Source organism: Cricetulus griseus (genome assembly GCF_003668045.3).
Source record: "Cricetulus griseus strain 17A/GY chromosome 1 unlocalized genomic scaffold, alternate assembly CriGri-PICRH-1.0 chr1_1, whole genome shotgun sequence".
NCBI lineage: Eukaryota > Metazoa > Chordata > Mammalia > Rodentia > Cricetidae > Cricetulus > Cricetulus griseus.
In genome coordinates this window covers 153,387,333-153,510,435 of record NW_023276807.1, presented here as the reverse complement: position 1 = coordinate 153,510,435, position 123,103 = coordinate 153,387,333, and the positions used below count along the sequence as shown (strand labels likewise).

Genomic DNA, 123,103 nt, shown 5'->3' with positions numbered 1-123,103 from the left:
TCCAAAGTAGGCAATAGCTGTCTTAGCCAATGGTGTTTTGTTTTCAACAAGGCTGGCCTTGAGCCCAAATATCCTTTTAACAACTTCTCATTTTGACACTTCTATCCCAAGTGCAGGACATCCAAATGTCCAGTGCATGAGGTGTGCAGGACTGAACTCAAGGCCTCCCTGCAATCTAAGCCAAGCATTCCTCAGGCCCCACTACTCAGGTTTTACATAAAATAACAAAAACAAAACAAGGACATCTAGTACTTTTTCTAAAGTCATAGCTACTAAGTAAGAATTTGGTTTGGAATTCAAGTAGCCTAATCTGTCTGCTCCTAAACATGATTATCCTAAGAAATGAAGCCGGGCACTCAGGACTCAGGACTCAGGAGGTAGAGGCAGGTGGATCTCTGAGTTTGAGACCAGCTTGGTCTACAAGAGCTAGTTCCAGGACAGCCTCCAAAGCCACAGAGAAACCCTGTCTCGAAAACCGGCCCTCCTCCAAAAAAAGAAGGAAATGAAATCACGCAGGAAATTTCAGAAAATTTTTGCTTTTCTACTTTATCTGAAACTGGGTTAAAATCCTGCCTGTGATAAGAGCTTTGTGATTTTGAAAAAGTTAATTCTCTTCACCTCAAATTTCCTCATCTTTCAAAATGTGGACAGTAGAGCCAGTGAAATTGGTCACTGGGTAATGGCACTTGTCTCTAGCTGCCATGGAAATAAGTACTAGTAAAGTGCTCAGAAAATTATCTTAGTGAGTACCTGTTATTTCCAAGCCACCTTTTATTTATAAGAAAAAATAATTTGACGAATTTGGCATGTGTGCTCCACTGAGAAATAGCTGTCAGAGGTTAAGATAATAGTGTCTTCCTCTATCCCTTTCTGCCTCAGTGCCTTAGTTCTTACTGAACTGTAAACTTGTTTTTGGCTAGGCTGGCTGGCTAGTGAGTTATAGGGATCTACCCGTTCCCACTTCCCAAAAGGGGTTACAGGGCCAATAGTCATGCTTGTTTTTTGTTGTTGCTGAGGATTCAAACTCAGGTCTGAATACTTTCAGATTAAGGGCTCTAGCCTACTGAATAACCTCTTCAAGAACTGCAGTTTCTTCGTCTGTGATAATAAAACAAACCATACCTTCCTTTGTTACTGTAAAGGATGATAGTTTTATACCGCAAGTATAATCTTAAAATTTCAGCAAACTGAGAATAAACCCAAATAGTAACCACAGTAAATCACCAGCAGAGGGGAGATGGAATCTTACCTTATTCACCACAAAAAGGACTATTAAAAAAAGTTGGTGTAATTAGGGCATCTTTTCCTTTTTATCACATTTAACAATAGCTGCATTTTACCATAGATATAATGGAATCCGTTTTAACATCAAACCCACATATATAAATATCTTGCCCCAAGAATTGCAATTGTATCGAAACCTGTCCCGTCCTTTTTACTGGCTATCTTACAAAAACTGTGACTGTTAAAGGTGCATTCTTTCCCTATTAAAACTTACATAAAAGTGATTTAAATTTCATTAACACTTCACAACTAGCTGGGGAGTTTTTCTAGGCTAACATTTGCTAAAATATTGAAATACTTGAACAGTATTTCTTTTTCCTTCCAATCCTAATTCCCACAATTCTTAGTAGGGCTTTCATGGGCAAATACAGCAGTATCCTAGGGCTGGAGACAGCTCACTGGTAAGAGCGCCTATGCTAGCTATGCACAGGCTCCAGTTTCAAATCTTGGAACCCAGCACAAAAGACCAGTCAACAAACCCAAAGCAGCACCCATTTCCCTGCAGACAACAAATTTTAAACTTACAGTAAAAACTAGGCATTACATATTAACACAATCACTTTAGTTCAAAATACTTTTATTCATCTAAAATAATTGCCAAAAAGTAGGCCAAAGAGCAACTTCACTTAAGCTTAATGCTCTTTTTAACTCCAGCCCGAATGCCAGACAGTTCACCACTATACCGCTGTTCTTCTCTACGAACTTCCCGGACCTGGCCTCGCCTTCGAATTTTGGCTCTTCTGAACTTTTCCCTATGTTTTACTCTGGGGTTCCTATCAATCTTCTTTCTCCTTGGTGTAAGTCCCCTATTTTTAGCAATCTGGTAGGTGATGGCTCTCTTGGCATTTTGTTCTTCGAGAGCCTCTTCCTCGGCACTATTTTCTTCTTTCTTTCTTTTCAGCTTCTGCCTGTCTTCCATTTCCTTATAGTATTTTAGTGCAGCTTCATCAAAATCAGGTTCATCAGGCAGATCAGCAGCAGCGGGAGAAATCTGTGAAACAGACTTTGGCTTAGCTTTGGTTAATTTTGCTTTTGGATTCAGTTCTTTCTTTACAGCACCATCCTTGGCTGTGAGTAGGTGACGAATTTCCGAGGACAGTTTCTGATCCACAACTGACAGCTTGTTGATCAGATTTCTGTAGGTGACAAGCCTTTCTATGACAGGATGTCCATGTGCAGGGACTCTCCTAGCTTTTAAGATCAAATAAAAACTGATGTTGGCGCAGTAGTTCAAGTAGAGGTTATACTTAGTCCTCAGGTACTGACTTCCTTTTCCAGGGGGAATGACTCCTTTCTCCACCAACTGTAACAAGGGCTCCAACTCATCTTTCACTTCCGCCAACTTGGCTTTGAGGTCTTCTATCAGCTCTAAGAACTCGGGTGATTCTTTTCTCAACATCTTCAGCTTCTCTTTTACGGAGACTTTAGCCAAATCCTTCACGACCCGAGTCTCAGCTTCATTTACCTGGGGCACCGGTTTTGCAAAGGCCTCCACCCAAGCGACTCCAAAGTCATCCTCTTGCAGGGCTTGGGCCAGGCGCCGCTGAATTACCTGTGCCTCCTCCTCTTCCTCTCTTTCCTCCTCTTCTACTTCTTGCTGACTCTGACGGCCTCGGGATTTGGAACCATAGTCCGTATCATAATAAAGCTTTTTCCTCTGGCCCCAGGACAAGCTAGGATCCACAGAGGCCTCACTCTCGCTCTGCACAGAGCTCCCACCATCATCGTCACCATCATTGTCCTCGACATCCTCCTCGGCCTCCGAACTCTCTTCATCTTCCTCGTTCTCATCATCAACATCTAGGGCTAGCACCTCTTCCTCCTCATCACCATCCTCCTCCCCACTGTCGACTTCGTTCCAGCCCTTAGCCAAGGCTGCCCGGGATCGCGCTTCATGGAACTCATCTACCTGATCGTGGTAGTAGCTGGAGTCCCCCGGAGAGGGCGGCGACCCTAAATCGTCCTCATTTTCGTCCGTGGCGGTGCGACCTGCCCTGGCCCGCACAGCTGCCCACTGGGCCGCTCCACGCCGCCGGGATCTCTTCACCATCGCTCTCACGCCGTATCGTGCTCCCTAGCGATGCCGCGATTCCCGCAACTTCTGGCCTCCGCTCAGAACCGGCGATCCCAGCAACCAGGGGCTCTCAACACCAGCACGCTCCGCGCCGCACGCACGCCGCACGCCCCACGAGCCGCTCAACGCCGGACCCGCGGCTGGCAGGTCCGCTTCCTTCCGCTCCCAGGAAGCTCTCCGCTCAGCGCGCGAGCCTGAACTTCCGCTCGCCCCCGGAAGTTCGCCTCACCGTACCTTCTTAAAGCCAGTCGGTTCCGGCGAACTAAAATGTTTCCGGGTAGAAACGCTATTAGGGTGACAACATTCCGTTCTGCCGAGCCTCGGGCGGCGACTTCCGTGCTGCCTCTCGCGAGCCCGGGTGTGGAGCGGGAGTTTTGTCAGCGCCGCGAGGCCGCCCTCGGCCGGCAGAGGGCGCTGGGCCTCTACGTCACCACTTGTCGGCCGGGCGCCCAGTGGGCCATGCTCCAGAGTTTTCCAGCTCACGGTTTGTTCTCCACCGCTCGAAAGTATGGAAGTTAGGCAGGTTGCTTTTGTTTTTCTCCCTCCTTCGTGTTGACTTTTGAGGCAGGGCCTCGCCGTTTTACCCGGGCTATCCTCAGGGGACCAACCCGACGGGAGACTGCATCCCGGAACCCGAGGGCTGCAGCGGGAGGCAGAGCCCAAGGGGAAAAGACACCGCGGTTTTCCTTCTGTTGGAAAAGCTTGGCTTTTCTAGACGTCCTGAAAAAGACACTTTGAAGCTCTCAGGGGCACCTGCGTTAAAAGAGAGGCCCCTTACGTCTAGAATCGAATTACAGGATTTAATGACTGTTCTGCGTGTGTTCTTCAAGGTTGTTGACCTAGCACCAAACATGCTGGGCAGCGTGTTAGGCTCTCAGAGAAGGGTAGTGGCCAAAGTGGATGATTTTTCCCGAGGTTGGGCATCTTGTGGTCTAGGGGGACGAGCGCGTGCACCAAACAGAACACGTCTAAAGGGAGAAGTGCTGTCAGCCAGCGTTCAGTGCTGGAAACCAACGTGGGTTGTACATCTGTAATCTGTCATGAAAACAAGAGTACGGAGGGGTAATAGTATCCTTCCGCTCCGTGGGTCTGGGCGATTGAACTTAGTTAGCAAGTAACGCCTTTACCGACTAAGCCACCTTCAAATGCCTTTTTTCACGCCAGCTTCTTCACTAAGCTACTAAACAGCAGTTGTCAACCTGTAGGTCCCAACCCCTATGGGGGATGGAATGACCTTTTCATAGGGGTCGCCTAAGACCATTGGAAAACACAGATATTTACATTACCAGTCACAACAGTAGTAACATTACAGGTATGAAATAGCAATGGAAATAATTTTATTGTTGGGGATCACCACAGCATAAGGAGCTGTATTAAGGGGATCTGGGTATTGGGAAAGTTGAGAACCACCCCTTTAAAAGGATGTGCCAATATTCTGTGATTATGCACACCACATGGGCCTGGTGTCAGAAAACAAAAGTATAAGAAACGCAACCTTAACCAAACCAAACCCAAACACACACTTGATCGTATTAAGATTTAAGGATGCCAGGCTGTGCTGATCCTCCTGTCGCTGTCACTCCACTCACTCATCACTAGTCTCTTTCCCCACTGCTTCACTGGCTTCTCTTCCTGAGTTAGGGTGTCACACTGGGTTACAGGCAGCCTTCCCAGATGGAGACGGATGGTCTTCGTTCTTTGGTCAAGGGTATACAAATTCGCTAAGTTTCCCTGCTAGAACCTGTTTAAAAAACAAACAAAAAAAAGCTCTCAAAAAGAATTTAGTACTTATGCCCAAATTTAAGGGATTTGGGCTGTTTTGAAAACCAAAGCTTAAGTCATTTTTTAAAAAATCCTTTTTTTCCCCCTACATTTGGTATAGAGGAATGTTCAATATTTGTTTAATGAATATGTATAGAAAGTATATTTTACTACATATCCTAGGTGCTATATAAAGCTTAGTGAATGATGTGTACATATGCAACATCTCTAAACTGAACTAGAATAGATTCAGCAACCATCAGTTTCAACATCAGTTTTACACATGTGGAAACTTGCAGGCAATTCTGCTAAGGAGTTCTGCTAGGCCATGAACTCTCACACCATGACTTCACACTTAGTTGTCATTAGCCCCCTTTACCTTAAAAAACATGCACGCATTGCAGTTGGTTTCTTGTGAGCTAGCTGATGTCCATTGAATGTCATCCATTTGCGAATCATACAAGTCTTATGGTATCATAAAATGATGGTTTTAAATTCTGTAATAAAATGTTTTCTTATAAAAAGAGAACATTAATACACTTTTCATACAAGAAGTATCTTAAAGTGTCCAAGGGTGTCTGAAACCTTTAAAAGCCTTTACACAATTTTAGAAAATATAATTTAATCAATAGGATGTGGCTGGAAACCCATGTTCTGACAATAAGCATAAACTTCATATTTGAATCTTAAGTTTTTCTTTCTTCTTCCTCCTCTTCTTTTTTCCTTCCCCACTCTGCCTCAGTGTAGTCCTGGCTGTCCTAGAACTTGATTTGCAGACCAGGCTGGCCTCAAAGTTAGAGAGATCCTCCTGTTTCTGCCTCCTGAGTGCTGGGATCATTTCTTTTCTTTTTTTTTTTTTTTAAGTCAAAGTGAACATAAATTATTAAGGAAAAGTGAGAGACAGGGGGAAAAAAAGAGTGGGACCCTTGAAGCCCTCTGATCTTCAGGCAAGCTTTGTTAGATCATAAACAAAATATCACCACAGAGTGACACCCTTGAATGTAAATTTTAGTAGATAGCAATATTAACTGCTTGTGGTTTATGCTAGTAGCAAATGTTAATGGCTAATGGTCTGTGGCACACAGTTTATACTGCTGTAGATCAAAAGGCAAACTGACCAGTCAAGGATTATCATCAGATAGAAAACACATGACCTGCAAGACACTCAGGCAGGTCACTAAAATATGCTCAACATCATCACAGATTGAAGTTCTGAGAGATTATTTCAAGGTTTTTTTTTAAAGTATTTTTGAAGACTGTTGCATTTAAACTATGACTATACTGAATTAAATTATACTGGATTAGCCGGGTGTTGGTGGCACAAGCCTTTAATCCCAGCACTCGGGAGGCAGAGGCAGGCAGATCTCTGTGAGTTCGAGGCCAGCCTGGTCTCCAGAGCCAGTGCCAGGATAGGTTCCAAAGCTACACAGAGAAACCCTGTCTCGAAAAACCAAAAAAAAAAAAAATTATACTGCATTAAAATTTCCAGGGCTGGAGAGATGGCTCAGTGGTTAAGAGCGCTGGCTGCTCTACTAGAGGTCCTGAGTTCAATTCCCAGCAACCACAGGATGGCTCAACAACCATCTGTAATGAGATCTGGTGCCCTTTTCTGGCATGCAGGTGTATATACAGGCAGAACACTGTATACATAATAAGTAAATAAATCTTTAAAAAATAAAAAAAATAAAATTTTCATTTATCACTGGGCGGTGGTGGCACATGCCTTTAATCCCAGCACTTGGGACAAAGAGGCAGGCAGATCTCTGTGAGTTCGAGACCAGCCTTGTCTACAAGAGCTAGTTCCAGGACAGCCTCCAAAGCCACAGAGAAACCCTGTCTTGAAAGAAAGAAAGAAAAAAAAAAAGAAAGAAAATTTCCATTTATCATGAAACTGTTTTGTGTTCTGTTCATTTTATTTCAAAGTATGTCAGAACTTAAACTTACTCATACTTTGATCTAAACATATATATATATATATATATATATATATATGTTAAAAACTAAATCAAATAATTTAAATGGGATTGACTATATTACTCTATATCATTTAACTTATTCTAAACGTTGCATTTCCTATCTATTTGGAATAGTTTCAATATTTTTCTTTTTCTGTCTGTTTTGTTTTGTTTTTTCAAGACAGGGTTTCTCTGTGTAGCCCTGGCTGTTCTGGAACTCATTCTGTAGACCAGGCTGGTCTTGAATTCAGAGATCTAATATTAGGATTACTTACCACTTAATTGAGGAAATATTTTTTACAAGAAAACTGTGTTTCTGACAGATGTGCTGTGACCCTAGTACACAGGAAGCTGAGGCAGGAGGATTTTGAATTTTAAGGAATCCTGTTCCACAGTATTAAGTTCTAGGCCACCCTGGCCTATAGGATCAGACTCTATCTTAAAAACATTTGTATTCCTGAAAATATAGATTAACTTAGGTGATGCTAGGGAACATAAGCCCATGTCCACTAAAAAGAAAAACAGGATCCAAAATGACCTAATATTGAAAAACACTTGACTTTTTCTCTGAATGGAAAAAATAATGGTGTGTGTGTGTGTGTGTATGTGTTTCATGGCATGTGGGTTGGTTCCAGGGATCTGGTTGCCTTTCCTATTCTGACATGTGACTTTTCACTTTTGTGTGTGGCAACTACAAATTGTAATTGCCTTGAAGTTTATTGTGTCATGTGACATTTGATTCAAGAATTAACAAATAACTCTCTTGTTTTATAAGAAATTTAGAGTATTTCTTGCAGAGCATAGGGGGCATTCTAGAGTCTATATAATGCTAGGGTACTTCAAGGAATGTGTTCTGGGTTTGAAAGAATTGTTCACTCCTAGACTCTATTTCTTACTGGACTACTGAAGTAATAATAATTAATGATATATAACATCACAAGTAAGTGCATGTACCAGGTTCTGTCATATCTTTGTTTTTCTTTTTCTTCTTCTTTTAGATGTATTAATTTATATGTTATCCTGGTGCCCTGTGAAGGCCAGACTAGGTGTTGGATAGTATAGAACTGGAATTATAGATGTTTAGAGCTACCTGTGTGTGCTAGGCTTTGAACCTTGTTCCTTTGGAAGAGCAACAATCACTCTAAAACAAGGAGTCATTTCTCTATCACCTCTTTTTTTTTTCTTTGCTTATTTGCTGTTGTATTTGGAGACACAGTAGGGAGCAGCCCTGACTGGTCTTGAACTTGCTGTGGGTCCTGGACTAGCTCTGTACTACTGGCTCTTGTGACCCTACCTTCTTAGTGCTAAAACTACCGGTGTCTGGGAACACATTCTTTTATTTATTTATTTATTTATTTTTGAGGTTATCTCATTATGTAGCCTAGACTGACCTTGAATTTGTGATCCTTCTGGGTGTAGGAATAAAAAATATTACTGCTATGCCCAGCAATATAGGTTTTTAAATGTCTGTGGTAATTAATATTTGAATGATGAAATATTAATTATGATTTTTATGAACTTAAGATAATAGTTAAATGAATATTTATTTATATCCTAGAATTATAGACTAGTTTCAAATGATTGACGTTCTCAAAAGTATTCTTTTTATTTTCAATGTGGTAGTAATAGTGATAATAATAATTTGATATGAGAATAATGGGAAATATATGTGGGTTAATAGCTGACAACTTATTGAGAAAAACCAGTGTTACACAGTTCACTATTTTTGGTACAACAAAGAAAGAAAGGTTATTTTTAGGTGTAAGAAAGAAAATGGAAGAGATCAAGTATAGTTTCCACTGCTTTCTGTTAGAAACCACTTATTCTGAGACTAATAATGATAGAAACCTTTTGCAAATAAGGTGTGTATCTATTTTAAGTTACAAAAACCTAGAAGTGAGTTGGAAGTGAGATATATGAAACTTTATGGCAATGTGTGATAAGTATTGAAAGTTTGTAAGCTTATATCTTAAAAAGTTTTTGGTTTTGTTGCCTGAATGACAAAATGAAGAGATGTTTTGATTCTTTTTTTCAGATAGGGTCATATGTAGCTTAAGATGGCCTCACACTCTTTAGACAGATGGAGATAACCAGGAATAGCTACAGGCTTTGGCCACCATTCTCAGTCTTATGGGGTTCTGGGGACTGAACCCAGGATTGCATCCATGCCAGGCAAGCACTACACTCTATCTCAGATCTCTTTTCTCATTATTTACAAACAGACAAACAAACAAACAGCCCACTTCCTTACAGATGCCTTAGTTCTTAGCTTAACACACAGGGCCATTCTTATTTGCCTCTGTTTTCCCCCTTGGCTTTCTGATCTATTGTATTGTTTCCTAGTATACATTTTATCATTTGTGAAAACCCCCTAGGGCACTTTGTACTGGGAAAACCAGCAATGCCCAGTATAATGACAAACACGTGAACAGATGTGAGCATCACTGTGCTGTACAGGGAAAACTGGAACCCTCAGGGTTAGAGACTAGGAGTAGTACACAGAGACATATCAGCTATGCCCAGTACATTAACAAACATGAACAAATAAGAGCATTGCTGGGTTGCCATTCCCTAGTTTTGTTTCAGAGCCTTGGAAACCGTTTTTAGCAATGTAGTCACTATGCTTGCACTACTGGCGAAACCCAGAAAGTGTAATTTGAGGATATTATTCAGGGATTGGCCTGTTGGTCCCTCATTGGTTAATTTTGGGAAGTTTTATCTTTTTTGTCCTGTGATAAGATAAAATTGTGTGCTTATTTATTTCATTGTTAGTTTTTTATGTTGCTGGGGATTGAATCCAGGGTCTTGTATGTGTTCTGCAAATGCTCTACACTAAGCTGTGTCCCCACCCTGACAGGATTGTTTATTTGAAGCGTTGAGGTGGCTTGGCAGGCGGATACTGGCTGTCAACCTGGGTTCAAGCCTCAGAATTCACATGGTGAAAGGAGAGAACAGACTCCTGGAGGTTTTCCTCTCACACACTCACACCAAATAAAGAAACAAACACTTTATTTCTAAAAATAAAAAGGTTTTCTATTTACTGATTTTCTTTCAATATTTTTGTCTATCTTGATTGCTATATTAGAACATTCTTACTTTGATTGATAACTAGTGTACTAGTTCCAGGACACATTTAAAATGACAATGAATGCATTACCTAAGTGTTTACTTTCAGATATGAGTAAATATGTAACAGTATTCTCAAATTGTATCTGAAAATGTACTTCATATTGATAATGAACTGAACTAGCTAACCAAGTATATGTTACAGTCATCTATATAAAACCCAAAATTAAGCCTTTAATCCCAGCACTTGGGAGGCAGAGGCAGGCGGATCTCTGTGAGTTTGAGACCAGCCTGGTCTACAAGAGCTAGTTCCAGGCCAGCCTCCAAAGCTACAGAGAAACCGTGTCTCAAAACAAAACAAAACAAAAAAACCCAAATTTATACCCATGTAGAATCTTGTAGTCTTCTATAAATTGTCTTACATAATCAAGGACATATGTATTGAAAGAAGTAAAGTGTAGAGTCACTTCTATTGATGTACTGAAATTTATCTTCTTAAATGGTCATGGTTTGAACTCCAAATTTGTCAGTGACATTAAAGTGTTTACCTCAACTGTATTCATCCCTCGCATGCCTGGTCCTGCTTCTTTTCCAGTCTTGGAAAATCATTTCTTCTGGGAGGCCTTCTATAATCTGAGCTATCCCCCACCTTACAAGGCTGTGCTGCTTCCCCAGCATGACAATACCATAATTACCCACTGCGCTGTATTTGCCGAGCCAGCAGTTTGGAGCAAATGCCAGTGTATATTTAATGGATGAAAGACTGACCATTTGCTTTAAAGACCAAGAAAGCAGCTTTGGCCTTCCTGCTAGCAACTCTGCTTTAGTTTGCCTATAAGAGAAATTATTTTAAATGAAAATATATGGTTGTTCCAATTATACAAGGAAATTATGAGCCCCAAAGGTGGAAGAATTGATCTCTTATTGGTGCTATAATAAATTATCACAAACTTCTTGGCTCAATGCTGTAGCCAGAAGGGGTGTGGACAACACAAGGATCTGGAAAGAAAGACAATTGTAGACAGAGACACAGGACTCTGTGTTCACTTCAGGAACAAATAACTTTTATCTTCCCCACTGCTGTTTGTATATTGTTTATCTAGCTCCTAGAGATAGCATTGAAAGAGACCTGAACAGTATCTTTGATCCCTTTATCTGAGTTCCTACTTCAGCACTTCCCTGCCTTTGTGGTCTTGTGTTGCCTCAGAAGACATTCCACCTAGGCCTTAGAGCCTTCAGTTTTCCAAAGTCATGTGGCCACATGTGGGGTCAAGGTTTGTGCTTGAGAAAGAACTGCAGACCATCTGGACCCCAAAGCTCAAGACCAGTTATTAGTTATTGTTACTTGCAGTAGGTTAGAGGCCTGAGACAGTCTCTTTGGATCGAAGTCAAGGTGTCGGGAGGGCTATGTTGTTTCTGGAGCCTCTAGGAGAGAATGTGTTTCTATGCCTTTCTTAGCTCTAGACATTGCTGCCACAGTATCTTGCCATGGCTCCTTTCTTTAATTTCAGTCAGTGATTCAGGGTCCTAGTGCCTCTTATTCTCTCTCTGTGGCTTCTCAGCAATAACAATCCTGTGGTTGGACCTTGGACCCACTGGGACAACTCAGGATGAGTCATCTGAAGGTCAGTTGATTAGCAACCTTAATTCTAGCTGCCACCTAAATATATATATGTATGTATATATATGTACATATATATAAATTCTCTTTGTTCTTAAGAAAAATGTATTTAGTATGGTAATGACACAGATACCTGATAGAAGAATTAGAACATAGAAAAATGTATTTTCTTACCCATTTTCTTTCTCCCTATATCTAGGACAGTGGTTCTCAACCTTCCTAATGCTGAGACCTATTAATACAGTTCCTAATGTTGTGGTGACCCCAACCATAAAATATTATGTTACTGTTATAAATTGTAGTGTAAATACCTGATAGGCAACTTCTTGTGAGAATTTGACCCATAGGTTGAGAACCACTGCTCTAGGGTCTCACACTGTAACTGAAGCTGGCCTGGGATTACTGTGTAGCCTGACATTCTTCAGACTCTGGACAGTCATCCTGCTTCAGTCTCCTGAGTACCAGAATTGTAGAAGTGAGTCTGGTTCTTTTCTCAGATAAGCTTGCTGCGTGTGTATGTGTGGGGTCATGTGTGTATGTGTGTTCTTGGGTGGGCGCGTGTGTATGTGTGTATATGGTGTGTGTGCCCCTTGTGGGCTCATGTGGTATGTATGTGCTTGTGTGGGCTCATGTGTATGTGTGTGTGTGTATGTGTGTATGGTATAAGTGTGTACATGTTTGTGTTGGGGTGTGTGTGGGGGTATGTGTGTATGTGTGTGAATATCTATGCATGCGTGTGATGTATGTGTGCATGTGTGTATGTGTGTTGTGCACATGTGCATGAGTATGTGTTTCTGTGTATATGTTGGTGGTGGTAGACTTCACTGAGCCATACACCAGGCCCCATGGTTCCTGTTTGGTTTCTCTTCATATTCTTTCAATAGGTGCCATTTGAGACTGCTCCTTATGAGCCCCACTCTGCTTCAAGGAAGCATTCATTTAGTATATGAGAGAAATTGCACACATATGAAGAAAATGACTTAAAAGGTAAAGCAATGTGCTAATTTATATAAAAGGTGATGTGAGGGACACAAGTGGAGTGTATTGCAGTTTAAGAGTAAAGCGGTGGCATGAATTAAGTAGTGACTTGCTAGGATTAAATTAAAATAATTTAGAATTTTTGATAAGGATTGTGTGGAAACAGTTAAATTTCTGGTAAGGAAATGACAGAAGAAAAAAAGGATTCTAAAACAAGAAGTAGCAAATTGTATATTACAGGAAAGGAAAGAATTTGCCTATAGCAGTAGCCTCCTCCCCAAATAGATGATATATTCATTTCCTTAAAGCACAGTTAGACCAGACTGCTGTGTTGAAGAAATAAAGCCATGAATTGTTGTTTGAGGGATTCTCTTGGGACCCTCATTATTATTGTGTCTCCAGAAAAATGACCATGAACTCTAAACTTTATTTTTTCAGATGAAGTTTGGAAGTAGGCCGCTTGTAGATTAAAACTTATGGGTGAGGGTAAGTGTAGGGTGATGCCAACCAGCTGATAGGCAGATTCCCAATAGCAGTTCTGTGAAAAGCCACTGCAGGTGCAAGTTTATTTAAAAACAGACCACGGCCCAGGTGCGACTCTCCTTATAAACATTTAACCACAAACCTGCCCTAGTCTCTGTGGAAAGCTTTTGGAGAAAATAGGTTCAGTTTTTTTTTTTGGTTGTCTTAGTTTTTAATTTTTAGAAACATCTTATAATAAAATTTATTCCTCATGTTTTGGGTTCTTTTTAGATTTAAGATTTTGTTTTTTGATATCTAAATACTAATTTGACAAATTCTATGACTGACTAAACACCAATATTGCATTTTATGCATACAAAAGCTGAAATATTTAGGGATAAATAATACCAATTAGAAGAGATTTCTCCATACAGATGTGGACAAAATGAGTGTCTGGGAGTTTGGTACTTTGAAAGGTAAAATGAACTGGAAGTTAGGTCCTGGTTCCATTTTTATTTTATTTTTAAGGTGACCATGGCTGATTCTAAAATATAAATTAGAGCTGAGTGTGTGACATATATCTGTGATCTTAGGAGATCAGATCTGGAGGCAGGAAAACCAGGAGTTCAGAGCAAGCCTCGTCTCCATAGAATGCATGAGGCCATCCTAGGAAACATGAGACCCTGTCTCAATAGAAGCAAACAAACAAAAATTTAAAATGGATCATCTTTTCTTTCTTTTTGTTTTGTTTCTTTCTTTTTTGAGGTAGGATCTCGTGTGACCTAAGTTATTCTGTAGCTGAAATACTACCTCAAACTCTCTGGGTCACCCTGCTTCCATCTGCCAGAGTGCTGGTAATACAGACATGTGCCCCTGTGCCTAGAAAAAGTGCTGGGACTCCAGGCATGTGCCCCTGTGCTTAGAAAAACTTGTACAATTTAAATAGGAAAAAAAATGTTTCTTGGCCAGTGAGCTAGCTTAGTGTGTAGAAGAACTTATGGCCTAAGCCTGACCTGTGAGTTGATCCCCAGAAACCACAGTGGAAGGACTGAACTGACTCCCAAACTTTGTCTTCTGACCTCCATATATGCACTGTGGCACACAAGGCCTCACCCATAACACACATCATATGTACACAATAAAAATAAATAAATGATTGATAACATTACTTGTCTTTATCTGAGTTTTATTTACCAATAAAGACTCAGGAGTCAGATTTTGGGGTAGAAACCTGCTAGACCAGAGAAGTCGAGAAGGAACCAGCTGGCCTTCCTTTTTGGCTGGAGACCTGACAAGAGAGGTCTCCACACTCCCAAAACAAAAAAAGCCCATGAATCTCTAAGTTCCTTCAGACTCCTTCCTGTGTGTCTCCCGTCATTCATCTTCCCAAGTTCTCCATACTATATATGGCTAATTCTTGTCAAGTAGTCACTGCCTCCATTCCCTGATCCAAAGTTAATTTTATTAACACACTCTCTGAGTTTCACAGTGTGATCAAATATCCCACATCTCCCCCTTTTAAGTCTAAAACAGTAAAACTATACAATAAGAAAAATTATCAGATATTTTCTAAATAAGAAAAGCTTTTAACTAATAGTTAACAGGTAAGAATTACTTTTCATAATGTCTAGTTCATTAGTAATTGGCAAAAATGGAGAAAGTACTCTATTATTTATTCCATCTTCATGAGTCTAAAGTTTTATACCTGAACCACTTTCTATCATAACTTGTATTATCAACCTAAAAATTTTGTTTTAGACCTTAAAACATTTTCTTAGATAAACAATTTAAGCTTTTATGTCTCTCAATCTTATAAACTTTACATCTCATTTGTAAGTTTCTTTTCTGAATTTGGTATCAAAGAAAACAGTATAACTATCTAGTCTTCAACTACCATCTGAGACCCAAGAAGGATAAAATATCAAGTAAACAGGAAGTGCAGAGCAAGTAACTTCCAAAACACTAGAAACGACAGAGACAGCTAGCTACCTGGACAGTCACCCATGGTTCCTCTGCAATGTTGGGACATCCGTCTTCAGCCTACAGGCCTAGAATATCTGAAAGACTTTTCTGTGAATCAGGAACTTTGAAGGACTGACCTATCTAACTTGGCAAAGTTCAGTAGTCACCTTCCTTTGTGTCCTGCTTGTCCAGTTTGGACAGAATACTGTTAGTTGAGGTAAGGATGGTTTCTTACCCAATGACTATCTTTGCCACATTGAAAGCAAACTCCACATAGAGGTTCTTCAATGTATATCATCCTTTTTTTTGATGTAGATTGGTGTTGCCAGGAGCAGATGTATCTCACTACCATGGAAAGCCTTACATAATTAAAACATCTTAAATGCCATATTCTGTAGATCTCTGAAGTGTTTGAAGACCACCTATCTAAAATACACAAGTCTAAATATTGCTTATTTCTACATCTAACTCTTACTACAAGTTTGATTGTTATCTTAATTATCCTAAACAGTTAATAGTAGTTTTCAAAGACTAGAACTTTACATTTTAAATGAGTTGAATAGGTATAGTACTTTGTAGTATGTTGTAACAGAAACAATCTTAAATTTGTATCGATATACAAAAATCCATACCAATGTAAAATATTTGAGACTAGTAGTTGCTTTTAGTCTAAAAGTAGATTCAACAATCTATTCTTTTATCCTGTCATTCCTGTATATCCCCTTTTTTCTTTTCAGAAAGAGATCCCTGAATCTAACTTCCAATACTTAATTTCATTCCTGACCAAGACCAATAACAACTTGCAATTAACCCCCCTAAACAATGACAAACATCTAGAATCCACTGAATGACAAAAAACACCCCACCTCTTGGGAATGTGGGTTTCACTTTCTTAAAATTAGTTCTTGCTCTCTGGGGGTGACAGCATCATTAGGGGACCCTGAAAAAATTGGAATAGTGGTCAAATTCTGGGAGAGCTAGCTGTATCATTTGTTGTTTGGTCTCTGTGTGATGGGAAAGTGCAGGGCTTATCTGAACTCCTGGCTGGAGCAGTCTACAGGGCTGTGCTATCATAAATAACAGCTTTGAAGTTGTCCTGAGCAGTTTTTAGTCCAAAGCTGATTTTTGATTGGTGTTTGTCAGAGGAGTTACCATAGTTCAGGTGGAATCATCATTGCAGGGGCCCCATCATCTTCTTGGAGACCGCAAAGGTCACTGCTAGTAATGGTCATGGCTCATTGCAGAAAACATTCTAAATGTCATATACAGCAGGTCTCCTAAAGATTAGAGGATCACAATCTATTACATACATTTGGAGTACACAAACTTAGTTCCTAGTTAACCAGTTTCAGACTCAAATCTGAAAATACGTACAGGAAGCTAGATGAAGCTTATTTCTAAAATTAGTACTCTGCATGACTACTAATATCCTAACAGAAAGTATATATATATATATATATATATATGTGTGTGTGTGTGTGTGTGTGTGTGTGTGTGTGTGTGTGTGTGTGTGTGTGTATAATTTCATAGATTTTGAGACAATATTTATACCTTAAGTTTTTTGTTTTTTGTTTTTGTTTTTTTTTGAGTGCTGGGATTAAAGATTAAAGGCGAACGCCACCAACGCCCGGCCCAAAGGGGTCTTTTTTTTTTTTTTTGGTTTTTCGAGACAAGGTTTCTCTGTGTAGCTTTGGAGCCTATCCTGGCACTCGCTCTGGAGACCAAGGCTGGCCTCAAACTCACAGAGATCTACCTGCCTCTGCCTCCTGAGTGCTGGGATTAAAGGCTTGTGCCACCAATGCCTGGCCCTTAAGAAAAGTTTTAAAGAGTCAAAATAAAACTAAAGGATTATGAGATTAGTGGCAATAGAATAGTTCCTTAATTTTGCCTTTCTTCTGTCCTATGCCAGGTGGCTCTTCTGGCATGAGACAGAGATTTTGGATTTTTCTTTAACAAGCATGCTTGGGTTTAGAGAAGGAGAGAGCCAGCTTTGATTTTTAATTGAATTGGGACCACAAAAGACTATTTGCCTTTTATGTTTGTGGAGAACAGCAAAAACAAGCATTTGGGAAGATTTATGAAATTCTACCCTGTTGGAAGCATGCTATAGCATTGGACCAATTTACTCTTTTTCTTTGGACATGTTCTCTTGATGATTTGCTCTTTTTCTTCAAATGTCTCATTTGTCCAGTGGTCTTTAAGATTCCATAGTTGAGGGCTTTTATTCTCCTGGAAAGAAAAAAACAAAACCTTGCCCCAACCCTAACTCTGGGGAGTTCCTTTTATTGGCAGATTATATTTTTGTTAAGGCAAAATGTTTTTTGGCAACAGAAAAAGTATTATCTTTTTTTAAAAAAAGATTTTATTTGTTTATTATGTATACAATATTCTGCTTCCATGTATATCTGCACACCAGAAGAGGGTACCAGATCTTATAATGGATGGCTGTGAGCCACCATGTGGTTGCTGGGAATTGAACTCAGGACCTCCGGAAGAGCAGTCAGTGCTCTTAACCTCTGAGCTATCTCTCCAGCCCAAAGTATTATCTTTTAATAATATTTTTTCCTATTTCAAAGTTAATTTTGTTAATACAGCCTTGGATTTTCACAGTGTTATCAAATATTGCACAACAGTTAGTCTTATAGTGAAGCATATAGTGTCATTTACATTTTCCTCCTCACTCTGCTGCATTTAGGGATCTTCTTTTCTCCTGGATCTGTGTAGGCCATGCCTTCCCCCATCAAATGCCATTTACTTGCTGTTTTTTTTCTTTCTTGTAGCAATGTTTTTTTTGTTGTTGTTGTTTGTTTTTTGTTATTGTTTCGGCAGTAGGCAAAATAATGGCCACTTCAAAATGTCTGTGCCTTGTGCAGGAGGGATGACTTAATGGTTAAGGGCATTTGTCCTTTCATGGGACCCAGGCTCTATTCCCAGCATCCACATAGTGATTCACAGCCATCCATGTAAGTCCAGTTGCAGGGACTCTGATGCCCTCTGCTGACCTCACTTGCTGAGTTTGATGATAAAGGGACTACAATTCAGGGCATGTACTCATTGGTAGAATCTCAGAGTAGTGAGCAAGAAATGGGGAGTAGGTCTTAACAATGGCAAGGCATGAATTCTGCCAACAATTTGAATAAAATTGAGAGCGGATTATCTCTCAGTGTGTTGAGATCACAGTCTAGGGGCAAGGAGTGTAGCTTGGTGATAAACTGCTGCCCAGCACATAGCCCTCTGGTTCAATCCCCGTCATGGCAAAAATAACAAAAACTCCCAAATCCCCAGCTTAGGTTGATGGACACTGAAGTCTTCATTGCAAATCGTGAGTGGACTCATTAGCCTAGCCCATCTAGGGATGCAACACAATTCTGGAAATAATAATGATGGTGTTTTAAATCACTGTATGGTTATTTGTGATGATAGCATAAGCTTTGTCTTATTCATGTTTCTGTCTCCTCAGAGCCTTTCTCAAGTATGCTACCTGATGTTGATAACCCCAGCTCTATTCCACATCCTCTCATTTTATTCCCGTGGGGATTTCTTTTGGAGCATTTATCATAATGTGTCAGTATTTATTTAGCTTTATTCCCCCTGTCTGTCTTCCCCATCAGAGTACAGTGCTGAGAAGACAGGGCCTTTTAGAATATTGAAAACAACATAGCAAGGATCTTGGTGGGGAGGATAGATTGTTAGTAAGAATAAAGCTTTTAGTTCAGTTTTGAAATAGGACAAACCCTCCTCCCCCCTTTCAGACAGCATCTCCTTTTGTAGTCTAGTCTGGCTTTGAACTCATGGCAGTCCTCTTCTATTAGCCACATGAATGCTGAGATTGCAGGAGTGAGCTGCCATGCCCAGCTGAGAAAAAGCCAGGTGATGACTGATGGTGGCAACCAGGGACATTTGGGAAGTTTTAGTTTGTTTAATGTTGCACTGATAATGAATACTTGTCATGTGTTTTATAGGGACATCAAAGTTTTCACTTATGAATGGTTTGTCTTACTGCACCTCTCTCTGCTTTGAAGATTTTCCCTCTAGTGCTATTAGAGTCTTCCCTTAGTTTACTTCTCTGAGTTGATCCAACAATTGTTTATGCTCTGCCTTTTGTGTCAAAGTTATAAAAGTTAGAGAAAGAGTTTATATGGAGACATGGTAAATGCTGTGCTTCTGGGATGGCTCAATATCATATCTACACGTAAGTTGTGTCAATCTCCCTTGTCAGTTTTCTCCTCATGTATTGTCCTCATGAAAGTGTCAGTTAATTGTGGATTTCTGGTGCTAGTGGTTCTTGGTTATAAACATAGCTATGGAGTTCCTTTGTAACTGACTGCATGTGTTATACAGTATCTCAAGTATACATGTTAGTCTTCTTTTACAATTATTTTTCTATTTTAGAATCAGTGGGTTTTAGAGTCTGTTTATAAGAATGCGAATAAGAAAGTGAAAGAAGAAAAGAGAATTTGAAGATAAGAGATTATTCTCTTTTATTTCATGTATCCTTTATGAAAATAACAAAGGTATTGTCAAATATATTAAATGGTTCATATTATATTGTACCTTTTGTAGTATTTTGGGAATACTGAGAAGTTAGTTTTTAAAATGTATTTATTATTATTTTTTATGTATCTAGGTGTTTGTCTACATGTATGTATATGTACCATGTGTTCTAGGTATCCAAGGAAGCCAGGAAAGGGATCACATTCCCTGGTACTAAGGTTGTTAGGTGTCATGTGGATGCTTTGTACTGAATTTAATTCCTCTGCAAGAACAGCCAGTATTCTTAACTAATGAGCCATTTCCCTAGCCCTAAAAGTTACGTCTAAAATCTAAAAGATTGTTAGGGCCAGGCGTTGGTGGTGCACACCTTTAATCCCAGCACTTGGGAGGCAGAGGCAGGTGGATCTCTGTGAGTTCGAGACCATCCTGGTCTCCAGAGCAAGTGCCAGGAAAGGCTCCAAAGCTACACAGAGAAACCCTGTCTCAATAAAACAAAAAATAAAACAACAAAAAAAGATTGTTAGGTTACTTGAAATTTGTAGACTGAAATTTAGTTCAAGATTTAATGTGTACTTTATTTTTACTATTTGTTGTAGATGGTTAGGAAATTTTATTTATTATTAAAACTTTTTTTTCACTTGTAGTTCTAGGACAAGTGGGAAAAACGCATTACATTAAATGTAGAACATAATCCATTTAAAAGAAAATCAAGAGATTTCTGTTGTCTTAGATGTACAGCCAAGAAGGCTATTAAAATATCACCTCTTAAAGCGTTTAAGTGGCAGAATTCCAGGCTGCTATCAAAGTTCCCTTTATATGAGAAGAGGCCTTCACAAGAAAAAATGGTACTGAAGATAGAGATAAAAGGAGGGACTGAGTATGTTGCTGAGTACTCGTCGTTTCTATGTGGATGAAAGGGACATAGGGACATTTCAGTCTGAAGCTGGCTGTGGCTCAGGCCTGTAATCCCAGCCCTTTTGAGGCTGATGCTGGAGTTGAGGCTTAGACAGAGCCATACAGTGTGTTAGTCCAGTCTGGGATATAGTGTGTCACCCTGTCTCAGATAACAACAACAAGAAAACACAAAGTTTCAGTCTTTGTGGTTGTATAGCACAATGGTATCATCAGAGATGAATTGGTGCACACAAATGTACTTATTAATATGTTGTTGCTGGTTGTAGGTAAGACTTTAGGGGTATATCATAGAAAACTCTTCCTGCACTACACCATTGAACTTGTTTCTTTTTTTTGTAATTTTTTTATTAGGTCAATTTAGGAACAAGCTTGCTTCACATGTCAATCCCTTCTCCCTCTCCCTCCGCTTACCCCCTTACACCCAACCTACCCCCCACTCCATCCACCCTCCACTCCCCAGGCAAGGTAGGGCCCTCAACGGTGGTTCCCCAAAGTCCACCACATCATCCTGGGCCAGGCCTAGGCCCTCCCCCATGTGTCCAGGCTGAGAGTGCATCCGTTCATGTTGGATGGGGTCTCAAAGTCACTTCTTACACCCGGGAAAAATACTAATCCACTACCAGGGGTCCTCTAGAGTGCCGAGGCCTCCCAATTGACATCCATGTTCAGGGGTCTGGATCAGTCCTGTAATGGCCTCTCAGACAGCAGTCTGGGGTCCATGTGCTCCCCCTTGTACAGGCCAGCTGTTTCACCAGCCTGGTACCAACCCCTTTGATCTTCATTCCTCCCACTCTGCAACTAAGTTCCAGAGTTCAGTTCACTGTGTAGGGAGCCGTTTCCTGCATTCTCCATTACAATGATGGTGCCTGAAGACACCAAAATGTAAATTACTTCATAGGCGCTGGGTAATCTCCATTCCTTTGATCTCTGTCTATCCCGTGGCTCATTTGGCCTGAGGAGCTGAAGCCATTTATAGGGTAACACGTCCCAGGCGCCTTGCCAGCCTTTATTAAGGAATGGGATTCTTGGTTTAGGGTCTCCGCTCTGGTAAGCTTATGCTCTCCCAACTCTCAAGATGCATTAAAGCTTGTCTGTAGAAGGATCCGAGTGTCCTGCGTGTATTTCTTGCCGGCGAGAACATACAGCGCGCGGGACATATGGTGCCGAAACCCGGGAACTTGTTAACATCTCCGGCACTGCGGAGACCCCTCTAACGGGGCGGATTCAGAACTGCAGGGTGGTAAATTCGGAGAGGTATGTTTTTTCTGGACTTTGGCTTGGGAATGTTGCTATTTTGGGAGGTTAATATAGAGGCTTCTATGCTTTTACTAGGAGCTATTTTGACCTTTCTCACTGTTGTAGCAATCTTAAAGAAGTCCAGAATTACATATCAGAAACCGAATGTGGTGAGAGATGGGGCGCGCCCAACAATAAAATATAAGGAAAAAGGACCTCCCGGGATGTCTAGTGACAAGGGAGTGAATAATTTGTTAAGAGAAACAACAACAAATAAGAAAAAAGGACCTCCTGGGATGTCTACTGACAAGGGAGTGAATAATTTGTTAGATGATTCTGTAAATAAGTTTAAAGCTTTAAATCTTGATAGCTCTGATGACTCTAAAAGCTCAAGAGATAAAGTTTTAGAGAAAACAGCTCAGCTAGATGAAAAAGAAACAAAAAAGGAGGGAGAGAAAATAGGAGATAACCGGTCACACCCCGGTAAATTTAAGAGAAATAAAGACTCAAAACCTAGCCTCTGCCCTACAACAAAACTAGAGGCCTTGGAGCTGAGCAGCTCAGACTCTGAGATTTTAGACTCTAGCAAGGAAGCAGAGCTAGAGGAGGAGGCAGCACGATACCACCCCGATAGATATCGGCTGCCAAAAGTAAAAACAAATATGAGGCCATCGCCTGTTGGTCCAGCGGGTGTGCTTCCATCAGCACCCCCATTGTTTGGTGCCGACTCCTTCTTACCATTAGAGGAGCGGAGGAAATTACAGATGGCTTTCCCAGTCTTTGATAGGGGAAAAGGCCATGCATGTGATTCAATACTTCTTAAAGGCCTGGAATGCCTATGGCTTTAAAGCCTCATAAACATTAAAGCTCAGGGCCATACTGAGGCCAAGCGCCAAACCTCAAAACCTAAAAGGCCAAAGAAAATGGTAAAATGGAAAGATATCTTAACTGATCTTTAGAGAGGCCCGGATCCTATTCTCATAAGATCCAGGGGAGCTATTGTGTTTTCCCACAGGATAAAGAAAATCCTCTGTGGATCCCAGAAAGACTCAACCCGAAGAGCCCCTTCGGACCTTCAAAAGTTGGAACTCCACCCTCTCCCCGGGAGTTGAGAGCCGCTATTGTTATCCAGATTAACTCCTGTCCTTGACGGAGAGAAAGGGATGGGGGTGGGATTGTTTGATACAGCCATTTGCGGATTGGTGTTACTTCTGGCTGGTCTGTAAGCTCTAGGCTCAAAACTAAAGAGAGATCGCCCAAGCACTCATATTTGGCTATGCTTAAGCAATAGGCCGCTGGCCAGACAGCTTTTGCACACCCGGAGCCTAGGCTCATTACACAGGGTAGAGTGTCTGGTTTGGGCAGCCTATGAGGGTGTTGAGCAAAGGCATCGCACAGAGTTGCCTAGTATGCAGGCTTCTCTGAGAGGTACGTTGTCCTGCATAAGGGTTGCCTGCCTGAGCCTCCCTTTCCCAGAAAAACGGCAGAGGACAGGTCGAGAGTGCTTCGGGTCAAGCTAACAGCCTGATGGCGACTCTTGTACACAGTCTTAATGTTTGATTTGGGAAGGTACAACCTCTGCCTCTATCCCTCAACATATGGGTGACCTATTTGCTTGTAAAAATGTAAAGCCTTATCATTAATTAATAAAAAAAGGGGGATATGTAGGGAGCCGTTTCCTGCATTCTCCATTACAATGATGGTGCCTGAAGACACCAAAATGTAAATTACTTCACAGGCGCTGGGTAATCTCCATTCCTTTGATCTCTGCCTATCCCGTGGCTCATTTGGCCTGAGGAGCTGAAGCCATTCATAGGGTAACACGTCCCAGGCGGCTTGCCAGCCTTTATTAAGGAATGGGATTCTTGGTTCAGGGTCTCCGCTCTGGTAAGCTTATGCTCTCCCAACTCTCAAGATGCATTAAAGCTTGTCTGCAGAAGGATCCGAGTGTCCTGCGTGTATTTCTTGCCGGCGAGAACATACAGCACGCGGGACATCAGTGTATCTGTGGGTGTCTGCCTCTGCTTCCATCAGCCACTGGGTGAGGGCTCTAGGATGGCATAAAAAGTAGTCATCAGTCTCATTATAGGGGAAAGGCATTTAGGTTATTCTCTCCACCATTGCCTAGATTGGCAGTTTGTGTCATCCTTGTAGGTCTCTGGAAATCTCCTTAGTGCCAAATCTCGCCTCAGACCTATAATGGCTCCCTCTAATATGGTATCTCTCACCCTGCTCTCCTCTATTCTTCCCCCAACTTAATATTTCTGCTCCTCCATTTCCTCCTCTCCTCTCCTCTTCTCCTGCTTTCATTCTGGCAGCTCCCTGTCCCCTACCCTCATGCTCCCAATTAGCTCAGGAGTTCCTGCCCCTTCCCATTCCTGGGGTCCATGCATTTTTCTCTTAGAGTCCTTCTTGTTTCCTAGTTTCTTTGGTGAAGAACTGTGTGGTGTAGGCTGGTAGTCCTTTTATCTGTGTCTAAAATTCATTTATGTGTTATAACATACCATGTTTGTCTTTTTGTGACTGGGTTACCTCACTCAGGATGGTTTCTTCTAGTTCCATCCATTTGCCTGTGAATTTCAAGATTCCATTGCTTTTTTCTGCTGAGTAGTACTCCATTGTATAAATGTACCACATTTTCTCTATCCATTCTTCAGTTGAGGGGCATCTAGGTTGCTTCCAGGTTCTGGCTATTACAAACAATGCTGCTATGAACATGGTTGAACATATGTCCTTGTTGTGTGGACATGCATTATTTGGGTATATGCCCAAGAGAAAAATTGCTGGATCATGAGGTAGACTGATTCTCATTTTTCTGAGCAACCGCCATACTGATTTCCAAAGTGGTCTTACAAGTTCTCACTCCCACCAGCAATGGAGGAGTGTTCCTTTTTCTCCACATCCTCTCCAGCATAGATTGTCATTGATGTTTTTGATTTTAGCCATTCTGACAGGTGTGAGGTGGTATCTCAGAGTTGTTTTGAGTTGCATTTCTCTGATGGCCAAGGATTTTGAGCACTTTCTTAAGTGTCTTTCAGCCATTTCAGATTCCTCTGTTGAGAATTCTCTATTTAGTTCTGCACCCCACTTTTTAATTTCATTGTTTGGTATTTTGGTGGCTAGCTTCTTGAGTTCATTGCATATTTTGGAAATCAGCCCTCTGTCTGATGTGGGGTCGGTGAAGATCTTTTCCCATTCTGTGGGCTGTTGTTTTGTCTTACTGACCGTGTCCTTTGCCTTATAGAAGCTTCTCAGTTTCAGGAGGTCCCATTTATTAATTGCAGATCTCAATGTCTATGTTACTGGTGTAATGTTCAGGAAGCGGTCTCCTGTGTCAATTCGTTCAAGGGTGTCTTCCACTTTCTCTTCTAGAAGATTCAGTGTGGTTGGATTTATGTTGAGATCTTTGATCCATTTGCACATAAGTTTTGTGCGTGGTGACAGATATGGATCTATCTGCAGTCTTCTGCATGTCCAAATCCAGTTGTGCCAGCACCATTTGTTGAAGATACTATCTTTCTTCCATTGTATAGATTTAGCATCTTTGTCAAAAATAAGGTATTCATAGGTGTGTGGGTTAATATCAGGGTTTTCAATTCGATTCCATTGGTCTATCTGTCTATTTTTGTGCCAATACCAAGCTGTTTTCAGAACTATGACTCTATAGTAGAGCTTGAAGTCAGGGGTGGTGATGACTCCAGAAGATCCTTTATTGTACAGAGTTGTTTTGGCTATCCTGGGTTTTTTGTTTTTCCCTATAAAGTTGGGTATTGTTCTTTCAAGGTCTGTGAAGAACTCTGTTGGGATTTTGATGGGGATTGCATTGACTCTGTCCATTGGCAATATTGCCATTTTTACTATGTTGATTCTACCTATCCAAGAGCATGGGAGATCTTTCATTTTCTGGAATCTTCTTTAATTTCTTTCTTTAAAGACTCAAAGTTCTTACTGTACAGGTCCTTCACTTTTTTGGTTAGTGTTACCCCAAGACATTTTATGTTGCTTGTGGATATTATGAAGGGTGATGTTTCTCTGATTTGTTTCTCATTGGATTTATCTTCTGTATATAGTAGGCCTACTGATTTTTTTTAGTTAATTTTGTATTCCACTACTTTGCTGAAGGTGTTTATCAGCTGTACCAGTTCCGTGGTAGAATTTTTTGGGTCACTAATATAGACTATCATATCATCTGCAAATAGTGAAAGTTTGACTTCTTTCTTTCCAATTTGTATCCCTTTGATCTCCTTTTCTTGTCTTATTGCTCTAGCTAGAACTTCAAGTACAATATTGAAGAGATATGGAGAGAGTGGACAGCCTTGTCTTGTTCCTGATTTTAGAGGAATCGCTTTGAATTTCTCTGCATTTAGTTTGATGTTGGCTTTGGTTTGGTGTATATTGCTTTTATCATGTTTAGATATGTATGTACCTGTCATTCCTGTTCTCTCCAAGATCTTTATCATGAAGGGATTTTGGATTTTGTCAAAGGCTTTTTCAGCATCTAGTGAGATGATCATGTGGTTTTTCTTTTTCCATTTTTTAAAAGATTTTATTTATTTATTATGTATGCAACATTCTGCTTCCATGTTTATCTGCACACCAGAAGAGGGCACCAGATCTCATAACAGATGGTTGTGAGCCACCATGTGGTTGCTGGGAATTGAACTCAGGACCCCTGGAAGAGCAGTCAGTGCTCTTAACCTCTGAGCCATCTCTCCAGCCCCTTTCTGTTTGTTTATATGGTGGATTACATTGATGTTGAACCATCCTTGCATCCCTGGGATGAAGCCTACTTGATCATAGTGGATGATTTTTCTGATGTGTTCTTGGATTCGGTTCACCAATATTTTGTTGAGTATTTTTGCATCGATGTTTATGAGGGATATTGGTCTGTAGTTCTCTTTTTTAGTTGTATGTTTGTGTGGCTTGGGCATCAAAGTGATTGTAGCCTCGTAAAAAGAATTTGGCAGTGTCCCTTCTGCTTCTATTGTGTGGAACAATTTGAGGAGTACTAGTATTAGCTCTTGTTTGAATTTCTGGTAGAATTCTGCAGTGAAGCCATCTGGCCCTGGGCTTATTTTGGTTGGGAGGCTTTTAATGGCTGCTTTTATTTCATTAGGGGTTATAGGTCGATTTAAACTGCTTATCTGTTCTTGGTTTAATTTTGGTAAGTGATATCTATCCAGAAAATTGTACATTTCCTTTAAATTTTCAAATTTTGTCGAGTGCAGGTTTTCAAAGTATGACCTGATGATTCTCTGGATTTCCTCAGTGTCTCTTTATATCCCCCTTTTCATTTCTGATTTTGTTAATTAGCATGCTCTCTCTCTGCCTTTTGGTTAGTTTGGATAGAGGTTTGTCTATCTTGTTGATCTTCTCAAAGAAGCAATTCTTTGTTTTATTGATTCTTTGTAATGTTTTCCTAGTTTCTACTTTATTGATTTCAGCCCTCAGTTTGATTATTTCCTGGTGTCTACTCCTCGGTGGTGAGTTTGCTTCTTTTTGCTCTAAAGCTTTCAAGTTGTTCTGTCAATTCTCTCATGTGACTATTCTCCAGTTTCTTCATGTGAGCACTTAGTGCTATGAACTTTCATGTTAGCACTGCTTTCACAGTGTCCCATAAGTTTGGGTATGTTGTGTCTACATTCTCATTAAATTCTAGGAAGTCTTTAATTTCTCTTTTTTTTTTATTTCTTCCTCAACCCAGGAATGGTGCAATTGGGTGTTATTCAATTTCCACGAGTTTGTAGGTTTTCTGCAATTTGTATTGCTGTTGAATTCTAGCTTTAAAGCATGGTGATCTGATAACAGGGGGTTATTTCAATTCTTTTGTATCTGTGGAGGTTTGCTTTGTTGCCAACTATATTGTCAGTTTTAGAGAAGGTTCTATGTGGCACTGAGAAGAAGGTATATTCTTTTGTGTTTGTTTGGAATGTTCTATAGATATTTGTTAAAGCCAGTTGGGTCATAACTTCTGTTAGATCCTTTGTTTCTTTGTTAAGTTTCTGTCTGGTGGTCCTGTCTAGTGGTGAAAGCGGGGTGTTGAAGTCTCCCACTATAAGTGTGTGTGGTTTTATGTGTGGTTTGAGCTTTAGTAATCTTTCTTTTCCAAATGTGGGTGCCTTTGTATTTGGGGCATAGATGTTCAGGATTGAGACTTCATCTTGGTGGACTTTTCCTGTGATGAGTATGAGATGCCCTTCTTCATGTCTTTTGATTAATTTTAGATTGAAGTCTAATTTGTTTGATATTAGGATTGCTACACCAGTTTGCTTTTTGGAGCCATTTGATTGGAAAATCTTTTCCAAACCCTTTACTCTGATGTAACGCCTGTCTTTGAATTTTAGGTGTGTTTCTTGTATACAGCAGAAGGATGGATTCTGTCTTCGTTTCCATTCTGTTAGCCTGTATTTTTTTATGGACAGGTTAAGACCATTGACATTGAGGGATATTAATGTCCATTGATTGTTGGTTCTTGTTTGTTTTGGATTTATTGTTGGTGGTGTCATTGTGTGTGTATTTTGCCCTCCTGTTTCTTTTCCTGTTTGGTAAAATTGGATTATCTATTGCCTATGTTTTTGTGAGTGTAGTTCTTTGTTGGGTTGGTGTTTTCCTTCCAGAACTTTCTGTAGTGCTGGATTTGTGGATATGAATTGTTTAAGTCTGTTTTTGTCATGGAATATCTTGTTTTCTCCATCTATAGTGACTGAAAGCTTTGCTGGATACAGTAGTCTGGGTTGGCATCCATGCTCCCTTAGTGTTTGTAGGATATCTATCCAGGACCTTTTGTCTTTCAAAGTTTCCATTGAGAAGTCGGGTGTGATTCTGACAGGTCTGCCTTTATATGTTACTTGGCCTTTTTCCTTTGCTGCTCTTAATATTTTCTCTTTATTCTGTAGTTTGGTGTTTTGATTATTATGTGTCGAGGGGACTTCTTTTTGTGGTCTAGTCTGTTTGGTGTTCTGTAAGCTTCTTGTACTTTCACAGGCACATCCTTCTGTAGGTTGGGGAAATTTTCTTCTATGATTTTGTTGAATGTGTTTTCTGTACATTTGAGCTGTATTTCTTCACCTTCTTCTATACCTATTATTCTTAGGTTTGGCCTTTTCACAGTGTCCCATATTTCCTTGATATTTTGTGTTCGGGGATTTGTTGGACTTGAGATGTTCTTTGGTCGATGACTGTATATCCTATAGGGAGTCTTCAACAACTGAGCTTCTCTCTTCCATCTCTTGAATTCTATTGGTTATACTCACATCTTTAGTTTCTGATTGTTTATCCAGCCTTTCTATTCCAGCTTCCCATTTATTGTGTCTATTTCACCTTTCATACCTTGAAGTTTTTCGAGTGCTTCCTTCACTTGTTTGGTTTTTTTTTCTTGGCTCTCTTTACATTCTTTAAGAGTTTTGTTTATTTCTTGAATTTTTTGCTTTGTCTTTTCCTCCATTTTATGTTATTTTTTGCTTGGTTTTTCTTCTATTCTTTAAGGGATTTTCTTGTTTCCTCTTTAAAGGTCTCTATCATCTTCCTAAGATAATTTTTGAGGTCTTCTTTTCTTTGTCTTCTGTGTTGGGCTTTTCAGATCTTGCTGGTGTCGAGTCCCTAGATTCTGGTGGTGTCATATTGGTTTTTTGTTGTTGAGTGTGTTCTTATTCTGTCTTCTTCCCATCCCTACTTCCAGTGAGTGCAGGTGGGGTCTCTTCCTCTCTCTGGTGGCAGGCGGAGGGATCAGCCTCTGGTGGCAGCCAGATGGCAGAGGGTGGTGAGTGGACAAGGGTGGGGTGTGTCTGGACTTAGGGTGGCCCTTCCCGGTCTGGGCAGGTCCACTCTTGCCTGGGTGGGCTCAGGCAGAATAGAGCAGGGCTTGATTGGGGAGGTTGGGGAGCAGACAGCGCCCAGACTCACCTGAGGCTCAGGTGCCCGCCATAGGACAGAGGATGGAGTGTGGACAGGGGTGAGGTGTGTCCAGACTGAGGGTGGGCCTTCCTGGTCTGGCCAGGTCCATTCTTGTGGGGGGGGGGCGTTCAGGCAGAAGTGAACAGGGGTTAATTGGGGAGGTTGGGGGAGTATAGCAGTGCCCAGACTCACCTCTTGAACTTGTTTCTTAATAATTTAAATGTAATGGCACATGTGTCATGTTTTCAAATATTGTGAAATTGAGAAAAATAACTGACATGCTCATATGCAAAAGATTGATTCAAAAAGATTGTAATGTTGTTTGACAGGGCCATGGCCAAATCTCACACCCAGATTCAGACTTTGAAAGTTTTAAGTGTGGAGGTGCCAACTGTGATGGCATAGGCCTGTAACTCCAGAACTCAGGAAGCTGCCTTAAGAGGATTACTCTGAATTCAAGGCCCTGCCCTGACTACAGAGTGAGTAGCTGGTCAGCTAGGATAACATAGGAATATCCTGTTTCACAACAGCAGCAATCCCTCTCCCCAAACCAAACAACAGTTCAGCTAACTTGTTTTCAGTGTGATACTATTTGTTTTAAAAATTTAATCTTTATTAATCTTGCGCTCTTTCATTCATAATACTTAAAGCTGATGCTCACTCTGCCCATAGGCTTTTTATTCATCAGTTCTCAAACTTTAAAGTATATCAGAACCAAATGGTGTGCTTTGAAAACACATTCTTAGGCTGTATCTCCAGAACTTGGCTCAGTGTGAACAGGACAACCTATTTTAACCAATATTTCAAGTGATTTTAGATAGATGATACCTACAGTGCACAGGCAAACACTGATTTCAGACCTTATATTACCAGCCTCCTCCTCCCTGTCTGTGACAAAATTACACTACAGCATAATCTTTACAGTTAGATATGTAGTTTACACAGTAGACACACTTAACTACAAAGTTAAGAAAATGACAAAAAAGACAAGATTAAGAGACAGAAACACCAAATGTAGAGCTTTCATTTATGTTAGTAATCACAAATATATTCATTGCTTTTATACAAAAGGAGATTTTGAGAAAACTTTGCTTTGTCACCAGGGGTATATCCAAGTTGCTTGAGAGAGGTAGTTGAGACTTGAGTATATTATCTAGAAAACAGTGACTTAAATTACCCACTTAACTTTTGGGGCTAAAAGGGAGTCAGGGTCTCATGTAGCCCAGACTGGCCTTAGATTTCCTATGTAATCAACATTGGCTTTGAACTCATGAGCTCCTTTTGCTGAGATTATAGGTGATTAATTGCTCAGCTCTATTCACCCATTAACTCATCATCACTCACATACCCTCTTTCTGTTATAGAATAAGTCAGTCATTTAGAAACTATGGTTGGGGTTAGGGACTTAAAGTAGTTGAAATTTGTTTTGATTTCCATAATTGCCACAAATATCCTTTTATCTGTTTGCTTTTCTGATAGATAAAATTGTTCCTAAGATTCCAGTCATGCTCTCCCTACCCATGTTCCCCTCTCTTCTCTCTTTTTCCTTGTTTGTGGAGTCAGTGTTTTGCTGTATAGGCAGGCTGGCCTTGAACTCATGATCCTTTTACTGAGCCTTCTGTACACTTAGTTACAGACATGCACTACCACACTCAGAATGAGGAGAACCAATTGTTCTTGAACCTATTTTTAAGTCCTATTCAGAATAGTATTAAAATGAGAATACAAATGGATGGTATAGGGGCATCATTTGTTATAGTGCCTGGTACTTTGCTTTTGCTAGAATTTTACTAGAGATTCTTTTAAAATTTGAAACTTATTTTTATTTTGTGTGTATAGGTTTTTGCCTGTATGTATGTCTATGTACTACATGCATGTCTGGTACCTGTGAAGCCCAAATGATGGTGCTGGATCCTCTGGAACTAGAGTTACAGACTGTGAGAGCTGCCATGTGGGTGCTGGGAATTGAACCCAGGTCCTCTGGAAGAGCAGCCAGTGCTCTTAATTTTTGAGTCATTTCCTCAGTTCTTCACTACAGAGTCTTTGAAGGACATATTGTATGCTAGTTTTTCATATCTTTGTCACTTCCTGTGTTTAGGCTGCCTGCTTAATTTTAGGAGACTCTTAGAAAATTTTAGATAAGAGCCAAAATAATGAAATACAAATGTAGCCACCCTGTTTCCAAGACAGGGAATTCTAGGATGTTGGAAGTGGGAATAGAAACTCAGGTTTGGTTTTTCTTTTTAAATTAGACAATAATTAAGTGAAAAAATTTCAGGCAAATACTGCAGTGATTCAGTTTTCTTGTTGAGACAATATGGATAATGTGCATGGTTCTAAAAGGAGTTACTAGGAGGGAAAGCAGAAAGTTAGTCTCAATCCTGTCAGAGTAAAATGTAACATTAGTTTAAGATCTATAAGTTTCAGATTCCACTTCTGTGTCTGAAATTATAAAATAAACTGGAAGTGGTAAGAGTCAACACATGGATGTTTAAATATGATAATTTGGTTAATTCAATACCAGCAGAGAAACTGATGCAATATACAATTAGGAACCTGGAGGGCCTTTGCTACTTCTTTTTGTTCATTCCTTTTTTTTTCTCTTTCCTTGTACATTCTAGCCATGAAAAATGTCAGATATTTGATTTGAAGGCTAATAAGAGTATGTGTAGATGATGAAATTGAGAAATCATATTTAAACATTCTCAAAGAGTTCTGACTCCACCATCTTATTAGATTTGACATTTATACATTGCTGTAGCAAAACACAAATGCAAAACACAAATGTTTCATCAAATCCTGGCTTTGCAGGAAAGCTTTAGATTAGAAGGAAATACCTAAATGTGGACCACATGCTTCTTTCTGTAGCATACAGCACAAACCTGTACTACGATTGTGATTGTTTGCAGCTTGCCCGTTGCCTGGGATGTTATTTTAAGAAAGCAGAAGCAACATCATTTGCACACTCCTTATAGACACACACGTTGGCTCTGGCTTTCTGGCTTCAGTGTTTCAAAAGTGAAGACAAGATGAAGAAGACCCACTTGCTTCTCTGGGGAGTCCTGGCCATTTTTGTCAAGGCCATCCTTGTAACTGGTAGGTGGTACCTATACCATAAAGTTAGGTAAAAGGGAAAATAAAGAGCAGACTGGGTCTTAGGTCTAAAGATTTAAGTTTATGCTTTGGCTGGCTAGCTGGACAGCTGCATTCTAATCTTACTAGGCAGTGGTATATACACAGACAATGCTCATTGTATTTTTCTTTTTTTCTTCTGTTTAGCTACTTCATCTATAGCATAAGAAAAATAAATATTTTGGTGTACATATAGGTAGACACATAACTTTCCATGCCTAACTTTAAAAACTCAGTAGTTCTGTCCTTGAGTCTAACTAATTACTATTCTAGAGAAGTGGAATAATAACTGTGGTAATTATGATATAGAATATATTTTGATTTTATCTTCCCAGAGAAATGGAATCAGTTTCAACAACTTACTTACATCATAACACTTTATAAAAATATTTAGTGTTATTCATGATGTGTGAACTTCTGATATTTTGGTTTGTTATCTTCTAGACAACTGTATCAAGAGACATATTCTGAATAGAGAAGTATATCCTTATTTTAAGACAGAAATGTAATTAAGCATAATCACTTTATATTTTATTAACAACATGAGTAATACAGTTTAAAAATAATATTTAAATTATAAAATAATAGAAAAACATATGTATATATAAATATTTGTGTTTTCAACCATGTTTATGTATCTGTAAGCAGGTCTATATATAATATATATATATATATATATATATATATATACATATTAATTTTGGTTGAAACTCACTGGGAGGAATTTTAAAAGTTGCTTATCTGAAGCTATTGGAAAAAGAATATTGGACATCATTATTATTTAATTAGAATGAGTAAAATAACACTATTACTGGCTCTTAAATGATCTGTTGTTGATTCAACATCAGATAATTAGAGTTTTTCTTTGTTTATTCTTTTCAACATTTACCAGATCTCTTTGAGCCACATATCAGAGAATGAATATTGACTCTCAAAGTAAAAGCTGTAATACATACCTAGGCATTTATTACTTTCCTGTATAATGATATTGCATATTAAATTTAACTCATACCTAACAATATTTTCTAAATTGTTTTTGCAGCATAACTTTGCAGACAGTATTTAAATCAATATGCACTCTCTCCTTTAAAAGAGTTGTTCTAATAAATATTTTTTTCTTCTAAGAAATACTAATACAGCTCTTGTTACTCTTTTTGGTTGAATTTGGGGACTGTGATTATTATTATGAAAAACAATATAGATAGTTTAGGAAAGTTTTGGTAGAGAATATTAAATCTTACAAAATAACCATCTTGGGAGAAAAGATCCTTATTCCAATACAATTTAAAGGGAACAGTTTTTTTTTTTTTTTACCAGAAGAAATGAGAACTCTGGAGTAAATTAGGGTTTCCAGTTGGATTTATAAATGCTTCATATTTGCTTTCAGCATTTGCTTTGGTTGAGGAATAGTGTAGATTTCTGTTTTATATTTCATATTAGTTTATCACTGATTTTTACTAGGTGACATCATTAAATTAGAAGCATTAGATAGAAATCAGAATTCTTTCAGCCTAGCTTTTCACTAATTTTTACAATGAAGAAAAAGAAAACTCCATTTAGATTGTATTTAGATTTCCTTTGCTCTTTTAGATTAGAGAAGAAAACAAATAGAAAGACTGAGACTCCCGGGCGTTGGTGGCGCACGCCTTTAATCCCAGAACTCGGGAGGCAGAGGCAGGCGGATTTCTGTGAGTTCGAGGCCAGCCTGGTCTACAGAGCGAGTGCCAGGATAGGCTCCAAAGCTACACAGAGAAACCCTGTCTCGGGGGAAAAAAAAAGAAAGACTGGGACTGATGAACAATAAAAATTAATAAAAATTAAGGTCTTTAGATCCAAGGGTCACAGTGGCACACACCTGTAACCTTAGCACTCAGGAGGAGGAATCAGGGGATGGAGAATTCAACTCCTCCCACCCCCAGCTGCAAAGTGAGTTTCAGGACAGCCTGGGCTATATGAGAGTGTCTTATATATTCAGACAAGAAAAAACTTATCTTAAAGCACATGTACCTTTTTTGAGAGACAATATCTCTTTTTGTAATGCAGACTGTCCTGGAATTTACTAGGTAGCCCAGACAGGCCTTGAATTTCCTGTTCTCCCTCCTGACTTTTCCAAGAACTGGGATTGTGGGCCTGCGCTACAACACCCAGAATAAAATAGATTTTTGTTTTTCGTTTTCATGATATATTTTACCTTTCAAACCCAAGGTGACAATGAAAAGACCATTCTTGCTGACAACAAATGCATGTGTACCCGAGTTACTTCCAGGATCATCCCGTCCACTGAGAATCCCAATGAGGACATTGTGGAGAGAAATATCCGAATTGTGTATGTAACATTCACATTTGTTTTCTTTTCTCTTATAAGCAGAGAAACTTTCTTTTCTTTTTAAAGGCAATCATGCAAGGTTTTCTGAAACAGCTCTCTATAGCAAGGAGGGGTCTTGAAAGGGGGTTGCCTTGTTTAAATGTAGTGTCTTCAGCCCACTTTTAATATGTAGCACCTTTAATGAGATTGAATCATTACTTAACTGAAGTTGAATTTTGTTAATAAGCTTGAGGAAAGTTTACAGAAGTTGGGGGCAGAAACAAAGGAAACCACAGGCTCCTACTTAGTCACCAGCATGGTAGTTTATATGCAGTGATTTCAGTTTGAATCAGAACTTTCAGTTATTCTTAATCAGCTTGAACTGCAACTTCAGATAATGATAAACACTCTACTTTTGTTCCAGAATTATTGACTATTGAGTATTTTACATTGTTTTCATAAAGACAGACTAATTAAAACTGATGAATTGACTTTTGACTCATAAATTGGACTCAGAGCTGTTCACATATAATTTCACATATAACTCAGACTCATATACTTGGTAGCTTTTAATCAATAGCAAGAATATTGATAATACTCGAGAAATAAGATTTCTGCTTGATCCAATCAGTGACAAATTTTCCTTGCTAAATACTCCTACCTTAATAGTTTTATCCAATCAGATACCTCTTGTAGGAAAAGAATATAGCAATCAATTTAACTATCAGTGGGGAAACAATTTAAAAAATTGTTTCAAAGTCTGACTGCATCAGTTTGTAATTGTGTACTGTCACAGATAATCAAATTATTTGTCTACTCCCCCAAAATTTCTCATCTTGAAATAGAAGAAAAATGAGTCTACTTCATAGGATTATTATTTAAAGAACTGAGAATATTCTTTTTTAAATGTTGTATATTCCTGTCACATAGTTAACTATGTGTCTGTTAACATTTTGTTACTGTCCTGATAAAATGCCTTTGGTGTTCTCCCCAGCATTATTATCATTATTATTACAAATGTGCCGTGCCTCCCTACAAAGCTTAGTATAACTCTTAAGATTGTTCACTCTATTTCCTTTGTGTTAAAAACAAACACACACACACCCAGGAACTTTGTAGTGTATCTTCTTTCCTCTCATTTACAACTTTCTGTTTTTAATCTTTTACATTCTGTTTTTTACATCTACTGGGTCCTCTGTTCAGGAGTTATTTTTGTCACTGCTTTTAGCTTGGTTAACTCTTCCTCAGTCTGGGTGTCTTAGCCATTGATTCCCGTGGGAAGTTTTCAGAAACTGCTCCCTTTAGCAGGGAGGAGTCTTAAAGGACATTGCCTTGTTTCAGTGTAGAGTCTTAAATCCAATTTTGATGTGTAGAGCCTTTAATTAGATTGAATCATGATTAAATGAAGTTGAATTTTGGTTCTTTTTTTTTTTTTAAAGGGGTGAGCTTGAAATGCAGTTCCCCAGTACCACAAATTATGCAGTTGAATTTCCTGCATTTGGAGAAATCGCAGGAGTCAGCACATCTGAGTGTAATGAGTTGAATTTTGTTAACAAGCTGAAGCAATTTTACAGAAGTTGAGGGCAGAAGTTTTCACTCAGATCCTGTCCACAGAACTCATTGGAAGTTATAGATTCTCACAGAGACATGCATTTTAAGGGAATTAGTCCATGACATTACACATAAACCATATTAAAGGACCTCTTATGTTTGAATCCCCAGGGGGACAATTGTTTCAGTAGGCTTCCATGCTTTTCTAATTCATCTTTTACTTGTATTGTTCACTGAAATCAAATAATTTACTTACTTCCTGACACTTTGCCTGATGTGTATGTATGTTTTCTGTTATTTTTCCCCCCAAAAGGATATTGCCAGTGCTGTGTCATTATGGCACCATTCCCAAGTCTATTACTGTAATGGTGTGGTTTTATGGAAGTAATGTGTCTAATTTGAACCTTATTCCTAAGCTGTGAAAAAGGACAATCATATATAGATATATATGTATTTGGGGCTTAGACTATATAATATAAACTTATACAAGAACAGTGTTTGGCTTACAATAGACCCTTATAAAGGTTTATTTCCCTGTCATTCCCATCATTTAAAATCTTTTCTTGAGTTAATGAGATGGCTCACTGCATACAGGTATTTGCTGCTAAGCCTGACAACTTGGATTTGATCTCCAGGACACTGCATGGTGGAAGGAGAGGACTAACTCCCACAAGTTACCCTCTGACCTCCACATGTGCTGTGGCATGAACACACTCACCATCAACACATACATATAAGTAAATAAATGTTAAAAAAGCCTTTTCTAATATCATAAGAGCCTTTATAACCAAATCAAATCATAGATATTTATTCATTCAAAAATATTTGTTTAAATGTAACTTATATTTTTATTATGTAATCCAATAACTTTGGATAGCTTTGGGCAAGTGCTTCTCATGAAGAGAAAACAGAGTGCCAGTGTGTGCTACCATCCTTTACTATTAATAATGTTTTATGTATTCCTTGTTAACAAAATAAGTTAAAAATATTTGTTTAGTGATTGGCCAATGTTGAGGGTTAGTACTGGGAATACAATATAAATTGTATGAAGTAGTCAGTGCTGAATTGAAAATGGTGACATACTGAATATTCTCAGCATTTGGGACAAGGAGGCAAAAGAATCAGGAACTCAAAGTCATCCTTTGCTACAAAGTCAATTTGAAGCAAACCTGAGGTATATGAAATACCATCTTAATGCCCAAATAATAAAAACTACACCAAACAATCCCTCTAAATCAAAAGAACAAAATGAAAACACAGTAAAACCTATATCCAAACAAAAACAGACCACCCCCCAACAAACCATTAGATAAAACATGCCCCCGGAGGTGTTACATGAGTATGGTTCACACAGACATATATGCAAGCAAAACACCTATACACATAAAATAAATGAATGAAAATAATTTATAATTTATGTCTTTAAAAAATATAGATAGTGGGCTGGAGAGATGGCTTAGAGGTTAAGAGCACCGACTGATCTTTCAGAGGTCCTGAGTTCAATTCCAAGCAACCACATGGTAGCTCACAACCATCCGTTATGAGATCTGGTGCCCTCTTCTGGTGTGTAGATAAACATGGAAGCAGAATGTTGAATACATAATAAATAAATAAAATCTGAAAAAATATAGATAGTATCTCTTTTGCCTGTTCATTCTGCAAGCAATGTACACCTTCTACACACCACACATGTAGCCATGTATAGCCTAGGAAAACAACTAGACTATAGACAAGAAACTGATAAAGTATAACAATTATTGTGAAACCTGAATAGTAGTTTACAGTTGAGTGAAGTCATGATAAGTACTATTCTAATTAAATAGTAAATATCAATTTCTCAATACTTTTCTACTGGAAAAAACAATATTTGCATTTATTGTTTTACTGTTTCTTCTCTCTTTTTTTAGCGTTCCTTTGAACAACAGGGAGAATATCTCAGATCCCACCTCTCCACTGAGAACGAAATTTGTGTACCATTTGTCTGACCTGTAAGATTTTTCTTCATACTTACATATGTTAAAATTAATTACTTTTAATTAACTTTATTAATAATGGTATTTGTGAAAATACATTGGGATATAAAAATTGACAAATGTCTGACCTTTTGAATACACTGATCCTATGTTAATGATTAGGTACCAAAACTTCATAAAATTTGGTCATAGGAAAATAGTAGCAGTAACTTTATTCTAAAGAAGAAATTATTGTTATTTATACAGAAGGGGCCAGTTTATCTACAAATTTAAATAAGTAGCTTTAGGTTTTAGCATTCATGTGCTTCTTTGCAGATGATAGAATCCAATGTTAAACAGTTTAAAAAAAAGTTTCTCACTGGCCATGGAGGCATGAGCCTTTAATCCTAGCACTCCGGAGGTAGAGGCAGGCAGATCTCTGAGTTCAAGAGCAAGCAGCCTGGTCTACAGAGTGAGTTCCAGAACAGCCAGGGCTACACAGAGAAACCTTGTCTTAAAAAAACCAAACCAAAAAAATCCTCCAAAACCCCCAAAATTCCCTCAAGAGGATGGTACAGGGACAAGAGGACTAATGGTTCTAGGCCACCATGAGCAATATAGTGAGATACTATGTGTACATATATATCTACTCATATATCCATATATATATGGACATATATATATATATATATATATATATATATATATATATATATATATATTCCTCTTGTCACTAAAACTGAGTTCATTGAAACAAGTATATAGCTAGTGATAAACTAACACAGTGGAAGTTGCTGGATAGTATAGGTAAGATGATCGTATCATCATATCATTAATTATATTGCTTACTTTCAAGTACTTTTTGTGCATGAAAGATTAAATAATTTTATAAAGTATTTTTTATTGTGCAGATGATTAGGTCTGGAAGACTCATTGTTTATTGCAGGTTAGAGCTGCAAGAACAAACAGACGTTAGATAACCCTTTGTAGTGACTTATATGTATATTTCGATAACATTTACTGGGGTATTTCTACTGCATATGGTTTTTCAGCTGTAAGAAATGCGATCCTGTGGAAGTGGAACTGGATAACCAGATCGTTACTGCCAGCCAGAGCACTATCTGCAGTGAAGACAGTGCTGTTCCAGAGACCTGCTACACTTATGACAGAAATAAGTGTTACACAGCTATGGTCCCACTTATGTATCGTGGTGAGACCAAAATGGTGCCAACAGCCCTGACCCCTGATTCTTGTTACCCTGACTAGTTTGAGTCATTCTCAATACTATGCAATTCTCTCTTTAGGGGCTCTCCATTTGAACCCAGAAGTTGTACTCACTGCTCATAAATTTGAAACCAGAATTTTTTTTTTTTTTTGCCTTTTGGATGGTATAAAACTAACATTCCCTTTTAATAGTTAGAATATCAACATTGCTGTCATTATTATGTAATTCTTTCTCAATTCTCAGTATTAAGTCCTCATTTCTGCCTAAGGAGATATTTGCAAGAGTTCATTTCCTGGAGTTTAAAAATGTAAACAAGGGGAGAAAGTAAAATTCCAACAGAAAAATTGAGAGGTGTAATTAAATTAAATCCTTTTTCTTTCCTACTTTGCTGTGGAGAGCTGGAGCTTCTGCACATTCTGTGCTATTCTCTCTCTTAATGTCTCACTGTGTAGAGAAAACATACACATAAACATAGGGTAGTTACATATCTTCACTAGAAGTTGAAAATGACACATTTTGAAGCTATTTACCAATATTTGCAAAACCAGTTTGCTGAAAGTGATGTGATTTGATGCACAATTGAAAAAATGTATTTTGAAATAACACAGAGACTTGCACTAGATTTTTTTGATAAAATTTTGACAATCAGGTTTTTTGTCCGAAATTCTTAGAGGAATCTTCTGTCTTGTAGCTGAATCTAATTGAAATTTGTATTCCTAAATATGTATTCTCTAGCACAGTTTGAACAATTAAATAGATTCATAAGCATATCCCCGTGTGAAGTAATTTGTTGGAAAAATTTTGCTTGTGTTTAACCTACTTATCTGTAACTTAAATATAATTTTTTATTGGCAAACAGTTTGCAAGTATGATGTAATGATGCATTCATCACTAAGTTTATATGAGTACATACTTGAGAAATCTTTCATTTCACATAAGAAATCTTTCATTTCACATCACTAAGTTTATATGAATACATACTTGAGAAATCTTTCATTTCACATAGCACCCTATGGAAGCAGGAGGTCAGTTTGCTTATCATGTTTAAAGCCTTGAGTTTGATGTCCAGCACCTCAAACAGAAGAAAATATGCCCCCTTAAAACAAAACAAAACAAAACAAAACCAAGTAAAAGAAAACAAAACTAAAAAACAAATAACTTTATCCAGCTTTATCTAAGTAGAAAGCCCTCACATATATGGTAGGGCTATTTCAAGGTAGTAACTGGTCACATACAAAGAAACCTATGGTGGAAAGCCATGGCTAATTGATGTATTTATTATTTATCTAAGGGCACTATGGGAAGTAACTCCTGATTCAGAAGCTGACTTGTAGATTCTTCTGACCTGGGAACAGTGTACTTTCCAGGTCTTGACTGTATTGCAGCCGTGTATATTGTCTACTAGGCAACTTTAGTGACCCAAGTTGAAATACAGACTCTTAAGTAGCCCAATTAACACCAGGCAAGGTAATTCAATTTAGGATATGGAATTAGAAATAACTATCCCATAGTTTTTATAAGAATGATGCATCCTATATATGTATGTGTTTTTATAAGTCATTTAGTATAGCTGTCATAGTAGTTAGCACTAGTCAGTAAATTACAGTTGTTACTATGTGTAAATTTTCTTTTGGCTCATCTTTCTGCCAAGGCAACAAATTAGTGAATATCACAGATATGTGTTGTGGTCCTTAACATCAGAGTGCATGAGAATAACCTGGAGGACTCAGGAGAGTAGTTACTAAGTTCCTCCCTCCAAAAGATGCTGATTAAGTAGTTTTGGGGTGCAGAAGCTGGGGAAATTGCAGCTCTTACAAATTTCTAAATTCTGCTGCTATGCCGGACAGTGCAACCATAGCATTAGGATTATGAGCCTCTACTTCCACCTAGTGGTTGGATTACAAAGTACAATGACTATGAGTTTTTAAATTGCAGTCTCCATAGAATTATAAAGATTTCTGTCTTCATTTTGCAAGTAGCACATCTAAAGTTTTTTGACAATTACATTCATTTATTTAGTATGTGTCCATGAAAACAAGAATATATCCATATGTATGTGTGTGTTTGTATATCACTTAGGATAGCTGTTGTAGTATATAACACTATGACTGCCCCAATACCCCACTGTTATGGACTGTATCCCCCAAAACATAAACCAGCTTTTTTCCTTACTTTTCTGTGATTCTTAATACTGTCATCTTGACAGGGCCTCGAGCCACCTAGGAGACAATCTCTAGGCAGATTTCTTTCTTTCTTTCTTTCTTTCTTTCTTTCTTTCTTTCTTTTTAAAGATTATTTATTTATTTACTTATTATGTATGCAACATTCTGCTTCCATGTATATCTGCACACCAGAAGAGGGCACCAGATCTCATAACGGATGGTTGTGAGCCACCATGTAGTTGCTGGGAATTGAACTCAGGACATCTAGAAGAGCTCCTGGTGCTCTTAACCTCTGAGCCATCTCTCCAGCCCTCTAGGCAGGTTTCTGAGGGAGTTTCTAATGTGGGTGGAATCATACCACCAGTTGGAATCATAGACTTAATAAAGAGAAGAAAGAAAACTGAGCACCAGCATCCATGGCTCTCTGCTTCCTGAATACAGATGCAATGTGATGATGTTCTTGACAGACACCAGGCCTTCCCTGACATGACAGTATGTGCCTTCAAACTGTGAACCAAATAAAGTGCTTATTTCAGAGCACCAGAAAGTAACAGATACAGAAAAATTGGTACTGAGTCCTGAGGGTGTGGCTGTGATAAACTTGACCACATGGTTCAGAGGTCTTTGGAACTGATGTGCAGGAGAAATGTGGAAGAGTTTGGAAATACAGGCTAGAGAAACCTTGAATGCTGTCAACTGAACTTAATAGATTATTCTGGGGAGAGTTGAGAAGGTCATACTTAAAAGAGAAATGTGAACAGTGTGTGCCTCTTATGAGATTTCACAAGGAAAAGCCTCTGTTGAGAACTAGCATAGAGGCTATTCATGCTACATTCTAGAATACATCGTGGCTACATTCTGCCAGTGCCCTGGAAATTTGAGTGAGACTGAATTAAGAAATAATAGACTAAGTTGGTCGATAGAGGAAATTTCAAGGTGGCATAACATTCAGCCTGTGGCTAGCTTAATGATTAGTGTTCTTATCCAGGTTTTACAGTGAGCAGGAATATCTAGTGGAGGAGAAAGATGAAAAATGTGCATTTTGGCGAGGAAAGTAGTGTGAGAAAGTTCATAAAGTTGACAACAAAGAGAGCAAAAAAGCAGCTGTAATTGTTAAAGAGTTAGGACAATTAAGGGAAGACTCACACTTTGCACTGGGTCAATAGCATGACCGTGCCCATCACAGGCTTTATCCTGTGAAACGTAAACTCATTTGAAAGGACACAGCTTAAACCTAGAATTCAGCTGAAGGGCTCTCTTCTTGAAAACAACCTCCTAGGTTCAGCCTTCAAGGTACACAGAGGCCACTACAACTATAAGAGAAGGGAGCCAAACTACATCTTGAGCTGCCCCAGAACATGGCAGCATTGTCTAGATGCATCTGGATCTGCAGGCTGAACAAAATGCATGAACTACAGTGTCATAGAGGCTTACACCAGGGTTTTGAAAAGCTGATGTGTGGCAGGGTTAGATTTGCTACAAGGAGAATCCTGGACTCTTACTTCAAAGCTGTGAAGGTGACACTTAAGTGGGAATGGGCATCTCAGGATGTTGAAGAAGCCAGCGTCTTGAGAAGTTGAATGTACAGAGTGGAGTCAGCACGAGAGATATTACATGTACTGTGGGTTATAGAGCTGTAGGAGTGGCACTACTGAACACTGCTGAAGCTTGCATGGTGCCACCTAAAGCCCCAGATGCTAGACATGCAGCTCTAGGATTTGGAATTTGCCATTCTGGGATTCGTTCTTGCTCTGTTCAATCTTTCCTTGCTGTGCCTCCATTCCTCACCTTTGGAACAAGAATATTCTGTGCCATTGCCTGTTGGAAGTATTTGACTTTATTTTTGCACGGTTAAGAGATCATTTTTTGGGGCTGGAGAGGTGCCTCAGCTGTTAAGAGTGCATTATTACTCTTAAAGAGGATCTGAATTTTATTCCCAGAACACATGCCAGATGGTTCACAACTGCCTGCAACTCCAGGGGGCCCAATGTCTCTGTTCTCTGCAGGTACTCAGCACACACATGCCACATACTCACACACTCACACAAATGGACACACATACACATGATTAAAAGTAATTTCATCCATTTACCTGCAATTTTCATGATATCACTTTTCTTTATAGCTGAGTCATATTCTATTGTATATATGTAGCACATTTCCATTGTCCATCTGTTGAAGGACATTCAGGTTGTTTTCATTTTGTGCTATTGTGAATAGGGTGGCAATGAACCTGGCTGAACAAGTGTCTGTGGAGTAGGATCCCCAGCCCTTTGGGCATTTGCCAAGGAGTGGTATAGCTGGGTCATATGGTAGATTCATTTTTAGGGTTTTTTTCCTTTTCCTTCCCACATTTTCTTTTTTCTTTCTCTCCCTCTCTTTTTCCCTCTCGTCTTGTCTTGTCTTGTCTTGTCTTGTCTTGTCTTGTCTTGTCTTGTCTTGTCTTGTCTTGTCTTGTCTTGTCTTTCTTGATTCTCTATTGACTTCCAGAGTTGCATTCCCACCAACAGTGAATGTGGGTTCCTTTCTTTACAATCTTGCTAGCATTTGTGATGAGTTGTTGATCTTAGCTATTCTGACTGGGGAAAGATGATATCTTTAAGTTGTTTTAACTTTCATTTTTAAGGATGATGAGCATCCTTTGAGCTATTCCTTAGCTATTTTTAGTTTTTCTATTGAGAACTCTCTGTTTAGATCCCTAGGCCATTTTTAAACTATGTCTTTTTCTTTTTTCTGTTTTCTTTTGAGCACTTTGTGTGCTGGCTAGTTCTCTGTCAACTGAACACAAGCTATAGTTATCTGAAAGGAGAGAAAATGCCTCCATAAGATAAGGCTATAAAGTATTTTCTTAACTAGTGATTGATAGGGTGGGTCCAACCCATTGTGGGTGGTGCCATCATTGGGCTGGTGGACCTGGGGTGTATAAGAAAAGCAGGCTGAGCAAGCTATGAGGAACAAGCCAGTAAGTAATGCCCCTCCATGGTCTCTGCATCAGCTCCTCCCTCCAGGTTTCCTGTATTCCTTGAATTCTTGCCCATACTTCTTTTGATGATGAACTGTTATATGAAATTGTGAGTGAAATAAACCCTTTCATCGCCAAGTTTCTTTTAGTCTTGGTGTTTCATTACAGCAATAATAACCGTTACTAAGACAAACTAGTACCAGTAGTGTGGTATTGCTGTTACAGACCTGACTGTGTTGCTTTGAGGGAGGATTGTGGAAAGACTTTGGAACATTGAGTAGCGAGAGCTCAGTGAGATGTTCTGTAGGACCTTTGAAGATAAGAATGTTGAGAGCAGTGCAGAAGATGGAGGCTTGGTTTGTGGAGTTTCAAAGGGAAGCAAAGACTCTCCTAGGCTAGTCTGTGGTGTCTGGCCAGCTTGATCTGTGATTAAAAAGTGATAAGAATCACAAAAGCAAAACTTTTACTTTTCTGGACCAATGGATGATAGTCAGCTGTGGCTGAAGAATCGCCTTGATTAAGAAGAGATCAGCATCATTGAGGTAAAATCTTCTGGGAAGTGTTTCCTGAGAGTAAGCACACAGAAGCTCTGTTCCAGAGGTGGCCAGTGTTGTACCTTGGGCTAGCAGCTGAACTTGGTATTGTGTAAGAGTCACCAAGGTGGTGCTGTTTTTGAAGGTGTTAAGGGATCATGGAGAACTGATGAGGCTTGGTACTGTGTGACAGGGATGGAGTCCCTGAAGAGAGCCCAAGAGATGCTGTTGGTGAAAGTGCAGTCCAGTTGCAGCAAGAACTCCCAGCATTTTGGAGATGGCAGTACCATTGGATGACTTCTAAGAACAGCAGGAGCAGTGGAGTGGAGCTGGAATGAGCCCAGAACACAAGGTGTGTGTACTGCAGAGGGCAGAGCTAGAGAAGTGACCCAAGCTCTTTGGAGGAGCCCAGAAGATGAATGAATCCTAGACATTTATGCTGTTGGAGTTTGTTTTTGCTTTGTTCAGAGTATAAGTGTATTCTTCCCTCTTGAAGTGAGAGGCATTTAATTTATTTTTGATTTTACAGGAGCCCACAGTTGAGAGACTTTGAATTTTAAAAGACTGGATTTTAAAAGAAATTAACTATTTTGAAGATACTATTTTTTTTTTATTTTTGGTTTTTCGAGACAGGGTTTCTCTGTGTAGCTTTGGAGCCTATCCTGGCACTCGCTCCGGAGACCAGGCTGGCCTCGAACTCACAGAGATCTGCCTGCCTCTGCCTCCCGAGTGCTGGGATTAAAGGCTTGTGCCACCAACGCCCGGCTGAAGATACTAAATTTTTAATTGTTTGAATTTTTAAAAGCTGTGGGACTTTTAAGATTTGGAATGTTTATATTGTAATGTTGATATTAATGTGTGATCTTGAGAAAGAACAAGAAAGGAATGGTTATGGCTTAACGGTGACGTGTTTATCAAGTTGACAAGGGGTCAACTGTGCTGGCTAGTTCTATGTCTCTGGAGAGATGGCCCAGAGGTTAAGACCACTGGCTGTTCTTCCAGAGGTCAGGTGTTCAATTCCCAGAAACCACATGGCGGCTCACAACCATCTGTAATGAGATCTGGTGCCCTCTTCTGGCCTGCGGGAATACATGTAGGACAGAACACTGCATATATAATAAGTAAATATATCTAAAAAAATTTATTGCTCTGTGTTCCTGTGTGTGTGTGTGTGTACCCATATATATATGTGCCAGAGTACATGGTACATGTGTGGAGGTCAGAGGACAACTTGGAGGAGTTAGTTATCTTCTTCCAACATGTGGTCCCTGGGATTCATTCTAACGTTTTCAGGTTTAGCAACAAGTAACTTTTACCCACTGAGCAATCTTGCTGTTCTCCATCAGTAGTGTTTGTCAGGTGTTTATTCATTGCAATGAAAGAGCTAATTAATGTATTTCAGAAAACTTTATAGATAAAAGAATGAAATGTTAAATATTTAAATTTTGTACATATTGATTATACAATATGTAGACAAAAAGAGGACAATATATAAAAGGACAATTTTGGTTGGAGAGATGGTTCAGAGGTTAAGAGCACTGACTGCTCTTCCAGAGGTCCTGAGTTCAATTCCCAGCAACCACATGGCTCACAACCATCCGTTATGAGATCTGGTGCCCTCTTCTGGTGTGCAGATATGCATGGAAGCAGAATGTTGAATACATAATAAATAAATAAAATTAAAAAAAGAAATAGAATGTCAATGTTTTAAAAAACCAAAAAACAAATAAACGAACAATTTTTTAGAACACCCCTTATACATCCATATATGACAAAAGAGTTGATGGAAATAGGTCAAAATATGATTGTTTTGTTTCCTTTTACTTTACATCTTTTTTACAATATTCCATAACTAATATATATTTACTATACACCATTTTGTTTTAGAAAATGCCGATCAGTAGCTGAACACTTAATTATTTTGTTTTGGAAATTATGAATTCCTGTGCTCTTATGCAAGTATTTAAAGAGAAGGTGATGTTTGCAGGCATTTAGCTTGCCCAGTACAATTGCTCTGAGGGATACATAAAAGAATAATTTACTTTCTAGGAATTTTCCTATAGACAAAACTAACAGAAAAAAGTTTACAATATATTGCAATATGGTTAAAGGTAAGAGATGAGATAAAGGTACTGTGATCCATAAGGAAGATGGAGACTTGGGTTGCAATAGTCTTGGAATAGATGTTAACTGAATAAGATTTACACACTTGAAGAGTCAGAATCTTCTATAATTATGCAAGCCAGAAAAAGAGCAAGGAACATTAGGGAAATGTAAGAATCTTGCCCCACCTTGTGCGTGTTACCAGGTGGGGGGCAGCGTGGGGATAAAATGAGTCACAGAGGGTCTTGACTGGGGAGGTGCAGCTTATTGGGCACAGCTTTATTTATTTAGCTTTACTCTCTGTATCAGATTACAGCTCAGAGTGTCCCCTACTTCTTTTGAGGGCTTCTCTTCTCCTAGCATAGCTTTTGCTTGTTACCAGTTAATTTGTGTTTCTAAATTGATGGACTCTGTTCAAAGATAGAGCAAAAGGTTGTTACTGAGTAGGGTGAGGCAGAGAGGCAAGGAGGGACAGGTGGATAAAACCAAATATATCATCTGGTGAAATGCTTTTTTCTATCAGGTACAGTTTCATTTGAGGGTGCAGTTGGCTGTTGACCTGAGTCACAGTGAAACCTTTAAGGTTTTACAAATTAGAAACAGTCTTGTCTTTTTAAAGTCCAACATCTTTGGTTCCCTTTTTGCTCTTAGAAATGACTTTTAGCTTCATGAGTACAAGATGAATTTGAGGGTGGTAACTAAAACTGGATTAAATGAGAAAAGAGGAACAAATAGGGATGCCTAAATAAGAATAAAAGTTACTAAAATACTCTTTAAAGATTTATTAAATGGCTGGTTGTGTTGGCACACACCTTTAATCATAGGGCACCAAAGGCAGAAGCATGTGGATCTCTATAAACTCAAGGCCAGCCTAATCTTCTAATCTACAGAGTGAATTCCAGGACAGCCAGGGCTATTACACAGAGAAATCCTGTCTTGAAAATTCAACCAAACTAAACCAAACCACAAAAGATGTTTTAAATGTGTGACTCTGGTTTGAATGGCCAAATTTAAATGTGTTCTCTATATCTTTAGATGCTCCAGAATCTTGGAGAAAGACACTCCATGGTAATGCTTGCCAGGCTGAATTCTCAGAAGGCCAGATGAGCCTGCACCTCATCATTCTACTTCACCTTCTATATAGTAAAGAGCCCAAGGTTTCCCCAGAGAACTGCACTGTGCCTCCAGAGCTGCTGGGACAGAAGGTTTGCATGAGCCTCTGGGCTGTCTCTTGTCTGTAACCTTTAGGTTTGGTTTTCTTCTGTATCATTTATCTTCTAAGGACATCCTAGGTTATACCTAGCTATGTTAGTATCAGCAGAGATGACTGTTAGATATGTCATCCACTATAGAAGTGGGTAGCAGTAGCAGGATGGAGATGCTAGAGGTAAGGGGTGTGTTGTTACCAGAACTGTTAGTATGTGCCCCTTACTTTAGACTTCAAAAGCTTTATGAATGACTAAAGCAGGACACAGAGTGATCAATACATGTAATGCAAGGAACTCATGTCTACTAGGCGGGCTTGTAGAAGCATCCCTGTGCTCATAGAAACAAGTATCATTATCTACAGGAACATTTTCATTCTTTTTATTATGTTCTCAAGTTTAATAGATTTGTTTTTGGTCAAACTGTGCTTTTTTACACTTTACATTACAGATAAAGTAGCAATATTTCACAGATGTAGATGTGGCAACATATTTATTGTGACAAAAAGGCCAAAACCAAAGGGAAAAAATGTAAACACCACTCCCACTACCACAAAGCAATAAAAAATTAAATTAAATTTACAAACCCACAAAAAGGCCAAAACCACGGCTCCGTAAAGAATAAGTTTACTCACTCGGTAGCACTCAGGCTATCACTGCTTAGAGCCAGACTTACAACTCCTTCTATCAGTCCCATTCCTAATGGCCTCTGGCACCTCACCCCAAGGAGGCAAACAATGTTATATTGAATTGACTACTTCAGGATTACAGTGAGCCACCATCTCTACTCTGTTCAGAGGCACCCTGACATGAGTGGCTCAGGGGGCAGCTCAGGTGATTTCTCTCAACTCTCATACAAGAACCATATCACTCCCTTTCATGGCTGGAACTCTGCCTACGAGACCTTGCCCACTGTGTCTCTGTCCACAGTGTCTGTTCTTTACTAGAACTTTTATATCAGTTCTGGTTTGGTAAATACTTCTACCCCTGTGCCTTGGGCTCATCATTCTTGGCATGACAATATTGACTGAAACAACTGGGTCACTCATTCATTTTGGTGAAATACAAAGTGAACATTTTGTACTGAAAGTATTCACTTTGAAGTTTTGGGGAAAATAATAAGCTAGTGGTTTTAAATATATGACTAAAGTATAAAGCTTCTGGGTTGGGGAGGAACTTAAGCCATCAGTGGGTAGCACAGTCTGCAGTGGTCCAGTGCAAGTGTTGCTGAACAAAAGGCTAGAAACATGGTGCTTTATTCAGTATCCTCAGGTATCTCCCACAGAAGAGCCGGTGGCAGTGTGAATGTGTAAAGGCATCTAGAAGCCAGTCAGCCAATCAGCATTTATTGGGAATCTTCTATTGGTAAGACATTATGCTAGATCAAAGGGCCAAGTTCTTTTTCTCAGGAGGGTTTCACCAATTTCTGAGGTCATACAAAATCTGTCACAGGAAAATTTCTCTAAGAAACTCCTTAGGAATAGAAAGTAACTTTGTAGGTAATTTAGAGATTTTTACCCGTAGACTCAAAACAGACAATATCCAGATAACAGGCCAAAATGCCTTTAATAACAGTAAAAATAATATCAATAAAATTCAAATATATTCTAAGCAAGACAATATAGAAACATCTACTTTACAAAATAATTTACACTATTTAGTTATGATACTTGGAAGTTGTGTCTGTGAATAATCTACAAGGACATAAAGCATAAGCATGATAGTCATAATATTTGGTGGTATAATAATTTATATTGAACTAGTAAAGAAAACTAAACATTGAGTGTTTTATCTGCATAAGGTAGTCTTTCCCCAAATAGCCTCTGCAGATACTGGCCTTAGTCTTTTTTTTTTTTCATTTTCTGGATACTCAGTCCCAGAATGACAACCTCTTCTCTTCTTCATTTCCCACTTTCCTAAGCCCTATGATTTGGTAACTAGCCTGTCTTCCATTCTCCTAGAATATGCTCTTCTAACAAGGCTGTCTACTTGGAGAGGTCAGGAGAGAATTAACAACAAAAGTAGCTGCTTCAGGTGTATCATCTACAGTGATGTTTTGGCTGAGAAAAAAAATTGGAGAGTAGAATTTACAGAGTAGATTCAAAGAGGGAAGATGATGTATAGCAAGAAAATGGCATATAAACTAGGAAAAAAGAAACTTAGGAAGAAAAAGGAGTCAGAGAGGAAAGATTAATTGGCAAAAGATCAAACTTATACACTAGGAGACAGAACACAGACTGACAATGGTCAAAGATAGCTACCTCAGAATGTGAGAAGTGATGAAGGGAGAATGTTGAGGAAACACTGAAAGCTCTATCGAGAGGGGAGAAGAAAGAGAAAATTGAAGGGGAAAGAAGGAAGCAAATAATGGAGAAAAAGAACAGTAGAAGAAAAAAGTGACACAGCTAGTATTAACTAGGAAATACAATAAATAAAAGTAGCCCAAAGGAAAAGTATACAGCATTTCAGGACTGTACTAATATGCAGGCCTCTGTATGGAACACTCAACAATCTGCTAGATGTGCAAAACCAGACAACAGTGTAAGAAATTTGAGAGAAAAAGGATAAATTAGCAAGAAAGAGGGAACTGAGACAATCAGACAAATAGCTTCCAAGTTTCAAGGCAGGAATGGTCATGGCCTTCATGCTTTTTCTTAAGTGTGCACTAATTTGTTACAGTGCTGGATCCAGCCAGCCCCAAAGGCCCACTCTCACTAACTCTACCTGGGCCACTATTTCTACTGTTGGGAGGGTAAAAGACTTAGGAATCATCAAGGTCAGATAATCAAGTCTCAGGGAGCAAAGTTATAGAATCATTGACATAGGATTGCTAGTTGTTTTCATGGCCCAAGAATGCTCAGTTGAAGTTATCCCTAAGCCTGAAGCAGTAAACAGCCTTGTACTTGGTCCTCTTGACTTGTTCCTTGGAAAGCCTCAAATGTAGTGTGTTCATCTGCATTCAGTTGATCTATATTTATACTTTTAGAATGTTCCCTAGTAGCTAACCCAACCGAAGTGTTAGGATTTTCAGTAGGTATAGAGAGAGCACCATTAAGCAGGCTTTGTCTTCCATTATTAGTTGGAGGTCCAGTGCTTGAAGAGTGAAACTTTGCTAATTTGGAGCTAAAACATGGTAATTTAAGAATGGTAGGTGGTCTTTGCTGCTGCATCTCACCCTCATTTCCTTGGACTTCGCTTTGTATGCTGTCGGGGCCAGAGCCTTTATCAGGGACACCAATAATGAGCTTTTCAGGAGTAAGTTCAGCAGTCCTTTCATTGAGCTGGCTGCCTTCAAAAAATTGTTTCAGAACATCCCTCCGATCTCCTCCAAGGTCACTTTTAAGACAGGGCTTATTTTTTGGCTGAGGAGAGCTAGCTTCAGGAAAGGCCATAATTCCTGTCTCCAGTTGATTCTCTCCAGAATAAGGCGTGTTTCTCCTCAGAGCAGGTACAGCATCTCCAAAAGGGCTTGGGTTCGGGCTTTCTGCAGTTAGTTTATTCTCTGAGATGTTTCTTTGACTAGGTAGGATGCTTGTTGGGGAGACATTAGGTCTTGCATACTTTGTATAACTACTTTCTGTATACACAGGACTGGTTTCTTTATTCTCCCTTGGTGCAAGACCATAGGATGAAGTGTAGTCTTGTAGAGCCAGTGCATTGTCTTTATGTCCTGTGGAGCCTCCAATACAGCAGGAACCTCTCTGGCTTTGGTGAAACAAGTGTGCTTCATTTTGGCCTGATGGATAACTTTGAGGAATGAAATCTGGGAAAGCCAACTGTTCTCTGTCTGGTGGACTTAAACTAGTAATTTGTAAATCATAGTTCAAATTCTCACCTTCAAGCCATGTTGGATCTTTTGGAAGTTCGGCAGGGGAGTTAGTGGAATAAGGATGGTCCCTCTTCTGGTTTGGTGTATTAGATTTGTGTAAATTTGCTGACTGACCCCAGACATTTCTGTTGAAATATGGCTCACTTTCTTTCTGTCCCTGTGCTTGGTTCCCGTAGTCCCAAGAGGTCCATGAAGGAAAGAGAGTGCTTTCTTCTTGACCTATGGCATTATTAATATAATAATTTATGGGGTCCACAGGTGGTGCTATAGTAGGACCTGGAGTATATATGGGAAAGTTTTCAGGTGGGTTCCAGGCATAGAAGTCACTGTAAGGAAAAAGTTCCTTAGGTGGATTACCTAAGGAATAGGGAAGATAGTCCTTGGGTAGGGTTGAGGCATATTTATCACCTTCATACTGCCTAACTGTTGGGCTTCCTTTGAAGCTCAGCTCTTCATCACCCCATTTACTTTGTCCTGGAAAAGTTTCGTCTTCATTTGGATCAATTGGATCCTCTTCATTATACTGTTCTGTCTCCTTCTGGTCTAGAGAATTCATGGGGTACTGTGGATTTTCTGGTTGCCTCATAGTACTGGGAGAGTGAACTTTCTCATTCCATGTATTGCTTGTAATGTAAGGTGAGTTTTCATTAGGATAATAAGGATTGTTATAGTCATGGTAAAAAATATTTCCTCTAGAGCCATAGGAAGGATAAGGTAAAATTTCTTCCTGCCTCCCTCTATCTTCCTTTAGGGGTGGAGAGATTTCTTGGTGATTCCAGGTGTTTCTTTCAGCAGGGAAATGTTCTCTTTTAGGAGAAGGGATTTCCTTAGGGTAGGTAGGCTGGTGTGTACTATGCTTTAATTCAGTTTTCTTAGTTTCTGATTCAAACGGGGTTCTTCTTGGCTCTAAAGCAATTCCTTTGGGCCGATTCTGGTTTTGGATTTGTATTTTGGGACTTGGCACTCTTCTGGAATCTTGTGGGAAGTAGGAGTTTTCTTGTTGATCAAAAGAATTAAAATTTGGGTTTACCCTGCTACCCTCAGGGTGAGGCAAATTATAATTTGGTTTGTTAATTCCATATTGTTGAGAGCTTCTCCAGGGGCTGGCTCTATCTTTCGTAGGAGTGACTGTTCTTTCTTTTTGACCTAGTGACTTTTCCTTTGGATTTTGAGTTTTTACATTGTGGCTATCAGTAACCTGTTTAGGACCCACTGAGGCCATATTGGTTCCCCCAGGGTATTTATTTGAGGCAGCATTGTTTCTCACAGATGGTTTATTCGAGGCTACATTTGTTCTCACAAATGGTTTATTTGAAGCAGCATTGGTTCCTATAGATGGTTTACTTGCTGCTGGATTGGTTCCCATGAAGGGTTTATTTGAGGCCTGATTGGTTCCCACAAAGGGTTTATTTGGGGCTGGATTGTTTCCCACAAAGGGTTTATTTGAGGCTGCGTTGGTCCCCATGAAGGGTTTAATTGAAGCTGGATTGGTTCCCATGAAAGGTTTATTTAAGGCAGGATTGGATCCCACGAAGGGTTTATTTAAGGCCTGATTGGTTCCCACAAAAGGTTTATTTGGGGCCGGATTGGTTCCCACAAAGGGTTTATTTGGGGCCGGATTGGTTCCCTCAAAGGGTTTATTTGAGGCGGGATTGGTTCCCGCAAAGGGTTTATTTGAGGCGGGATTGGTTCCCACAAAGGGTTTATTTGGCCCGGAGGATTTTCTTCCAAAATTTACTGGATTTCCTGCAGAGTTGGGATAATTGACTCTTGAAGTAGGAGGGGAAGGTTTTCGGTAAGTTGGATTTCCTGGACGAGTAGTTTGTTTGCCTTCCCAAGCAAAGGAATTCCACTGAGGACCCCTTTGTGGATTTTGGTACCCAGGTCCGTTCTGTCTGGGCTCCATGGTACCAGTGGTTTGCCATTGTCTTCCTGAAGGAGAGTTTCGCATATTTGGATAAGGATAATTCTCGTAAATATTTGGCTTACTTGGTCTCCACGGAATTTGGTTTCTTGATACTCCTTGGCCTGAAACATTTACTTTTGGGAGAGGGAAGACACCGTTTTGGACTGTAGGGTTGTTCCCAGCATTCGGCCCAGGGCCCCTGTTCCCTACTGGGCTAGTGTCATTTCCTCCTTGACTCCCTCCAGGAATTGACTGAGTGGAGTTAGCCTCTGGCACAGTTGAGTTAGTGGCAGCCTCTGGAGGTGGTTCGTCTGGGGGTGGGTCCTCTGGTTTAGGAGGATCTTTTTCTTTGGGTTTCTCATAGTCTTCAAACATTTCTTCTGAATAATAAGGACGTCCACCAAAGCCGTGATAGCCATAATATGCATAGTAAGGATTCTGTAGGAAAGAAGACAGAAAAGGAGAATCATTCTCTGTTTCCTTCTATGGTGTTGCTTGGAATTGCTTAGTGTAACAGGGAAATCTCCCATACAGGCTTCTCTTACCACTACAGCCTACACTTTCCTTCTAGAAGGTTGACTCCTCCATTCTGCCCTCTGTATGCTGAGTGTTTTCTCTAGCCTTTAGGTGCAGATAGGGTTAAAACACTTTTTTGATCTAGGATCTCAGGCTCTTACTCTTGACTCAGGCCCCGACTTTGTGAAAACCCTCATGCTTGAGCCTCCTGAGTGCTGTGACACACGAGCCACCATGTCCCCATGTCCAGGTTAATGTTATTTTTCTTAAAATTGTATCTGGTTATTAGATACAATTGAGGCAGTATTTTGTCATACAGATTGGCCTGTAACTTGCTATGTAGATCACTCTAGCTTTTTTTTTTTTTTGGTTTTTTTCGAGACAGGGTTTCTCTGTGGCTTTGGAGGCTGCCCTGGAACTAGCTCTTGTAGACCAGGCTTGTCTCGAACTCACAGAGATCCACCTGCCTCTGCCTCCCGAGTGCTGGGATTAAAGGTGTGCGCCACCACCACCACCGGGCTGATCACTCTAGCTTTAAGCTTGCTGTTATCCCCCTGCCTTAGGCTTCAGAGTGCTGGGATTACAGGTAGGACATCACGATTTCAGTGTCTGCTTTTGTTTCCATCCTTCTCCTCTTCATTTCTGTGTTCTCATTTTACATACCTATGTTGTTGAGGAATCAGTTACTTTCCAGAACTTTGAATATGGATACATGCTTTTACCTCAGAAAGGTAAAGCCTGTCCCTCAGTTCTCTAAGGTCCAGTCAGTAAGGTTCCAGACTGTTCTAACTTAATGAACTAATAACTAGGTTCTTCTCCTCACAGAGGTCATTCTCAATATTGCACATATAAGGGACATTTACTACTCTCAAATCCAGTGCCCCCAGTTTCTTCTTTCTCTCCTATTTTCCCAGACAATTAATTACCAAATCCAAACATTGTATCTAAATTTTCATCCTTGTCCTGTTTTCTTTTATGCCTATCACTCCCAAAATATTGTAACTTTCTTACTGGCGACTGTGTGTATAATCTTACCAGATTTTCCCAGATTTTCCTTTGTTAGCCCCATCAGAGTAGGAGAAACTGGAGTGCGTTTCCGAGAATGATAACATATTCCTTTTTAAATTTTTGTTTAAAGTTACCTTTAGCTTGAAGGATAAACTCTAAATCCTTTAGCATAACATGGAAAGCAGTATGTTTTGTGCAAGACAGATGTGGCTTGCAGTCTCTTTTTACCACTTTCAGTGCCATGACTATTGACTAAGTTCACTTTGTTCACTTGTGATATGGAGATAATAATAATAGAATAGTAGAAACTACACAGTTTGTCATGAAAGTCAAATGATAATATATGTATATATTATATATGTCTTCATAGCTGAAAATTACATCTACTGTTATTTCTCTGAGTGTTTGCACATGGCTTCTTCCTATCTAACCTTTTCTCACCTACACACTCATTCTTCCCAGCACACTTGATTTATCCTTGAAGACTCAGCTTGAGTACCATAGTTGTGCTCTGATAGCCCTTAGCAGAGTTAGGCTTACAATTTGCTCCTGGGCATGTGCAGCAATATAGCCTTCTGTTGTAATCATCATTACAGTGAATTTTAGTTGCTTATTTTTTGGGGTCATCCTACTTGATTTCTCTATGTGAAGATTTTGAGTAAAAATACTCTTTTTGATATTCTCTAGAACAGTGGGGAATGCTCAATAATTTCAATGAAATGAATAACCTATATGGTTTTTTTAGACACATATGTATCATTTAGGTTAATTTTTCCTCCTGTACTGGTGATTAAACCCATGGTTTAGGCATGGTAGTTAAGTATTCTACCACTGAGCTATATCCCCAGACCTTGTTTTTCTTTAAAAAACTAATAGAGGAGAAAATAGCTTTATTTTCATTTGGGATAGAGATGATGAAATAGATAGGCGAGAAAATATTTTTAGTATCATACAAGAAATTGAACAGTGTTACCAAGAGGTAGAATACAGATTTAGTGCCAGTATTAATGCCTGGATTATTCTGTTTTACTTAATAATGTTGTTTATAAAAACCTGAAGTTCTAGTTCCTAGGTGAAGTTGTATACAATGATCTGCATTACTCCTATTTGGGTATTTTGTAGTTTTTTTTTTTTTGGTTTTTGTTTTTCAAGACAGGATTTCTCTGTGTAGCTTTGGAGTTTTCCTGGAACAATGCTCTCAAAGAGCTCTGCCTGCCTCTGCCTCCCAAGTGCTGGGATTAAAGGCGTGCACCACCAATGCCTGGCTTTACAGTGATTTTTAAAAAAAGCATCCTGTGTTATCATTGAAACCATAATTCCACCATCATTATTTTAATAACACCTTGTTCCTTTCTCCTCCAGAAAAGGCATTGATTTCTGCTTTCACTGAGTGCATATCACATATTTAGGGGAAAGTCTAGGGATAGACTCACAACCACTAAAATAGTTTATTTGATGACATACTCTTGATAACACACTAAGAATTTGTTGGGTATATTTGATTACTTTCTTGGAGTATACTAAAAAAGATATATTATCATAAGACTTAAGTTTGGTCCAGTTTACTCTGTAACGGAAGTGGAAAAATTGAATAGTAATTTACCTTCTCAGTATTTCAGTATTTGTACAATGAAATATTTAGATGATAATGCAATTTCTTGTGAAGGGAATAGTCTAAGATGATCTTAATTTCTTTCTGTTTATGCTGTCTAGTTCACCAATCAACTTTGCAAAGAGGCTAATAGTTTTCATAGCAAATATGTGAGCAATCTTTCAATACATGTAGGAAATAATGCACCATTTAAGTGGTGCAGGGCTTAGAAGCAAGTCCATGCATCTGTCTCCTGTGCTGAGACTATAGGCATTCACTGCTATGCCCAACAATGTATCAAATTTATTTAGATTGCTGGCTTGATTAAGTGATTATCTCACTTAAAAAATCTTAGGAACTTGAGTTAAAGAAGTTTTTCATGATAGATTTCAAGTGCTCATGACACTGGATTAAATGACAGCATCTGATAGATTGTAAATCCTAACTTGAGTGATAGCATCACTCCTACTTACTCCTTCTTCATTGCTGAATTGTGGACGTCCAAATGCTGGTGGTGGTCCTCTCTGAAAGATGAAAAGCACAATGAACACGGGAAGAAATTACTTCCTTTTCCTTTCTTCTTTTCCTTTGTGTTTTAAGACAGGGTCTTGCTTTATAGCACATACATTGCTTTATATTATGTAGCTGGGCTGGCTTGAGTTCATGGAAGCCTCAGCCTTCTGAGCAGTGGGATTACAGATGAGCACTACTAGGCTTGGCTAGAAATGTGTATGTTCTGTACATGTGTGGAGGCCAGAGGTTCATGTCAGATGTCTTTACCTTATTTTTTTGAGATAGGCTCTCTCATTGAACCTAGAGTTCACTGGTTGGTTAGAGTGGCTGAGCCAGCTCCTGTCTCCTCTTCCCAGTACTGGGGTTAACAGGTGTGCATACCACTTTTTTCCAATGTGAGTTCTGGGTATCTGTACTCGAGTTTTCATGCTTTCACAGCAAGCACTTTACCCATTGAGCTCTCTCCTTAGCCCTGGAAACCACTTTCTATGAACGCATTTGTTTGTAAGAATGGAGGTGTGTTAAAATGATTTATTACTAATGATGTGTTAGTGCTGTGAACTTTGTGCTCTTGGGGCATTAGACTCACTATCTACCTATTGATACTTCTGATCCATTAGTGAGTAATATTTTTATAAGGCTTCAATAGGATCCTAGGGTATCTCAGTAAAAAATACCCACATGCCTTAACAATCGCCTTGCCCCACTATCTCAGACAGATATATTAATATTTGAATGGTAGTGGGCTCCAACTATCTGTATTAGAACACACAACAATATGAGATTACATAGTGATATTTAATATGCTTTTTTATGTTTAAAGTTAATTTTCTTAACAAAATTTGAAGGCTCACACAAGAAAAGTAAAGACTTCCCATGTAAGTCAAACTCAAGATTATAAAAATGATCATATTATTAAAAGCTATTTGTATATCCAATTCAATCTCCATCAAAATTCCAATTATATCTTTTGCAGAAATAGCAAAAAATTCTAAAATTTATGTGAAAGCACAAAAGACTCAAATAACTAGAAGAATTCTAAACAGAAAGAGACATCCTGATGATATCATAATACCTGATACTTCTTGGTATACAGAACTATAGTAACCAAGCTAGTGTGACATATATACAAAAACAGACATGTAGGCCAGTAGAATGGAAAACCAAACCCAGAAATAAACCCACATAGCTACAAACACATAATTTTCTACAAAGGTTTAAAAAACATACATTGGGAAAAAAGACAGCTTCTGTAACAAGTGGTGCTGGTAAAACTGTATATGCACCTGTAAAAGATTTAAACTAAATCTGTATCTCTCACCTTACACCAAAACCAACTCAAATGGAACAAAAGCTTAAATATAAGACCTGTAGCTTTGAAGCTAATTAAGGAAAACTGAGGTAAAACACTTCAAGATGGTAGCATAGGTAAGATTTTCTGATAGACTCCATTAGCATAGTAAAGACTCCCAAGAATTGACAAATAGGAGGATAACAGAGCATTAAAGGGCTTATACAAAGGATACAATCACCAGAGTAAAGAGATAGTCTGCAGAATGAGAAGGAATTGTTGCCAGCTGTACTTAAGGGGTAAATATGTAGACTATAGAAAGAACTGCAAAAACTGAACCGTAAAAGAAATAGTAAATGGTCTGATGAAGTGAAGAGACAGTTATCAAAAGAAGAAATGCAATTGGCCCATGAACTTTTGAGAAAGTATTGGATGCTTTTAACTATCAGAGAATTAAAAATTAAAATTAATTTAAAATTCTATCTCAACACAGTCTGAATGGTTAGCATTCCTGCAAATAAATGTTAAGAAATGCTGTCAAGGAAGTGTGGAAAGAGGAATCCTAGAAACTTTAGTGGTAGTATAGAGTGACAGTCACTATGGATGTTAGTGTGGAAGTTACTCACAACACTAAAAACAGAACGACCTGTTTGACCCAGTTGTGCCTCTTCTGGACTTTCTTGTGAAAGACTCTTAAGTTAGCACACTACAGAAATACTTGAATATCTTTGTTTGTAAACTGCATTATTCACAATGACTAACACGTGGAACCAGTCTAAATATCCGTTAACAGATGAATGGATAAAGAAAATGTACATTTACACAAGGAATTTCAATTAGTCATAAATGAAATAATGACATTTTCAGGAAACAGATATAACTGGAAATCATTATGTTAAGCAAAAGAAGTTAGAATTTAATAGAAAAATGCTGTTTTCTGTTAATTGTGGACTCCAGATTGTTTGTGTGTATCTGTGCTTATGTGTGTGCTTGTGCAGCTCAGTAAAGTAGGAGGACCATGAGAAGGGATGAAGAGATCTTACAGGACACAAGAGGGGTGGGGGAAGAGAGTAATGAAATATGCCTGTCATGAAAGAAAAAGCAGGAACTTTTGGGAGCAAGAAGGGGACCATCAAGAGAGGAGCCAAAGAAGAGAAGAAGCAGTGGGTGAGGAGGATAAATAAGAAAAAAGAAAATGACACATATGTGTGGAAGTGCTATTATGAGGGAGCTAAATTGGTAAAGCACTTCCCATGCAAGCCTGAGGACCCTAGTTCACATTCCCAGTCCCCCCAAAAGCTGGGTATGGTACTATGCATCTGTAATTCTAGGGTTGGGGAGGCAGAGGTGGGCAGATCCCAGGAAATGGTTGCCAGCTAGCTAGCCAAAGACATGAAGTCCAGATTCCATAAGAGACTACCTCTAAGATAAGGTAGAGAGTGAGTGAGGAAGACAGTGTCCATTAGCCTCTGTCCTCACATACGTACATGGACATAGACATTTGCACACACCTACACAGACACAGACACAGACACAGACACAGACACAGACACAGACACAGACACAGACACAGAGTCCAGGTTCCATAAAAGACTCTACCTCTAAGATAAGGCAGAGAGTGACTGAGGAAGACAGTGACCATCAGCCTCTGTCCTCCACATACATGTGTAGACACATACATCCACACACATGTGCATACACCTATACAGACAAACAGACAGTGCCACAACAGAATCACTGTTTTGTATACTAATATCAAAAGTTAAAAAGAGTACATTAAATTAAAAAAATATAAAAGCTCAGGAATAGTTACAAAGTAGCAATGTTTTGAAAAGCAGTTTTTGTTTCTCTTCAAGAGGTTGATGTAGATGAGATTAGTAGTCATTTTAATATGAAAATCATGTTGCTTTTAAGCAATTTACCTGGGACTGCCTATGTTTCCTTACTTAAATGTGGCCAATAAAAAATGCCACCCTTCAGGGAAAAAACAATGTAAGGAGTGAATTGTTCTTAATTCCAAACCTTTTTGGTCAGAGAATTATAATCAAGAAAAACCTGTTTCATAGCCAAATGAATAGTCATTGAATGCTGCTTGATGATTAGCTGTTTTCAACAGCTTGTCCTTACTCAGCAGTTATCAACCTGTGGGTCTTGACCCCTTTTGGGGGGGGGTTCAAACAAACCTTTTACAGGGGTCACTTAAGGCCATCAGAAAACACAGATATTTACATTACAACTCATTAACAGTAGAAAATGACAGTTATGAAGTAGCAATGAAAATGATTTTCTGGTTGGGGTCAGCACAACATAGGGAGCTTTATTAAAGGGTGGCAGCGTTAGGAAGGTTGAGAGCCACTCACTGCCTTTACTATTATTTTAGTTAAAAAAGCTAAATATTATGTTTAATGTTATTAATTTTAAACTTTAAGGACTCTGAGAATTCAGTATTTTGCAATTCTTTTTAATGACATATCTCTTGCTAGAAAAAAAGATATAAAGAGATCATAATAAGGGATACTCCCTGAGACACAGGGGGTTGGCCTAGGCCCTATCCCAAAGAATATGACAGTTTGAAGACCCCCCCTATGGAAGGCCTCACCCTCCCTGGGGAGCAGAAAGGGTATGGGATAGGTAGGGTGTTAGTTGGGGGCGGGGCAGGGGAGGAGGGGAGGGAGAGGGACCTGGGATTGACATGTAAAATAATTTTCTTTGTAATAAAAAGGGGGAAAAAGAGATCATAATATAATCATGACTTGCTTCTTAGTTTTAAACTCTGTCTTGTGTCAGTTTTGCTATTATATTAAAGTATGATATTCATTGAAGGTATTATGATCTTTTATGTAAGAGGATTATAGCACAACCATTTAAAATTAATTTGCTAACTTATGTTATTAGATGCATGGGATGCCTTCCTTTTCTGAATAGAAATGGAGAAAGAGTAGATGGGGCAGGTAGAGGGGAGGTGGGGGGCACTCAGAGGAGAGGAGGGAAGAAAAACTGTGGCCAGTATGTAAAATAAATAAATAAAATTTAAAAATTTATGTTATTAGTAGTGGTAATTTAGGCCCTGTTCATTTTACCAACTGGTTTGAAAATTTTACTTAATTTTTCAAAAAAAATACGTTTCTAAATAACTACTAACTTGATTTTGTTTCATACTCTGTACTGACAGGTATATTTACAGTATATGAACTTGTAGTAGTCTTACATGTCACATACTAATATATAGAAAATTCTTACCTGTGGAATTGGCCAGGGTGGTTGTTGATAGGGGTAAAGCCCATTGCCAAATGGTGGGAATGGCTAGAAAGAAACACAAGTTAGAGTTACTTGGTAGTGAGATTGAAAATGAGAAGTGAAAGAAATTGATAATTATTTGAAAACTGAAGACTGCTTATATTTTTGTTTGTATTAAACCTCTCTTTCCTACTTCCTACTCTCTCTTTCTCCTCCGACCTCCCTCAACTTCCCCCCCCCGAATATTTTGGGTGTAGATGATGGTAATAGTCAGTATAAGTAAATACTGTACTCAAGCAGTAGTAGATTCTGGAACTCGTTTAGATCTCACATGACTATGCATTATTGTTATTCCCATTGAGAAGATGAACTGAGGTTCAGAGAAGTTAGTGGCCCCAAAAGGCAGAGGTGTGACTAAAACCAGTATTCAAATCCAGGGGTGTGCTTGTGATAATAAATAACCAGAAGTTGCTATTTCTGAAGTTCTGTACAGCAGGAGTTCTAAGCAACCATGTGTACGTTTTGGGAGTCATACAGCTTGGCATGAACCTTTAGGCCAAACTTGGCAAGCCACATAGTTATAGAACTGTCTTTTGATTATAAATGGCTTCTAGAAGCATGAGCACTCAGAAGGAACAACATGACCCAGACGTCAATCCTTTGTTCCAACCACAAGCCCACTTACCTAAGCAACCTCCTTCTTCCCACCACTCACCAAGGTAACCCTTCCTCTCCCCATCACCCATGAACTTTTTACCCTGCCAATATCCTCTTTCTATAGTTTTCTAACATCCTGCTTAAACTAACACCTGGCTCTTGGCCTCTTCTCCCCTTCCCCTTTATCCCGTACTACTGACTATATAAGCTAGCCTGGAAAAAAAATAAAATAAAATTTGCCACTTGATCAGAATCCTGTCTTGTGGTCATTCTCTCGCATCTCTTGTCCCCATTCACCTCCCTGGACTTCTTGCTCTAGGTTGCTGTCCTGCCGGTCGGGACAACTACATGTACGTATTCTTGTCTTATATTATGACTACACTTGAGTCATCTAGCAGTATTGAAAGTAGTGGCATGTTCAGAAGAATATTACATATCATTACAGCATAGGTTTGGAAATGCTTCAGAAGCCATTTGATTTGCTTATGGAGAAACAAGTCTAGAAAGCTGAGGAGACTTCCTCAACATTGTATGACCAATGAAGGCTGGTGTAGAATTTGACCTTTCTTTCCTGACTCGTCTGCTAGTATTCATGAGACTCTGAATTATATTTTATTTTCTTTTAATTTTAAAGATTTTCTCACCACATAACCAAGTGGCCTTTTAGTCATGTTCCCACCTCAGCCTTCATATTGCTGGAATCATAGGCATGTCCCACAATTCACAGATTGATTCTGTGTTTTAAAAGGATCTTTATGGCAACAATATTTTTATAATTTTGAACTAAATAATACTGGAAATGACCTGTCAGGCAACTTCTGATAAATGTCAAAATTAACTGTCATATTCTTACACAATAATACTTGTACTGGATTTTGGAGGAAGTATGGATGCTGGAAAGGTATGGACTTCCAAATGTCCTTTAAGGCATTTTTAAGCCTCTGACATAAAAGTTTTCTAGTCAAGCCTCACCTGAGGTGGCTGGGCTTCCTCTTTGGCCCGTGCTGCTTCATTTGGTGGTTCCTTTGAAGGCTGCTTTTGTGGTTGTGGCTCTTGTGGATTTGTCTGGTTGGGTTTGGCGGTCTCCTGGGTTTGATCAGTCTTGCTTGGGAAATTGGGCATTGGGGGTTGATTCCATCCATTGGGTACTGGCTGAGGCCACATGGGCATCTGGTATGGAGGGTATGGTGGAGGCATGTGTGGAGGCATTTGCAAACCATTTCCATACGGGCCCATATGCATCATCTGCAAGAGTAGCAAAGACAGTAGCGTCAAATGAGAGCCAGGGTCCAGACTCTTCTCACCTTCTAAACATAAGCTTCCAAAACTAAGTCAAAAAGCTTAAAAATCCAATGGAATCTGATTCTAAGATCTTTAATGAAAACTTTATTACATTTCTCTTACTGGATGAGACTTCAGCTTTCTAGAAAGCCTGTCAAACTAATAAAAAAGCAGATGCAATAAGAATTTCAGTTTAAGCCAGGGAGTTGGTGGCACATGCCTTTAATCCCAGAACTAGAGAGGCGGAGGCAGATGGATCTCTGTGAGTTCAAGACCAGCCTGGTCTACAAGAGCTAGTTCCAGGACAGCCTCCAAAGCCACAGAGAAACCCTGGCTCAGGGGAAAAAAAAGAATTTCAGTTTAAGAGGTTGATAGGCTGGATGATGGCTTAATGGGCAAAGTGCTTGCCACCTGAATATGGGAACCTGAGTTTGTATCACTTGAAACCATGCATGTAAAGGTGGGCACAGTAGTATGATTCTATAATCCCAATGCTCCTATGGTAAAATGGGAAATGGAGACAATAGAATCCTTGGACACTCATGGCCAGCTAGTCTGATACATGCAGTGCAAACAACAAAGAGAAACATTGTCGCAAGAAAGGTGGTAGGCAAAGACTGATGCCCTAAGTTGTTCTCTGACCTTTATACACATGCACACACATTGTATATATACACACACACCACAACACACACACCACACACCACACACACACACACACACACACACACACACAGAGAGAGAGAGAGAGAGAGGAGAGAGAGAGAGAGAGAGAGAGAGAGAGAGAGAGAGAGAGAGAGAGAGAGAGAGAGAGAATAATCTTCCTGTCTTTGAAATCCAGAGGGTAGAGATTTTTTTTTTTTTTTTTTGGCAGGGAGGATGTACCACCACACCAAGCAAGAGAATTTTGTTTTTCTAACTGTATATTGTTTTATGGAAAATTATGTCAAATTCAAAACCAATGTGACTTGCTATATACAAGGCAGATAGAAAGAGAAAATAAAATAAAACAAAACAATCAAACCCAAATAATATTCCAAAACCAACCAAACAACAAACACACAAAACCCTCAAAACAGATGCAAGATTTTGCATTGGTGAAAATGTCAACTCATAGACACCAAAACAGTAAGAAAAGCTGGACCAACAGGAAGTTTAGGAGGAGAACATTGATTATGATGACTTTAGGTAAAGACTTTGCAGGACAATTACTGAATGGAGAGGATTAAGACAAATTGATGAAGTCTGTAACAATGCCACAAAAGTACAAAGTGACTCATGATTTTGAACAATTACACAATTTTGTCAGAAGATCAGCTGGCACTCATGGTTTAGTTTGTTCTAAGATTTAGCATACACACCAGGCATGGTGGTACATTCCTTTAATCTTAGAACTCAGGAGTCTGAGGCAGACAGATCTTTGAGTTCCAGGACAGCTGGGGCTACACAGAGAAACCCTGTCTCAAAACCAAACCAAACCAGACCAAAACAAAACTATCAGCATACAGTTCCACCACAAGAATAACCAATGTTCACTCCAGAAAAATAAAAATAAAACAAATTTCACAATTTTAGTATTGTTTAAGAGAACAGGAATAGGATTGTTTCTTCTAATAGTATTTACTATACTAGTTTGGTTGTCATTACTGTGGAAATATCTCCTGTAAGCTCTGGTCAAAACCAAGTGTTTTAAGACATAAAGAATGTTTGTAATTAGTAGATTGTTTATTTATAGATAAAACACCATAAAAATGAATAAGGAGAAGGAGGCAAGTGAAATGATTTGTTGTAATGGTTATCTTGTAACTAAGACACATGGACAGTGATTAGCATTGCCAAAAGTTAAGACAAACATGACACCAATTCTGGATATAAACATGAAAAAAGCATCAGAAGTAATATAAAGAATAACTTACAGGTGGGGCATTCATAAAGTTGAATTGATTATATCGCATCATCTGAAATGAAAGGGTTTCATTAATGAGGCACAGAATGAAAAACTTTTATTCAATCAATTCACAAAGCATAAGAAATGAGTATAGGATCCAAAGGCCTTTTGTGAATTCTCTGCTTTTAAAATTTGTATTTATTTATTAAAATGTTCTAGAGTATATAAATTTTTAAATATATATATATATATATATATATATAGTTTTAAAAAATTTAGACATTTAATATGCCTGCATATGTGTCTGTGTATCACTGAGAGTGTCTGGTGCCCACAGAGGTCAGAGAAGGGTGTTGGACTCCTTGGCACTGGGGTTACAGGTTACAATTAATGTGGGTGCTGGGAATCAAATCTCTATTCTCTGGGACAATATCAGTACTCTTAACTACTGAGCCATCTCTCCAGCCCCATATGCACAGTTTTTCGTATGTGTTCTTCTGTGTGCATATGGAAGCCAACCCTGCAGATAATGTTCCATAGGAACTATCTACCTTCTCCTTTGAGACAGAGCTTCAATGCTGTCTGGGACTCCTGATTAGGGTAGGCTGGCCAGTCAATGAGCTCCAGGAATCCTCCTGTTTCCACTCCCCAGTGCTGTGACTGTAGGTGTGTCAGCAAATTCAGCTTTTTACTGGGGCTCTGGGGGTCAAACTCAGGTTTTCATGCTTGCACAGCAAGCTCTTAACCAACTGAGCCCCTGAGCTTCTGAATTTGAAGTCAGACTTCATATTTAATTAATATAGAATAACAGAAAATAAACATAATTTACTTTTGAAGATTTTGAATGGTCTGTTTATTTGGAGTTCAGGATTTGAGAACAAGATAATTCCATGGTAAAGATAGCTGTTTTGCTGGGTGTGGTGTTATACACCTCTAATCCAAGCACGTTTAGAGGCAGGTGGATCTATGTGAATTAGAGGCAAGCCAGGTCTACATAGTGAGTTTCATGACAGCCAGGGCTCCATAATTGAGAGACTCTGTCCCCAACCCCCCCAAAAAAACCTAAACAAGCAAACATGTAAAGTTTCCTGTTTCTATTATATATGGAATTTGACTAATGATAACTAGTTTGAATTATGTTAAAGTTACACATAAATATTTACTTTCTAATACTCCCAGGTACGAATGGCTCTTTATTAATGGACAAAAATGACCCCAAAGCTAACAACTCAACTTTAAGATTCAATGGGGGAGAATAATTTTGCTTAGATTTGAATGTGAGACTTTTAATTTTGTCTCTTCATAAGAAATTTTTATATTCTAAAAAATATCAACAATCTGGCACACATCTCTTTCAGTACAGAGTGGAATACATACCTCTTCACTTTTACTGCTAAATCCAGGCATTCGGGGCATTGGCATCTGGAACTGAGGGAGAAATGCAGAGCCTTAGCTGAAGTAACCTGTCAGTTATCCCAAGAGTAGTGCAGCAACAGAATACAAAGAAAATGTCCAACATAAGAAGGAAACACTCACAGGCATGGCAGCAGAGTTACCAAGAAGACCCAGCAAAACCAGGAAAATCTCCATTTTTACATTTGGTACCTAGAATAGAAAACTGAATATTATTTTGAGACAGCAAAATGATTATGCTTTGAGTACTCTGCAGTTAGTTAGGGACTAGTTTATGGGTACTCTACAGTTAGGGATGACCTTCTTTACTAGTATATCAAGGAGAGTTCAGAAATGTGTGTGTGTGTGTGTGTGTGTGTGTGTGTGTGTGTGTGTGTGTGTGTAGATAGGAGAAGAGTGGGAGAAGGGGGCACAGAGAGGAATGAGGGGATATTTTAAGAGTTTATAACCTGAAAAACCATAGTATTTATGATTCTTAGTGTCCCCTTGCCAAGTTGGCTTAGAAGGGCATAGTAAGGTCCAACCATACCTATTGTACATGTCCTTGGTTTCAATGATGTACACTTCAAAAATAAGGACTTGGAAGTTTTCTAAGATACTGTTCCCAACATTGCATTATATAGAAATATTAACATTCTAGTTAAATAAATTGTAGAATTTCACAGGGTTATTTTTCCTCTGTATTTCTATTATTGTTATGGCTTGACCTTTAAGGATGCACTTTTGCTCTAGAGCTTGTCATGAAAAAATAAGAATGAAGAGATAGAAATGGGCATTTTGTCTCTTTCTTAGAGAAGTAACTCTCTGAAGCTAGTATGTTCAGTGTAGGTTTCAAAGCCACAAGGAAGTGAAAAGAGAGTGGGTAGAGGATCTCCTTTCTCACTGTCTCTAATATTGTGGATCAAGGCTTTTGGGAAGCTTTGGGTGTTCATCTCATTCAGTTACCAATTTCATCTTTATAATAGTCACAGTGACTCTAGATTGTATACTCATGCAGGCAGACATATCATTTTATTTTGTGGGCATAAAAATGTGAATTATTTTCTATTTTGCTAAACTATCAAATTATGTTGGGTATCTTTTAATGTCCCTGCTGTCTCAAAAAGAATGGAACTGAATAATAGTTTCAACTTATTTTTTGACTTGAGACTAATACTCAGTGGCTGATATTAAGTGCAACCACTGTAAATCTTTACATCTGCCACATTATCTTACATATTTAAGTGAGGTTTTATCTTCTCAAGAGCACTCAATAACCTTATAGATTAAAAGAACAGGTAATAGAAAATTAGTGGAATACTCACCAAGTTACATGGCTTTGGAAGAGCGGTTGGATTTCTGCACTGAAGCAGCAACATGTTCTCACCAAAATTTTCATAAGCCTTTTGGGAAAAATAAGGAATTTTGCATGAGAAGAAACTCAAATTTGGAAACAGAGCAAATAAATTAAATGAATAGCAAAGCATCACCTCTAAGGCAGCCCATGGCATGCTAATTATTTTATCCAACCGTACCCTTATTAGAGGGTCCTCAAAATCGAGCTTAATCTTCGGTGCTTTAAGATTAGGATGATGGCTAAATCAGAGAGAAAATGAGATAGGCATCGTATTTTGAGATACTTATAGTGCACTGTTGACAAAACTTCTTTATGGGAAAATGTACAAGGGTATAGTGTTAAAGGAAGAAAACCTATAAGAGAAAGAAACACCAGATAAACCAAGGAGTTTAAGCTTTTATCAAAAGATAAGTCTACAAAAGTGATTTAGAAACAACATGGAACACAGTAGGAAAGCTAACAAACATTCATAAATAAAGTCATTATTTGGCACTATACAATATATATGTTGACAATGTTTGATACTTACCCAATGCCACTGAGAAGCTGCACTATATAAAAAGTAAACTTGAACTTTGTTAACCTGTCTTTGAAATATGTTCTTACTAGTCTATGGTGGAAATGACTACAAACTGCTGAAGCCAAAGAAAGCCAAGGAGCAAGACACATTTATTTCTTAATAATAAAACAAAAATTCTTCAAGAAGGTGTCATGTTCAGTACCCAAAAGACTTAACATAAAAAGATCCCTCCTTGTCAGGAGGCTTGATGGCAGGATCACATTTAAGCACTGTTGTAGACATGCACAACCAATCAGCTTTGAGGAAAATGGTTTTGCCATCACAAGAGTTTAAAGTAAAAAAAATCGAGTGCACAATTTATACTGTGTTATTATAGGAGCTGTGGAATGAAGTCTCTTATTATCTATAATAACAGCTCAGAAAAACAAGCTTACAGCAGTAAGATTTAGAAGGTGCTTTCCTTATGAATTTGGGCTTTGAAGTAAAGAAACTTCATTTATACAAATATATTTTGGGAACAAAAGTGACTATTAACTATATGCTACTGACATAAACCACTGGCCACCTTCAAAAGGTGGAATGATATAGATCTAGTTGATATATGGTTAATATATAATTAAACTGGAATGTTTTATCTGTGATCAACTTAGTTATTTGGTGTGTATTATATAAAAGCCTAGAGTATAGTTCCTTTTAAAACTCAGATGTAGCTTAGTTGTTTGGGATTTAGGATTTTAGGGGAGCTGGCCAGAATGGCAAGTAGCTCCCAGATGTTTAGGATAATGTAACTTTGGAAAAACTGTAGTTGACAAATTCATTTAGTGTGGTTGTTTGTTTGTTGATTTTTCTGCAACCTGACTTTTCATGATAAAGACTTCACTTCTAAATGAATCCAATTGTGCTTCTTCCCAATAAGAGTGAGGGTAGCATTCTTGGTTGATCTGGGGTGCTCTGGTCCTTTTATGTCTTCCTAAGGGAACATGTTTGTCATGGTGTGCTTGCTTAGTTTAATGCTAGCATTTAAAAACTGAGAAGGACTGAATTTGCTGCCTAAAGCTGTCTCCTACTTTTTACTCTTGTGTCCACCCAGTGGTTGCACATGTGCTGTTCTTAGGCACGGGAAGTGTAGTGTCTCTTCTTGAGCTGTACAACACTGAAGTTTTCAGAGCCCCTATTTCCAAAGTTTAGTGCTACAGAGAATAAGGTGGTGTTAGAATAATAGTCATTAGGTAAGATAGAAATGTTTTTCAATCTGCCTCCTGAGTGCTGGCATTAAAGTTCATGTCATCATGCCCCATTGACCTAGGTTTTAAGTTACTGGGAGCAGAAGTCTTTTGGTTTCTTACTCTTTGATATGGTAAAAAAAACACTAGGTTTTAAGTTATTGGACTGAAGTTTAAACTTATTATTACAAATTATCTGTCTGCTTGTCTGTTGAGTAAGATGGAGGTAATACTAAATGGCTCCTAAGTGTCTTTCCAAGACTAAATGAAACAATATGCAATACAATTAATACTCAGTGACTGACTCCGAAATAGTCAAGGCACTTTTGTGGGGTGTGTGTTAATTTTTAATGATTTACTAATGACTTAGGAGTATTACAGTTACAGTTTTCAAGTAAATCCTTTCCGGAGTACAGCTATCAAGTTGAATATCTGTGGCTTGTTTTTACAGGTAGAGTACGTAGGATTAGTAAATGAAGCATGTTGTACTCCATCTTGGTGTCAAATACTGTTTCTGCATCCAACATATTGTTTTCTCTCTGAAGCTATCCAGATCTCACTAAGTGCGAAAACACCCTTATAATAGGAAGAAGATGAAGAGGAGGAAGAGGAAGAAGAGGAAAAAGAAGGGTGGTTCTTCCTAGATCTCTCACCGATCAAGTGGTGAGTAGTGCTCTTTGTCAGCTATTATGAACATCTACATTACAAACCCTGGCTTAGGTGCCCACAATTATTCACAAGTTATTAGGATGGGAAATGTACTTGGTAGTAGGTTCAAATTTTGACTTCTAAAATTTACATGTTTTAAAGTCTTGGTCCACTGGTTTAATCCTCTTAAGCCTCAGTTTTCTCAATTGTAAAACAAGGGATAATAAATTTTAGTAGTTTTCATGGGTATTTGAAATAATATTTGAACATCTAGTTTAAATAAATATAATATGTAAAAATGTTACCTTGTTACTAATTACTTTTATTATTGTTTTTCAGTAGTTGCTTTATTACTAATCACTGACATATTTCTAAATATTTTTGAGTAATATTTCTCCTTACTATGATTACTTATTTATCAAAACAAAACAGCATCTGGGCATGACAGTGCATGTCTCTTATTCAGCACTAAGGGGGAGAATGTAGGAGGAATATCATGAGTTTGAAGCCAAACTTGGCTAGACAGTGAGGTTGTATCTCAACAAATAATCGAACAAAGCAAACAAACAAATAAACAAATAGAATAAACTACCACTACCGCCATCACAACAAGAAACCTCTAAAAGGACAGCTAAGGATCCATGCAGCAGTTCAGATTTTGTCCTATTTAAATTCAGCATTTGGTTCACAAGGAGGAACATGGCCTAGGGAAACCGGGACTAACTGCTGGAAGGTGGTTATTTATTTGGACCGCCCTCAAAGGTAGTAGTTACTTTGTGGAGCTCTGAGCAATCAACTCTCTTATGTATATATATTCATGATCAGCTTTAAGAAGATCAGTGTGTTTGCCATATTCTCTGTCTGAGAGACAATGTAACCCAATGCCCAAGGTCACAGGACTTGGGATTGGATGTACTGAGTGTTGAAAGCAGCACTTGAGTCAACGAGCATCCCCCATGGAGTGGGTATTTCTTTACTTCCTAACAGTTCATGAGTGGTTGTGATGCCGTCTCATTATGGAAGTAATATTCTTGATCACTTTTCCATATTTTTGATGTACTTTATTTATTCATTTGCTATAAAAATCTGGAATACTATGGGTTTCCCATTCACACCAATTGTTAGGATGCTTAAATGAACAGTGGATATAGGACATGAGAATTCTAAATTAGTAAAACTTTAAGATATCTCTTAAGAAAAAGAATGGAAACTATGTAAGAAACTAAATACATGTTTTTAGTAATACACTTTTATTTTGAATTTATGTTTTGATAAAAGAAATATGGCAAATTTTAAGGAGGCAACAAGCAGAACAAATACTATAAAATGTGGAAAAACACTTTTTCTAATGTCAGGAGGCACCTCCGTAATGCCATGTGATCTGGACACTTCAACCTCATTTCCTCTTTACTGGTTTCTAGTGTCAGCTTGCTGCATCTTTAGCTTACATGCCAACTGAATAGGTATTGAGAATTGGGTAGAAGGACCATTGCTGCTGGAACTTTTCCTGTGTAAAGACAGATGGCCAGCAGTGTTAGAACTGTATACTGAAGGTGGCTGAAAAATCACAAAGGTATGTTTTACTAAACCCAAACTCCATGTCCCCTACCTAGCTCAGCTACCTCAGAATGCCCATGGCCATTGCAGCACTATTTGATTCTGGAAGAATCATGAGGCAACGTGGAAATTAACTAATTTCAGGGAAATTTTATGAGATTTTTATGCCTGCCTTCTGATTCTCTTATTGCTATCTCTGTTCTGTCTGATAAACTTTTGAGAGTAGAAATACAAAACTTTTAATTGAAAGAAGAAAATAGTGACAACAAATGTCATAAATGCTCACCTCTCAGTGAAAGTAGCTTGGGATGTATGAAAACATGAACTTCGTGCTAGGCACTGCTTAGTGCCTTACACAACTTATTTAGTATTCATAAAAACACTGCTAAATATGCACTGTGATCCACCGCCCGAATGTTACTGTTGAAAAAATGCAATCCTAATGAAGTTAAATAGCTTGCCCAAGGCTTAATACTGTAATTTGGAGCAGATCTATTTGCACTTAACCATTTCAATTAGTTTGTGTATGTGTGTGTGTGTGTGTGTGTGTGTGTGTGTGTGTGTATGTATGTGTGTGTGTGTTTCAAATATACATAGACAGTGCATGTATTTTTAAGTGTGGTTGTCAGGATATAAGCTCCAGTGTTATGTAAAGATTTTCTAGATAGAAGTGCAGTGGGCTGTGAACTTACATGAAATGAATCTGTAAAATCTCATTTCTAAATACTGACATTAATTAAGAGTGTTCAAAAAACCCAATGTCATGGCAAATGAAAAAGTGAAAGCTTTGCTTTTCTTGACAACAGAAGACAAAACTGTTAGTATTGGGGGTATGTTGTGTGCCAGGCAAGACAAATCAACTTCTAAATGAACAGTTAGAGAAGACTAGATGATGGAGTAGGTCAAAGCTCATTTAGTCTTTTACGTCATCTCTTCCTAGACAACACCTAATCACTTTTTTTTTTCAGAAATGCTTGCATTTCTACAGACTGTCTACATTCAAAGGACACATACATTCCAAGCTCCCTTCCATATACAAGGACAATTTACTTGCAAACCTATTTATGGATTTTGTATTATACCAATGTCCACCAAAATTTATCCATCCATTCACAGAGAATGGCTATTATAAATCCACCTTCACTAAGTATGTTTGACTTAAATTTTTGTAGACCAGACTTACTGTACTTTGCTCATAGCTGAGAAGTAAGTAGAAACTGGGGTTCTGGATATTCCAGATATGAAGAGGTTAGGATGCACAGGGAACGAGTTTGCTGTATGAACTGTCAGCCTCCACTTCTTTCTTGCTATGAAATCTTCATCACAGGTCTATGCAAACACAGACTTGAGGGACAGCACCAGAGTTGGGAACTTCAAGTGTCAGTAGCACGGATTTTCCACTTTTGGCCTTATTTTGGTTCTTCCTTGCTCTGATGACAAGATTGTTCTGAGTACACCAGCAATGCAACATCTGCACACCTACAAGACACATAGGTACACAATTCAATTGAACCATCAAAGGTCCAGTAACTGGAAAAACAGCTGAGACTTTAGAGAAGTGAACATTTTTCTTTTGGTGTGTGTTTTCATTTTGTTTATGTGTATGTGTCTGTGTGAGCATATGCCATGAGTATATGGGTAATGGAAGAAGCCAAAAGAGGGCTTGGGATCCTAGAGTGAGTGCTGGAGTCGAACTGGGGTCCTCTAGAAGCAACCACCTCTCTTAACTGCTGAGCCATCTCTTCTTCAGCCTCATCATTCAGTAAGATTTTAAAGAAAGGGTTTTCCCATAATCTTTATTGTAAGGCTTTCTGAAGATAGGAAATGATTTAAAAGATAATGAATGCTTTTAGTTTTTATGGAGCTTGTTTCTAAATAAGTAAAAGACTCTTCCATGAAGAAAGACACTAGGTGACAAAACAGAAACTTGAAGTCATAAAGATTCATGCCCTGGGCCGGGCGTTGGTGGCGCATGCCTTTAATCCCAGTACTCGGGAGGCAGAGGCAGGTGGATCTCTGTGAGTACGAGGCCAGACTGGTCTCCAGAGCGAGTGCCAGAATAGGCTCCAAAGCTACACAGAGAAACCCTGTCTCGAAAAACCAAAAAACAAACAAAGTAAAACAAAACAAAACCAAAAAAGCCCCAAATTCATGCCCTGGGCCCTCCAGTTCCATATGTCCGAAGTCTTGTATGTTTGAAGTCTTGGGGTAGTCCTTAGCTCCTCTTTTCATTCTCAGATGATCCGGTAATAAAGATGGACACAGAATGAGATCACATTACACATCCCCATCCCTGGTGTCTCTACAGCATTGCATTACTGACACCTCTGTTTCTTGCCCCTCCTTAGCATCTTCTCAAACCTAATGATACTTAAAAAATATAAGTTGTTTCATAGTTCTCTTCCAGTGGCTTGAAGTCAGTCCTTGTAGTTCCCATAGAGCCTTTCATGATCTGAGTCTATTCCCCTGGTCTCCAGCCCTTAAACTAGATTCCTTCTCTGCACGAGCCACATAGGCCTTACTGCTCTATATGGACCATACCAGACTCACTTCTGACCTGGGACTCTCAGTTCTTCATGCAAATGCCCCCTTGTCAAGAAACCACATGTCTTCCTTCCTGTATTACTTTTCTCCATCTTACCCACTACCAGTACACAAATGCTTTCTAATTTAAATTTTGTTGTCTTTTTACCACAATGTAAGCTCTATAAAGGCAGGACAGTTTGCTTGTCATGCCCTGTATCTCTAGCACCTGGAACAAAATAGGTAGCCAAGAAATATGTATGCAATTAAGTAAAACATGGCAATTAGATTCTCTTATTGAATAGATAAGGGGACTAAGGTCTAGAGAGATGAATTGATGAACTTTTTATTTTTTTAAGACAGGGTCTCATGATATAGCTATGGCTGGCCTGAGACTTGATATTTACAGAGGCCAGCCCGTTCTCTGCCTTCTGAGTGCTGGCATTAAATTATGCACCACCATACATGGATGAGTTGATTATCTGTAGTATCTACTATTGGTTAAAGTTAGATTTATAGGTGTTGATTTTCAGTGTATTGTGGATTTTCCACATGAATTTTGTTTTGTGCTAATCTTTTTAAACTTTCTTTTTATTTATTCTTTGTATCTTTTACATCATCCATCTCAATCCCATTCATTTCCCATCCCTGTGTATCTGCCCTCTGCTCTTGAAACCCCCTAATAAAATTTAATAGAAAAGAGAAAAAAAAACAGGGAAAAATCTTTTCATAGAAATTTTAGTGTGCATCATGCAGTAAGCTGTTTTGCCCATGTATCTTTACTTGCAAGTGTTCATTGCAGAGAGTCATTGGTCTGGTTTGAGAACTCTGGTTTCTGCTACACTATCAATGCTGGGCCCTCACTGAGACTCCTCTTGGAAAACCTGCTGTTTCCCTGTGTCTTGAAGATCCTGCAGCTTTGAGTCTGCAGGACTGGTCCCTTCATGTGTTCTAGAAGCCACAGATTGGGTAGATGTTGGGGTGGGCCAACACATAACCCTGGTCCTGGCCCTGGTAGTTGCAGGGTTGGTCAGCTCACCAGCTCTCTTGTCCTCACCACCACATGAGCTCTCCTACATTACCTTTAGTAAATTCTGATGGGGGGGGTCAGTTCTCCTGCTTTCATGTCCTCAGGGTTGGATCTCCCACAGCTACACCTTCAGGGCCAGGTCCACTTTGTTGCCTAGGCATAGGGTAGGGGCCACACTCCTGAGTGCTACAGCAGATGAGGGGCTGAGCTAGTTCTCCCACCTGAGGTCTTATAACCACAGGGCAAGCTCTCAGGCATTGATGGGCAGGGTGGAGTATAGGGGCACATCTCTCTCCTGCCCATGCTGCCACATGACAGGTGAGTAATGGGAGTAGCTCTACCATGCTCACAAAATTGGGACCAGCTCACCCGTCGTCTGCCAATGGGGTTGGTTCTATTGTGCTACTCAGGCTAGATGCAGGGCCTGCTCTCCCAAGTGTTGCAGTTGGTGACAGGCAGGGATAGCTTTCTCACCCTTCTGACCTCAGGGCTAGCTTTCCTACCTGCCTCAGGCATTGATGGCGGGGTATCACTTCCCTGCCCATGCAGCCTCGTGACAGATGAGTAATAGGGACACTCCTTCCATGGTTTTGAGTTCATCTTAACAACTGAGTTCATATTTCACATTGGAGACTCATAATACTAAATAATAGTAGTGGGAGAAGAAAATAGAACAAGAGATAAATGTAGAATAAATGACAATGAAAAATCTCTCTCCCAGACACACATACACACAGGTAGATAGATGGATAGATAGATAGATAGATGGATAGAAGTCATGAAGATATTGGGCCTATTGATGGAGATGCCACACTTGTTGGACACAGGACTTAGAGGAACTGAGTTGGAAGAGACCTGGAAGTCTCTTTCCTGAAGACTAGCTCTTATAATTGTATCTGAAGGTACAGTGTAAGCTGCCAAGGAAGAAGAACAGTCAGTAGTTCTACTCAGATATAAAGTCTGCAGAACACAATGACTGGCCTGGTAAGATATCTTCTATGGTGCAGTAGTGGTGCTTTTATCTTGGGGGTAACAAATGGCTGTCTAGTTGGACTTAAGTATCATTAAGTAGGAAGGAATTCATACTTAGTACTGTAGACCTTTCCAGCCACCCATGGTTGGAGATGTCATAGACTGTAGAGGAGCACCAGCTACTGCCACTTTCCTAAACTAGTAAAATTCCTAAGTGCATCCTAAATACTTATCCTTATACTCATAGGTAAGTGTAGTTCTTATCTCTCATCAAAGAAACTTTTTTTTTCTGCAGTGGATGGAGGTAGATCCACAACCAGCCTAAATTCAGAGAATCAATGACTGTAGAGTACCCAGTCTCAACTGGTTTACAACACTACCCTCACACCTAAGGCCTAGGAACATTGTGGAAGATGGGTAAAAAAGATTGTAAGGGCCAGAGAACCAGGATGCCTATTGTAGGTTATATCTCCTAGACACCAGGGAAATGCATCCATGAAATCTCAGCAATATGGCTGCCTAAACAAGACTGGCACAATAACCACACTAGTTGACATGCTAACATGGAGGGGGACACTTTGCAAGGTCCCACCTTGCAAATTAGATGAAGCAATGGCTACTGAGCAAGAATCCATCTTCTCCAACAACAAATCCCCTGAGAGTTTATTTAATTCTAACCCCAAGTGGTCAGCCTTAAACACACATTCATAGGAACAACAATAAATGGACTTGGACTTGGTAAATATGGGTATATGTGTGTATGCAACAATAATCTAGAAGAGGTCATAGATTTTAGAGAGAGCAGAGTGGGGACATGGGAGGAATTAGAGGAGGAGAGGGAAGTGTGAAAAATCATGTAAATACAGTACTCATGTGAAATTCACAAAAATATTTCTAAAAAAGATAAAAAGATACAGACACAGGAGATGGTCCTTCTGGATTCATGTTTTCACTATCCTCATCCCAATTTCCATGTATCTGATTACTTTCTTTCAGTCCAGGTATGATTCTACAATCTCCCTGGTGTTATTCTGGGAGGTATAGAACATAATACTTACATCTTAGGTGGCTATACAGGTTTTCTATCACCTCCTAGTTTGTTAACACACAGTAATGCAGTTTCTCCTGGATCCTGACATGTATATCATGGTGTTCTACTCCCTGCATCAGGGTTTTCCAGATATTTCCATATATCTGCCTGTCGGTCTGCATGAATGTCTTATGGATTTATAACTTCCTTCTTAATTCTTCTACTTGGAAAAATTCTTCCCATCTTTTAAGGGCCAGCCTACAAATACTCCTTCTTACCTGTCAGAGCCAGCCTTTTGTCCTCCATGTGTCCACAGCCATTATGTCCTAATCTTGGTGATAACATTGATCATAGTGTCCATTTTCTCTAGTGGCTGCAGAGAGCCTAGGCTTGTTAGGTGTTAAAGATGTCTTAACTGAATAAAGCTAACTGAATCAGTGTAACTGATTTTTTTTCCTATGGTAGGTGATCATGGCAGCATGAAGTAGGGAATTATATACACTTAAATGATCCTACAAAACATAATTAGGCTAGTAGTGACATAACCTTTGTGTGTGAACAGATTGTGAGTTCTGCATTACAGTCTTAAGTCACTGTCTATTGGCAGGTTTTACTAGCTTTTTTTTTTTTCAATTTGTTGAGCTGTTCTAGGGCTGGGGGGAAAATGAAGTGAATATGGCAAGTGCTAATTTTGCTATCAAAGAGCTTGTGCACCATGAGGATGAATTTTAAACTTAGGTATTGCATAAAGAATTAATATTTTTACAAGTATAACAAGTTCTTTAAAAAGCACAGTCCTATCCAGGTGTGGTGGCACACACCTTTAATCCCAGCACTTAACAGGTTGAAGCAGGTGGATTTCAGTGAGTTCAAGGCCAGGCTGGTCTACAAAGCTAGTTCCAGGCCAGCCAGAGCTACAGAATGAGATCTGTCTCAAATAAAACAATTGACAACTCTAGTCATACCTGTTATTTGATGAGTTCATGAGACATATAAGCCACTGTTGTAAGCCCTTTAAATGCCTACTTTTATTATCCAATTCTGGATGCTGGATTCTATTATTATTATTACTACTACTGTTTTTCAATATAAAGTCCTATGCAGCTGGACTCATATTGGCATATATCCAAGACTGACCTTGAATTCTTGATTTTCATGCCTCCAGGTCCTCAATTTTGGGATTTAGAGGCATGAGCTACCATACCAGGGTAATGTTAAATAGAAAATGCAGTTTAAGGTTTTTGGTTTTTTTTCCACATAGGGTCTTATGTGTGCTTGGTAAGTACTCTATCACTGAACTGAATCCCACTGGGTCATAATATTATTATTTTGGTTTTAGATATGGAAGCTGTGGCACAGAAAGTTTGACACCAGCCAAGAAGGGCAAAATTGGGATTTAAACTACTATGATATATTCCTGCTTAGTGTTTGCATCCAAAGGAATATTTCCAAGTTATAATGAAATCAGGTTGGAGTAAAGGTTAAGTTCCCTTATTTTTTTTTTACTTCTACTGGTCCACACTATGACCAAGAAGGTGCTTCATGATATGACAGGAGTTAGAACAGATGCCAGACTGGAAATGTTTAGGTTGGAGAGATTTCACTCCGGTATTTAATTGTTCATCTGGTTATAGTTGTGAGGAAATTTTTATTAAGCTTATTTAGCATTCTTTAAAAACATGTATGTTCAGCATGTTCACTAGTCATTTCAGAAGTGTCTGTTTTGAAATCACTATATTCAAATATCATTTCTGCCGAGAGTTCTCTTCAATCATCATAACAATCCTTCTCCTTTCATTCCATGGTAGTTTTCCCATAAAGTTTCTCATGACCTGATATTGTACTACAGATATGGTATTCTGTTTATTACTGCTTCTTAGTGCCTAGAATAGTGGTACATAGCACTTGGAACATAGAGTCACTTGAATCTTTATTGAACAAGCAAATTTCCCAGAACAGCAAGCTAGGCAACAGCCCTTAGAACAGCATGGCATTGCTACAAAAACTTTGCTTGACATTGCAATACAAACAGAAGAAAAGGAGGAAAAACTTTCCAAATCTGCTTTTTTTTAAATTTTTGGTTTTTTGAGACAGGGTTTCTCTATGTGGCTTTGGAGCCTATCCTGGCACTCGCTCTGGAGACCAGGCTGGCCTCGTACTCATAGAGGTCCACCTGCCTCTGCCTCCCAAGTGCTGGGATTAAAGGTGTGAGCCCAAATCTGCTTTTAAAGAGAGAACTATAGTTCATTAACTTGAAAGTAATAATGGTACTCTTTAGGCATCAGGTAGGCAACTCTTAATGAGAGCCAAGATAGTCAGTCATTCTAGGTCTCCTCTCCTCTCCTCTCCTCTCCTCTCCTCTCCTCTCCTCTCCTCTCCTCTCCTCTCCTCTCCTCTCCTCTCCCTCTCCTCTCCTCTCCTCTCCTCTCCTCTCCTCCCTCTCCTCTCCTCTCCCTCCCTCCCCCTCTCCTCCCCTCCCCTCTCCTCTCCCTCCCCTCCCCTCCCTCCCCTCTCCTCCCCTCCCTTCTCCTCTCTTCTCCTCTCTTCTCTTCCCTTCTCCTGTCCTCTTCTCTCCTCCCCTCTCTTCCTCTTCTCTCCCCTTCCCTTTCTTTCTCTTCTCTCCTTTCCTTCTCTTTTTTCCTCCTCCTTTCCCCCCTCACATTTCTCTTCTATCTTCCCTATGTGAGAAGCAGTAACAGTACCTCATCATCCATATACATTCTCCTCTTTCTGTCTTTTGGGAATCTATCCTTATTTCATGGAGGTTACATGTCTGGAGAAAGCTATTAGAAATGATGTTCAGAATATGCTAGACATGTAACTCCAGGGTTGACTTTTTTTAATGTTAGCTTTTCCAAAGCATATCTTTAAACAACCATACATTTTTGGCTTGTGAATAAATTTCCACCGTGGAAAGCCCACAGTTATTTCTTTCACTGTGCTCCTTACAGTGTATCTTTATGCCATTATAAACTGGTTGTTAGATGAGTCTCTGGGTGGAAAGCTGCTGAGCCTGGGGAAAGATGAAAGCTGAGAGTGAGAGCGAGATGAAGGCATCAGCAAAGGCATTATGGCAAGCAGCTTTATAATGATCATTTCTCTGACTAGAAATTTTGTTTCTAATGTTTGGCTTCTGTGGACTCTGGCTGCTGCTGCTTCTGCTGTCTTCCCAGTCTCTGAGGTTTATGGAAGAAAGCAACCATCAAAATTTCTGGTTTGGTTTTCCTTGCTACCAGATGGAAGCCTGTCTGTCTGTTGATGTCATTTGACTGGCTGCCACACTGTCTGTAGGATGCAATGTTTCAGTGCAGAACAGTCCTCACTCCCTAGCCTTCTGAGTCGTGGGATTACAGGTGTGAGCTACCATGTGGGCTGAGGGCTGAGCAGGTCTGGACCAAAGAGGAGCATATTTGAGGTTCATAGCTTTTGTCTTTTTCAAACTTGTGTTTGTGAAGAGAATATTCTAACTTCTTATAAAACTTAACACTTAATCTGGGTCAGTTTGCATGTCTTATCTATATGTTTAAACAATTATATTATGATTTCTTAACCTCAGATCAAAGAAAGGACTTGAAACCATCAGAGCAATCAGTGAAATTGTAGACAGGATCATGTGCCTTCTTTTCATTTAGCTTTTTTTTTTATTAAAGATTTTATTTATTAAATATACAGTATTCTGCCTGCATGTGCCCTGCAGGCCAGAAGAGGGCACCAGATCTCATTCAAGGTAGTTGTGAGCCACCATGTGGTTGCCAGGAACAACAACCAGTGCTCCTAACCTCTGAGCCATCTCTCCAGCCCTCCATTTAGCTTTTAAGAGAGGCTATTCACAACTTCTGTTAGCATCACAGGAAATATATGCTTGAATGCTGTATGTTCAACCATGTGGGTTAGCATTGGCTAGAATTCTGCCTCCCAAAGCAACCTTAAAAAATAATTAAAAAAAAGACATCTTACAAGCACTAATTTCCTCTCCCAAAAAGGTAAGGTGGAATTAAATCTTTCCCCAAGCGATTCATGTTTGTGATAACCAGTCCTACTTTCTTGCTGTATTTCTTTTATTTAAACACTATTAAAAACAAACGATATCTCTTCTTTGATCTATAAATGGAAAAGCCATGCTACCTGATATAAGTTAAACAATGTTATTTATATGTTACATAAAAATGTCTTTATGCCATGAGGGAGCAGAAAGATTGAGTCAGGGGAAGAATAGAAGGTAACAAGAATGGAGATACCATAATAGAGGGAAACATTTTAGGTTTACAGAGAAATCAGGCACTAGGGAAATGTCTGGAGATCTATAAAGATGACACCAGCTAACAATCTAAGCAACAGAGGAGAGGCTACCTTAAATGCCCTCCCCTGATAATGAGATTGATGACTGACTTATATGTCACCCATAGCCCTCATCCAGCAGCTGGTGGAACTAGAAGCAGACACCCACAACTAATCACTGAACTGAACTGGAATCCAGTTGCAGAGAAGGAGGAGTGAAGAGCAAAGGGGTCCAGACCAGGCTGGTGAAACCCACAGAAATAGCTGACCTGAACACAGGGGAGCTCTTGGTCCTCAGACTGATAGCTAGGATACCAGCATGGGACTGATTGAGACCCCAAGAACATGGGTTTCAGTGAGGAAACCTCGGAAATCTATGGGACCTCCTGTAGTAGCTTAGTACTTATCACTATCATAGGTGTGGACTCCGGGAGCCCATTCCACATAGAGGAATACTACCTGAGTCAAGACACATGGGGGTGGGCCTAGGCCCTATCCCAAAGGATATGATAGACTCTGATGACACCCTATGGAAGGCCTCACCATCCAGGGGAAGAAGAAAGGATATGTGATACATAGGGTTTTACTTGGTGGGGGGGAATGGTGCAGGAGGAGGAGAGGGAGAGGGAACTGGGATTGTCATGTAAAACAATCTTGTTTCTAATTCAAATAAAAAAAATCTGCAAAAAAATGTCTTTATGCCAGTGGTGTGCTATACCAGGCATTTGTATAATGGGATACTGTATTTTCTAGTCTGAATTCACCTTTCCCATCCCCAAAAGATCCCAGAAAACAATCTTTATGGAAGGTGTTAGAAATGAGCTCGTGGATCTATTCTTGGAAGAACAAATGCAATAAAAACTGCTGCTTTGAATGCTCAGTGGGAAAAAATAAGATTAGGAACAGCAGATAGGCAAGGTCTCTTAGAGACATGGAAGGCGCTCTGACCACGATAAACTATAGGTTGTAATGCAGATCGGGATGTTTTCACCAATAATGTTTTGTGAAGATAGCAGGTGATCACAGGGCCCCAGGAAAAAATACATAGAGATTTTTATTAAGTTGTTGTTCTGTATAAAAATTCTAGGATCAACTTCCCTTTCCAGGATCCAGCCAGACTAAGTGTAGTTTTCACTCCTCATCAAGAAAACTTCTCTTTGCAGCAGACATACTACTACAGAAAATCACAACTGATCAAAATTCAGAGTTGTGGAGCCTATTCCCAACTGATATATCCACAATACAACCTCTATACCTAAGGCTCAAGGATTATTGTAGAAGAGGGGCAGAAAGATTGTAAGATTCAGAGTAACAGGGAGTTTGCTGTGAGATTGTGTCTTTTAGAAATGTCAGAAGTTACATCATGAAGTCTCACTAGGATGGCTGCTTAAACATGATCTGAGCAATAGACAAGCTGGAGTGGTTGGGGAAATGCTCATGAGGCCTCAACCTTAGACAAAGAACATACAGACATTCTGAGAGAGGGAGAAGTAGGCTTCCGCAGGGAAGAGCTCATCAATAGGTTATTCAATGCTAGTGGTGAGCCTGAAAACTTATTCATACAAGTAACATTATGTGGATGGAACAGGTTGTATTTTTGAATTAAAACACACACACACACACACACACACACACACACACACACACACACACACACACACACGTAACAACAATTAAAGAAAAAGAAGCTATGATTTGAAAGAGCAAATAGGTGTACTTACTCAGGAGCAGGATCCTTATGTGCTTACATCATCCCTGTGAAACCTGATGGTATGAACTGTCATCTGGAAGGAAGCAAACCTGATGGTATGAACTATCATCTGGAAGAAAGCTTCTGGGACTACACTCCATCATTTCCAATAAAACTGTGATTGTAAATGGAGTTCTTAATTAGTCTAAGTAATAGAAATCCTGAGTTAGATATAGAGGAAAATGCTGAGACATCTGAGAGAAGAAGGAGAAAGCCACTGCCACACTTTGCCTCCTTAGTGTTTCAGCAGGCAAGAGTGCGAGCTCCTTTTTCTCCCTGCATATGTCCTATTTCTGCTCAGCTACCTCACTTCTGGCTGTCTGTTCAGACCTCCAGACCTCTATGGTTAGCTAGTGGCAAGCTCCATTCTCTGACCTTCAGACAGGCTTTATGTGTACAGCCAAGATATCACCATATGTGATGCCCCACAGAGGATATTAAAGAGATATTAAAGAGTTACTACAGATAAAGGTGTCATATCATCTCTGCACTGAATTCGCCTGCTTCAGTTGTGCAAGAGCACAATGTGTCATTGGTTTAAAAGTGGATTATTGTGAAGTCATTCAAGTAGTGTTACTAGTTTTGTATTTCTTTTCATTGTGGAACTTGATATGTAGTTATTGATATGGCAGTCACTTTCTTCTTATTTTTTTCAGTTAAAAAGTTATAATCGATTTGTTTTTAAAAAGCAAGAACAAGGGCTGGAGAGATGGCTCAGTGGTTAAGATCACTGACTGCTCTTCCAGAGGACCTGGGTTCAATTCCCAGCACCCACATGGCAGCTCACAACTGTCTGTAATTCCAGTTCCAGGGGTCCCAACACCCATGGCAAAAAACACCAATGCACATAAAATAAAAAAAGCAAGAGCAATACTAGCTTGTGATTTACCGTAGGACTAGAAAAAACTGCCCTGCAATCTGTTATAATACAGTCCTGAAAGTCCTCGATTATTTATGTCTTATAAGGCATTGTGATAGCTCCAGACATTGAAACCAGTGCTACAGTGTTTGGTTAACATGAAGTAGTAAACTTCAGGTAGAACTTAACCCTGCAGAAGTTCCTAGGACAATCACTGTAAGGATCTAGTGCTCTGAGGCATGTTGGGATAGCTGAGGGTGTCAGCAAGCTGTTGTTTCTTATACTGCCTACAAGAAGAAAGAAGCCCCATGGCCTCTGGTCTCTGGGCTGAAGACTGCTTATCCACATATTATGTATCTCAAAACGTTAAACATTTGGAGTAGAAACAAAAGGGTCTCGATAATGGAAGTTCTCTAATCACATGGATATTGGGATGCATAAGACTTTAGTATATTAAAAGTATCTAGAACAATATGGGATCTGTAGCCAGCTGTAGTAGGAAAATAACAGCATCTGACCTTAGTTGTTTCTCTATGGAAAGAGAAACAAGTAGCCTACCTTGCTACCAGATACTGACAGAGACAAGGTGTTTTCTGTGAGGGGTTAAGTGAGTATGTCATTTGAGTTCCCCTCTTGGGCTATGCTGTATATGTATTCATTGAGCTATAAAGCAGGACACAATAGTGAAAGTGAGAAATATGGCAGCAGGTCTGGAGGACACAGGTAAATTGCAGAATGGAAAGCCTCAGGTTTCCACATTCTTGCTATTTTTAAACTTTGAGAGCTTTCCCTCCGTCCATGGGTCTGTCATCACAAGGAGGTCCATGTCAGAAGAGCCAGATGTTCAGGTTTGCTCTAGGCAGTACTTGTTGTACTTGTTGTCTAGTGTAATCACCAATGACACTCCATTCTCGTGTGAAATATATCCCAGTTCAGAGGCACCAGTTACATGCTTACTCTGCCTGTGAGAAGTTTATGGAATGGTGTGTGTGTTCATGGATTTCTTTATGATGTTTTGGTGCCAGCTGGAAGCTGACATAGTCAGGGAACTATACTCATTTCAACAATATGTGTCTGGCTGTCTATTTTGTGTGTAAGGGCAGATGATCTGTACTGGCCCAGGAAATTCTAGATTTGCCTCCTCCAGTCCATTTGCAAAAGAGGAAAAGAATGTGGTTCAGCAGTTCCCCTGTGTTTAGCTCATTTTCGACATTAATCCTGTGATGTAGGTAGCAGTACCATTACAGGACTCAAGCACAGACATAGAGATTACTTCACATCTAATGTTTCACAAACTTTTAAGGGATGATGTCAAGAATAGAATTCAGATGTAAACTACATGTCTTTTCAGGCTGCTTTTGGAGCCAGTGTCTGCAGTCGTAAGGTATGTCTCAGTGAGTGTCTGTCAGCCACCATGGAAGCTCTCTCTCCATCCCTTGTATATTTACCAGTCACTGAGAAGGTAAACTTAATTTTTGTCTTATGCATCTTTCCTACCTCTAGTCTATGAATCTTGGGAAAAGAGGACCCTGCCTGAAGAGGGAGTGGACAGTAAGTTGATTCAACAAGCGCCTTAAGGTTCCAGAAGTGTTCTAGGTGGGAAGCATCTCAGGCTCTTCTTTGATCATATCCTGAACCATCTGTCATGGGATGGGGCAGACTTTAGGTTTATAGAATCTAAAACTTGGGCTGAGGAACTTAGGTGAAGCAGGAGGAGAGGAGCAGGAGGCTCATTTTCAGTGATGATCAAAACTGGGGTCACATTTTCTTAATTTGGCCAGACTCTTCTGATGAATACACACCTAGCCTTGGAAGCAAGCATGGGTTGTTTTTTACATCATACTTTCCCATGTTATCTCTTTTCTATAAGACTTTGTGTTTCTTCCTCTTGAAGGCCTCATTCTGCAAACCTTTATGTTACTAAGGAAACATCTTTGGTTCTTCTTTGCTCCTCGGATGCCACGTAGGTTGGACTAGAAGCTTCATGCTCTCTAATTTAAAAAACAGCAAAGATTAGTGTGTGTGTGAGCACCCATGAAATATGGGCCATGGTACACTTGTGGAAGCCAGAGAACAATTTTTGGGAGTCACTTCTCTTCTTCCACTGTGGGAGTCCCTGGGGATCAAATTCAGGTTCTCAGGTTTGGTGGTGTTTTTACCCACTGAGTCACCCAGTTGGCACCCAGAAACATCTTCTCCTTGGTACCAGGACTTGGTCTGTTCATGGAACTTTGCCAATGTATAGTAGGCCTGAATATATTTTTATTTTTTACAGCATTGTGAGATAATTTATGTACAGTAATTGAGCTTGCCTTAGACTGGCTGTTTTGTTAGTACTGTAATTATCTGTCAGTTGTGTCCATTCTAATTTTTGCAGGATGGGACCATAAACCTGATGCCTTGCATAGTACCTAGGACTTATGTAAATCTTCAGAGAACTTTGGATAAAATAAATCGAATAAAATAAGTTAATGAATATCAAACAAGGGATGAGTATGCTTTTCTTAACTATTTAAATACATATAAATAATAAGCATACAATTCCTGACATTTTCAGTGAGAAAAATCCTTTATTTAAAACAGGCCAATTGCCTTTTCTTTTCCTAGATTAAATAAAATATTCTACAAATAAGAATTTTAAATCCAATATATGAAACCCAGTAATAGCAGTCAGGGTTCTCCACCAATCACCATTTAATAAGGTTTAAATGAAATCCTTTAGAATTCTGAAACTAAGTGCTTTTGCTTAGAGAAAGAAGCAGTGTCACATTTCCTGGGTATAATGATGCCATGCTACTAAGAGAAGTTCTATAATGCCTAAGACAGCTAAGTGCTAGGCCACCAAGTGCTGAGACTCAGACTTGCTCTGATATTAATAGTATTTCTAAGTCACGGAGAGAGTTGATACATTTTATTTCAATAAGAATGGAAGCCAAGACGGGACCTACACTATTTCTAGCCACTTGTATTTATTAATACATGCTTAGTGCTCTTAATACCTTCACCGTGGAAGGGTAGTAAGTGTTTTAGCAACAAGGTACGCTATGGGGACAAAGCTGGAAAGCTTGTGCATACACAAAGTAGCGGCTATCGCAAGGTCATCAGGGCTCTTGGAAACGCCATGCGTTATGCACCTGGGACTGGTGCACTTTGTTTCCCGGCACCAGTGGCTGCTGAGTGTCTGGGGACATGGTGATATCCACGGTTGCTTCTCCATCACCCAGGGGTGTGGTGGCATCAGCACCATAGGTTTCATAAACGTCTGCTAATTCGGGAGTCATCAGTGGGTCAGCAGCTGCAGGGGTGACCCCCAGGAGTCCCTGCTTTTGCCCTGAAGGTCCCCTTGCTAGGCTGGGAATGTGGTCATTGGGGAAAGCAAGGAGTCCTGCATGGGCACCGGGTGCCATTTGTGAAAGGAGAGCTGGGTTTTCCCGGTTGGCTGGGTTGGCCTCTTGCAGCGGAGAGCCTTCTGGACCTTCTCCCTTCTCAGGGCCTTTGGTAACAGATACCGGAGAATCTACTTCCACAGTGAAGTCTCCTCCCTTGGGTGAATTGGGATTCAGTCCCCTAAGGGTTTGCCTAAAGCCTCCAAATCCTGGGAACAGAGTTCCATAGGCCATGGGATTTCCTCTTCCTCCCTGGAAAATAAATATCCTTCAATGATACAATTATTGTGCGTTATTAATTCCATGTAATTATACCTGGTATGTTCCCTGAGAAGTCACAAGCACTAACCGAACAACAGGGAGTTGGCTGACTGCTTTGTGAAAGCACACTTCTTACAGAAACGAGCTTTGAAATATAGTGGAGAGGATTCTATACTTATCTGGGTTGGGGAAAGCCACTTCCAGGAAGGCAGGTAGAGACTATGCCATCTTAACGTTAAGAAACCAGTAGGCAAAAGTCTGTCTTTTCTGCCTCCTGGATTTGCTCATCCATTGCCTTGCTGTGAGGGTTTGTGCCTAGTCTTCCTGTAACTTGTTATGACTGTTCTGTGGACATCCCTTGGAGGCTGTTTTTTTTTTTTTTTTTTTTTTTTTTTTATGGAAATGGAGGAGCAGTGGGTCTGGGGGAGTGGCAAGGTGGGAGGGTGAGGACTGGGAGGAGTAGAAATTGTGGGTGGGATGTAATGTATGAGAGAATAGTAATAATAATAAAAAAAACAGTAAGCAGTTGAAAAGGGCTCTAACATCATAAAACAAAATGTGAGACCTGTAACTGCCTGGGTTGAGGAGGGATGTTCTGGAGGATCTTGCCTTTGGCAGTTTTCAATATCCTTCTAATACAGCTCTATGTGTGAGTTTTTTTTTTTTATTAAATATATATATCTCATCCTGGCCACAGTTTCTCCTCCTTCCTCTCCTCCCAGTCCCTCCTTCTCCTCCTCCTGTCTCCACCCCTCTTCCCCAACCCTCTCCTCCTCCATTTTTGTTTAGGAAAGGGAAAGTCTCCCATGATTATCAACTAAACTTGGCCTATCAAGTTTCAATAAGATTAAGCATTCCCCCCACCCCCCATGTATTAAGGCAAGATGACACAGCATGAGGAGTAGGGTTCTATGTGTGAGTTTAACTCTTCCCCTTCAGGAGCCCTTCTCTCTCCCTCTCTCTCCCCTCCTCTTCCTCCTTTGCCCCTCCCCTTCTCTTCTCCCTCTCAGTCCCTTTCCTTTCCTCCCCTTCCCTCTCCCCTGCCTTCCCTAACCCTCATCTGTGTCTCCTCCCTCCCCTCTCTCCTTGTCCTTTGTCCTATCTTCCTCTCTCTCCCTCCTCCTCTCCTGTCCCCCTCCCTTTGTCTACTCTTTCTTTCCCCTCCCTGTCTTCCCCTCTCCTTCCATCTCTTCTTCCCCTCTTTCCTTCTCCTCCTGTTCTGCTCCTTCCTTCTCTTTTCCTTAGATTTTTAAAAACAAAGTATAAGAAAAAGATTCAGTTCTCTGTAGGAAACATTTTTTCTGTGGACATATAGAATTCTAGAACTTAACATGTTTCTTTTTGTGCCATGACTATGGGAACCAAAATCTAGGACTATTTATATATTTATATTTGAGTAGAGCTGGTGCGATTTCTTCACTGTTTTGACTCATCTTAAATTTCACCTTTAATTTTTCCATTATACATTGTGTTTTTCATAAACAATCACAAAATCTTTTGAGAATGAGACAAAATATAGTTAGATTCACTAGTAAAATAGTAACTAGCATTTATCTTAGATGTTTAATTTCAGCCAGTTGTGTTGGTAGTATGTAAATAAAATACTCTTTCCTTCCACTTTTCTTGGTTTTCATATCATCTCATCTAGAGCTAGCACTGTGAACCCCTGGGCTGGGCTATCTTGCTTTCCTTATAATAACCTGGTCATTGCCCTTATCCCATGAATTTGACGTTGTTTGCATGGTACCTGTCTTCCAACTCATTAGATCATTAAGCTCTATAGCATGTTCTATGTGTCTGGCACACAGAAGGCACTAATAAATTGTGAGATGGCAGTCTTCTTTTAGTGATAGCATGTGTGTAGACTTATTAATTTGGTAGGCTATGCCATTGACAATGACTTGTTAACTTGATATAGTTTTAGTTTCATTTTGCACCCTAACAGATGTAGCTAGTAGACATTTCTGAGAGAATAAGTCAAATTATGTGAGTGTATTGATTTATTTTTTTAAATTACTTATCTTTTTTTAAAGATTTATTTATTATGTATACAATATTCTGCCTGCATGTATGCCTACAGGCCAGAGAGAGCACCAGATCTCATTGCAGATAGTTGTGAGCCACCATGTGGTTGCTGGGAATTGAACTCAGGGCCTATGGGAGAGCAGCTCGTGCTCTTAACCTCTGAGCCATCTTTCCAGCCAGTGTATTGATTTCAAATCTGAAAAATTTAACATGCATTAGCAATAGCATAACAGCAGGCTCTCATTGACTTAAAATAATGTATTCTCATTGGCCTAGTAATTTATAATAATGAAAACTTAAATTCAACTTTTCCCTTTTTGTTCTTTTAAGGGCTGAATTTCTTTGGGTTATTTTTGAACCTATTTTCTGGGGAAACGAAATAGTTGTAAGATGTCTGTATGAACTACATATCTTTTAAAAATTTGAAGTATTTGCCTGACCTCCCTTTGAGAGGAGGTGACTCTTCTGGTCATATACAAGGAGTGGGACAAAACCGTAGACTCTAAAATGGACATCACTTAGGAACAAATGATTAGAAAATGTGGTGAAAAACAAATATTTTTGAGACAGGGTCTCATGGAGTCAAGGCTGGCCTTGAACTGTGGATCCTCCTGCCTCTGTGTCCACAGTGTTGGGATTTTATGCAGCATCACCATTTTTAGCTCTGAAATGTTTTAAATCTTTTGATACTGCTTCAGCATGAAGCTTTCAGTTTTGGAACAGAACAATCCAAATCTAATGATCCTATGGGTACTTTTATGTCACTGCCTTTTGTAGGTAGAAGTCTAGCTATTCTCCTTGACCATTGTTTTAAGAAGAGTTAGAAGATAGTACTCACAGGCATTTCTTCTGAACTCATGAAGCCAACTCTGGCAGGAGCATTCTGTTAAAAAAGAAACAGTGCACCACTATATGAACTAGCAGCCCCTATGACTTTCTTACCTACTCAAGACAAAGAAAAAAACCACTTAGTATTTCCCTTAAGACTTAGGAGTGCTGTGTCCAGAGGCAGAGTAGAGAGCTGAGTCATTACTGAGTAGATAGAGCCAATTTGAAAGATTTAAATTAAATTTTTCTTTAATGCAATTGTGTGTCTATTATGCAAATAAAGAAGTGTGCCATCTTACTATTTAAATGGTAAGTATAGGTATTTAGGGAATATTTATTTGGAATATCTCATGTTAGGTATGGATTCTATGATTGTTTTAAAGATTTATTTATTTATCATGTATACAGTGTTCAGCCTGCACCCCAGAAGAGGGCACCAGATCTCATTATCTGGTTGTGAGCCCCCATGTGGTTGCTGGGAATTGAACTCAGGACCTCTGGAAGAGCAGCCAGTGCTCTTAACCTCTGCGCCATCTCTCCAGCCCCGGATTCTATGATTTTTAGCCCCAAAGATGATATCTAATTGATGCTTTTTACAGAATATGGACTTACCAATTGGTTTGCTCCATAAGACATGTAAAACATTCCTGGGTAAAACTAAGCAGAACAAAATAGTTATGAAAAAGTGAATCTTCCCAAGAGAAATCTTTTAAGTTAGTTTCAAACACAGAAGTAGAAAGAGAAAACAGACTTACAGATGGTGCTTTATTGTGTGCCATTGGTCCCCGAGACACGGAGTGAGCTATCTGGAACACCTGTAGCAGGCAGAAAGCAGAGGAGTCAGTCAACACAGGCACATATCCACTGCAGTACTTTTAAGAGCACCAGGAACATATTTTTCGATTGATTAGTGTGAAATATTAGTACTTAATAGCTAAGAAAAAGAAACTCAGAAATACTCCACATCTATAGGTAAATAAGAAAACAAAACAATTCATTCAGACTTTTTAAAATATAGTGATACTTTTTCTCCAAGAAAGTTTCTGTACTTACTGCTGGAAACTGTGGATCAGCAAAATCCATTAGTGGGACCTGTATCATAAAGAAATATTGAAACTATTAGTCAAAAGAGACAAACATAGTACTCATTTGTTTATAATTACAATAAAGCAGTTGAAAATGTTTCTATGTTTTATTCTCTTTAAGTCTTGGGATAATCTATGTCTTTACAGTTGTATTTTACTTACATGACTCAAGTGAGCCTGTAGGGAGATGAGACATGTTGATCACAGATTTGCTATGCATTACAGAGTAAATGGTAATGAGTTTTGGAACTGGCACATGTTTGAGTGGTTTGAAGTCTGGAACTGCCACTTAGTTTTAGTGCAATCTTTGGGCAATTTTGTAGCCTCTCAATGCTTGTTTTCTTAGCTTTGTTTGTTTATTTATTTGTTTTTGAGATAAGGTTTCTTTGTGTAGTCCTGGCTACCCAGGAACTTGCACTGTAAACCAGGTTAGTCTTGAACTCAGAGATCTTTTTGCCTATGCCATTGGAGTGCTGGGATTAAAGGAATACTCCAAGACCAGCATCTTCTTAGGTTTAAAAAAGGTTCATAATCTTATCTTTATAGGATTGTAGTCAGGATGATAGAAGGGAATATTAAATGTCTGCTGCATAGTATTGATAGTTGCCTGGCACCTCTCTTTTTCTGTCCATTGCTCTTTTCTTTACATCATTATAAGCTAATTTTGCATATCTGTATTTTATCTGCAAAGAGATAAGAAACCAATATTGTACTTGTTATGCAGAGGAAGCAATCACTGTGCTAAGTATCACCAACACTGAAAAACCCAAGCTAGTGAGCCTGGGTTTCTCTGAATTGTCTTATTCCCAAGGGAAAGTTCCATAAAGATAAGTTTAGAGATGTAGATCTTTTGGAAACTGTGCCAACTCTGATGGCAAAAATAGAAATGGATATTTATGTCTCATGAAAGAATATTAGTAAAGTATTTGTATTTTAGTATAGTAGGCTCTAGAGATAGGATTATTTAAATTGTTCCTCCAGTAAGTTTTCCTTTCGTTGTGTTAGTGGGTAATGCTGATCTGATGTCAAAGTCAAAGAATTACCTCAGGTGTTGGGGGATTCTCTGATGGCAACACCTGCGGCTGCTCATCTGCTGCTGTCAGTTCTCCTTCCTGCAAGGGCAGCTGTCCAGGGTGCATTGGAGGCTGAGGCCCTGGCTTCTGGGGTGTGACCTGGACACCAGTTGCATCAGTGGGCTGGAGGAAGGGTTTCAGTCCTGGCTGGTGAGGCTGCAGGGATGGCTGTGATGGGAGAGGTGGGGGATGCACAGGCAAAGAATATTCATACTGTAGAGAAATTTGAAAAGAGTGTCAGGAAGAGGTGGTTCATTGAACCATGTTGCCTAGAATTTCTACAGCAAAGTGCCAGGATGCTTGCTGTTTGGAAGGGAGTAAGTAGTCTTGAAGCAGAGTATACACAGAAGGTGGAGGCAGTGTGCTCAAGAAGGTTTTAAATGTACTTACCCCTCTACCTTTGTTGGGACCATTGTTTCTTGGGGTGCGTAAATCTATGTGTCTGAACTTTCTGGTAGAATGACTCATTCTGTCCTCTCGGTAACCACCACTACCTGTATGTTTTGTTTTTTTTTTCACCATTTTCTTACTAGATTATAAGAATTTGTCACAAACTTCTCCCTAAGTCAACTGACAGAGAACAATATCTTATTAATCTTCTGCCACCCCGAGCAGCCCCCCATATTTAATTTATTGATATTGGTATTAATAAGTGCTCAGTGTATAATGATTGCTTTATATATTTTGTGATTTAATAAAAAGGTAGTTAAAATACTTAAATAAATGTTTTTATCATAAATTTTCTTTGTAAACAATCAAGTGAAGAAACGACCAGTAATAACATAATTTGTATGGTCAGTGTGGCCTTGTAGATAATTCTGTTATGGAAGTCCAGGTAGAACTAAAAGTAACCATTGAACTACCATGTTATTTTTTGCATGTTTTTAGAAAATACTTGTGACTGGCTACATATCATTTGTATGCTAATTTCATACTCCTGGAACTGGTATGGATGTCTCATACTAACTTGGCTCTACTTTTTGTTTTCAACCATTGCCCATGTGTCAGCTCCTATAACATTCACTACTTCTACCTCCCAATTAATACCTTGAAATATTTCCCATCAAACTTAAAGTTCATGAGCCTTTGAGCCATTCTAAAATGTCTTTATTTTTACCCCCCAAAGCACAGTTTGGACAATATGCTTATTAAGAACCCAATAAATAACAGTTGACAGATTGATATATTTATTGGTTTCTCTTATGGTGTTGTCAGTTATGAAGCTTATTGTCATTTGAAATTAGTCTTTAGGTAATTATTTAGGAAATTTTTATTAAAATGAAAATTATCCAGTTTATAGTCTGTTTTCATTTCTGAGGTTATCATTACTACTGATATGTTTGCTGTATATCTGTTATTTCAGAGGCTATTGAAATAAAAGTGCAAATTTGTTTTAAAATTGAAAATTTCCCTGAGTAACAGTAGTTATAGGAGTTGATTTATTTGGTACTAGAGGAATTTTTTGTTAATTACTGATTTGTATTTGCTACTATTAGGTATCAATTTCAAGAAGAAAAGTAGAAACAGATCTTAAAGCATGGAGTTTGAACACATGGATACAATTAGCTTACCTGTTGGGTTTCATGTTCCCTTGGTCTTATCCATGGGAAAGAGTTATGCGGTGGAAGGAGACCATGCAGCCATAAAGTATTAAGTGCCTTCCCAAAGCCGAGTCTAGAGTACTGACAGGGAGGAAAGCATACATATACGTCAGTATTAGGAGATAGGAACAGAAGAAAAGTGATGCTGCTTAATATAAAATAGATAAGTCAATTTTCCCAAGTTACAATATACCATAATCTTGGTTGAGATTTAACCATTGCGGATTTGTGTTTGGGGCTATTAAACAAAATTATTAGTTAATAAAGGGCTTTGTCTTACTTAAGGAAATTCAGTGCATGTATTTGATGGTGTTTTGAGACAGGGTTATACTAAACCATGTCCTTAGATTGGTTTGAACTTGCAATTTTTCTGCTTCAGGCTTCTTGGTGCCAGGTATATTGTTTTTACTTTCCTCTGCCACCACATATTGTTATTGCTGTAATTTGTTTTTTGAGACTGACTATGTAGTCTAGGGTGGCTCTGAACTCACAGCATTCTTCCTGCTGCAGTCTTCTAACCACTGGGGTTATAGGAGTGAGGCCCATGCTTGGCTATCACATTTTATTTTGTTTTAGTCTTTTTAATCATTCATTTCTTCTCTTAATGTTTAGCTATTGTCAATTAATAAACAAGTGTTATCAGTTACTGTGCTGTTACTGTCATAGTCACCAACCATGAATGCTCATAATACATATTTGAAAATAAAGTTTTATGAAGATCCCATTCATCTCCAATAGTTACCTGAGAAAGTGCGTTGAGTCCCTGCAAGCTTCCCAACTGTCTCATTGTCTATAAAAAAAGTGGGTTAGTGTTCTAACATATGTTAGATGTCCATTTGACACAATTGATTTCTCATGACATTTAACATCATCAATACAAATCTTGGGGTAGGTCAACTTGAATAAAGCTAAAGTAGACACAAATAACACTGAAAGAAAGAAGTATAGAACAGGGGCTGGAGACATGGCTCAGTGGTTAAGAGCACTGCCTGCTCTTCCAAAGGTCCTGAGTTCAATTCCCAGCAACGACATGGTGGCTCATGACCATCTGTATTGAGATTTTGTGCCCTCTTCTGGCCTGCAGGCATACATGCAAGCTGAACACTCTACACTTAATAAATAAATCTTAAAAAAAAAAGAAGTGAAGAATGTAGCTTTACTGTTGACATGCTCAGCCTGTGGAAACAGTGAGCTTACTTTTGCCAATTATTAAATGGGAAAATACTAGTTAATTGAGTGTCACATTGAGACAGGAAAATAACTCATTCAACACAAGAACATGTATGAGAGTATTGCTTTATCAACGCTCTCATTTTACCTCATTTGAATTATTTTAACTTATATATTTTACAAAATCAGCCTGAAAAGGAATTTGGAAAAATAGACAATACAAATAAACTCTCACTTCTTTTAATCCAGCCGAAAAATCAATATAATAGATATTAAACACTGTAAGAAGTGGTATCTAGGTAGATTGCCAAGAATGCCATTGTTTCTATAGAAAGTAAATTTCATTATTTTCTCTGAGACTGGGTCTTCCTGTAGAGCCCAGGTTTGTCTCCAACTCATGATCCTCCTTCTTACTTTAGTCTCCCTGGATGTTAGGATTACAGGCAAACTCTACCATACCTGGCCTAGATTCACCTTTTAAATGGGAAAAGAATAATGTTTCTTGTATTGAATTTGAGCTGAAAAATTAGAGAAAAACTCAATGAAATTGAGTATCCATGTGAAATAATGTCCACATATGTACTAATTGCTCTCAGATGACACAATTAAATCTGTGAAAATTGTGATATTATAGTCTCATAGGTACTTTCTGTTAGCTTCTTCATTATAAAATCTTTATTTTACTGTAGTTTACTGAACAGAATATATATTAATGTTAATGCTACCGATAGGACCTTTTAACAGCTGGAGAGCTTTATCATCTAAGATATAAGCAGCAGAGCTAAGTGTAAGCTGTTTTCAACTACAGAATAATATGTTTCAACAGGTACAATAGTTAATGTACATATAGTTAGTATTAACCATCAGTTTTGCTTTGATTTACATACAAATGACCTAAAGCTTAAGATACCTCAGAATTTAAAACTGAAGTAGAATTTATAAGAGAAAATTGTAATAAATACCATTAACACTTTTATAATTGCTCAGAATGACAAAGATTTCTGGACTAGGAAGAGTAAGAAACAACACATCATTTCTAACTACAATCAGGGACATGCTAGAATAGAAATCACTCTGAGAATACATACCTCAAGGCTCAAACTAGCCATGCCAGGAGGTGCCATGCCTTGAGCCCCAGGTTGTTGAGGAAATGCCTAAATAGAAATATGAATGATATTGAGTTCTTTGTTGAGAAACTTCTCTAAATGTATGTTTGGAGTAGGAGGTCACTGCTGAATGGAATGTCTCATGGAGAGGCTACCATATTGGTTTATTACTCAGATGACTTGGTTTTTCAGACAGAATGAAGAATTCAAGTAACTTGGAGGAATTGTTATACTTAGTAATTTTGCTCCCACATATTTTTGCAATTTTTTTATTTGAATTAGAAACAAGATTGTATTACATGTCAATCCCAGTTCCCTCTTCTTCCCCTCCTCCCCTACCATCTCCACTCCCCCCCCCCAACTAAAACCCTACCTATCACATATCCTTTCTGCTCCCCCTGGATGGTGAGGCCTTCCATAGGGTGTCATCAGAGTCTATCATATCCTTTGGGATAGGGCCTAGGCCCACCCCCGTATGTCTTGGTTCAGGGAGTATTCCTCTATGTGGAAAGGGCTCCCAAAGTCCACACCTATGCTAGGGATAAGTACTGAACTACTACAGGAGGTCCTGTAGATTTCCAAGGTTTCCTCACTGAAACCCATCCTACATAATTTTTTTATGTTTATCTTAATACTATATTGCTTTAAAAGGAAACTGATTTACAATGAGAAATAAAATAAGGGAGCAAAACACAAGTGTACTTTATAGTCTTAAATGTGACCACATATAAAAGCAAAGGAGACATATATGAGCTGAATTTTCTTGTGCTTTTTATAAATGTCCATGCTTTTGGTTTATGGGATATGGTATGAGGTTATGCACTGAGAAAAGTCATGTACAGACCTATCTTACCTCCCATTCAAAAGGCTTTTGTGCCTTTATTTAGAGATTATTCTGGATATAAGCTCATGGATCTGCATTTAAATATTTAGATAATGGGCTGGGCATACGGCTCAGCAGTTAAGGGCATCTGTTGTTCTTCCAGAAGACCTGGGTTTGGTTTCCAGCATCCATGTCAGGTAGCTCACAACCGTCTGTAATGCTAGCTCCAAGAGATTTGAGGCCTCTTACCTCCTCAGGCATCTGCACTCATGTGCACATACCTCCCCCTGACTTACATAAATAAAAGTTAAATTATATCTTAGTTTTTTAGATCATACAATGGATACTTTTCTGCAAACAAAAAGTATTCTAGTACTAAGTACTATGCATAAGTAAAGCATAAGTATATTTACAAGTAGCTTTTGAAAAATATAAAATACTTCTCTTTCTAAGCAGTTTTAATTTTTTATATGTTAATAAGCACAAATACTAGTGTCCAAGGTTGGCTAGAGACTGGAAGAGTAGAATTAGAAAAATTAGATTTTTAAATTTAAAGTTTTTTTTTTTTTCCCGAGACAGGGTTTCTCTGTGTAGCTTTGGAGCCTATCCTGGCACTCGCTCTGGAGACCAGGCTGGCCTTGAACTCACAGAGATCAGCCTGTCTCTGCCTCCTGAGTGCTGGGATTAAAGGCATGTGCCACCAACGCCCGGCAAATTTAAAGTTTTTAAAATTTATTTATTTTAGACAAGGTTTTAGTATTAGGTCAGGCTGCTCTTGAACTTGTTATGTAGCCAAGGTAGGCTTCTAATTCACAATATTCCCAACTTCCCATGTGCTGGGTCAGTTCTGTACTATCTTACCTACCAGAAAATTTGACTTTGAGAACCTTTGATGTCATGGATATTCTTATTTACCTAGTGTTGAAATTGTAAGTCTTTCCTTTTTCATTTATACTGCGAGTACCTCTTTGTCTGTCTGTCCTTCCACCCCACAAGTATGGAGCATTGTGATCCTTATCCTTCAGGAATAAGAGGCTAAGGAATTTTACCCTGAACATTTTTAACCTCAACTTTTTCATACAAGTATGACCCTACTTTCAGAGTCACGATGCAACGTTTTCCAAATAATTCTTTTTGGCTATCTGAAGGAAAGCCACTAAAAGTATGTAGTAAACACTCTTGGTAGAGAAATAGATGAGCTATGTAGACAAGGAGAGTGATTGTGTGTGCCTGTTTGCATGTGTGTACACTGGTTTGAGTACAAGGAGCATGTTCAGAATCAGGGGGTATTGTGAGAGCAGAACCACTTTCACCCTTATTGGTAAGTGTCCTAATTCTACATTATGGAGCGCTCTAACTGCAGGACTAAGTTTGCTTATACCTGTTCCAAGCCCTGCATTAAAGAGGAACATTATTTACATGGATATAAATAGACATTTATAGAGATACATGTAATAGACATTTATTAGAGATAAATTTCCCGTGGGGTAATTAAAAGCAGAAATATCTGATCTGATGGACAGACACTTGGCAATCAAGTGATTTCCCCATTCCTCAATGTGACTCTTAGTCAGGTGTGCATCACTGTACATTCAAAGAGTGCTACTGTTTCAGATTGATGATGGATGGCTGAAGTGGACCCTAGTCTCAGTTATCATGCAAAGTTAGGTAGCCCTGTTCAACGTTTCTTTCATTTAAAAATTCCTGTTGGGTGATAGAACAGCTAAATGTGCCAGCTAATTAATAGCTTTAACTGGAACTCCATCCTTCAGTTTTATAACCATGTAATGTTACTAATATAAAGAGACATACATTTTCCCCCTAAGAGATGTTTTCTCTTTTCATTTCAATTTCATAATGATAGAAAGGAATTAGTAATAAAATAGCATAATGAGAACTATGACACTTTAGTCTGTTAACTTTTAAAAAAGTGAAATGACACATAGAAGTTGTCTTTGAAAATTCTAAAATATTGTTTGGATTAGAAAAAAGTACATTTGTCTTATTATTTTTAGATGGTAAGGCTGATGTCTGGCCACTGGAACTTTTGATTCACTGGGAGCTACAACTATTTTAAATCAAGTGATTCGGATTTGGTGCCTGGACTCTCAGACAGTGTCCCCAGGGTTGCTTCACTCTGACTCAGGAGCCTGATAGATTTCCTGGAATGGACTTACCGGCACTGCCAGGCTCATTTTCAATAGAGACAGGAACAGGATCAGGCCCTTCATTTTGAAAAGTGGAATCTAGAACACAGTTGGGTTGGAAAATTGCATCAGGCAGAATTGCATTCACAGTGGTCAAAGAACATTTCTATGAGTGTCTCTTCTTCCAATCAGGTAAAAAGCAAGCAAGCAAACAATCAACAGTAGCAACTACAAAGCTAACAAAAGCAAAGTGCTGCTACACAAGCAGCTCCTGGGATGAAATGACGAGCAGTTAAAATATGTATCTGAGCACTTATTTTTATGAAGCCACAATCTAAATGAACGTTTAAGAGCAACCTCCAGGAATATTATTTAAATGCCATGCTTCCTTTCATAAAATGGGCCTAGCAACCACCATTCACAGAATTTTTTTCTTTGTTTAAACTCAGATAAATTTGAAATGCATTTGAAATGGAATCTGTAATTGGGTCATAATACAAAACCATCTCAAAACTTATAGCTTTCAAGTTAGTTGAATACATTTATCCCACTTGATATTAGTGATTTTCCTTCCTAAAATGAGGAAGGAAGTGAAGGCAAAATGATTTTCCTTTAAGATGTGTTTTTTAAGTTTAAAAGGTCCTTTACTTTGTCATGAATGCACATCTGATTAGCACATGTGCTCATCCACCACCATTTTATACATCACTAACAGTCACAAAACAAACATTTTTAGAAAGTTATACAAATAAGTTTATTTTCTTAGCTGAATGGAATTACTATATTTTCTGGAACATTCTAATGTTTGAAATAAGCTGTTATTCATCATCTTGTAATAAATGAAGATAGATTTTCTTTGTAAAGGTTATCTGGAGATAGGAAAAGAGAGTTTACAGTACACAAAAGGAAATGATAAAATCACAGTTTACCTTAGATGCTGACATTCACTGTGCTCTCAGGACTGATGATGCCAATCAAATAGTTCTAAGAAAAGTAGATTAATTTTTTTTCTGGACTGTGCCTGGGGCTCTCTCTGTGTCTCTCATTCTGGAAAGATCAGAAACCTTTATTTAAAGCACCAATCCACCAATCAAAGTGAAGCAAATGTAGGAAAAAAATTGTACTCCTGCAATTAGCCCACACCCTTTTATTGCATGTGAGGACATTGGGCCTGTAGGGTCTCATTATTTTAAATTGTAACTCAGCCCCTGTATTTATTCAGAGAACTCGATTGCAGGGAAGACAGTGAGGGGATAATGGACACAGGCTTTGAAGACAATCATTTTGGTGAGCTTGGGGAAATATATGTAAAATAGGTAGAAATCAAGCCATTATCTGTTTTGTGCAAGTGTTTATCTGTAGATAAAGCTAGTGACCTAATGCTAGCATTCTTAAGATTTTTTTGACCCTCATGTTTATTATAGTTAAAAGTAATGCTCCACCCGCATCCCACCAACACAATATCCTAGAGTGAAATACTAAAATACCTTCTAGGGCTTGAAAGGGAAGATGAAAATGAAAGCTAGATACTGAAAATTTTGTGATTTTTTTTCCTTCTCAGAATTTCCTAGGTATTTTTATCTGAGGATATTGACTAGAGATAACCATTTAAAAAAAAAGAAATTTAAGTTGTCTTCTCTGCACGAATTGCAAAAAATCTTTGGTGCATATTCTTTGTGGGGAGAGGAAGAAAATTTTGAATATTCTACTGGAACCAAACAAATCTGAAGGCAACTCTCCCCAACTCTTTAGGTAGTCAGTTACTTGATACATCAGTATCAAACAAGATTAGGAAGTTGTCTTTGGGTGGTAAACATCAACATGGATAGGTTTTTCTCCATGAGCTGATGCGGATGATATGAATATAGACAGAACACCAGCTGCTTAAATTTTTTTCTGCCCTCCTAATCTTTCCAAAGGTATGATTTTATACATGGAATAACCATCTGAGACTACTTTCTGAAGAAGGGATGACTCAGTATACACTTTAGGAAAGTAGAGTTTGTGCCAATTATAGGGAACATTGAGGAAGCTGGTATTTTGGGAGAAAGACAACTTCATACTCAACTGCAGACCTAATAGCTTCAAATAATGTTATTTAAAAAGCTCAATACTCTGTTCCCCGAAGACATGGGTAGTTAAGTGAAAACCTCAGTGCTTGACATGGGTTACCTCCCTATGAGTTACTAGTAAGGGAGTCTCCAGAGTGTTGCAAACATTGTAGGCTATTGCTATTACTCTTAGTTGTCTATCATAAATAGATAGTAAGATCCTATTGCTTAAGACCACCATATGTTTTGGTTGTAGGACAAAGAGAGGTCAATCTCAAACTGACCAGGAATCTTCTTCTCTGTTGTCTAGTTTTCCTAGTGCTAGAAAGTAGTATTAAGACCTCTAAATGGAAAAAAGACACTAATGCTCTTACCCAGTACTGGACCCCACATGCTACAATACTGACTTGCCAGGCAGGATGTTCTCACTGGTGCAATAGTGGTATTACTGTAGTGGGACAACCAACTGCTTTATGACTGTATTTTAAGCCTTGTTAACAGGAGGCAATTCATGCCTAGGTCTGTAAACCTAGTCAAAAGTCCATGACTTTGGAGGCCACAGGTCCTAGAAGGGGTGCTATTGCTATTTTTCTAAATTGTCCTGCTGTCAAACTGCCTTTGAAATATTTATGTGTATACCTGTAGATATGGGCTATTTTAACCTTTGACAGGGTTGTTTATTTCTGCAGTAATTAATGAAGAGTCTTACACTGTTCAAAGTGCTATGTAACTGAGTGCTCAGCTCTAAATGAAGTTATATCAATCTCCGTGACCTGCCAGGGAATATCAATGAAGAAGTGGTAGAAAGAATAGACGAGCCAGAGGATGTGGAGGAGTGCTGCAAAATATTGTTTTCTAGACATGACATGGCTGTTGTACTCATAAACTCACAGCAGCTTTGGTTTGTTGTACAAGATCAAGTGGTCAGATTTTCCACATGAATAGAGAGGGCTCATGAGAAATCCACCCCATCTCCGGAGCTATTAAGAGTGCCAGCAGATGTGGGGAGGATAGTCATTTTTCTGTGGGGTTGTAGGTTACCCATGATTCAGTGGATGACCCCACACCCATGCACATGTGGACACACAACACACACACACACACACACACACACACACACACACACACACACACACGAGTTGGGGGAGAGGTGCACTCCTTTAATTTCAGCACTTGGAAGGCAGAGGCTGTGGATTTCTGTGAGTTATAGGACATCTAGAGTTACATAATAGATAGATCTTGTCTAAAATATTTAAAAAACGGAAAAGAAAAAAAATTCTAGTAGAGTTTGGAGAGGGATGTGGTAAGGCGTAGGGGAAATTGGAGGGAGAAATGAGGAGCAGTTACAAACATAATACGTGATATACATGTTTGAAAAACTTCTGCCATTGGTAACAATGATCTTTATGATACCAATATGTAAATAATATCAATGTATTTTGTAAACAGCAAAATTAACATATCGTTTTATACTTGTCTTCCTTTTTTCAAAATATTCTGTCTCTATCTTTGTCATGCTCTCTCTCTCTCTCTCTCTCTCTCTCTCTCTCTCTCTTACTCTCTCTCCCCCCCACCCTTTTCTCAGGATTTACAGCTAGGCAGGGCTGTTGATAACTCTTTCCTCTTGGCAGCCTGTGTAGCACCTTTTAACACTGTGAGAACTAGGCCTCAAGGAGGCCAAGTCAATACTAGCTTGATTTCTCCAAGTCCTTCTTTGATAAACCGAAGTGTATGGTATTCAGTAATCATGTCATACCATCAAGTTCTGGAAGGCCACCAGGACCAATGACAATAGCCTATATTGTTTCTATGGGTTCTTGTTTAACAATTCAAAGGGCTGGATCCCATGCCTGGTAGTGGGGTTTGGTTTGTCTTTGGCTTCTGAGGGGAGTATTATCGAATTATATGGGTTAACTCTATTAACTCATTCTCTCTCATAAGTTTATAAAATAACAGGTTTCTCTGTAGCTTTTCCAAACATCCTTAGCGTTATTTATCCCTCTCTGTCCCTTCATGTTTTGTACTATCCTCCCTCATTCCTTCCCAGCTAGTTCCCTCTCATCTGTTTTTACCCTTGCTCCCTTCATAGCACCTGTGTCCTGTTTCCATCTTCTCTCAAGCTCCCCCTCCTCACCTTCCCCAATGGTCCCTTTCTATTTGCCCAACTTCTGTGGTTATTCCAAACTATATACTTAAAGACTTGGATCTAGGCTTCAAAAATAAGAGAGAACAGGCATCATTTGTCCTTCTGGATCTGGGTTACTTCACTCAGTATAACATTTTACAATTCCATCCCCTCATTCCCTTGCCTTCCCATCCTCCCATGTTCCCCACCAACCCCAACCCCCCAGCCCACCGCCAACTCCTCCCCAGGGATAGTGAGGCCCTCCATGGAGGACCCTAAAAGTCTGTCATATCATTTGGGGGAGGGGCTAGACCCTTCTTGTTGTATCTGGGCTGCAATAGTATCCCTCCATAGGGAATAATGGGCTCCCAAAGTCCATTTGTGCTCTAGGGATAAAGACTGGCTCCACTGTCAGAGGTCCCATAGCTGTCTTGGCCTCCTAGCTGGCACCCATATTCAGAAGGCTTGGTTTGGTCCAATGCTGTTTCCCCAGCTTTATGACTAGAGTCATTTTTCATCACAACTGAATAGAATTTCATTATGTAAATGTATCATTTTTTACTATTCATTCACCAGTTGATGTATATCTAGGCTGCTTCCATTTCCTAGATATTGTGAAAAGAGTGGCAAAGAATATGGCCAGCATCTCTGTAGTGGGGTACTGAGTCATTGAGCTTATTCTATGGTGTGGGATAGCTTGTCCTATGAGCATACTCCAAAGTGTGGTGTAGCTGGTCCTAAGATCTATTTTGAGATTTTTGAGGATTCTCCACATTGATTTCTATAGTGACTGTACTAGTTTCCAATACTGCCAACCATGACTAAGGGTTCCTCTTTCTACCCATCCTGCCAGCACTTGCTGTCAGTTATTGCTTTAAATTTAGCCATTATATCTGAGGTACGATGAAATCTCAAAGTAGTTTTAATCTTCATTTTCCTGATTGTTAAGGATGCTGAACACTCTGTTTTTTGTTTTTTGGTTTTTTTTTTTTTTTTTTTTTTTGAGACAGGGTCTTACTATGTAGACGGGGCTGGCCTGAACTCTCAGAGATCTACCTGTGTCTGTATTCTGAGGGCTAGTATTAAAGACATGGCCTTTGAACATTTCACTTTAGAAGATATTTCTTACCTTCCCTCCCTCCCTCCCTCCCCCTCCCCTCCCTCCCTCCCTCCTCCCTCCTCCCTCCCTCCCTCCCTCCCTCCCTCCTTCCCCTTGACCCTTGGTCCTCCTCCTTTTAGAATTCTTTGTTAAGATCAGCTGGAATCCCAGCACTCAGGAGGCAGAGGCAGGTGGATCTCTGTGAGTCTGAGACCAACCTGGTCTACAAGAGCTAGTTCCAGGACAGCCTCCAAAGCTACAGAGAAACCCTGTCTTGAACCCCTCCACCCAAAAAAAATCTACAACTCATTTTTTGTTTATTTTTTAGTGAGCTATACATTTTTCTTTACTCCCCTTCTCTCCTCCCCTCTCCGCTTCCACCCTCCCCTGCCCCCCTACACTCCCAATTTACTCAGGAGATCTTGTCTTTCTCTCCTTCCTAGTTGAGTCCATGTATATCTCTTTTAGGGTCCTCTTTGTACCCTAAGTTATCTGGGTTTGTGGTTTGTAGGCTGCTTGTCCTTTGCTTTATGTCTAATATCCACTTATGAGTACATATATATTTGTCTTTCTGGGTTACCTCACTCAGGATGCCTTCTTCTAATTCATCCATTTGCCTGTAAATCTCATGATGTCTTTTTTTTTTCTTTCTTTTTTTTTTAACCACTGAGTAATACTCCATTGTGTAAATATACCACATTTTCCTTATCCATTCTTTGCTTGAGGGTCATCCAGCTTGTTTCCAGGTTCTGGTTATTATGAATAATGCTACTGTGAACATAGTTGAGCAAATGTCCTTGTGGTGTGAGTGTGCGTTCTTTGGGAATATGCCCAAAAGTGGTATTTCTAGGTCTTGATGTAGATTGAGTCCCAGTTTTCAGAGAAACCGCCTTACTGATTTTCTGTAGCATTGGGATAATCATGTGATCAAGTCAATTTATATCACTTATTACATTTACCAACTTACATATGGTTAACCATCCCTGCATCTCTGGGATAAGGCCAATTTTTTCTGTTGAATGATATCTTGGTATATGCCTGAATTCACTTTGCAAGTATTTACTTGAAAGGTTTTGAGTCTATGGTCTTCAGGGACAATGGTCCTTTGCTTTGTTACTTTGGCTTTGTCTTTCCCTGGTCTTGGAATCAGAGTAATACTGGTTTCATGAGAGTTTGGAACTGCTCCTTGTCTGTCTGTCTGTCTGTCTGTCTGTCTGTCTGTCTATCTATCTATCTATCTATCTATCTATCTATCTATCTATCTATCTATCCATCCACCCAACCACCTACCCACCCATCTATCTATTGGAGTAACTTGAGAATCAGTGATTGTAGTTTTTCTTTGAAAGTCTGGGCAGTTTTTGCTGTGACTACATCTGGACTTGGCATTTTTTTTTTGGTCAGGTGATGTTTTATTATTTTTAATATGTCTGTATTTGTTATGTGTCTGTTTAAGTTGTTAGTCTCTTCTTGGTTTAATTGGTACTGCAGGTGTTACTACAGGTGTTACTAGAAATTTATTCACTTATTTTATATTTTCCAGTTTAATTGAGTATAGCTTTTTTATTTTTGAGATTGTAATATAATTACATTTCTCTTTTCCCTTTCCTCCCTCTAAGTCCTCCCACATACTCCTCTCTGCTCTCCTTCAAATTCATCGCCTCTTTTTTGCTTCACTAATTGTTATTGCATATACATATATATATGTATAAACGTACATATTCCTAAATATAACTTGCCCAGTACATATAATGTTGCTTGTGTGTATGCTTTCAGTGGGAGAATGGATTTTTAACAAGGGGATACCCTTGTAACTTTCTGAGTTTCTTTGTTCTTCTGCTTCCTGTTCATTTCTAACTGTATTAACTTTTTAAATTTTTTAGTTAATTCAGCTAAGATTCTGTCAATCTTGTTCAGTTTTTTTTCCAAAAAAATGAGTTCTTAGTTTCACTGAATTTGTTTATATTTTTCTTTCTATTTTCATTAATTTATGCCACTTTTTATTTAATATTGTATACTGAATTTGGACTTTGCTTTTGTTTTTCCAGATCTTGAGTTGAATAATTAAGTCATTTATTTGTGTAGTTTATGATTTTTTAATATATGCACTTAGTGTTATGATATAGCATGAGGAGAACCTTGGTGGATTCCATGGTAGGTGAGGGTGACCAAGGCAGGGGACAAACATTCCAGGCAGACAGTGAAAAGTTTTATTAGAAAGGGGAGTTGGGGGATGGGAGAACAGAGGTAAAGAGATAGACACGGAAGCAGAGAGAAGACAGAAGAGAAGAGGGAGACAGGAAAAGTCCTGTCTGCCCCAGGGGTACAACAGGAAAGAGAATGGGAAAGAGAGAGGGAATAGAGAGAGGGAAAAGAGAGAGCAGAAAGAGAGCTTATGTGGGCAGAGGTCTTTCTTTTAAAGGGGTCCCTTGCACCTGGGCTGACCAGAGTACTGCCTGAGTGTACTCTGCTTAGGTGACAGGGGCAGGCCAGCATAATGCCTGAATCCTTAGAGTTGAAGTTACAAATTTACCTTTTAGGATCGCTTTTAATGTGTCCCAGAGGCTTTGTGTGTTCTGTTTACACTTTCATGTAGTTATTGGAAAATTTCAATTTCTTTTTTCAATTGAAAATAGATGTTGTTTTGCCTACAGTGTATTCTGACGTGGGTTCCTCTTCCCCAATTCCTCCCAGTTCCTCCTCACTTCCCCACTCATGCATATCCATTCTCTCTTTGTCATTATAAAACAAACAGGCATCTAAAAATAAAATAAGATAAAATAAAAGTAAATCAGAATAGGGAAAAACAAACAAATAAGCAGAAAAAAGAATCAAAGAAAAAGCACAAGAAATACACATAGACACACACACACACACACACACACACACACACACACACACACAAACACAGAAGTCCCACAAAACACAAAAACACAACCTTGAAACCATAATACATAAGCAATAATACATAATACATAAGCATAATACATAAGTGTTTATTTTGTGTTGTTTATTTACTGCTGAGCATGGGGCCTGCTTTTAAGTGTGGTTTGTATACCCAGTGAGACTCTTTTGGAGAAATCTATTTTTTTCTTTGTGAGCAGGTATCAGTTGGAGATAACGTATGGGTTATAGATGGGGGCTTGTTTTCGTTTCTGCTCTCAGTACTGGGACCCCATCAGGTCCAGATCTGTGTAGGCCCTGTGTGGGCTGCCACAATCTCTGTGATTTCATTTGTGCATAAGTCCTGTTGTGTCTAGAAGGTTTTGCTTCCTTGGTGTCCTCCATCGCCACTGGCTGTTGAGTTCCATGAGTCCTGAAGGTAAGGATTTGATGGAGACACCCCATTTAGGACTGAGTATTTTAAGGTCTTTGACTCTTCACACTAATTGTAGGTCTCTGTATTTGTTTCCATCTACTGTTGCAGGAAGACTTTCTGATGATGGCTGAGCAAGGCACTAACCTATGAATATAGCAGAATGTTATGAGGAGTCATTTTATTGCTGTTCATTTATTACAGAAAATGTGGTACATTTACACAATGGAGTACTACTCAGCGGAAAGAAAGCAATGGAATCTTGAAATTCACAGGCAAATGGATGGAACTAGAAGAAACCATTCTGAGCAAGGAACCCAGTCACAAAAAGACAGGCATTGTATGTACTCGCTCATATGTGGATGTTAGACATAGAGTAAATGATTGCCAGCCTGCAGCACAGGCTGCCGGAGAGGCTGTTAAACAAGGAGGACCTTAAGAGAGACATACATGGTCCCCTGGAGAAGGGGAAAGGGACAAGATCTCCTGAGCAAATTGGGAGCATGAGGGGAGGGGAGAAGGAACTAGGAGAATGAGAAAGAGAGAAGAGGAGGGGTGAGGAAGACATGATGGGGCAGGGAGGTTGAGTTGGGGGAAGAACAGAAGAGAGCAAGATAAGAGATAATATAATAGAGGGAGAATTATAAGTTCAAAGAGAAATCAGGTACTAGGGAAATGTCTGGAGAGCTACAAAGATGACACCAACTAACAATCTAAGCAACAGGGGAGAGGCTACCTTGAATGCCCTCTCCTGATAATGAGATTGATGACTAATTCATATACCATCATATAGCCTTCATCCAGCAGCTGATGGAAGTAGAAGCAGACACCCACAGCTAAAGCGTGAACTGAACTGAAATCCAGATGCAGAGAAGGACTGATGAACTAAGGGGTCCATACCAGGCTGGTGAAATCCACAGAAACAGCTGACCTGAACAAGGGAAAACTCTTGGTCCCCAGACTGATAGCTTGGAAACCAGCATGGGACTGATCCAGACCCCCTGAATGTGGGTGTCAGTGAGGAGACTTGGAAATCTATGGGGCCTTTGCAGTGGATCAGTACTTATTGCTACCACAGGAACAGACTTTAGGAGCCCATCCCACATGGAGGGATACTCCCTGAGCCTAGACACAAGGGTGTTGGCCTAGGCCCTATGGCAAAGAATAAGACAGACTTTGAAGACCCTCCTCCCATGGAAGGCCTCATCCTCCCTTGGGAGCAGAAAGGGTATGGGATAGGTAGAGTGTTAGTTGGGGGGCAGGGGAGGAGAGGAGGGAGAGGGACCTGGGATTGACATGTAAAATAATTTTCTTTCTAATGAAAAAAGGTAACAAAAGAGTATTTGTTTTTTCTTCCAGTTCCTTGGCCTAACTTGTCTTAGGTTCTTGGCCACCTGAGCAGTATTGGGGATGGGTCCCATCTCATGGAGTGGGTCTTAAGTCAAATGATGTATTGGTTGGTCATTCATACAAGATTTGTGCCACTATTGCACTAGCATTTCTTGCAGGCAGTACATCATTATAGATTGAAGGGTTTGTAGCTGTGTTTGGTGTTCACCTGTCTCCTCTGGTAGAGTGCAGCGTACCTTCCAAGTATCATGAACACTATTCAGAAGTGGGAGTGCTCTGTGTATCCACCAGCTTGATTTTTCCATGTTCAATGATTTATGTAGGTGTTGTCTTCATTGACAGAGCCTTACCATCAGTTTGTGGAGAGCAACAGCACAGCAATAGCTTGGGTTGTTTGGGACTTTCCATGGGGCCCTTTGGCTAAGAACTAGATTATATATAACACATTCCTGGAACTGGGGACTTGATTTGGTGGTGAGAGATGTCTAGTTGGGGCTTTTTCTCTCTTGTTATTTGGTGATTCCATTTAGATTATATTATATATATATATATATATATATATATATATATATATATTTTTAGGAAGCTTCTAATTTATTTGGTTTCCATATGTATTCTCAACTAGTCCTTAGTTTTAGCTTTCATCCCTGTGTATCCTCCCTCAACCCTCTTTAGTTGATCCTCCCATTCCAGTCTCCCCCACATCCATCTATAACTATATATTTTATTTCCTTTTCCTAGGGAGATCCCTCCCTCCCTCCTAGTCCCTTACACTATACTGAACCTCTGTGGTTATATGGATTGCTTAGAATGCTTATTGAAGATTTTCGATCTAACATCCATATACAAATACATACTGAATTTGTCTTTTTGTGTCTGGGTTAAGTCACTCAGCATGATTTTTCTAGATTCATTAATAGCTGCGAATTTCATGATTTTTTTTATAGCAGAGTAATATTCCATTGTGTAAATGTACCACATTTTCTTTATCCAATCATTTGTTGTCAGATATCTAGGCTGTTTCCAATTTCTGGCTATTATGCATAGAGTACCAATGAACACAATTGAACAAGTATCATTTTATTAAGATATAGAGTCTTTTAGGTATATGCCCAAGCATGGTATAGCTGGATTTTGTGATAGATCTATTTCCAGCTTCCTGAGGAACTGCCACACTGATTTTCATACTGGCTATATAAGTTTGCACTCCCAGGAATTAGTGAATGTCCCATTTACTCAACATCCTTGCCATCATAAGCTGACATTTGTTTTATGGATCTTGGCCATTTTGACTGGTGTAAGATGAAGTAGTTTTGAATTAATGTTCCCTGATGACTAAGAATGTTGAAAATTTCTTTAAGTGCTTCTCAGCCATTTGTGCTTTCTCCTTTGAGAATTCTGTTTAGATCTATACTCCATTTTTAAATTGGGTTATTTTTTTCTTGATGTTCAATATTTTGGGTTCTTTATATATTTAGATATTAGCCTTCTGTTGGACATGTAATTTGTAAAAATCTTTCCCCATTTTTGTATCTGGCTGCTTTGTCTGTAGGAGAGTGTCCTTTGACATATAGAAGTTTCATGAGGCCACATTTTTTAATTGTCCTAGATGTCTGTGCTATTGGCATTCTATTCTTTTCCTGTGTCAATGAGTTAAGGGCTGTTCCTCATATCTTGTCTATCAAATTCATTGTATGTGGCCTTATCTTGAGGTCTTTGATCCATTTTGAATTGGGTTTTATGCAGGGTAATAAGTATGGTTCTATTTGGATTCTTCTCAATATAGCCATCCAGTTTGACCATTTGTTGAAGATGCTGTCTTTTTCTCCACTGTGTATTTCTGGCTTCCTTATTTAAAAAATCAGGTATCCATAGGTGCGTGAACTAACTATGTCTGAGTCTTCAATTCTATGTCATTGATCCACATGTCGGTTTTTATGCCAATACCATGGTGTTTTTATTGCTATAGCTCTATAGTACATGTTAAATTGGGGATGGTGATATCTCCAGAAGTTCTTTTATTTTTCAGGATTATTTTAGTTATCCTGGGTTTTTTTCATGTTTCCACATTTCAAGATCTGTGAAGATTTGAGCTGGAATTTTGTTGGGGATTGCATGGAATCTGTATATTGCTTTTGGTAGGATGGAAATTTTTACAATATTAATCCTAGAAGCACAGGAGAAGTTTCCATCTTTTGATAGTTTTTTTAATGTCATAAAGTTCTTATTATATAAGTCTCTCACCTGCTTGGTTAGAGTTATCCCAAGATACTTTTTTTGATGCTATTGTGAAAGGTATTGTTTCCCAGATTTTTTTCTTACACTGTTTGCAAGAAGGCTATTGATTTTTATGTATTAATTTTGTATCCCATTACTTTGCTGAAAATGTTTACCAGCTGTAGTAGTTTCCTGGTGGAATTTTTAGGGTCCCTAATATATACAATCACCTGCAAATAAAGATACTTGACTTCTTCGTTTTCTATTTGTATCCCCTTGTTCTCCTTTGGTTGTCTTATTGATGTAGCTCAACTAAATTTGGGCAACAGCAAAAACAAAATCAATTTTAACATAGCCAATTAACTAAATCTACATGCAGAGCTCCTATAAAGAAATCACAAACAATATGAAAGACTAAGACAACGTGTCTTAACAGAAGACCACCAGTCCTATATAAATGTTCTCAAATGGTAATTACCTATATGAACCCCAGGGCAGAGAATTTAAAAGAACAATCATAATCATGATCAAAGAATTTAGGGGACTTAAAGAAGACTTAGTGAAACAAAATAAAGTTCAAGAGGATAAGAATAAACTTTTGAGTGAAATCCAACAAAATCCTCATGGCTGAATAAAATAACAAAGACAATTCAGGATTTTCAAACTGGATTCAATAAAGAGCTAGAACTACTGAAAAAAATGCAAGCCCAAGTAAAGATGGAATTGAAAAAAATCAAACACCCGTGAAGGAAAGACATACTCGTATAGATACAAGAGGCACAAAGAACACCAAACAGACAGGACCAGAAAAGAAACAGTATTGAAAACTGTAAGGGAAAAGCCACAAATCACATATGAGGGTAAACCCCTCAGAATAACAGCTCACACCTCAATGGAAACTTAAGTTAGAAGAGTTTAGAGCAAAGTCCCCCAAGTCCTAAAAGACCACAGGTACCAATTCAGACTACTCTACAAGGCAAAACTATCTGCCATAGTTGATGAAGAAAGAAAAGCTTTCCATGATACAAACAGGGTAAAAGAATTCATGTGTACCACCTGGGTATAGTGGTTCACACCTTCAATTCCAGCACTTGACAGGCAGAGGCAGGTAGATCTTTATGTTTCAGTCCAGCCTGTTCTACTTAGTGAGTTCCAGGTCAGCCAAGGCTACATAGAGAGACCCAAACAAATGAAAATATAAAAGAACTCATGTGTACCAAACCATTCCTACAGAGAATACCAGAAGTGATGCATTGGACTGAAAAAAAGGAATATGCATACTCAAAGACTACAGAAAGAAAACAAGTGAAACTATAAACAAAATACAAAGTATGACTAAGAACACTAATAAAAAAGTTACAAAATGGTAGCAGTCAACACACTTTCAATAATAACTTTAAATATTATTGGTCTCAACTTCTCAAACAAAAGACACAAGTGAGTTGAATGGATTAGGAAACAAAAACCCATCTTTTTTTTTGCCAACAGGAGACTCACCTTTAAGGATAGGCACCACTTACAGTGAAAAATTGGAAAATTCTGAGCAAATGGAACTAGAAAATAAGTAGGTGTTGCTAGCCTAATATTGCACCCAATTTCATAAAAGGTATTCTACTGGACATCCAGCCACAGATTAATCCCAGTCAAGTAATAGTAGGCGATTTCAATGCCTCACTTTGATATATTGATCAACTGAACAAAAAGTAAACAAAAAAATAGAATTAACTGACATTAACTGACCTCACTCTTTAAATTGATATAGCAGGTATCTACAGAGTATTCTAGCCAAATACACACACACACACACACACACACACACACACACACACACACACCCACACACACCCCTACTATGCATCCCATAGAATTTTCTCTGAAATAGACCACATATTGAGACACAAAACAAATCTTAACAAGTACAGAAAAACTGAAAAAATTACATGTATTTAATCATACCACAGTACAATAAAGCTTGAAATTAATAGCAGATTCTCTAGAAGGTTAAAACAATATGGAGAATAATAGCAACAAGAAGTGGAACACCCACCCAACAAAGACAAGACCAGATACCAACACCTAGAATCTCAAACCCAGATGCCTAGACAATAGTGCAAAAATAAATATTAGCATCCAAGACAAAATATCTCTACCAGAACCTAGCAATCCTACTACAGTAGGTCCTGAGAAATGAAATATAGTCGAACCATAAGATAAGTAATTTAAAATAGTTATTGTGAATATGTTAAAGGATCTTGAAGAGGATAGAATAAATCCCCTAATGGAGTCTGTGAAACACACAATTAAGGAAGCAATTAAAACAGTTCAAATCATGAAAGTAGAAACAGAATCACTAAAGAAAACCCAAATTGAGGTAAAACCAGAAATGAAAAACTTAGGAAATCAAACAAAAACCTGAGAGCTAAGCCTCACCAAGAGTGTACAAAAGACTGGAGAGAAACTTAGGCCCTGAAGATAAAATAAAGAAATGGATACCTCAGTGAGAAAATTGGAAATCTAAAAAAAAAATCTGGGCACAAAATATCCAGGAAGGAAAAATAATAAAAGACTAAATATACAAATAATAGGAAGGGGTTGGTGGGGGGTTGGGGGAAGGGGAGGGAGAAGGAGAGGGGATTTACATGCGAAGCAGCCTTGTTTCTAATTGGAACTAATAAAAAATAATCTCTTGGAAAAAAAAAAAACAAATAATAGGAAGAGCAGAAGGAGAAGGATCCTAGCTCAAAGGCCTGGAAAATGCTTTCATCAAAATTATAGAAGCAAGTTTCCCTAACCTAAATAAGGTGGTGCTTATTAAGGTACAAGCAACATACAGAACACCAAGTAAACTGGACTGGAAAAGAAATTCCCCATGACACATAATAATCAAAACACTAAATGTACAGAACAAAGAAAGAATATTTAAAGCTACAAGGGAAAATGTCCAGGTGACATATAAAGGAGGACCTATTAGAATTACTCCTGACTTCTCAGTGGAGACTCTAAAAGCCAAAATGGACTGGACAGATTTTCTACAAACTCAGAGAGACCACAGATGTCAGCCCAGACTACTATATCAAGCAAAACTTTCAATCACAGTAAATAGAGAAAAAAACATTCCATGATAAAACCAAATTTATGTATCTATTCTACAAATCCAGTCTCAACACACACACACACACACTCCCACGCACGCATGCACGCACACAAACACCAACAAAAATTACTCATTGATAACTCTCAACACCAGTTGTCTCAATTCCCCAATAGAAAGAAGCAGACTAACTGACTGAATTTGAAAATGGGATTCTTCTGCGGCAACCAAGAAATTCAGCTTAACATCAAGGATAGACATCTCCTTGGGGTAAGGGAACAGAAAGGGGTATTCCAAGAACATGAACTCAAGAAGCAAGCTAGTGTAGCTGTTTTACTATCTGACCAAATAGACTTTAAACTGAAACTAATCAAAAGAGATAAGGAAGACACTACATGCTTATCAAAGGAAAAACTCACAAAAGGGTATTGCAATGCTCCACATGCACAGTCACAAGGGCACCAAAGTTTATAAAAGAAACATTGCTACAGCCAAAATCACGTGTTTACCTCACACAGTGATAGTGTGTGACTTCAATACTCCACCAATAGACAGGCCAGGCCATATATAACAAAAACTAAACAAAGAAATGTTGGAGTTAATGACATAAATGAAAAGGATCCAGGAGATATTTATGGAACATTTTACCCAAAGACAAAAGAATATACCTTCTTCTTTGCACCTCATGGAACTTTCTCCAAAATTGACCACATATTTGGATACAAAGAAAATCTCAACAGATACAAGAAAATTGAAATGACATCCTATATTCTATCTGACCACTATGAATTAAAGCTGGATATCATCAACAACAGAAATAAAAGTAAGTTTACAAAAAATAGAAAATGAACAATTAATGAATGGAGAATTCCAGACAGAAATCAAGAAGGAAATCAAAATCTTTTTAGAATTGGGTGAAAATGAATACACAGCACACCCAAACCTATGGGACACAATACAGTGTGTTCTAAGAGTGGGTTCATTGCATAAGTACCTACATTAAAAAATTGGAGAAATCTAGGCAGAGCATTGGTGGCGCATGCCTTTAATCCCAGCACTCAGGAGGCAGAGGCAGGCAGATCTCTGTGAGTTTGAGACCAGCTTGGTCTCCAGAGCGAGTGCCAGGTTAGGCTCCAAAGCTACACAGGAAAACCCTGTCTTGAAAAACCAAAAAAAAAAAAAAAACCCAAAAAACCAAAAAACAAAAACAAAAACTGGAGAGATCTAATATTAATAACTTAGTGATACACGTAAAAGCTCTGGAATAAAACCAATAAATAATACCCAAGGGAGTTGATGGCAAGAAACAATCAAACTCAGGGCTGAAATCAATAAAATAAAAATTAACAAAAAAATACAAAAAAATCAATGAAACAGAGAGTTGATTCTTTGGGAAAATCAATAAAATTGATAAACCCATAGCTAAATTAACTGAAAGACATAAAGAAAATCCAAATGAATAAAATTAGAGATGAAAGGGGACATGACAACAGATACTGAGGACATACTTAAAAGTCTGTACTCTACTAAATTGGAAAATATAAAAGAAATGGGTACATTTCTTGATATATACAAGGTAACAAAGTTAAATCCAGACCAGAGAAACTACTTAAACAGACCTATGTCCCCTAGTGATATAGAAGAAGTAATTATAAGTCTCCCAACCAAAAGAAGTCCAGGGCTAGATGTATTCAGTACTGAATTGTACTAGACTTTCAAAGAAGACTTAATGCCAATATTCCTCAAATTATTCTGCAAAATAGAAACAGAAGGAACATTTCCTAATTCATTTCATGAGGCCAAAGTGTGATTGCTAAACCAAATAAAGACTCAACAAAGAATGAAAATTGCAAACCAGAAGAACACATCAAAAAGATCATGATCAAGTAGGCTTCATCCTAGAGATTGATAGATGGTCTAACATAGATAAATCAATAAATGTGGTCCACCTTATAAACAGACTGCAAGATACAAAATTATCTTCTCATTATTTGCAGAAAAGACCTTTGACAAAATCAGCACCCAGTCATTCCAAAGAGTCCTGGAGAGACTAGGGACACACTACAATATAATAAAGGCAATTTGCAGCAAGCCCACAGCCAACATTAACCTAGATGGAATTTATATGTATTTCAACCATCTTGTATCTGAGAAATACTGTTTCCTTGGAGTCATCCACCACCTCTGGCTCTTAAAATCTTTCTGCCCCCTCTTTTGATTAGATCCCTGAGCCTTGCGGGTAGGGGTATGATACTGACATTCCATTTAGGGCTTAGTGCCTTAAGGTCTCTCACTTTCTGTATGTTGTATGGTTGTGGGTCTTTGTATTAATTGCCACCTATTTCAAGAAGCTTCTTTGATGAGGGTTCAGTGGTGCACTGATCTATGGATAATAATATGTCATTAGGAATCATTTTATTGCTTTGTTCATTTAGCAGACTAATTACAGTAGACTTCCCCCTAAGTCAATGACCTATCCAGTCTTAACAGTTTCCTCATTAACCATTTTAGGTATGGATTCCTTCCCATGGAGTAGGCTTTTAACCACACATTTGTACCACTATTGCATCAGTGTACCTTATAGGCATGCCACTATGGTATCTCATAGGTTTTGCAGCAGGGTGAGATTAATGATTACTATTTTCCTCTGGAAGCATGAATAACACCTTTCAGTATAATGGATGCTAATCAGCTGGATTGAAGCATCTACTTTGCAACAGCTTTATTTCTCCATGTTTGTTGATGTAAGTATGTGATATATTTAGCAATGATATCTTACTGTCAGGTAATGGAGGGTAATCTTTTTTATTACTATAACCTTGGCAGAATTTTATTCTAGATAGTTCCCTCTTTCTCTATATTTAATAGGCATAATACATTATTTCATTGTCATTATCATTTAGGTTTCTTAATATTTTTCTTTTAAAATATTTATTTAATGTATTTGTATGTGTACCTGAGTATATGTGTATGTACCACATGTGGGCAAGTGCCTATAGAAGTCAGAAAAGGGCATCAGATCCCCTGGAACTGGAGTTATATTAATTTGTGAGCTGTCATGTGGATGCTGAGAATTGAACCTGGCTTCTTTGCAAGAGCCTTAAGTGTCCTTAAGAGACTGAGCCATCTCTCCAGCCCTATTTTTCTACCTTTTACTGGTGATTTCTTCATATTTTTCTTATAAGACAAAGGGAAATTGCTATCATTTTCAAATTGTATGTGTTGTTTTTCTTTTGACTTAGCAGCTACATGTGAATCTCCTGATATTTTACTGTCTGGAGCTCTTTGGCCCTGCAGTTAGAGCCCCACTGATTAGGCCATGGCCTGGTGGGATTTCTGATCCTGCTGGCATGAGCTTTGCTGCCTATTGTAGTTTTTTTTTTTTACTCCTAATTAACCCATTTTCATTTGTTCTACACATCAACCACAGTTTTTCCTTCCTACTCTCTTCCCACCTCTCCATCCTCCCCTCCCCAGCCATTCCTTCTCCATTTCTATCCCGAAAGGGGTAGGCCTCCTGTGGGCTTGAGGAAAGCATGGCACATCAAGTTGTGGTAGGACAGAGCTCCTCTCCTGGCATAAAGGCTGGCTGAGGTAATCCAGCATGGGGAACAGGATCCCAAAAGCCAGCCTAAGCACCACTGATCTACTGCTAGGAGTCTTACAAACAGACCAAGCTACACAATTGTCACATAAATGCAGAGGGCCTAGGTTGGTCCCATATAGGCTCCTTAACTGTTGGTCCTGAGTCCATAAGCTTCCAGGAGCTCAGGTCAGTCATTGCTGTGGGTTTCCCCATCATGACCTTGACCTTCCCCACACCCATTATTTTATTTACCAATAAAGACTTGGGAGTCAGATGTTGGGGTGAAAACCTGCTATCTCAGAGAGGCTGAGAAGCGATCAGCTGACCTTCCTTCTTGGCCAGAGACTGAATCTGGGAAGAGTTGTGAGAAGGAGAGTCAATACAATCAAAATTCATTCTATGGAGTATTCAAGAACTAAAGGAAATAAAAAATAAAAAACGATATGACTATAGAGAAAATGAAACACAGCTCTTTAGTTGAAAGCCTACAAAAAAAAAAAGCTAGCTGCCACCAGATTCTCTTAGGTTTGTTCAATTTTGTGAGTACTGACTCATTTATGCTGAGGTGGGTTTTTCAAGATACAACTGCTTTGATTAATCTATGCTCTGGCAAATAACCCTTCATTTGTGCTTCTAAAAGTAACTGCAATAAAGTGACTATATTATCCTCTTCACCACTTTTATTTAATTAGTGTTACATTTATTTATTTATTTATTTATTTGTGTGTATGTGCATGTGCTGTAACAGTGCACAAATATAGGTGAGAGGAATATTTGTGGTAGTCAATTCTCTTCTTCAACTATTTGGGTTTTGGGTATTGAACTTAAGGTTGTAAGGCTTGGCTACAAGTACCTTTACCTGCTCAGTGATCTTGCATATATATTGGTTTTTCGAGACAGGGTTTCTCTGTGTAGCTTTGGAGCCTATCCCCATTAATACCCCCCAACCCCCCCACCTTTCCCCCAACCCATCCCCCCTCCACTCCACAGGCAGGGTAGGGCCCTTGATGGAGGCTCACCAAAGTCCACCACATCAACCTGGGCCGGTCCTAGGCCCTCCCTCATGTGTCCAGGCCGAGAGTGCATCCCTTCATGTGGAATGGGCTCTCAAAGTCCCTTCTTACACCAGGGAAAAATACTAATCCACTACCAGGGGTCCCCTAGAGTGCTGAGGCCTCCTCATTGACATCCATGTTCAGGGGTCTGGATCAGTCCTGTGCTGGCCTCCCAGACAGCAGTCTGGGGCCCATGTGCTCCCCCTTGTTCAGGCCAGCTGATTCTGTGGGTTTCACCAGCCTGGTAGCGACTTCTTTGATCTTCATTCCTCCCTCTCTTCAACTAAATTCCAGAGTTCAGCTCAGTGTATATCTGTGGGTGTCTGCCTCTGCTTCCATCAGCCACTGGATGAGGGCTCTAGGATGGCATAAGAAGTAGTCATCAGTCTCATTATAGGGGAAGGACATTTAGATTATTCTCTCCACCATTGCCTAGATTGGCAGTTGGTGTTATCCTTGTAGATCTCTGGAAATCTCCCTAGTGCCAGATTTCTCCTCAGACCTATGATGTCTCCCTATGATATGGCATCTCTCATCCTGCTCTCCTCTATTCTTTCTCCAACTCAATATTTCTGTTCCTCCATTTCCTTCTCTCCCCTCCTATTCTCCTCCTCTCATTCTGGCAGCTCCCCCTCCTCTACCCTCATGCTCCCAATTAGCTCAGGAGTTCCTTCCCCTTCCCATTCTCTGGGGTCCATGTGTTTTTCCCTTAGAGTCCTTCTTGTTTCCTAGTTTCTTTGGTGAAGAGCATTATAGACTAGTAATCCTTTGCTCTATGTCTAAAATTCATATATGTGTGAGTACATACCATGTTTGTCTGGGTTACCTCACTCAGGATGGTTTCTTCTAGTTCCATCCATTTGCCTGTGAATTTCAAGATTCCATTGCTTTTTTCTGCTGAGTAGTACTCCATTGTATAAATGTACCACATTTTCTCTATCCATTCTTCAGTTGAGGGGCATCTAGGTTGCTTCCAGGTTCTGGCTATTACAAACAATGCTGCTATGAACATGATTGAACATATGTCCTTGTTGTATGGACATGCATTATTTGGGTATATGCCCAAGAGAGGAATTGCTGGATCTTGAGGTACACTGATTCCCATTTTTCTGAGCAACCGCCATACTGATTTCCAAAGTGGTCTTACAAGTTCTCACTCCCACCAGCAATGGAAGAGTGTTCCTTTTTCTCCACATCCTCTTCAGCATAGATTGTCATTGGTATTTTTTATTTTAGCCATTCTGACAGGTGTGAGGTGGTATCTCAGAGTTGTTTTGAGTTGCATTTCTCTGATGACCAAGGATTTTGAGCACTTTCTTAAGTGTCTTTCAGCCATTTCGGATTCCTCTGTTGAGAATTCTCTATTTAGTTCTGCACCCCACCTTTTAATTTCATTGTTTGGTGTTTTGGTGGCTAGATTCTTGAATTCATTGTATATTTTGGAAAGCAGCCCTCTGTCAGATATAGGGTTGGTGAAGATCTTTCCCCATTTTGTGGGCTGTCGTTTTGTCTTACTGACTGTGTCCTTTGCCTTACAGAAGCTTCTCAGTTTCAGTAGGTCCATTTATTAATTGCAGACCTCAATGTCTGTGCTACTGGTGTAATGTTCAGGAAGCAGTCTCCTGTGCCAATTCGTTCAAGGGTAATTCCTACTTTCTCTTCTAGAAGATTCAGTGTGGCTGGATTTATGTTGAGATCTTTGATCTATTTGACTTAAGCTTTGTGCATGGTGACAGATATGGATCTACCTGCAATCTTCTACATGCCCGAATGCAGTTGTGCCAGCACCATTTGTTGAAGATGCTATCTTTCTTCCATTGTATAGATTTAGCATCTTTGTAAAAAATAAGGTGTGTGGGTTAATATCAGCATTTTCCATTCAATTCCATTGGTCTATCCGTCTATTTTTTGCTAATACCAAGCTGTTTTCAGGACTATAGCTCTGTAGTAGAGCTTGAAGTCAGGGATGGTGATACCTCCAGAAGTTCCTTTATTGTACAGAGTAGTTTTGGCTATCCTGG

The 123,103-nt window shown here is 39.0% G+C and overlaps 4 protein-coding genes and 1 long non-coding RNA gene across 12 annotated transcripts; 2 read left to right on the top strand and 3 right to left on the bottom strand.

Annotated features, from left to right (window-relative positions):
• Positions 1-1,844: 1,844 nt before the first annotated feature.
• On the bottom strand, positions 1,845-3,496 carry Utp3 (UTP3 small subunit processome component). Its single transcript, XM_027389263.2, has one exon. It carries the CDS (start codon positions 3,332-3,334, stop codon positions 1,907-1,909), a length of 1,428 nt encoding a protein of 475 aa, XP_027245064.1. The 5' UTR covers positions 3,335-3,496; the 3' UTR covers positions 1,845-1,906.
• Positions 3,497-3,642: 146 nt separating this feature from the next.
• On the top strand, positions 3,643-40,636 carry Jchain (joining chain of multimeric IgA and IgM). Of its 6 annotated transcripts, none has more exons than XM_035452496.1 (6): positions 3,643-3,842; positions 30,031-30,180; positions 32,611-32,797; positions 35,039-35,159; positions 38,597-38,677; positions 39,694-40,636. In XM_035452496.1, exons 3-6 carry the CDS (start codon positions 32,731-32,733, stop codon positions 39,905-39,907), a joined length of 483 nt encoding a protein of 160 aa, XP_035308387.1. In that variant the 5' UTR covers positions 3,643-3,842; positions 30,031-30,180; positions 32,611-32,730; the 3' UTR covers positions 39,908-40,636. The 6 variants fall into 6 exon arrangements, with proteins under 6 accessions (XP_035308387.1, XP_035308386.1, XP_035308389.1 ...); XM_035452495.1 differs by having other exon boundaries at positions 3,643-3,864; XM_035452498.1 differs by lacking the exon at positions 30,031-30,180 and adding an exon at positions 19,556-19,677 and having other exon boundaries at positions 3,643-3,864.
• Positions 40,637-42,286: 1,650 nt separating this feature from the next.
• Positions 42,287-71,703, top strand: LOC118239640. The gene is made up of 3 exons (XR_004772323.1): positions 42,287-45,875; positions 48,662-48,831; positions 71,586-71,703. It is a non-coding gene; the product is annotated as an uncharacterized LOC118239640 (long non-coding RNA).
• On the bottom strand, positions 51,705-69,319 carry Enam (enamelin). 2 transcript variants are annotated; one of them, XM_035452484.1, is made up of 9 exons: positions 69,266-69,319; positions 68,085-68,153; positions 67,926-67,970; positions 66,577-66,618; positions 64,352-64,624; positions 62,726-62,788; positions 58,155-58,205; positions 54,362-55,004; positions 51,705-53,899 (listed from the first exon to the last, which is right to left on the bottom strand). In XM_035452484.1, the coding sequence occupies exons 1-9, from the start codon at positions 69,317-69,319 to the stop codon at positions 51,705-51,707; spliced, it is 3,435 nt and encodes a 1,144-aa protein (XP_035308375.1). The 2 variants fall into 2 exon arrangements, with proteins under 2 accessions (XP_035308375.1, XP_035308374.1); XM_035452483.1 differs by having other exon boundaries at positions 51,705-55,004; positions 67,926-67,976.
• Positions 71,704-88,620: 16,917 nt separating the features above from the next.
• Ambn (ameloblastin) lies at positions 88,621-102,136 on the bottom strand. Of its 2 annotated transcripts, none has more exons than XM_027389266.2 (11): positions 102,122-102,136; positions 101,223-101,291; positions 98,205-98,270; positions 96,689-96,736; positions 95,917-96,027; positions 94,316-94,558; positions 93,241-93,279; positions 92,943-93,002; positions 92,800-92,844; positions 92,198-92,242; positions 88,621-89,325 (listed from the first exon to the last, which is right to left on the bottom strand). In XM_027389266.2, the coding sequence occupies exons 1-11, from the start codon at positions 102,134-102,136 to the stop codon at positions 88,789-88,791; spliced, it is 1,278 nt and encodes a 425-aa protein (XP_027245067.1). In that variant the 3' UTR covers positions 88,621-88,788. The 2 variants fall into 2 exon arrangements, with proteins under 2 accessions (XP_027245067.1, XP_027245068.1); XM_027389267.2 differs by having other exon boundaries at positions 94,316-94,513.
• Positions 102,137-123,103: the final 20,967 nt, after the last annotated feature.

Coding starts and splice junctions, on each gene's coding strand:
- Ambn (XM_027389266.2), bottom strand. Junction 98,271..101,222: donor AAATGAGCCTGGCAGTGCCG/GTAAGTCCATTC, acceptor ATTTCTATTTAG/GCATTTCCTCAACAACCTGG. Junction 96,028..96,688: donor GACTCAACGCACTTTCTCAG/GTAACTATTGGA, acceptor CCTCCCTGTCAG/TACTCTAGACTCGGCTTTGG.
- Utp3 (XM_027389263.2), bottom strand. CDS start 3,334: ATGGTGAAGAGATCCCGGCGGCGTGGAGCGGCCCAGTGGGCAGCTGTG.
- Jchain (XM_035452497.1), top strand. CDS start 32,731: ATGAAGAAGACCCACTTGCTTCTCTGGGGAGTCCTGGCCATTTTTGTC. Junction 32,798..35,038: donor CAAGGCCATCCTTGTAACTG/GTAGGTGGTACC, acceptor TTCAAACCCAAG/GTGACAATGAAAAGACCATT. Junction 38,678..39,693: donor GTGTACCATTTGTCTGACCT/GTAAGATTTTTC, acceptor ATGGTTTTTCAG/CTGTAAGAAATGCGATCCTG.
- Enam (XM_035452483.1), bottom strand. CDS start 69,319: ATGTTGCTGCTTCAGTGCAGAAATCCAACCGCTCTTCCAAAGCCATGT. Junction 68,154..69,265: donor TTCCAAAGCCATGTAACTTG/GTGAGTATTCCA, acceptor TTTCTATTCTAG/GTACCAAATGTAAAAATGGA. Junction 66,619..67,925: donor TTAGCAGTAAAAGTGAAGAG/GTATGTATTCCA, acceptor CTTTCATTTCAG/ATGATGCGATATAATCAATT.